The 144,179-nt window shown below is 43.1% G+C and overlaps 3 protein-coding genes across 6 annotated transcripts; 1 reads left to right on the forward strand and 2 right to left on the reverse strand.

Moving 5' to 3' along the window:
- Positions 1–7,156: 7,156 nt before the first annotated feature.
- On the reverse strand, positions 7,157–80,398 carry LOC109891541 (paired box protein Pax-7-like). 4 transcript variants are annotated; one of them, XM_031825116.1, is made up of 9 exons: positions 79,930–80,398; positions 78,298–78,533; positions 77,555–77,684; positions 77,178–77,306; positions 46,795–46,982; positions 34,618–34,783; positions 33,849–34,042; positions 11,281–11,530; positions 7,157–9,857 (listed from the first exon to the last, which is right to left on the reverse strand). In XM_031825116.1, exons 1-9 carry the CDS (start codon positions 80,012–80,014, stop codon positions 9,742–9,744), a joined length of 1,494 nt encoding a protein of 497 aa, XP_031680976.1. In that variant the 5' UTR covers positions 80,015–80,398; the 3' UTR covers positions 7,157–9,741. The 4 variants fall into 4 exon arrangements, with proteins under 4 accessions (XP_031680976.1, XP_031680975.1, XP_031680974.1 ...); XM_031825115.1 differs by having other exon boundaries at positions 46,795–46,994; XM_031825114.1 differs by having other exon boundaries at positions 77,543–77,684; positions 79,930–80,397.
- A 12,742-nt stretch (positions 80,399–93,140) lies between these two features.
- On the forward strand, positions 93,141–96,143 carry LOC109891060 (28S ribosomal protein S16, mitochondrial-like). The gene is made up of 3 exons (XM_020483352.2): positions 93,141–93,295; positions 93,961–94,227; positions 95,308–96,143. The coding sequence occupies exons 1-3, from the start codon at positions 93,283–93,285 to the stop codon at positions 95,427–95,429; spliced, it is 402 nt and encodes a 133-aa protein (XP_020338941.1). The 5' UTR covers positions 93,141–93,282; the 3' UTR covers positions 95,430–96,143.
- A 13,423-nt stretch (positions 96,144–109,566) lies between these two features.
- On the reverse strand, positions 109,567–118,716 carry LOC109891061 (ERBB receptor feedback inhibitor 1-like). The gene is made up of 4 exons (XM_020483353.2): positions 116,928–118,716; positions 113,936–114,136; positions 113,224–113,306; positions 109,567–112,778 (listed from the first exon to the last, which is right to left on the reverse strand). Exons 2-4 carry the CDS (start codon positions 114,085–114,087, stop codon positions 111,646–111,648), a joined length of 1,368 nt encoding a protein of 455 aa, XP_020338942.1. The 5' UTR covers positions 114,088–114,136; positions 116,928–118,716; the 3' UTR covers positions 109,567–111,645.
- Positions 118,717–144,179: the final 25,463 nt, after the last annotated feature.

Here is a 144,179-nt window from a genome sequence, read left to right on the forward strand (position 1 = left end):
AGTCCAATTTCCAGCTAATATGGAGGTCGTGACAGCGGGTGCACAGGGCCTGGTAGGACATAATGACTATGGGATTGTAAATATTGGTTTTAGAGAGTCACAAATGAGGGGCAGGCACAGGGAAATTTCCATTGAGTATGCAGCGGCATCACTGGAGGCCCTAGTGCAGCGGAATAGATTTTCCATTCTAGTGTGTCACATTAGATTTTCAGAGGTGCTCGGTGGCAGGTACATGTCATTAGTAACACTTTAGCGCGGTAATGAACCTTTTATTTATCCGGTGCTCTACTCATGAATGAATAAGGAGCTGCTCTCCAGCTGTGCCCAGTCGGGAGCAGTGAGGAGCAGGCAGGAAAGGCAGAGAGAGAGCCAGGGCCTGGAACACAGAGGAGAGGAGGGGACAGACAGGGGGAGGCAGAGAGAGAGCCAGGGCCTGGAACACAGAGGAGAGGAGGGGACAGACAGGGGAGGTAGAGAGAGAGCCAGGCCCTGGAACACAGAGGAGAGGAGGGGACAGACAGGGGGAGGCAGAGAGAGAGCCAGGGCCTGGAACACAGAGGAGAGGAGGGGACAGACAGGGGAGGCAGAGAGAGAGCCAGGGCCTGGAACACAGAGGAGAGGAGGGGACAGACAGGGGAGGCAGAGAGAGAGCCAGGGCATGGAACACAGAGGAGAGGAGGGGACAGACAGGGGGAGGTAGAGAGAGAGCCAGGGCCTGGAACACAGAGGAGAGGAGGGGACAGACAGGGGGAGGTAGAGAGAGAGCCAGGGCCTAGAACACAGAGGAGAGGAGGGGACAGACAGGGGAGGTAGAGAGAGAGCCAGGGCCTGGAACACAGAGGAGAGGAGGGGACAGACAGGGGGAGTTAGAGAGAGAGCCAGGGCCTGGAACACAGAGGAGAGGAGGGGACAGACAGGGGGAGGTAGAGAGAGAGCCAGGGCCTGGAACACAGAGGAGAGGAGGGGACAGACAGGGGAGGCAGAGAGAGAGCCAGGGCCTGGAACACAGAGGAGAGGAGGGGACAGACAGGGGGAGGTAGAGAGAGAGCCAGGGCCTGGAACACAGAGGAGAGGAGGGGACAGACAGGGGAGGTAGAGAGAGAGCCAGGGCCTGGAACACTTTGGAGAGGAGGGGACAGACAGGGGGAGGCAGAGAGAGAGCCAGGGCCTGGAACACAGAGGAGAGGAGGGGACAGACAGGGGAGGCAGAGAGAGAGCCAGGGCCTGGAACACTTTGAAGAGGAGGGGACAGACAGGGGGAGGCAGAGAGAGAGCCAGGGCCTGGAACACAGAGGAGAGGAGGGGACAGACACAGGGCTCTGGGGACTGGGATGAACAGTCATTATACACACACACATGCACACACAAACACGCACACAGACAGACAGACACGCACACACACACACACACACACACACACACACACACACACACACACACACACACACACACACACACACACACACACACACACACACACACACACACACACACACACACACACAGACAGACAGACAGGCACGCACGCACACACACACTCCTCACCTCTGTTCCATGGGGCGCTGATCTGACACTCTATTTACACACTTCCACCAGACCTTCATGGACCTGACAGCCACTTAAGGAATACATTACTCAGAAGAGGTCAAGCCCAGAGGCTGTGTCACCAAACTCTCAATTCAACTGGTGTTCCTTCAGAAAACTGACACATACAACACATTCATACTGAAAATAAATTATAACATGCAAAGGTTGAACTAATAATAACATACAGATTCTTACATCTTGATTTCCTATTTTTGTTTTCCTACTATTGTTTATTTTCCCAATTATTAATTAATTCATTTAGAAATGCTCTTTCTTTGACACACAGGAGCCGTGACATTGATAGGCTAAACTAACACATCCCGTGTAATTTCCCTGATACAGTGGGTCTTTACTGTAAAAACAATATGTCAGACTCACTCTCCATTAGGTTGTGTGTTGCCTCTGCTGTGCTGAGTAGGGCTGTAGTTTACCACCTTTGCGGTCCAATTGTCAGTAGCTGTGACTGTAGGTCAGTTTCTTGGTTCTCTAGTGTTTTTTTGCGTGGTCAGTGAGCTGTTGGTGTCAGTTTCCCAGGTCTGTACTGCTGTACCTCTCTCTCCATACACCATATCTGGCCCAGTGTAGCTGAGCCCTGGCGGCTGCCACAGTGAAGCGGTCAGAGGGGCGCCCACTGGCGTGGTCAGGGCCCCATATCACCCCCAGTGTCCTCTCTGTTCATGTCCCTTTCATCTTGAGTGTGAAATTGCTGCCGGTGTGGCGCTGATCCAGCATTAAGAGGTCAACTATTGAAATCTGATGTGCACCTCTGTGGCTGAGGGAGTCTAACAGATGGAGGGGAAAACGAGAAGAAGGGAAGGGGGTATGGAGGGGAGAAGGGGGATGGAGGGTTTATAAGCCCTCTCTGGACTGCACCAGACCGGCCACAGGGCCAGGGAGGGTAAAGATGCAATCTATTTTCGAGTGAACATTTCTTGGGCTGGGTTCCTTTACTGTTTCCTGCCAATAGGGACCAATGTCCAGGTTTGATTGACTAGCATGGAGCCATCACATGTTTTCATCATCTAAAAGATGTACTACTATGTGAATAAACCGAATTCTGACCAAATAATGGGAAAATGACTGACAACGGTCTGCATGAATGAAACCCTGGCGTTCAATAATTGTAAAATAATAACACTGCTACTGAAAATGTGAGTTGGGTGAGGTACTTTTTCCAAATAATTGAATGCTCAATCTCTGTATGAATCATGATACAAACATTACAGACTGAGGTCTCACATTTCCCATGGGCAACACTCTCCTTCCGTCTCTCTCTCTCTGTCTCCCTCTTTCTCTTTCATTCCCTCACCAGACCACCTCCAACACCACTGCCCAAAGAAGGTGCTCTCTCCATGCAACACCCTCCTCTTTCAAGAATCTGTTGAGTTCAGAATCTACCGAAACTTTGAATCTCAAACACAAACATATTTTATTCAAAGGGTGTTCGTAATCACAAATAAATAGAATTTGTGTTGATGAGTGCAGAACAGAGCAAAGCTGGGAGAGAGAGAGAGAGGAGCCTATCTCAGACAGGAGCAGATAGCTAGTAGATATGATTCCCCCGATTAGGAACCATAATTTGGCTTTTAGAGATAGCTCCGGGGGCCGCTGTGCAGAGCCTCACCGCTGATTTACTGTGTGTACGCATGTGAGTGTGTGTTTTTTTTGTAAATCTGTTTTTATCTCTGGCATTGAAGAGCTTTTCATCTCTGATGATTTTCTCTCTTTTTTATGTATTTTCCCCAGAAGGTGAGATCACAAACTCACAGAAAGCAGAGTGGCATGTTTTAAAGCGATGGACAAAATACAAATATTTGAAAATGTATTTCATGGTAATTATGTCAAGTTTCATGGCCCTGGCACAGTACTGAGGCACAGCCTGGATGCTTTAATTTGTATAGAAATTGTAATCATTTGTTCATTTCAAGGTGAAAATTGCATTTTTTAATTTAAATTGTATCCTGCGTGATAGGCTATTATCTAGAAAAATTGTCTCTGTGTATGGTGGTCTATGCCCAGGCGTCACGCCTGTTAGGAGCCCACTTCTCCTGAGATAGGACTTATGTACGTATCTCCTGACTAAATCCACCGAGTTTGTTCTTTACTTAGGGGCCGCCACTGTCTGCACTCATTTCCGTTTTTGTTCTTAATATTAATTAGTCCGAGAGCACAGCACAGATTTGAAATGTAAATGAAGCTGTAGGCTTCATAGTGATTTTTTAAAATCTCATTCCCATCTCTTAGATTTACATCTTCACTTGGCCTTTTTTCTCCCTCGTCTCCTTTTCAAACTCCTTCATGGGAGGTTTGTGTGTGCATGCGTGTGTGTGCGTGTGTGTGTGTGTGTGTGCATGCGTGCGTGCGTGTGCGTGTGTGTGCGTGTGTGTGTGTGTGTGTGTGTGCATGCGTGCGTGCGTGTGCGTGTGTGTGCGTGCGTGCATGCGCGTGCGTGTGCGTGCGTGTGTGAGATGTGAGGTGTTTGTGTGTGTCTGTGGGATGGATCCTAGAGGTGACGAGCAGAAAGCTGCGGCTCAGGTACACAGCCTATGCTGGAATAATTACAGGATTTGGGGGATTATTATACTGTAAGTGCTTTCATGGTGACAGCTGGGAGCTTTTTTTAGTCCCTGTGACGCATAAGCTCAAAGAATAAAACCCAGTCTTCCTAAAGCCTGTCTTAATCATTCCTCAGCATGTACCTACACAAGGCTTTGAACCCCAGTTGAGAATACTATTAGAATACTGTTTTCATATTCCAGATGAATCATCCATCATTATGGAATTTAGATTTCTTTGAACATCTTATGACCATATTTAGATGATGTTTTGATGATTATTTGTATTTTTGTTCCATAAACTTTCTGGGCCCGATTAAAGGCAGAAGGTTTCCTCATGAGGGAGACCTCTCACTGGTTGTTTCCTTCCTACCTTTCCTCCTCATTCTCCACGCCTCTCGACCGCTCGTTCTTCAATTGCAGGTTTTACATTACAGCATGGCTAAGGTCCTAAATGAGATCTAAATCACTGCCTCTATGACTCACTCTGGAAGTGTGTGGCTTGCTGGGCTGTACTGTTGCAGTGACTTCTCCATCCGTCTCTGACTGTCTCCTGAGTGATAGGGCACTTGGTCCCCTCTCTCCACTCTGAGGCTCAGGAGTTTCAGGAGTTTCATTTCCATCCCTGTGATCTAAACAAACCCATTACCTCCAGCAGCCACGTAGCTCTGCACAGGGCAGGACTCAAGCCCCAAACCCTGAGCCAAGGGACTGACTGACTGACAGACACAGCCCAGAGCTAAGCCACCGTGGCACACCGCACAGCCACCTTCAATGGCCCTACGTCTGTATTGGAGAGCTGTATAGTCAAGCCCTCTGCACTTTATCTAAACCATTCCAGAGAGGCGAGGGGAATCGGCTCTTGTGGGCTCTGTTCATCCCCTGCTCCTGTAGTCAATCAATTAGGGGATCAAAGGAGAAGAAGAGTGAAGTGTTACAAAGCTTCTCCCACCCACAGCTGGCTGGGGCTGCCACCTCGGCCCTCGTCCCTGTCTGAGTGACAGTAGCCCAGAGGAAAACAGCTGGGACTTCAGGACCACATGTCAGACCAGAGGGTGATCTAGACAACCCCAACACAAACTTTAGAAGGATAGGGTTAACCATGACACACACTGAGGAAAGATCCTGATAACAATACATATTGGAACAATTCATCAAGATCCAGTGGTATATTTATTATTTTTTCAACTTGTCAGTCAAGAACAAATTCTTATTCACAATGACAGCCTACTCCAGCCAAACCCCAATTGTGGACCGCCCTATGAGACTGCCAATCACAGCCGGTCGTGACACAGCCTGGATTTGAACCAGGTACTATCGTGACACCTCTTGCACTGAGATGTAGTGCCTTAGACCACCGCGCCCCTCGGGAGCCATATATGACAACTAGGCCTGGTATCAGTTCTTAAAAAATGTACCATAGTACAATTTCCTGTCCTCTTGTCTTAACAATTTACTGAATTTATATTTCAACAAATTAAATACATTAAATTAAAATCTTAACATAAAATCCACAAATTACCAATTCCTTCAATTTTCTCATTCTCAACCAACTCTTTTCTTTCTCCTATGACATAGATTTTCAAATTGACCATTTTTCCTCAAATGATATACTGTTATTCACATGTACAGTACCTGTTAACTGTACGGTAATCTTTAAGCTGATACACTGTTAGCATTCTTAAGAATATTTGGCTTTGTCAAAACAACTTTTAGTTTTTGTTGTTGTTTGATTCTAGCTAAAGGCTTGAGCCTCTAATTTTCAATTAATTCCTTATTCTTCGCCTTTAGGTTTGAATAACCACTGAAAAAAAAACGTTTTAGAATGACATATATTATATATTAATGTGTGTTAATGTGTTTTAATTGCAAATTAATTAGATAAACGCACAATATTCCTGATGAGAATAAATATGCACAGAACGCCATTCATTGTTTTCATAAACTACAGCATAATGAATTGTAAATTAGTAGGAAACCGTACTGTGTGCTGTATTTTTGTTTTTAAACTAACAAAATGTGTTAATTCATGTATGAGAATTGATCTAAAGTAGTCCTACCCTGCTGGTGATTTGTCCTTAATAATGCATTTTGAAAAGGTATAATGGATAGTTCAGTTTGGTCTAGTGGTACTGTAGCATTACCAAATCCAGACTACGTATTGGCCCTCAGAGATAAGGGTTAAATTCTTGAGTTCCCCATTTCACTACCTATAATATGTAACTCTCATTTATCCTCTCATTCGTTTCCCATCTGTCTCTATCAATAAAACTGCATAATACGTTAAGATAACGGACTGCTGAAATATGGAAGTGTTCCTAAATTATTGCATTTCATTTTAAATATACCTAAAGCGCTATCTACATGCCATTTAAAAGTGTTAATGGTAAGAGGAGCTTCACTAGACTTTAATATACAGCACAGCTGACAGTCCCAATGCCAACTGGATGGATTCCTCAGCGCTCCTAGCATACAAGCACGCTTTTCTGTGACTGTGTGCAATCATTAACAGACACCATTCCAGAGCATAGCACATGGGCCCCAGACAGACAGACAGACAGACAGACAGACAGACAGACAGACAGACAGACAGGGGTGGAGAGGAGATCATAGCTGGAAAGTGTACAGAATGAATGACTTCCTACAGCTGTGTCTTGCCGCAGCCCTGACCAGCTCCCCCAGCTAGCACCTCTCTTCACTAGGATCTGGAACTGCTCAGCTCTCTCTCACACACACCGCTCAATAGGATGGAAGCAGAGGTGGTCCAGGCCCATAGAATGTAATACACACATGTGCGTGTGCCATGCATGCACACGTGTGCACTACACACAGAGCAAGTGTGTATTGTAGGGAAGAGAGGTGAAAGTTCAGATGAATCCCCACCAGGCTGAATATTCAACTTCAGAGGGCATGATTTTTCTGACATAAAAAATGACCAATTTGAAATCTTTATTTGACACCTTCATACTGTATTCATACTGATATGAAAGCTCAAAAAAGGACAAAGCGATGAATATTTTTTAGCTCTTTAATTGATAACAGTTACGGCAGTGTTACAGTAAACACACCAACAGGCTGAAGGTAGTAAATACCACTACTCTAATACTTCATACAGCAGAATAAATTATACCATGGTAATATACATGTGGAACAGAAAGGGGATAAAGCAGAACACAGATTCCATAAAGCAAGTAAACAGGTCAGGAGTCAGGTGTTAGAAATGGATTTGATACACAAGAAGCGTAAACAAAAACAAAAAAAGTAATATTTGTTTTTTTATATACACAATAATGGGGCATCATTAAACAGAGCTTTCAGACCAGCCTGGTTTCAGTGCTTCAGTCATCATTACTTTTAGTGAGGTGTTCTCCAATGGAGATGTGTGGTCTGGAGCCTGGCTGTACACACACATAGCCAGAGAACACACTGCTCGGTCCACTGTTCTATTCTGACTCCTTTCCCTGACAGGAGAGGTCCCCATCCTGTATGGCATCAAAGCTGTGCTGCTGAACCCCTGGACAATGTTTCACACTGAGAGAGGTCAGAGGTCAGACAGATATGTAATGGACCACAGTAAGGTCTGCACTCGGATCATGAGTCCATAAGATCAAGTGCTGGAATACACCTTCCCCATGCTCGGAATAAAAGGTTTCCTCTGGTCACTATCAAAATGTATTGGTCTCTCTCTCTCTCAACTAACAACCTCTTTTATACAATTATTCAATTTAGGAAGTTTAATGGAATTTTCTCCTAATTTAATATACAGAATTCCCTACTTAGCTTGGCTCAAAACACTGCATTTTGGTTTAAAGAAATTCATACAATATAACACAACCAAAAACAACAGAAGGAAACCAGTAAAGAAAACAATCAAATACATTGACTTCAGCAGATCCCCTGCTTAACTACCACTGAACTATGTTGTTGTTTTAGTATAAAACATACTCTTTATAAACAAACAATACACAACCTGCTACTGTACAATTTCCATTTAAAGGCGACAAAGGGTTAAATCCTGACGTGGAATATGCACACGTAACTCACTCCAACTTTTGCAAAAAAAAATTGCAAAAATCATACACAGATATAAATGAGAGATTGGTGTGAAAGTTCAAGTTATAATTCAGCCCAACATAGTTTGTGTCAAAAGTCAACTATGAGTGCTACACAAATGTTTAATATTAGCTATTCTTTAAAAAACGTTTTGTTTTTCTACATTTCTGCGAGTGTGTCGGTCGAAGCAGGAGTTGAATGTCCAGGGGATTAGAAGGGGGTGGATCCAGCCAGAGCCAGAGGGGGCCAGCCAGGCCAGTTACCTGTGCCCTTTCACAATTCAAAGGATTATTTGATTTGACAAAGTGCATGTGAATGGCACAGTTTGCCTTCTCTTAATCTCATCATGGGCAGAGAAGGAATGTGACTGGCATCAGTCAGCCCTGCTGGAGGAATGTTTCAAAGGAATGCACACTTGGTCCAAACCAACATGGTAAACAGCTACATGTGATTTTATGTCTTAATTAAACAACAAAATATATAAAACCTGGCTGGTAATGAGAAGGGACATTTATAATTAGCTTTGACACTATGTTGGTGTTGTTTAATCTCCTTCAATTGTTAAAGTCACATAGAGCTTTTGGGTAGGGGGTTTAGTCCTCCTTGGCAAGGTCCATATTTCTAAACAAAATACATTAATTTCCCCAATCCTGTTTTTACAAACAATGCCCTCCTCCCCATGGAGTACAGCTAAGGATGGATGTTGGGAGGGGGGAAGCCATTGGCCGCCAAACCGCAGCTAATTCGCAGTAGAATCCGCCCAGCTAGACTTCCCACTGAGTGGCCAAGTTCTTTAGGAATGTCAAGTTGAATGTGAAAGCGGGAAGGTCAAATCGCTCACGAACATTAGAGCTCAGGGTCCATGCAGAGGAGCCGCAGCCTGGAAAACAATCAGCTTCTCTCTCCGACTGGTCCGACACACAAACACACACACATCACCTCACTCATCTGCTAGTATTTCACACGGAGAGAGAAAATAACTATGAAGGGAATAACAAACAAAAATAGAATCACATTCATCATAATTGTAACAGCAATAATAATATGAACAATATTGATATAAAAAAAACAAGAGTGATAATCATTTGAATGATATTGGCTTAGTGAACTATTATAAACAACAAGGTCAAAGTACATTTGGAAGTGGCTCTGAGTGTTGTGCTGGATTGGACTGCAGTGTGCACCCAGGGGGTGCATTCTCCATGTTGGCTGGGGCCATCATCTCTGGGTTGCCTGGGCAGAGCCAATCAGGGAGGGGGGCACACAGGAGTGGCAGAGCCACGGTTTAGGGGTCTTGGGGTATAGGATCGGGCTGCCTGTTGGCTATCCATGGAAAGGCAGTTCTAATGACAAGTCCTCTCGTAATCAAGAGGCAAAAAGACACTCTGACATACACAGAGACATCCTGACTGCCTGCAGGGTGGGGAGGGGGAGAGAGTGCTGCAGTGGTCAGGCAGCAGGGAGGGTGGGGGGGCATCAGTAGGGTTGTATATGTTAAAGGGGTGTTGAGTTTAGACTGGGTGGAGCCAGGCAGAGGCTGGCTGTTTCAGTAGGCCTGTCCCGTCTCCACCTGCAGCAGTCCCAGGACAGCAGAGTGGTCTCCCAGCTTCATCCTCCTCTGGGTGGACAGACTCACGTTCTTAGTCAGGTAGTCCACTGCAGCTAGAGAGAACAGACACACAGATAAACGTGAACATGTGAGGGATATACACACATAAATATACATGCACAACACGCACAAAGAAACATACACACACACATACACACTGACAGGTGGCCAACTCCTCAAACACACCCCTTTCTGTCCTTTTTGTTCAATGTCATTTTCTTTTTCTTTCTGACTCCGTTCAAAATGAGTTGTGGCAGAACTAAGTGGAGTAAAATGAGAAATAATTAGAAAACAAAACATTCTCTCTCCCATGCCCTGTCTGAGGTTGACACAGACTTGGCACAGGGCATGTGCCACCTCATAGAGTCTCCATGCTATCAGTCAGAATGGTCCCAGTGTGTGTCGTGTGTGCCAGTCTTCATTACACTTAGCATCTCTGATTTCATGCCCTCCACACTTCCTATCCCGGATCATTTTCATCAGTAGACAGCAGCTTTCTTTTCTCTTCTCCGTTCATTAGCCAGCCACTGTGCTCAATCACTGTCTTAATTAAGCACACATCAGATCACATCCACACCGCCATCAGTCTCTCTGCTCTGCAAGCTGGCTGATAATAACGCTACTGGCATACACGCACACGCACGCACGCACACACACACACACACACACACACACACACACACACACACACACACACACACACACACACACACACACACACACACACACACACACACACACACACACACACACAACAGGACCAAAGGGAGGCTGGCTGGGGAAGTGTGGTTCAGTTTACCCATTATGAAGGGTTGTGACACAGCATCAGTCAATAATTATGTTAATCTAATCAGCCTGTTTCCTGTCCCGAGGTGTGTGTGTGTGTGTGTGTGTGTGTGTGTGTGTGTGTGTGTGTGTGTGTGTGTGTGTGTGTGTGTGTGTGTGTGTGTGTGTGTGTGTGTGTGTGTGTGTGTGTGTGTGTGTGTGAGAGTGCGTGTGTGTGAGTGTGTGTGTGTGTGTGTGTGAGAGTGCGTGTGTGTGTGTGAGAGAGTGCGTGCGTGCGTGCGTGTGTGAGTGCGTGCGTGCGTGTGTGTGGGTGTGTGTGAGACAGAGAGAGAGAGAGAGGGGTGGCTAAGAGGACAGGGTGCCCCTTAGGGTGTGTTAGTGTCTTTGAAGTGGCCCTCTCCTTGTTCCCAGCTAAGCAGAGCAGAGTTGGGTGTGACTAAGCCAGGCAGCACCGGAGGGTGAATCATAGGCCTTTATCAGACAGACCAGGAGTCAAAGGTCAGGGGGCAGCTCGGCCCAGGAGGTGGTGGAGGTGGGCACCATTTCCTCTAATTACAGTACCACTGGTTCCATTTCATATGAGGTGGAAGACATGCAGGAGACTTGTATTGGTGAGGAGGTCAGATGGGAAAGGCATACAAACACACTCACTTCCTCACATTCACACATAAATGCACATGCAGTACTTACTCTGTCCATACTGACTGTACTGGTATCCGGCGGTGACGGGGTCCACACTGTAGCTGGTGGCGCTGTAGGTGGGGGGGCAGTAGGACTGGGAGGAGGTCAGGCTGTCCACCCCCTTGATGGAGTCAGAGCGCTGGCTGCAGCTGGCTGAGATGGGGTTGGAGGACTCCAGGCTGCCGTGGAGGGGGGAGATGGAGAAGTCATGTTGGGACTGGGAGGGCACGGCGTTGGGGTTACTCAGGATGCTCATCACCTAGGGAGGGCAGAGGGGAGACAGAGGGGGGTTAGAGAGGCCTAGGTCCTAAACAACACATGGATGGGATCGAGTAACTACACCAGCAAGTTGAAGGACAGGGGGTGAGAGAGAGATGGGGTGAGAGAGAGATGGGGTGAGAGAGAGAGATGGAGAGAGAGAGAGAGATGGGGTGAGAGAGAGATGGAGAGAGAGATGGGGTGAGAGAGAGATGGAGAGAGAGATGGGGTGAGAGAGAGATGGGGTGAGAAAGAGAGATGGAGAGAGAGAGAGATGGAGTGAGAGAGAGAGTTGGGGTGAGAGAGAGAGATGGGGTGAGAGAGAGAGATGGGGTGAGAGAGAGAGATGGAGTGAGAGAGAGATGGGGTGAGAGAGAGAGATGGAGTGAGAGAGAGATGGGGTGAGAGAGAGAGATGGAGTGAGAGAGAGAGATGGGGTGAGAGAGAGAGAGAGATGGAGTGAGAGAGATGGGGTGAGAGAGAGAGAGAGAGAGAGAGAGAGAGAGAGAGAGAGAGAGAGAGAGAGAGAGAGAGAGAGAGAGAGAGAGAGATGGAGTGAGAGAGAGAGATGGAGTGGGAGAGAGAGATGGGGTGAGAGAGAGAGATGGGGTGAGAGAGAGAGATGGGGTGATAGAGGGAAATAAAGAGGTGCCAGTGAGTTCAGTGTTTAGCGTGGGGACAGCGCGGGGACAGCATGGGGACAGCGTGGGGACAGCGTGGGGACAGCGCGGGGAGAGCGCGGGGACAGCGTGGGGACAGCGTGGGGACAGCACGGGGACAGCGCGGGGAGAGCGCGGGGACAGCATGGGGAGAGCACGGGGACAGCGTGGGGACAGCGTGGGACAGCGCGGGGACAGCACGGGGACAGCATGGGGACAGCGCGGGGACAGCGTGTTGACAGCGCGGGGACAGCGTGGGGACAGCATGGGGACAGCACGGGGACAGCATGGGGACAGCGCAGGGACAGCGTGGTGACAGCGCGGGGACAGCATGGGGAAAGCGTTGGGAAAGCATGTGGACAGCGTGGGGATAGCACGGGGACAGCGTGGGGACAGCGCGGGGACAGAGTGGGGCCAGCACGGGGACAGCGTGGGGACAGCATGTGGACAGCGTGGGGACAGCGTGGGGACAGCGCGGGGACAGCGTGGGGACAGCACGGGGACAGCACGGGGACAGCGCGGGGACAGCGCGGGGACAGCGTGGGGACAGCACGGGGACAGCGTGGGGACAGCGCGGAGACAGCTCAGGGACAGCACGGGGACAGCGAGGGGACAACGTGGGGAGAGCATGGGGACAGCAGGGTCTCAGGATGACAATAGAACCACCAGCAGTGCCAGACAGCCCCTGTATATCCCAGAGCCTGGGGGCTGGAGGAGGCCTGAGGCCTACACACCACAACAAGCACTGAGGGAGTCCCTAATCCCCAGCCCCTAGCCGAGCCATCTCATGAATAGTAATGGAGTTGGAAGCAGTAAACGATCCCCTTAGATCAGATCCCCAAACAAATAGACTCTACTAGCCTCACCGAAGGGCCTACTGCTAGTATGAGTTACAGTTACGGCTAGGGTAAGTATTAGGAGTGTTATTTATACAGCATGAGTGCATTTATTTAATACTCAGCAATATATTTCATATTCTTCTACAGGAAATGCAACTTGCAGTATAATTGAGGTTTCCATTTTTTAAAATTGTAATTTCCATTTTGAAATGTCATACTTGTTTGCCCTATCAAATCCTACAAATATTGTCCCTTAATTATAATCCACATAATCATTTACATTTCCTGTTGCTGTAGGGTCATTTTCCTACTGTAGTAAACTGGTTCAAATTAATAACCTCTCTGGGATAGGCGGGACGCAAAAGTTCCACCTGGCCAATTGCCCGGGAAAATGCAGAGCACCAAATTCAAATAAAATACTATAAAATCTAACTTTCATTAAATCACACATGTAAGATACCAAATTAAACCTACACTCGTTGTGAATCCAGCCAACATGTCAGATTTCAAAAAGGGTTTTCGGCGAAAGCATAAGAAGCTATTATCTGATGATAGCACAACAGTAAACAAAGAGAGAGTAGCATATTTCAACCCTGTAGGCACCACACAAAACGCAGAAATAAAATATAAATCATGCCTTACCTTTGATAAGCTTCTTTTGTTGGCACTCCAATATGTCCCATAAATATCACAAATGGTCCTTTTGTTCGATTAATTCCGTCGATATATATCCAAAATGTCAATGTATTTGGCGTGTTTGACCCAGAAAAAAAACTGCTTCCAATTTGCACAACGTCACTACAAAATATCTCAAACGTTACCTGTAAACTTTGCCAAAATATTTCAAACTACTTTTGTAATACAACTTTAGGTATTTTTAAACATTAATAATCGATCAAATTGAAGACGGGTCAATCTGTTTTCAATACAGGAGGATCACAAACTAACCCTACTTTTCTAGTCTTGCGCAACTCTCAAACAGTACACATAACGTTAACTTGATCCAAGATGGCCGTACTTCTTCATTACACAAAGGAATAACCTCAACCAATTTCCAAAGACTGGTGGACATCCAGTGGAAGCGGTAGGAACTGCAAACAAGTGCCTTAGAAATCTCGTTTCCCTTGAAACCATTGAATAGACAGTGACCTCCAAAATAGTTTTTTCGGAATGGTTAGTCCTCAGGGTTTTGCCTGCTACATAAGTTCTGTTATACTCACAAACATGATTCAAACAGTTTTAGAAATGTCAGTGTTTTCTATCCAAATCTACTAATAATGTTTGCACTAATAATATGCATATTGTATATTCTTGGCATGAGTCGCAGGAAGTTGAAATTGGGCACGCTATTTATCCAAAAGTGAAAATGCTGCCCCCTATCCCAAAGAGGTGTTAAGATCCTACATCTGTACACAATCATAAGTTAACAAATAATAATCCACTAGTGCTATGAATGTTATTATCTCCATTAGACTAGAGGCACAGGCATCACCACAATGCAGTGCAGACGGACGTTTCTACTGAGCTTTTGCCCGAAACATAAAATGTTGAATTAGACTTATATTTCCCTTTTAGGAAAGCAGAGGGAGAGACTCTTAATGGGGGAATTGGTCCCACATATGCTTCCCTTCTATTGCATGGAAGCATCCTCCCCAACATCAGGTTCACGTTGTGTCTCGCTACGCTGGGCTGGCCTTTGGCGCTTTGGCTGCTAAACCAATTAGCTCATCATGGAGGTGGTTACACACACACACACACACACACACACACACACACACACACACACACACACACACACACACACACACACACATACACACACACACACACACACACACACACACACACACACACACACACACACACACACACACACACAAAGGTTTAAACACAGTTCACAGAGCTGATGCTGTGGTGCAAAATATCCTACAGAAGGACAGGGCTCCAGTCAATCTCCAGAGTGGACATCTCAGAAACATTTATACTGTAGAACTTCTTCACTGCATACGTATGCAGTCATACTGCTCAGCAATGCATAGCCAGACACACACACTGCATACGGAAAATGGATCTTATTCCACAAATTAATCATATTCTGAAAAATATCTGAGGAAATATGAAGCACTTGAGGCACATCAGAGACATAAAGGCTGGTTAGCGATTTCCTCATGTTAATTCTATCAGCATGGAAACCCCCAGCCTCCTCCAACCCCACCACTTATTTATACAGAACATGTGACATGTATCTATGAGAGGGAGATTCATGGCTCTCTGCATGCAGGACACATGGGATGCTCCCTCCCAGATGGACCGGAGCTGCAGAACAGACTCCGTGTGGAACCTTCTGTCCCCTGCTGTATTGTGCTGGGCTGTGATGTACGAACTATGCTGTGCTGGACTAACATGTGCTGGTCATGTGACGTAGGTGAGGGGAAGTGCTAGTCAGGGGTCCAGGGAGACAGCTGGAGGGGTGGGCCAGATATAGTCATCAGTTAATTGAAGCTTGATTACATCACTTCCTTATTTAAACATGACATAATGAAGCAGCCAATGATCAGGGACTGTGCTGGAATCAGCCCTATTACTATTCATAGGTTTAACTAGCTCTTCAAAAGAGAAGGATACTTTTCATGGACAATTTTAGAATAGATTTTTCTTCCCGTCAAGATTTGCAAAGAAGTTTGCAGTTGTAAAAAAGAGAGGATTGTCTGGAAGGTTGTATCCTTGAGATGCCTCTCCTAAAATCACTCAGATGATTTTGGTTAACTTTTGCTGGAGGGGGGAAAGGTAAGCTCCTCGATTGAGCCGGGTTCATATTCGCTATCTGTAATGTCTTTCTGCTTTCACACAGCTAAACAAAAATCAATGCCATTTCACCACTTCCCCCTATTATCTGATGTGTGTGGAGATATGGCTGATGCTGAGTATCAGCTGCAGGGTGTAAAACACACCCTCAACAGGCCTTTAGACCTGCTCTGCTCCAGAACAACACCACTCAATACACACTTAACCAACACCCTCAACAGGCCTTTAGACCTGCTCTGCTCCAGAACAACACCACTCAATACACACTTAACCAACACCCTCAACAGGCCTTTAGACCTGCTCTGCTCCAGAACAACACCACTCAATACACACTTAACCAACACCCTCAACAGGCCTTTAGACCTGCTCTGCTCCAGAACAACACCACTCAATACACACTTAACCAACACCCTCAACAGGCCTTTAGACCTGCTCTGCTCCAGAACAACACCACTCAATACACACTTAACCAACACCCTCAACAGGCCTTTAGACCTGCTCTGCTCCAGAACAACACCACTCAATACACACTTAACCAACACCCTCAACAGGCCTTTAGACCTGCTCTGCTCCAGAACAACACCACTCAATACACACTTAACCAACACCCTCAACAGGCCTTTAGACCTGCTCTGCTCCAGAACAACACCACTCAATACACACTTAACCAACACCCTCAACAGGCCTTTAGACCTGCTCTGCTCCAGAACAACACCACTCAATACACACTTAACCAACACCCTCAACAGGCCTTTAGACCTGCTCTGCTCCAGAACAACACCACTCAATACACACTTAACCAACACCCTCAACAGGCCTTTAGACCTGCTCTGCTCCAGAACAACACCACTCAATACACACTTAACCAACACCCTCAACAGGCCTTTAGACCTGCTCTGCTCCAGAACAACACCACTCAATACACACTTAACCAACACCCTCAACAGGCCTTTAGACCTGCTCTGCTCCAGAACAACACCACTCAATACACACTTAACCAACACCCTCAACAGGCCTTTAGACCTGCTCTGCTCCAGAACAACACCACTCAATACACACTTAACCAACACCCTCAACAGGCCTTTAGACCTGCTCTGCTCCAGAACAACACCACTCAATACACACTTAACCAACACCCTCAACAGGCCTTTAGACCTGCTCTGCTCCAGAACAACACCACTCAATACACACTTAACCAACACCCTCACTCTCTTTCAGAACAGCCCTCCACTACACCCCTGCCTCCCTCCCCCTCTCTCTTTCTCTCCGTACAGCGTCCTCAGTGTTCGTTTGTTGTTTGACTTTGTGCTAGGGCTGTTGGAGGAGATAATGTGAGACAGGAGCAGTTTAAAGGACACTGCTCCAGGGCGTTCCCTGCCTCGCTCTCTACAGATAGATTACTTTATAAATAATAATAAAAAACTAATTAATTCTCTCAACTTCTGAGCCCTCCAGCCCCGCGGCAGAGTGAATGGAGAACTGGAAGTTGATACAATGTGCATCCTTTCAGATAAACAAATAGAGCATTTGTGACACAAAAAGAGGTTCTTTCATACCCTGCTAATTTCCTTAACAGTCAAATTATATTTTTGTGTCTGCTTAAATGTTTGATGAGCCTTTGCTCTTTGTTGGATTTGCTTCCAGAATAAAATTTGACTTGCTGTGAGGAAGTTGACTGCCAGAAAAAGCGAAAGGCAATATTTCTTTAGGCAAAAGAGGGAAAAATGTCATCATTTTCTTACATACAATACTCACTAAATTTCCCACAGTGACATATTCAAACCACAGTTTCAAAGAGATGCCATCCGTCACAATGTTATTTAATACCCTTCATTATCACTACTTATGAAGCACCCAATGTAATATCCCTAAACAATATTTACATTATATCTTTACAGTCACATAATGTGCTATGCCCATCTTAACCCTTGATTGACCACAGAGAGCTTCAATTTCCTTGGTGTCCACTTTGCTAAGGACCTCAATGTCCAAACACACCAACACAGTCGTGAAGAGGGCACGACAACACCGCTTCCCCCTAAGGAGGCTGAAAAGATTTGCCATGGGCCCTCAAGATCCTGAAAAAGTTCTACAGCTGCACCATTGAGAGCATCTTGACTGGCTAACGGCAACTACCTGGTACGGCAACTACTCAGCATCCGACCGCAAGGCGGTACAGAGGATGGTGTGTACGGCCCAGTACATCAATGGGGTTGAACTCCCTGCCATCCAGGACCTCTATACCAGGCGGTGTCAGAAGAAGGCCCTAAAATTGTTAAACGATTCCAGCCACCCAAGTCATAGACTGTTCTCTCTGCTACCGCACGGCAAACGGTACCGGAGTGCTAAGTCTGGGACTAAATGGCTCCTGAACAGCTTCTACCTCAAGCCATAAGACTCCTGAACAGCTTCTACTCTAAGCCATAAGACTGCTGAACAGTTAATCAAAACTACCCGGAATATCTGCATCGATCCTTTTTGCATGAAATATTTTTGACTCTATACACACACACTGGACTCTCCCCACACACTCACACATATTTACACTGACACGCCAACACATACACACACACTGGACTCTCCCCACACACTCACACATATTTACACTGACACGCCAACACATACACACACACTGGACTCTCCCCACACACTCACACATATTTACACTGACACGCCAACACATACACACACACTGGACTCTCCCCACACACTCACACATATTTACACTGACACGCCAACACATACACACACACTGGACTCTCCCCACACACTCACACATACTTACACTGACACGCCAACACATACACACACACTGGACTCTCCCCACACACTCACACATATTTACACTGACACGCCAACACATACACACACACTGGACTCTCCCCACACACTCACACATATTTACACTGACACGCCAACACATACACACACACTGGACTCTCCCCACACACTCACACATATTTACACTGACACGCCAACACATACACACACACTGGACTCTCCCCACACACTCACACATATTTACACTGACACGCCAACACATACACACACACTGGACTCTCCCCACACACTCACACATATTTACACTGACACGCCAACACATACACACACACTGGACTCTCCCCACACACTCACACATATTTACACTGACACGCCAACACATACACACACACTGGACTCTCCCCACACACTCACACATATTTACACTGACACGCCAACACATACACACACACTGGACTCTCCCCACACACTCACACATATTTACACTGACACGCCAACACATACACACACACTGGACTCTCCCCACACACTCACACATACTTACACTGACACGCCAACACATACACACACACTGGACTCTACCCACACACTCACACATACTTACACTGACACGCCAACACATGCACACTCACTGACTCACTCACACATTACACGTACACACATACGCCACACACACACATACACACTCATCACATATGCTGCTGCTACTATCTATTATCTATCCTGTTGCATAATCACTTTACCCCTACCTATAGTGATCGGAAAGTATTCAGACCCCTTGACCTTTTCTACATTTTGTTACGTTTCAGCCTTATTCTAAAATTGATTGAACATTTAAAAAATGTCAATCTACACAGAATACCCCATAATGACAAAGCGAAACAGGTTTTTAGAAATGTTTTCTAATGTATAAAACATAAAAAACATATATACCTTATTTACTTATGTATTCAGACCCCTTGCAATGAGACTCGAAATTGAGTCCACCTGTGGTAAATTCAATTGATTGGACATGATTTGAAAAGGCACACCTTTCTATATAAGGTCCCACAGTTGACAGTGCACGTCAGACCAAAAACCAAGCCATGAGATCGAAGGTTGTCTGTCGAGCTCCGAGACTGTCTTGAGGTACAGATATGAGGAACGATACCAGAAAATGTCTGCAGCATTGAAAGTCCCCAAGAACACAGTGGCCTCCACAATTCTTAAATGGAAGTAGTTTGGAACCACCAAGACTCTTCCTAGAGCTGGCTGCCCGGCCAAACTGAGCAATTGGGGGAGAAGGCATTGGTCACGGAGGTAACCAAGAACCCGATGTTCACTCTTACAGAGCTCTATAGTTCCTCTGTGGAGATAGGAGAAACTTCCAGAAAGACAACCATCTCTACAGCACTCCACCAATCAGGCCAGTCAGGCCAGTATGGTAGAGTGGCCAGACGGAAGCCACTCCTCAGTAAAAGGCGCATGACAGCCTGCTTGGAGTTCGCCAAAAGGCATCTAAAGGACTAAAGGTTTTTCAGCAGCAGGGACTGGGAGACTAGTCAGGATCGAGGGAAAGATAAACAGAGCAGAGAGATCCATGATGAAAACCTGTTCCAGAGCGCTCAGGACCCCAGCCTGGGACGAAGGTTCACCTTCCAACAGGACAACAACCCTAAGACTGTAACGTAACAAAATGTGGAAAAAGTCAAGGGGTATGAATACTTTCCGAATGCACTGTATGTACATATCTACGTCAATTACCTCGTACCACTGCACATCAACACAGTGCTGGTACCCCATGTACAGTGGGGCAAAAAAGTATTTAGTCAGCCACCAATTGTGCAAGTTCTCCCACTTAAAAAGATGAGAGAGGCCTTGTAGAATTTTTTATGAATTTATTTGCAAATTATGGTGGAAAATAAGTATTTGGTCAATAACAAAAGTTTATCTCAATACTTTGTTATATACCCTTTGTTGGCAATGACAGAGGTCAAACGTTTTCTGTAAGTCTTCACAAGGTTTTCACACACTGTTGCTGGTATTTTGGCCCATTCCTCCATGCAGATCTCCTCTAGAGCAGTGATGTTTTGGGGCAGTTGCTGGGCAACATGGACTTTCAACTCCCTCCAAAAAATTTCTATGGGGTTGAGATCTGGAGACTGGCTAGGCCACTCCAGGACCTTCAAATGCTTCTTACAAAGCCACTCCTCCGTTGCCCGGGCGGTGTGTTTGGGATCATTGTCATGCTGAAAGACCCAGCCACGTTTCATCTTCAATGCCCTTGCTGATGGAAGGAGGTTTTCACTCAAAATCTCACGATCCATGGCCCCATTCGTTCTTTCCTTTACACGGATCAGTCGTCCTGGTCCCTTTGCAGAAAAACAGCCTCAAAGCATGATGTTTCCACCCCCATGCTTCACAGTAGGTATGGTGTTCTTTGGATGCAACTCAGAATTCTTTGTCATCCAAACACGACGAGTTGAGTTTTTACCAAAAAGTTATATTTTGGTTTCATCTGACCATATGACATTTTCCCAATCTTCTTCTGGATCATTCAAATGCTCTCTAGCAAACTTCAGACGGGCCTGGACATGTACTGGCTTAAGCAGGGGGACACGTCTGGCACTGTAGGATTTGAGTCCCTGGCGGCGTAGTGTGTTACTGATGGTAGGCTTTGTTACTTTGGTCCCAGCTCTCTGCAAGTCATTCACTAGGTCCCCCCGTGTGGTTCTGGGATTTTTGCTCACTGTTCTTGTGATCATTTTGACCCCACGGGGTGAGATCTTGCGTGGAGCCCCAGATCGAGGGAGATTATCAGTGGTCTTGTATGTCTTCCATTTCCTAATAATTGCTCCCACAGTTGATTTCTTCACACCAAGCTGCTTACCTATTGCAGATTCAGTCTTCCCAGCCTGGTGCAGGTCTACAATTTTGTTTCTGGTGTCCTTTGACAGCTCTTTGGTCTTGGCCATAGTGGAGTTTGGAGTGTGACTGTTTGAGGTTGTGGACAGGTGTTTTTTATACTGATAACAAGTTCAAACAGGTGCCATTAATACAGGTAACGAGTGGAGGACAGAGGAGCCTCTTAAAGAAGAAGTTACAGGTCTGTAAGAACCAGAAATCTTGCTTGTTTGTAGATGACCAAATATTTATTTTCCACCATAATTTGCAAATAAATTCATAAAAAATTAAAATGTGATTTTATGGATTTTTTTCTAATTTTGTCTGTCATAGTTGAAGTGTACCAATGATGAAAATTACAGGCCTCTCTCATCTTTTTAAGTGGGAGAACTTGCACAATTGGTGGCTGACTAAATACTTTTTTGCCCCACTGTATATATTTTTTCTATTGTTATTTGATCTTTTTTCCATTATTATGATGATTTATTTGATTGGATTCTGCATTGCTGGGAAGGGCCTGTAAGTAAGCATGTTACTGTTATTCTACAGCTTGTGACAATAAACATGTCATTGCATTTGATCAGGTCAGAATGCACCTGTTTATCCAGGGACCTGCACTACCCACAGACAGATGAAAATGTTCACTATACCTGTACATTTTTTTTTTCATTTTCACTAAAATATTTCACAGACAAAGTTTTTGCATCTGAAAGAAATAGTGATGTGGTATAAGAGAGAAAGTGATATAAAACGAGGGGAAAGAGGAGAGAGAAGAGACAGAAAGAGAGAGTGTGAGAGAGAGGATTTGGGAAGTACAAAGACTCCTCTAGGACTAAAGTTGGCCTGAGGGCCAGCCTGCCTGGAGAGCTGATAGGACAGCCCTGTGTTCCATTCCCGGCGCCAGCACCCGCGCCAACAGACCCCACTCCACAAACTCTGCTCTTAATCTGCGCAAGACTGGATTAGCTCCCCTGTCACCGATAGCTCCTGTTCTGCCCAAATCGAATGCCCGCAAGATGTACCTTTAAGTTCAGCAGAGGTCACCGGGGCAGAGAGGAAAAAATAAGCACTCCAAATGTCTGGAAGTTATCCCGAGGGGCACAGAATAACATCTCACACCTTGGCAGATCTGCCTGGCTGATACACGCCTCAGCTGGGAATGACTTAAGATCAGGGATGATGATGACACCAGATTTGGGTCGATTTTTCAAGGCCAGTCCTGTGGGTGTGATTACAGAGATTAAATGTATGGTTGAATTCACTGACCTATAAGTCAAGTAAATTGAGTATACTGTGTGGTTTGTGTTGGATGATTGAGGAACCAAATACATGTAAATAGAAAATAATTCAAACTTGTGCAACGACTAAAATGATTAGGAATATTCCATATCAAATATCGAATATTTGAAAATGATTTCTGAGAACTGGTCCAAAAAAAGACTTTGAATCCCATATTACTCCAAATCTAATTGAAACCTTATTTTACTGATCAATTCAAGAATGCAGGGTGAAATGATTTTGCGATGAACAAAATGAAGTCAAACTTACAAATCAAATAAACAGCATAAATTCCTTCATTTGGAAAACAACTAGGAAAGAGAATAAAGTACTTAAAGATCAAGGATTTTTTCTAAAGAGTCAATAGCAGTGCAACCCCAAGTCCAGCCCTCCCTCCCCCTCATTCCTCCTTCTCACATGGGCAGCCCAGCGGGCAGTAAGGCCCCTCATCTGAGCAGACAAAATGGCTATTTAAAAATAACAGAGATTGCATAAATTGAATTAAAGCGTTTTGGTCATGGTGGAGGTGGTGGGAGCAGTGTGGGGCCAGGACGCAGACGGCAGTGTTGGTGTCAGACAGCAGATGACGGGCCATGGCCTGCGTGTCAGCGCGTTAATTGGCCGCGGCACGTTAATCAAAAGTGAAAAGTGTCTTCCGCCGCCAAGGAGACAGAGACAGGAGGAAGAGAGGGGGAGGATGGGGAGTAGAGAGAGGTATTTGAAGAGTGTGGGGTGTATGGCAGGGAAGGGGGATGCTAATTGTGTTCAATTAAGTGCCTGATTGGCACTGACAGAATCTGGGCATTGACATGCCGGGCACAGATGAGGATGATTAGCGGGCATTGGAACAAGCTGTCACTTCTCACAACATTAGCCATACTACCACAGTGTCCCCCAGACTCTCTACTCCGCTCTCTAACAATTCTCCCCACAAACGCCGAGCTGCACCATTTTATCAAACGGCTAAACTGGAGACTAAAGCAAACAGAATATCAAACGAAATTCCACAAGATATTAAATCTAGAATCCTTAATTGAAACCATTACAAAGCATGCTCCACACCGCCTGTTTTGCAAAAAACCTCAGGGATGGGGCTGGAGAAATGTAACCGCTCTCAAATTCATAGAAAGAGCTATAGTTGCTGACCATCTATGATATCAAATGTATAATTGTAACCATGTTTTGGGGCTATATGGTGTTTGTTTACATTTACCTTGTTTACAAACATTGGAGTAAAACAAGCTTATATTTTGGTCAATGTAGCAAACAATATTTCATAAAATGTAATTGGAGAATAATAGCTTTGTAATAGATTGGATTATATACATTTTCTTCTCTGAACCATTCCCCGCCCCCGCGCGTCTTCTCTATCCTTGTGTTCAATGGAGCACAGCTGCCTGCTACTAGCCAGAGAAAGGACTCCCTCCCTCCTAAACGGCCCACTGTGCATGCAGAGCCCCTCACTAACCAGAGGTTACGTCTATTGGGCTGCAATTGGAGAACGTGTGGCGAGCAATCCTCTATTCTCTGCTAGTGATATGCTTGAGTTACTATGGGATGGATTCAGCCACCAGGAACAAGAGCAACCCACTCCAATACAGAATCACAGACACGCACGCGCACACACACACACACACACATACACACACACACTGCAACTCACCTCGCACCGCCGCCTCTGCCAAATTAAACGGCAGATTTTCTGATTCCAGCAGAGAGGTTTCAGTGAGGCAGGGCTGTGTGTGTGAGGGAGCAGCTCAGAGAGGAAAGCGAGGCGGATCGGGGAGCACGGGGGGGGGGGGGGGGGGGGGGTTGTTTGCTAAAACCAGCAGGAGCCAGGCCTAGTGAAAAATGTCAGGTCAAATTGTTCTTGACAGTGTTAATATCAGCACCTCATAGTCATAATTACATGTAAATAAATAGTGAAATAGCTCTCAGCTGGATACTGAGAGGAACGGGCTGCTACACCAGACAACCAGCTGGGGACCAAACCACCTCGCATATTGTAATTTAACTGGCCCACGAGAAGGAGGGAGTGAGAGAGAGAGAGAGAGAGAGAGAGAGAGAGAGAGAGAGAGAGAGAGAGAGAGAGAGAGAGATATGGCCAGAGACAGAGTATTAATCACGTCCATGCACCTGTCAGAGAGGCATCTGGAACTAACAGGAAACACATGCAGCCAGACAACATCCCCAGCGTCCAGACGGCTAGCTAGGCAGGTTGACTGCAGCCCGGCGCTGCTGCGACCCTGCCACCCCCTGACCCCTCATACAGAGGTCACAACAGTGTGCATGCCTCATACACCAGACTTCACTTCACCTGCCTCAGCATTAACACTTCCCACTCCAACAAGTGGAAGGTGAGAGACTGTGAATATGAATAATAATAATAGTAACACTTGGTTATAATAATATGACATAGAGTAGAGGAAATAATGCCACAAATGTATGGAATAAAACTTCTTCAGTATGTTCCACAGTGTACACCGGTGTGTAATTGGTATTCAAGATAGAATCGATGTGCCTACACTTAAATAAAGGCAATACCATTCTCCATCTTATATGCATTTTGTCTGCGTGGGACACACATGTGAATCCGTCTCAGTCATTTCCTACTTAAATCATCCACTTCTAGAACTTGCTGAAATGTATATTGGCGGTCTCCGCAAGATAAATGTAAATCGCATTCCCTTATATGGACTCTTTATCAGGATGCAACCACTCACTTTCTGCAGGAAATATCTCTTACCAGCACACAACACCCTTGCATTTAAATAGCATTTTTATTATCCGCCAAAGCCTTTCATCTGCCTCTCCAGGGGGAGAAGGAGAGAGAGAGAGAGAGAGAGAGAGAGACGGAGAGACAGAGAGAGAAAGAGAGAGAGAGAGAGAGAGAGAGAGAGAGAACGAGAGAGAGAGAGAACGAGAGACAGAGAAAGAGAGACAGAGAGACAGAGAGACAGAGAGACAGAGAGAGACAGAGAGACAGAGAGAGAGAGACAGAGAGAGAGAGAGAGAGAGAGAGAGAGAGAGAGAGAGAGAGAGAGAGAGTAGACGTACTATTGGCAAGAGTTGTCAAAAAAGTGAAGGGGAAAGGTTGGTAGATAATAAATAAATGAAACCACATCCAAAGATATTTCTTTGAAACGAGAAGCAAAGAGCGTATTGGTTTCACTTAGCTGCTCTAGGGGGGTTAGAGGTTGAGGTATAGAGAACGCAGGCATGGAACCAACCACAGATAGAGAACCCATTAACTGGTTTAGAGAGTACAAGCCTGTTTGGGAAAAACATTTGACCTTTGCGTCATATAAAATACTCACGCTAAAAGCACCTAAAACCCCATTCCATCTGATACGTAGCTAAACACAGACAAAGCCCCATATCGCCAATGTTTGTACTTGTATATTTGTGATACCAGCAATCCTTTCCTCTGAGTTCAGACGTGTTAAACAAGCAGCAAGCCCTAATAATATATGCTAAAACATATAGCCAGTGGATATGATTTACCCAAGATTCTCTTGGTAGCTGCCAACAGCAGGTCTCTTTTTTTTAAGCCTCTTATATCTTTTTTTATACTTGCCAAATTGAAACAGTATTTGTTTTAATGGAAGTTCTAATTAACGTCTATGTATTCCCACTCTTGCTCTGCAAGAGGCTGAGCTATGAATGCAGGCTATGTACTCATCCCCTTTGATTTCTTGTCAGTGGAGCTTGCCAGCTGACATGGTGCCTGGTGAGAGGCTTAATGCCCAACTTTTAATAATGTGGGGGACTACATGAGTCTCCCTCTCTCATTGGTATTCAGGTGCAGGATGTCTTGTTAGAAGTCAGAGAGGGGGGAGGAATGGAGTCAGAGCCTCTAGATTGTTCCCTCCATTTTCCCTCTCTCTCTCTTTTTGGCAACGACTAATGTTGGCGTGTTAAATAGAATTCATCCCATTTTTAAAGAAGCGTCAGTGTGCTCGCTAATGGAAGAGAAGAGCGGCAGCGGCAGCTTGGAGTCTCCCCTGGCTTATCTCTGTTAGACAGTTGGGGAAGTCGCTGGCGTTGCGAGCGTAGCGTGGTGTCAGCGTGCGTTGTGTCAGCGTGCTTGGTGTCAGCGTAGGTTGTGTCAGCATGCGTGGTGTCAGCGTAGGTTGTGTCAGCGTATGTTGTGTCAGCGTGCGTGGTGTCAGCATGCATGGTGTCAGCGTGCGTGGTATCAGCGTGCGTGGTGTCAGCGTGCGTGGTGTCAGCGTGCGTGGTGTCAGCGTGCATGGTGCGGTGCAAAGCAGGCAGCCAGGCAGGCCTGGGGACACAGATCAAAGGGAGGCAGGGGTGAGAGCCGCTCTGCCTGCTTCTGATCCCCTGTGTGTGTGTGTGTGTGTGTGTGTGTGTGTGTGTGTGTGTGTGTGTGTGTGTGTGTGTGTGTGTGTGTGTGTGTGTGTGTGTGTGTGTGTGTGTGTGTGTGTGTGTGTGTGTGTGTGTGTGTGTGTGTGTGTGTGTGTGTAATTCCAAAACACACACACACACAGGGTAAAACGGAACACTAACTAACTACCATGGTTTAATCCTAACACACATAACCCTTTAAATGTGTGGAATATGTTATAGTTATACTTTTTGCCATTTGGGAAAATAAATAAACACATTGAAAATAATCTATGCTGAATCCATAAGGATTGGTAGCCTTACTATGTACATACTGCATCGCTTCACTTTGACCTAATCAGTCCTCTTGTGGACCTGTTTGATCCATTCCAGGTTTGATCCAAAGGGTCAAATATGTTGATTACTCATTTATTTCACAGTAATAACTGGCAGGTATAGACGTTTTTCAGTTGTAGTATGATCAACAGCCCAATACACCCTGTGTGTGGTTGATCAACTGACAGTATTTTCCTGTATGTTATTTAGCTCGGAGAGAGACAACGCATCATGTCCCGCTGTATGTTATTTAGCTCGGGGAGAGACAGCGCATCGTGTCCCGCTGTATGTTATTTAGCTCGGAGAGAGACAACGCATCGTGTCCCGCTGTATGTTATTTAGCTCGGAGAGAGACAACGCATCGTGTCCCGCTGTATGTTATTTAGCTCGGAGAGAGACAACGCATCGTGTCCCGCTGTATGTTATTTAGCTCGGAGAAAGACAACGCATCGTGTCCCGCTGTATGTTATTTAGCTCGGAGAGAGACAACGCATCGTGTCCCGCTGTATGTTATTTAGCTCGGAGAGAGACAACGCATCGTGTCCCGCTGTATGTTATTTAGCTCGGAGAGAGACAACGCATCGTGTCCCGCTGTATGTTATTTAGCTCGGAGAGAGACAACGCATCGTGTCCCGCTGTATGTTATTTAGCTCGGAGAGAGACAACGCATCGTGTCCCGCTGTATGTTATTTAGCTCGGAGAGAGACAACGCATCGTGTCCCGCTGTATGTTATTTAGCTCGGAGAGAGACAACGCATTGTGTCCCGCTGTATGTTATTTAGCTTGGAGAGAGACAACGCATTGTGTCCCGCTGTATGTTATTTAGCTCGGAGAGAGACAACGCATCGTGTCCCGCTGTATGTTATTTAGCTCGGAGAGAGACAACGCATCGTGTCTCGCTGTATGTTATTTTGCTCGGAGAGAGACAACGCATCGTGTCCCACTGTATGTTATTTAGCTCGGAGAGAGACAACGCATCGTGTCCCGCTGTATGTTATTTAGCTCGGAGAGAGACAACGCATCGTGTCCCGCTGTATGTTATTTAGCTCGGAGAGAGACAACGCATCGTGTCCCGCTGTATGTTATTTAGCTCGGAGAGAGACAACGCATCGTGTCCCGCTGTATGTTATTTAGCTCAGAGAGAGACAACGCATCGTGTCCCGCTGTATGTTATTTAGCTCAGAGAGAGACAACGCATCGTGTCCCGCTGTATGTTATTTAGCTCGGAGAGAGACAACGCATCGTGTCCCGCTGTATGTTATTTAGCTCGGAGAGAGACAACGCATCGTGTCCCGCTGTATGTTATTTAGCTCGGAGAGAGACAACGCATCGTGTCCCGCTATATGTTATTTAGCTCAGAGAGAGACAACGCATCGTGTCCCGCTGTATGTTATTTAGCTCAGAGAGAGACAACGCATCGTGTCCCGCTGTATGTTATTTAGCTCAGAGAGAGACAACGCATCGTGTCCCGCTGTATGTTATTTAGCTCAGAGAGAGACAACGCATCGTGTCCCGCTGTATGTTATTTAGCTCAGAGAGAGACAACGCATCGTGTCCCGCTGTATGTTATTTAGCTCGGAGAGAGACAACGCATCGTGTCCCGCTGTATGTTATTTAGCTCGGAGAGAGACAACGCATCGTGTCCCGCTGTATGTTATTTAGCTCGGAGAGAGACAACGCATCGTGTCCCGCTGTATGTTATTTAGCTCAGAGAGAGACAACGCATCGTGTCCCGCTGTATGTTATTTAGCTCAGAGAGAGACAACGCATCGTGTCCCGCTGTATGTTATTTAGCTCGGAGAGAGACAACGCATCGTGTCCCGCTGTATGTTATTTAGCTCGGAGAGAGACAACGCATCGTGTCCCGCTGTATGTTATTTAGCTCGGAGAGAGACAACGCATCGTGTCCCGCTGTATGTTATTTAGCTCAGAGAGAGACAACGCATCGTGTCCCGCTGTATGTTATTTAGCTCAGAGAGAGACAACGCATCGTGTCCCGCTGTATGTTATTTAGCTCAGAGAGAGACAACGCATCGTGTCCCGCTGTATGTTATTTAGCTCAGAGAGAGACAACGCATCGTGTCCCGCTGTATGTTATTTAGCTCAGAGAGAGACAACGCATCGTGTCCCGCTGTATGTTATTTAGCTCGGAGAGAGACAACGCATCGTGTCCCGCTGTATGTTATTTAGCTCGGAGAGAGACAACGCATCGTGTCCCGCTGTATGTTATCCTCAACTTCAACATCCCTGGGATTTGCAGTGTTTGTACTTCGTTACAGAGGGCTTCTTCCTTTAGAAGAAGGTTAGAACACAAACTATTGGTACTGTTGAAGCCTCATGAGGAGCAGTTGTTCTCTCCCCTCTCCCAGCAGGTGTCCCTGTCATGCAATACAGAGGAATTCAGCCCAAACGGCTGCCAACGAACACATCTCCCAAGAACAGCTAGTGCTTCAAAGGCTTATATGGAGTTTCCTATGACCTGATATTGTTTCTGCAGAAGATGTAGACCACCTAAGCTATGGTTACAGTTCCTTTTACAGTGCTAGTTCACCATGCCATAACCAGGTACAGTAGGCTTTGTAAATAAAATACCTTTGCTTAAAATGGATAACAGATAGACAGTTGGAACTTGGAACAATTAGAACAAATTCAAGGCTACATTTCATTAGAACAAACGTGAAATTGTATTTATTTTGCTGTAAGTTATTGGCCGTGTCCGAATGACAATACTTGCGTTCTAAATAGTAGGCTTTAAGGTATACCAAAATGTTAAGTTTTACAGTATGTGAAAGTTTGAAACCTGAGTATGCCTTAATTGCCAGGATGACGTACTCATTTCGGCGTTTCATTTAGTAGAATTTTGCTGCACACTATTGAGGAAGAGAATCATCTTTTCACGACCATGTGTGTTTGACAACAGCTGATAATAGGGGACAGGATCTACAAAAATGAACGAAAGGCGGGGAATGCACAATTGCGCATTACATGACGCCTTCTCAGCAAGGATGTGTAATATGTTGCTTAGTGCGTTCGTTTTTCTAAATAGTCGGTAGTACTATTAGTACACAGTATGTCGTTTTAGTAAGTAGTAGGCAAGACAGCCTTTATGCCTTTAAGGACCAGGAAATGCGTAGAGCTAAGTTGTTGTCAATGAGTTCTTCAGTCACGCCTTCATTATTTAACCAATTACTTTCTGCTTATTAAGGTACTGTAAAAGGAATCGTAACTGAAGCTTTGGCCACAGCATGGCATACTTGTTTATATAGTAACAACTTATTGGAACGCCCAGTACAGGAGATGAGAAGCAGGTACAAGGAGTGATCCATTTAATACAGACCGACATGCAACGGAACAGGAACTGCGTCTGGACATAAAGACGACACGACAAACAATACTACTACAGGGAACAACACAGAGGAGCAGACATATACACAGGGGTAATCAACACAGTGAGGGAGTCCAGGTGAGTCCAATGAGCGCAGCTGCGTAATGATGTTAACAGGTGAGTATAATGACGGGTAGCCTGGTGGAGGGGTAGTGGGGAGCAGGCGTTGCCACTTATAGTTTGTATGTCATTGTGAGTATGTTGTGAAGACTTCCAAAATATGTTTCACAAATTAAAAGTTTGGGAACTACTTGTTGTGAATGAAAATCCTCTCAGGTCTTCAAAGCAAGATAGTTCCAGGTGATTGACACAAAATTCCCTCCATCAAAAAAGCAATACTAATGTTTTCAGTCGCTGCTGATATTTCTGTTCCCTGCCTCCACCTCATACTCCTGGCCTCTATCCAACACCTGCTGTGACACCAAATGAAACAGGACCAACACAACAAATCTGCTCTCATAACTCTGGCCCAGCCACAGCTTAACCCCCCACCCCACCCCTGACATAGCTAGTGCCTCTCTCTCAAACCAGCCAAACTTATATCCCACATGACAACAACCCCTGTGCCGGTGTGGATGGCTTTTCCAGCGTCCGTAATGGGAAAACGTTACGGGATTGGGATGGGTGCACCTGTCGGCAGGATTCCATTACAGACTTGGTAGTTGGCCAACACAGACCATTTACTGGGAATCACAGAATGTTGTCCTCTTTACCAGTAACAGGTAGCCCATCAGTACCAGACACCAGAGAAAATAGCTCACATATACCAACACACAGACATATCTCCTCTGGACAGATGTTGTCTGAAAACCCATAATATAACATTATAATTTCCATCATGATGGTGAGTATATTTGTATTGGTTTGTTATTTCATGACATAGAAGGAGGAATACAGGAGGGAACTAAATCAACGTCAACAACAACATTCAAGATGAGATGCATTTGAGAGAACTGAAGGTGACGTCTGTTTAACTACAGACAAGCTGAGTTGTGTTGTGTGACTGTGTGTGTGTGTGTGTGTGTGTGTGTGTGTGTGTGTGTGTGTGTGTGTGTGTGTGTGTGTGTGTGTGTGTGTGTGTGTGTGTGTGTGTGCGTGCGTGCGTGCGTGCGTGCGTGCGTGCGTGCGTGCCTGTGTGTGTGTGTGTGTGTGTGTGTGTGTGAGCATTGAGGCAGTGTGAACTCTGAATCCTCTGTCAGAGAACATCCATCACCACATAGTGAGAGAGTGAAAGGAATGTCACATGGCTATACTGTGAGGGGTTAAATATTCTACCTCTATATTGGTTTTAAAGCATACCTGTAAAATACCAGTCTTATTAACAACCCAAATATGTAGTACAATAAACCACCTTTTGCTTACAATTCTTTTTTTTTTAAACCGACTTAATATAATTATTGAATATTGAAAATTATTTTCTACAGTTATTCAAGGTTGTAATCCCCAGTGCTAAACAGGAAGTGTGTATTATCCAAACACATAATGGAATGCTTGGGAAGAGAGGGAGCTGCTGTGTCGTCAGCCCGTATTCAGTACTGTAGAGCCATTCATGAAAAAAGCGTTCCTGGTGTTTCCTGCAGGTTTGCAGTGAGAGCATTAGCACTTAAAGCCCCTGTGCCACGATTAACAATCAAACACCCTGTGAGCCTCCATGTTATCCTCCAACGCTCCAGCAGGAGAGAAAATCTCATTTCTTGTCACCAAAATCCTTAATTCTTTCTTCCATGAAGAAAGAGGGGTAACACCAAGAATATTTGAAGAAAGAAAAAAAACTCCCAATTAAACACGTGTGAATGAGGGGGAATTGCGGACAAATACAGTAATGAAATTCATTTTCAACTCTTTACACACCATTTCAATCGTATTTTCTGCTTGTTAACCACATCTTGTTGGTGAGGGTGGGCAAGACTGGCCAGTATTGATGGGTAATTGTGTATAATTAACTCCTTACACACGATTTGCCTCAATACAAATCATTTTACATTCTGTGCTACCTACTTAAGGCTCAACCCCTTACATAGAATCACATTTAAACGCTCCTTAATGAGGTGCCCAAAGAAGATAACATGTGGAATCTCCAGCTTTACAGAAACACATCACACACACACACACGCTAACACACACAAGTGGACACAGGGGCAAAGCAATTGTATTTTCTACGACAGAAGAGAATTGCTCGGTGAGAAGGCAATCTAATGCCTATTAATTCAAACTCCAATTTGGACAGCGATGCGTCTATTACTCTAATGCTCCACCGTACTTTCACTGTGTGGAGGGCCGAGCAGAGAGGAGAGGAGAGGGAAGGTGAAGCAGCATGGCAGGGGGTTTAGGAGGCCATGGAGGGGAGCAGGGGAGCCCGACACAGCCTCCCACACATTTACAGTCCCTCCTCTACAAGCCTACCGTAGCCAGCCGTTTCCTCTCCAGACAGATGCTGCACGCAGCCCAGACTGAGAGCTGAAGACGACTGTCGTACAAGATTAATGGAATACCATATAATACTAAGGTCTAAAAACTTTGAACAATTCCTTGAAGAAGATTAAGTGCCTTCATTTCTAAGCTTTAGCTAATTATTTCATTCACATGTGTTTCTCATGTTCGAAGTAGGATTTTGATGTCCCAGGAAAGTGGAAACCGCTGTTTTGGAGCCGATGTGCCTCTATCAAGATTAATTTTAATTTGTTGATGTAAATCCAATTGTTTTACAATTGTAGCAATTTAAATGAGCCAATGAAAACCCAGAGCTTTAGAAGCTAGAATAAAAGACGATGGATCGACACACAGTAGTCTATTACTGAGTTGCTTTTTCTAATTGAGTGGTGGTTCAGCAAATTATATACACAATTTTAACCTTGGGTCATTGAATCATTAAAATGGTCAGATGTCTATATCAGAAGCATTTTTTGTAAAAATGTTACTTCATGTAGCTTACGGTACACATCCATATCAAAAGAGGCGAGACAGGGAGGAAATAGGGGAGACTTGTGCCCTTGGCCTTGAACTGACCTGTGGGGAGAGGCCGTTGCTGACCGGGTTCATGTGGTTGCTGGCAGCTGATTGGCTCATGAAGGTGTCTGAGTAGCTGGAGAAGCTGTGGCGATTGGACGAGAGGCCGTAGGGGGAGCTGCCGTCAGAGAGCCCGCCCTGGTGCATGGAGGACGGAGGCAGGGGTTGGGGCCGATGCAACGTACTGCTGCCATCTGAACCAATAACAACGACACGGAGCATGGGTAAGGAAGTGAGACAATAGAACCACAACTAAATATACTGTTCTCAAACCTCAGCCTTGTAAACAACTTATTGCACCTTGATGGTCTCAAACCCCCAGACTCAGATCAAAAACTAAAAGTAAGGAGATAAAATGATGTTTTAGCAGTGGCTTATGCCGGCTCAGACATAATGTGTCCCCTTTTCATACTGTATGTAGCTTAGAAATATCCTGCTCTTGATTTGATTTAAAACTCCGTTAAAGCCTTAGGCTGTTTCCCTGTCATTGTGTAACAAAGGCTAGTTGCTGTATAGATCCTATATTTAGCACATAACAGTTTTATGATATAACATTCTGTTAACATGTTCTAAACGTGTAGCAGACATAGCATAGATATTTGTAACCCAAGTGATACCTAGAGTAGATCAAACACGTCCATTTACACAAATATTTGAGCCCTAAACAGAGCCTCTGGGATAAGAAGATGTGGAGGCTTGTGTCTGAGTGTGTGCACAAGTGTGTGTGCGTGTCGGTGTGTGTGTGTGTGGGCATGTGTGTGTGTCTTACCCTGTGACAGTGTAGTGCCGGGGTATGAGGACTCAGGTAGCTGGTAGGTAGGTAGGCTGGGCATCCCCGTGGGCGGGAAGCCTCCAGGTAACAGGTGGTTGAAGGCGGCCAGCTGATTGGCTCCTGCCTGCTTGCGCCATCTGGCCCTTCTGTTGCTGAACCACACCTGGAGGAAAAGAACTGATGAGGAGGATGAAGAGGACAAACTACAAACAGAGAGAAGAGAGAGAGAGAGAGAGAGAGAGAGAGAGAGCAAGACAGAGAGAGAGAGAGAGCGAGCAAGACCAAGAGAGAGAGAGCAAGACAGAGAGAGAGAATGTCTACCTTCCACTCAGTTTAGCTACTCTATGATAAGCCGTCTGTAAGAGTGAAGCACCCTCTAACTCTCAGCAAGCACAAGGTGGTGTATACCAGAATAGCCATCATTTTCTCTTCATGTTCTGTGCAAAGGAATAGGTGAATATGTTAACACAATGTATATATTATCAAATGGATCTATGATTCCAGAATGCTCCAGATGAATTGTGTGTGTAGTCCTGCCACCTGTGATTCATCTGCCTGTTGCTGTGAGAGATGGTGGTGGTGGAGCTAGCTTGTCCCTGGAGGAACCAAAGCCTGCATGGAGGTCCAGTGGTCTGGCCCTGTTGTTCTTCTTAAGTGGCTGAAGCTGTGATCTGTGTCAACAGTCTGCCCTAAGAAGTCATCAAGGGGTCAGAGGTAGGGGCCACAAGCTGCATATCAGACATCTCAAGTATGTTTGTGAACCTATTAGACACTTGGAGGCCATAAAGAATGCCACCACAGTTGTGCATACTCTCTTGTCAATAGTATGTATACTCTCTCTCTCTCTCTCTCTCTCTCTCTCTCTCTCTCTCTCTCTCTCTCTCTCTCTCTCTCTCCCTCTCTCTCTCTCTCATACTTAGTGAAATATTTCAATTATATTATACTAAGTGGATGGATTTAGCAGTTTATCTGTAATTTTAAAAAACATGAATACATATTATTTTTCACAGTCTAACCACACATTGTTTACATCTTGGTAGCTAAATAAAATGTAGAATTATATCAAAATGCAACTACGAATGCACAATGTCAACTCCCTGAATGGAAGTGACTAAAGAGAGTCCTTTTTAACTGCAGTGATTTACACATTTTAAAAAGGCTTCTGCTTCAACAAAACATGAATATAATCAGGCCTTTTGAAAAGAGCAGCCATACAGCCAGCAACCTGTTCCATTTAACCAAGACAAGGCCTGGGCCCAATGTGGGCTAAAGGTTGAAGGACACTGATCTATGCCTCGCACTGGCAATTCATCAGAGTTTAATACACTGTCAGCGCAGTTCATCTACTGTTGTGTTTCAAACGGCCTGGCCTATTGTGAAGCCAGATGAAAGGAGGAGACAAAAGGGCTTCCATACGCCAGTCAGAACACTGGGAACAAAGAGGGGGCGTCCCTTTTAAACAGCTCTTAAAGAGCCTAACTTTCAAGGGACTAACACAGGGACAGACTCACTGCTATTGAGGCCTCTCCTCCTGAACACAAACAAATGCTACACATAAATTCACATACACAGAGATCTCAATCACATAAAGAAAAATCTCAGTTTTGATTGTCTGCCTCATCAAGAGCATTTCATGATAAAAAGGGACTGAGATAATAATACCCCACTGTCCAAGCACTCGTGAGAAATAAGTCACTCAACTTCTAACCCCAACCAACAGGAAGCCTCTTCTGGAAGCAGATCATTTCCTCACACTTTCCATTCAACAAACAAACTCTTCTAGACCAAATAAAGAACTGCGATGGCTCAGGGCTCCCTGCTGCCCTCACTGATGTGGCTGCTATTGGGATGTAGTGGAGCGTGGTGCTGGTTCTGAGCTGGAGCTGGACAAACAGCTGCCTGCCATGGGGACACACCCCTTCCTTCCACACACGCCCAATCACCCGGCACTGCAGTGCCACCTCACCTCTGACCTCTGAACCTCACCCCACACCCCGCCCCTCTTTTATGTTCCATTACACTTCCTTATTTTTGTCAGTCAAGCCACAGGCAGGAGGTGTTCTATCATGGCAAACACAAAACACACAGAAATGCCTTGGCCACTTTTTATTTTTCCTTTGACTTCAATTTAACACTCGCTCTCTTTCTCTCTGTCTCTCTGTCTGTCTCTCTCTCTCTGTCTTTCTTTCTCTCTCTCTCTCTCTCTGTCTCTCTCTCTCTCTGTCTCTCTCTGTCTCTCTGTCTCTCGTTCTCTCTCTCTCTGTCTCTCTCTGTCTCTCGTTCTCTCTCTCTCTCTCTCTCTCTCTCTCTGTCTCTCTCTCTCTCTGTGTCTCTCTCTGTCTCTCGTTCTCTCTCTCTCTCTCTCTGTCTCTCTCTCTCTGTCTCTCTTTCTCTCTGTCTCTCTGTCTCTCTGTCTCTCTTTCTCTCTCTCTCTGTCTCTCTCTCTGTCTCTCTCTCTCTCTCTCTCTGTCTCTCTCTGTCTCTCTGTCTCTCTCTCTCTCTCTCTCTCTCTCTCTCTCTCTCTCTCTCTCTCTCTCTCTCTCTCTCTGTCTCTCTCTCTCTCTCTGTGTGTCTCTCTCTGTCTCTCGTTCTCTCTCTCTCTCTCTCTCTCTGTCTCTCGTTCTCTCTCTCTCTCTCTCTCTCTGTCTCTCTCTCTCTGTCTCTCTGTCTCTCTTTCTCTCTGTCTCTCTGTCTCTCTGTCTCTTTCTCTCTCTCTCTGTCTCTCTCTCTGTCTCTCTTTCTCTCTTTCTCTGTCTGTCTCTCTGTCTCTCTGTCTCTCTTTCTTTCTGTCTCTCTCTCTCTGTCTCTCTCTCTCTGTCTCTCTTTATCTCTGTCTCTCTTTCTCTCTGTCTCTCTGTCTCTCTATATCTCTGTCTCTCTTTCTCTCTCACAAAACACATTATGAAACTGTACATTTCTGGTCTTTCTTAACACTGTTATGAAATCCTCCGATACACAATTTACAACATTTTCTGATAGAATGTCCCTCCCCACCTCATGTCAGTCTATAATGACATAATAGGATGTTCAGAGTGGTGCATGGTGATGTCTCAACATCTGCCTCCCATGCCCTGCAGCCCCCATTGTCACCCATCCACTTTAATGAGAGGGGTGTCTGTGAAGCGCATCTGTCTAAGTGAATTTACTCCGAGGCTTTGAACGAGCCTGCTGCGACGCCTAGCTACTCAAGTCAACTAAAATGCCAACGGCTGCACCGCTATTGAGTTAACGCTGGCAAACATTGGGTCCAATGTGACCAGGTCAATACTGTATTGTTGGGCGAGAGGGGGCCATGCGTCACTGCTGATTCAGAGGAGATGGAATGTTTTCTCCAGCAGCCATGGGATCTACAACAGCAACAGGCGTGCACGCACATGAGTGCACACACACAGACAAACATGGACACACAACACAAACAGGAGGAGGATTTGAAGTTGTACTCTGGAACACGATCACACTGCTCTCCCCAATCCGGTTGAATTCCTCTCCACTACAGAGAGAGAGCTTCATCCCTGCTCCATTTCACCTCAAAGTCTGCTACTACAGCATCCACCTCTGTCCTGTTTTGCCAGTGTAAGAGGTTTGCTGGTTGCCTGGCTTCCTCTACACTTGGAATAACATGGACTATGTTCAGTATCCCTGAGAGATACTGGAGGAAGTTGGAGGGTGGGGGGATGGTAGAAAACCTGGGGCACAACCACATCTCTTAGGACTAGAGCTTAGTGGAGCCTGGGAGACAAAAAGAGACCCGCTTTGAGCTACTGGGCTGAGCTGAGCTCAGACATGGAGGGGGGGTGGCATGGGACTGTGGGGGGGGGTTGGGGGAAATGAAGGTTGGAACGAACGTCAGGCAAGTTGAAGGTCCTGGAAACATGTCCCCGAGTCTGGTGAAGTGAAGGTCTGGAGCAACAACAGTTGCTGTTATGTAGTTTTGATTTGGCAGCGGCACATATACAGTGTATCCTTTAATCCCACTGGGCAAAAACTGGTTCACCAACATTGTTTCCAATTCATTTCAACACAAATAATCAATGTGGAAAAATAATTGGGTAAAAAAAGGGCTTTTAGCATTTTGTTCACCCAACCTAAATCCAATGACATGGTACATTTTCTTGTTGATTTCACATTGAATTCATGTTAGTTGACAACTCAACCAAATTTAAATGAAAATTTGAAATTGATCGAGTGTCTTTGCCCAGTGGGATGTTATCTCTTATCTGAGAGGGTGGCCTGGGTCTGTATTCCACCATTTCTCTAGACCTCACTCACTAACACAACACAATGGACTCTACAGAGCTGAGAATCCCATTCGCTTATCACTGATCTACGATAACACTAACACAACACTGCAATGCATGACATTACATTGCACTCAAACCCTTTGTCTCAAATAGGATCTAATTGTATTTATTTAAAGTTATTGTAACTATTCTACATTTCTTAAGACAACGGTGCCACGTGTACACATTCCACAAAGTGAACTATGCGCTACAAAAACAAGGATGAACCCTTCTTCTCATGTATTCTCAACGGTGCACTCCACAAACACAATGACCACAGTAGTATAAAGAGGCAAAACAACATAGAAATGCTCATCAGTTTTATACCATGCGCTTACCCACCCTCACTGGCTCTGGCTGTTTCTCTCTCTGCCTGCCTGCCAGACTGGCACGATGCTAATTAGAGAGGCTGTGAGGGTGAATTTGAGAGGAGAGTGGGATTAGCTCGATAAGTATCAGGAATACACAGGGACGGAAGGAAAGTCATTTCATTTCTAATAATAACAAACTGTTCCAACATTCACACGGATGCATTGCAACAATTTCTCCTCCACAATCTACATAATTTACATAATCGATTTGGTTGTTCGACATGAAGCCAGACTGGTGGGAACATGGATGCATGTTGTGTTGGGTGGGCTCTGCTACTGAATCCTAATATGCCATTCTCTCCTGCCATTGGTAATCACCTAGCATAGAAACAACCTGGTAAATCTCTATTTCATGATATATCTCTGTGACATCATTGTGTTTAACCTAAAGTACATAATACAAATATATCTCTCTTTGATGAATGTGTGACAATATGTCCCTTTCAGTTTTGGGGGATTGACAAGATGGGTCAAGATGGAACTCCGCAAGATTTGGTTGTTCAACATGAAAATAAGACATTCAATAGAAAGTCTATAATCTATTCTGTGACACTATGAGGTAGTGCTGGGATCTCTCCTCAGCCTCTCCATAGAGGCCACAGAGATCAGAGACAGGGCACCACAGAGACAAACAGAGCCGGATCCTCTACTCTCTGTGTCGCAGCTAGCATCAGAAGCATAGCGCACTCTCCAGATAGAGAGAAAAACGTCTTCCCAAATTGATTTCTACGCTTCATAAAAGGCTATGCTTATACCTTATTAGATCCCTCTAACTATAATAGCTACATGCAGAATGTTTATTGGTACTGAAAGGGGATCTATGTGACAGATTCACTAAGCGAGCCAGCCAGCGCCGCCACCGCTCAGATGAGTCTCCTCAGAAGAGGTAGAGTCGGCCTCGTAAAAACTTCAGCCTAAATAGAAGAGAATGTAATTCACTTCATGTGTGAGGAGGAGAGGAGCACTGATTTACAACGCTAAGGCCCAGGGTCTGGCCCCCCTCCCTCTGTTCTCTACCCTCCCTCGCTCAACAGCAACCCCCCTCCACCTGGCCCAAACTTCTGAAGGACAGACACAAGTGATGCCCTTTTCTCTTCTTAATAGTCTTTGGAAGGACTCCACTGCCTGGTCCAGTCAGGAATGAGTGTTTTATTTCAGATGCAGAAGGGCAGCACAGAGAGTGGGGCGCTCAGAGCAGGAGACAGGTAGCTAAATTTATAGGGACAGGTAGCTAGATTTATAGGGACAAGTAGCTAGATTTATAGGGACGGGTAGCTAGATTTATAGGGACGGGTAGCTAGATTTATAGGGACGGGTAGCTAGATTTATAGGGACGGGTAGCGAGATTTATAGGGACAGGTAGCTAGATTTATAGGGACGGGTAGCTAGATTTATAGGGACGGGTAGTGAGATTTACAGGGACGGGTAGCTAGATTTATAGGGATGGGTAGTGAGATTTATAGTGACGGGTAGCGAGATTTATAGGGACGGGTAGCTAGATTTATAGGGACGGGTGGCGAGATTTATAGGGACGGGTAGCTAGATTTATAGGGACGGGTAGCTAGATTTATAGGGACGGGTAGCTAGATTTATAGGGACGGGTAGCTAGATTTACAGGGACGGGTAGCTAGATTTATAGGGACGGGTAGCTAGATTTATAGGGACGGGTAGCGAGATTTATAGGGACGGGACACTAGATTTATAGGGACAGGTAGCTATATTTATAGGGACGGGTAGCCTGGAACTAATGGCTGTGAGATATGGATCAGATCCCCTAATTTGTCAGTTGGGGTGATAAAACAGTGGGCTGGGAAAGGGCTGCTGGGAGCTGCTGGGAGATGTGTTTTAGGTGGTGGTGGGCCTGATGAAGATGGATGAGATAGTGTGACACAAGATGGCAGGCAGGGAAGGGAGGAGAGGGGGTTTGGGTTGGCTGAGTTTATGGGGCAGTGAGTTTGGGCTGTGGAGTCACTGGTAAACCAAACACTTGTCACTTCTCGTTAAACCAGGAGTCCTCCTGAGCACCCTTCCACACAAGAGCTCTCCGCTTGGAGTGGGTCCATATACCCTCACAGATAATAGTTACTTTTACTGACTGCAATGTATACCACACACCCTGCTTTATAGATGATCACCTAGAGATCAAAAACAACTAACAGGGTAAGCCGTTACCACCACCTCAAATACTACTCAAATCTTTAAGACCTTATAACACCGCCCTTCTGCTGGGTTTCTCCCTCACAGCACTGCCCTCTCAGCCTCTCCACTCGTTGACATCTGGAAGATGCGTCATTGCAGCTGTGCTGGAGCAGGTCAGCTCTCAGGCCAAAGGTTCTTCAGTCCTGCCCAGAGATGGGACCATTTGGGTACCTATGTGAAAACCCAGCTGGCTGACATCTTCAAAACACACTGACACTAAAACTGTCAAGTTCACACACCAAAATCCATCCTTTTTTAAATGTATTGATTGAATTTGGAGCAGTTTTAGAGAAGAGGCTTCACCAAGTTGTTCTTATATCAACATGTCTCCAGTGGTCAGTGTGGTTGTTTTATTGAGGATGTGTCTGAGGACTTTAGCAGGTTGATGAGGAGCAGGGTAAGAGCAGGTTGATGAGGAGCAGGGTAAGAGCAGGGTGATGAGGAGCAGGGTAAGAGCAGGTTGATGAGGAGCAGGGTAAGAGCAGGTTGATGAGGAGCAGGGTAAGAGCAGGTTGATGAGGAGCAGGGTAAGAGCAGGTTGATGAGGAGCAGGGTAAGAGCAGGTTGATGAGGAGCAGGGTAAGAGCAAGTTGATGAGGAGCAGGGTAAGAGCAGGTTGATGAGGAGCAGGGTAAGAGCAGGTTGAAGAGGAGCAGGATAAGAGCAGGTTGATGAGGAGCAGGGTAAGAGCAGGTTGATGAGGAGCAGGGTAAGAGCAGGTTGATGAGGAGCAGGGTAAGAGCAGGTTGATGAGGAGCAGGGTAAGAGCAGGTTGATGAGGAGCAGGGTAAGAGCAGGTTGATGAGGAGCAGGGTAAGTCTTTGGTGTTCATATGCAATGGGGCAGTGCTCTAGCAGAGCCAATGAAAAAACACACATGACTCCTGAAAATGAAACAACGCTACAATGGGCTCCATAGTCCATCCAAAATCCTCCTCCCAACTACCTTGCCAAACCGCTGAGCAACATTGAAGACCGATGGTCATTATTTACTTTGGTTAACTAGAGCCAGTTTCTTGGGGTGACCTTCTCAGAAAATTAAGTTTGATTTGATCTTTGGAGACTTTCAAAGCGTTTCAAAATTAGATGATGCGGGAAACTGCATTAACAAATGATGTCCATGATTTAAATACCTCAGGTTTTCACATGACATCATTTAGCTCTATTATCTCGCAGGAGAGAAAAAGTGTCCTTTAAGTTTTCAACCCTGTTCATTTCTTTTCTTCATTTTTAGACTTCAAATTACCATAGATTTCCAGAAATACTCGAAAGAGGCAAATGCCTGAAGGGATTCTCTCTAATATGTCAATGTAATTGACCTACAAATATGGCTGTGAAGTGCCTGGAACATGGACAAGACAGAGGACTCTCTATGCTCTGTAGCCCAAGGGTTCCCAGTGGGGTAGATCGAAATTAGTACTATTTTTATGTGTATTAAACAACAGATTAACTGAATTTGGGGTCAGTGAAAAAGGTTTAGAGGGTGCGATACAATAGAATGTAATATTATTCATCCAAAATGTATGTTCTTGACCCTTAGAAGCACATGGGCCTGGGAGGCTCACGGATATTGGTATCCACAGTATTATCCCCAAAATTATTGTATTCCCCCCACCCATTTTTGTTCTTGACATAATCCAATGTCATTTAAGTTTTAAAACTGCAATATTTTCTCTCTGTCCCATGGCAAAATGTGTAGAATTGCAGGAAATTAGCTTTAAAACTGCAGCATTTTCACTGTGATGCAAAGAGGGGGGCTTTAAAAAAAACAATCCCAGGGCCCGAGACTGAATTGGTGCAGCCATGCACTGCTGAAGTCATAGTCAAAAAGTATATTTTTATCGCACTCTGAAGTAGGTGTTGTGTTCTGATATTATGAGGGGGTCCACAATAAATTTGCTATTGCTAAAGTGGTCCCATAAACAAAACAATTTGAGAACCCCTGCTCTAGCCTACATGGCACTCTGCTCAACCAATCTTACATAGGTTTGCTGGATCTATTCATATTCGAGACCAATTACAATGAGCTTCACAATCTCCACTCTACAGGGTCTAAATTCAAAAATCTGTCCAAATGACATTGTAAATACGAAGCATTGTAACCCATCTGTCATAACTCAAATTATATTAGACATGCATGTCTTTTCCAGATGTATTTCATGAGACATGCTTTACACTGTAATGGAGGAGAATCTTCAAAAAAGAGATTCATCAAATAATAACTGAAAGACCTTCCCAATCTTATGAGGCACAATGTTCAATTGTGCCTCATAAGCATATTTGAAACATTCTGAAATGTAATATAGCGCAAGAAAATATGCATGAGATAAATCTCTCAGCATCCTCCACCGAGTGCTGCAGTAACCAGTTAGACATCTTTCTGTTTGGAGGGTTTGTGAGACAGACAAAGACATGTGTGGAATCAGTTACCCCTAACCGCATGTTTGGAGTGTGAGGAACAGTTAGCGCGCGGGGTGGTTCAGAGTTTGGGAGGTTCAAGGGGAGTGAGTGAGGGGTTGTGGTAAGAAGAGAGGGTTGCCCTTTTTTTACTAGCATCTGATTGATTAATGTTGTTGTCAGGGCATGAGGTCCCTGGAGAGGATGAGGGACCCTCCATGATATGCACATGGTTTTACAAGCGGCGGCAGGCTTGAAAGTGAGAGATGCTGGCCAAAGGCCGAAATGAGAAATCCATCAGGAATGCATTTCCTCTCTCTCTCCCTCTCTGTCTCACTCTCTTTCCCATCTCCTCTCTCTCGTTCTCTCCCTCCCTCCCTTCTGAACAGCTGCTGCTATAACTCTACTGTATTTTCCTTCAGTGTTACATAAAACCACATGGTACACAAGCTGTCATGCAGGTCCTGTGGAGTCTTGGGTGTAAAACAATGGAGCCTCCCCTGTCAAGGCCTTCTTAGAACAGATGAGGACTCACAGACACAACTCCCAGGTGAGGTGAGTAGGTAAAATATGGGTAAAACAAGACCTGCACTTGGATTAATTAATATTGTCGCTAGTAACTCTACATACCTCTTGCACAATCTTCACATTTTGCTGCATTAAAATTTAATCTAAAAAGGAATTAAATGGGATTTGTTTTGCCTCCGATCTACACAACATACTCCACAGTTCCGAAGTGAAAGAGAGGTTAAAGAAAATGTTCCAAGTGATACAATGAAGATGTCTTGATTGCGTGTCTTCACACCCCAGAGTTAATACTTGAAGGAAGAACCTTGGGCAGCCATTACAGCTGTTCATCATTTTGAATAAGATTATACCAATTTTGCACAACTCTTAGGGCAACATAAGACAACGCAATCAAGATGCCTTCTTTTATTATTATTAGTAGTAGTAGTCATTTTTTATATTTTTTAAATATTATTATTTCACTTTGAAAATGTAGAGTAAGTTGTGTAGATGGGTAGATTTTTATTGTTTCGTAAGACTATAGCAGGATATAAAAACTGAAGTTTGTCATGTACAGTTGTGGCCAAAGGTTTTGAGAATTATATAAATATTAATGTTCACAGTCTGCTGCCTCAGTTTGTATGATGGCAATTTGAATATACTCCAGAATGGTATGAAGAGTGGTCAGATTAATTGCAATTAATTGCAAAGTCACTATTTGCCATGCAAATTAACTGAATCCCCCAAAAACATTTCAGCCCTGCCACAAAAGGACCAGCTGACATCATGTCAGTGATTCTCTCGTTAACACAGGTGTGAGTGTTGACGACGACAAGCCTTCAAAAGGAGGGTGGTGCTTGGAATCATTGTTCTTCCTCTGTCAACCATGGTTACCTGAAAGGAAACACGTGCCGTCTTCATTGCTTTGCACAAAAAGAGCTTCACAGGCAAGGATATTGCTGCCAGTAACGTTGCACCTAAATCAACCATTTTTCGGAACTTCAAGAACTTCAAGGAGAGTGGTTCAACTGTTGTGAAGAAGGCTTCAGGGCGCCCAAGAAAGTCCAGAAAGCGCCAGGACCGTCTCCTGAAGTTGATTCAGCTGCTGGATCAGGGCACCACCAGTACAGAGCTTGCTCAGGAATGGCAGCAGGCAGGTGTGAGTGCATCTGCACGCACAGTGAGGCAAAAACTTTTGGAGGATGGCCTGGTGTTAAGAAGGGCAGCAAAGAAGCCACTTCTCTCCAGGAAAAACATCAGGGATAGACTGATATTCTGCAAAAGGTACAGGGATTGGACTGCTGAGGACTGGGGTAAAGTCATTTTCTCTGATGATTCCCCTTTCCGATTGTTTGGGGCATCCGGAAAAAACCTTGTCCGGAGAAGACCAGGTGAGCGCTACCATCAGTCCTGTGTCATGCCAACAGTAAAGCGTCCTGAGATCATTCATGTGTGGGGTTGCATCTCAGCCAAGGGAGTGGGCTCACTCACAATTTTGCCTAAGAACACCGGCATGAATAAAGAATGGTACCAACACATCCTCCGAGAGCAATTTCTCCCAACCATCCAGGAACAGTTTGGTGACAAACAATGCCTTTTCCAGCATGATGGAGCACCTTGACATAAGGCATAAGTGATAACTAAGTGGCTAAGGGAACAAAACATCAATATTTTGGGTCTAAGGCCAGGAAACTCCCCAGACCTTAATCCCATTGAGAACTTGTGGTCAGTCCTCAAGAGGCAGGTGGACAAACAAAAACCCACAAATTCTGACAAACTCCAAGCATTGATTATGCAAGAATGGGCTGCCATCAGTCAGGATGTGGTCCAGAAGTTAATTGACAGCATGCCAGGGCGGATTGCAGAGGTCTTGAAAAAGAAGGGTCAACTCTGCAAATACTGACTCTTTGCATCAACTTCATGTAATTGTCAATAAAAGCCTTTGACACTTATGAAACGCTTGTAATTATACTTCAGAATTCCATAGTAACATCTGACAAAAATATCTAAAGTCACTGAAGCAGCAAACCTTGTGGAAATTAAAATTTGTGTCATTCTCAAAACTTTTGGCCATGACAGTACAGGAAAACAGTGCTTTAGATTAGTGTGATAAACACCTGGATAATGCTCAGCAGCCATGACAGTACAGGAAAACAGTGCTTTAGATTAGTGTGATAAACACCTGGATAATGCTCAGCAGCCATGACAGTACAGGAAAACAGTGCTTTAGATTAGTGTGATAAACACCTGGATAATGCTCAGCAGCCATGACAGTACAGGAAAACAGTGCTTTAGGTTAGTGTGATAAACACCTGGATAATGCTCAGCAGCCATGACAGTACAGGAAAACAGTGCTAAACACCTGGATAATGCTCAGCAGCCAATGCCATGTGGCATTGACTGTTTGTGTGTCTAACTAACCTGCACGCGGGCCTCAGTGAGCTTGGTCCTCTGGGCCAGCTCTTCCCTGGTGTAGATGTCTGGGTAGTGTGTCCTCTCAAAGGCCTTCTCCAGCTCCTCAAGCTGCTCGGCTGTGAAAGTGGTGCGGCTGCGACGCTGCTTCCTCTTCAGAGGAAGGTCCGGCTCCGACTCCACGTCTGAACCCTCATCTGTACGATTACCTGGGCCAAAGGGGAAGAGGGAGAAGAGGGGAAGAGCCAGCTCAGTTAATACTAGGAAATACACTAAAATAATACAAGGGAATTTAGTAACAATGGAAAGGAAGTCCATTTTACTGGTTAGTTATTTATCTCTTCTTTATTTTTTTATTTTTTATTTAACCTTTATTAAACCAGGTAGACAAGTTCTCATTTACAACTGCGACCTGGTCAAGATAAAGCAAAGCAGTGCAACAAAAACAACAGCACAGAGTTACACATAAACAAACGTACAGGCAATAACACAAAAGGAAAATCTATATACAGTGTGTGCAAATGTAGTAAGGTTAGGGAGGTAAGGCAATACATAGGCCATAGGGAAAAAATAATTACAATTTAGCATTAAAACTGGAGTGATAGATGTGCAGATCATGATGTGCAGGTAGAGATACTGGTGCGCAAAAGAGCAAAAAAAATGAATAACAATATGGGCATGAGGTATTTACAGATGGGCTGCTGTGTCTGTGTTTACCCTCAAGCCTCTGTTCTGACAGCAATCAGTCACATTTTTTGTTAATTAACCTAAATCATTGAAAAAGGCAATAAAAAGTAGGGCTGTGACGATCCCAGTATCACAATATGTTTTCCATGGCGAAATAAATGTGACTCTGGATGACAACATAATGATTTTCCAACATTAGGGCTGTTTTCCTAAAGAAGTGAAACCCACTTTGTGCTTTGTTTCTATGTCACGATACTAACGAGTATCGCGGTACTGTTATCATCCCAGCCCTAATAAAAAGGATGGATGAAACCCTGAAATGGTCAATACAAGCCCTAAAAGCCACTTTTAGTAGTTTCGGGGCACAACCCACATCAGAGGCTGTCGCATGAGGGGGAGAGGCTGCAAAGAACCTTCAAATGACAGCTTTCTCTCTCTCCGAGCACAACAGAGCAAATATTATCTTAATCTGTGGATATTTATACAGTATATAAGAGGCCTGATACCCAAACCTGCATTGAGAGAGAGAGAGAGAGCGGGGGAGAGAGGCGCCAGAGGCTGGAGGCAGAGGGCCGCAGGCGGTTGGGGGTGCTGGATGGAAGGGTTAATCTACCCAGGCCACCTTGCTGTTCCTCACCACACTATTCTCTCACAATGGCCCAGGGCACACTGCTGCTAAAAGGAACAGTACAGCCAGAATATACACAACACTACAACAATATCACACCAGAACCATTCAGTCCCATATTCTGTCTTTCTATGATACTGCTGTCAATAAATGAATTACAATATATCTTACAGTACTTGTATGCATTCAACTAAGCTGCTGCCTTTTCGCTAGAGGAATATAGATACTGCACAAAGCCATCCAATCCAGGCCAAGAGGAATGTTTCTGACAGTGAATATGTATTACCACAGGGCATTACCATTATAACTGAATTTAGGAAATTGCATCATTTTCACCTCCTCTGCTTGTCTATTCAAACTACATGGCCCTTTTTATTTCCTGTTATAAAATGCATATTTTCACAAATGTGCTCATTGAGACATTGACAAGCCAGTGTTGCTCTAGGCCTAGCTGGATTGCATCATACATGTACAGTCCAGAAGGAGAGAAGGGTAAAGAACAAAAAACGAGAGATAGTCTATAGAACAAAACTCATTGTCCCTTACAGAAACGCTTTCTCCCCAACTATAATGACAACCATAACGGTCTTCTGAAAGTTAGCCCAGGTGAATCGCCTGTATTGGCTATGGGCACAACTAAGCTCAGTTCAACAAAGCCCTCTCGGATGTTTCAGCATACCACATGGACAAACTGAAGCCAAATAGCCTTCAAATAACAACTGTGAGAATAAAAGAGGAACCAAATCTGGCTGGGTCTCAAGGCCGGCTCTGGAGTTTAATTAAACAAGGAATTATGGGATTATATGGAGACTATCATTACAGGCCACTCGATGAGTCTTCTGAGAACGTCTTTTTGTCCCCCTGAGCTCACGCCTAACGATTCTCTGCGGATTACATGCGGCCGCAGGACATGAGGCCGCATTCATTAAATCAATTCTTTCGTCTAACCCTTTTTAATAAAGATTGATTCCCCAACACTGGCTCCCACTTTTGTAGAGAACAGCCTTGAACATACAATGTTGAATATGTACATATATGGCATATCCCTTTGTTGGTTTTCATGAGGATGCGCATAGCGATTTGCCGCTAACTCGCCATGACAACACTTGAGACCGGCACAGCGGTCTATAGATCACTTTTCAAAGTCACCTCTGTGTCCTACAGGGCGGGGGGAGGGCAAGGGTGGGGGGAAAGAGGGGCCATGCGGGCAGAGCGGAGGGCTGCTCAACGGTTTAAAACCAAACAGATACCACAGAATTCTACTTGAGTTATTCTATTTTGCTCATATTTCTCTTCCTTTGTTTATCTATGTGATCGTATGGAAAGTTGCGTACGTGGATATAGGCTAGCCAGTACTTAAAACATTTCAAAAAGGTATCCTCCCCCTATACTCCAATGTTAGCATTTTGCAAAGGATTTACAAACAAACTGCATGACAAACAAGACTAATGAGTATGTACTGCCACCTGTCATTGAGCCCTGGTTATAGTGACATGTGTCATGGCACACGCAGCGTGCATGAACTACAGGCAGCAAGCAGCAAGCTCTCGGTGAAGGTCAACAGCCCTATTAGATGTGAGTTTGGGAAACAGGGATGTGAGAAGCAAACCTCATCTCTATCCAGACGACATTTTTCTAAACGGGATGCCAAGATTAATCAACAACACTGGGGCCCCCACATGTACCAAAATGGGTTGTGACAGAAACAGAATTTCAGTTAAATGCACTGTATGGTTCCTCTCATTGTTGGTGCAACACAGAGTTGCATGGCTGTCTGGCTAACATATTTTACTGGCCACCCTATTTTCAGGTAAAACCCTTCAGCAGACAACATAAGACTATCTACATAAACAAACAAGTCGAATTATAATGACACTGCGTGGATTACACAGTATCCACATCGTTTCATTTAAATATGTCTAACATGTTATAGTTTATTCAAACAGCTGGAAACAAAGGGGGAGACAGGCAAGCAGGAGAGCAGACAGGCAAGCAGGAGAGCAGACAGGCAAGCAGGAGAGCAGACAGGCAAGCAGGAGAGCAGACAGGCAGGCAGGAGAGCAGACAGGCAAGCAGGAGAGCAGACAGGCAAGCAGGAGAGCAGACAGGCAAGCAGGAGAGCAGACAGGCAAGCAGGAGACAGACAGGCAAGCAGGAGAGCAGACAGGCAAGCAGGAGAGCAGACAGGCAAGCAGGAGAGCAGACAGGCAAGCAGGAGAGCAGACAGGCAAGCAGGAGAGCAGACAGGCAAGCAGGAGAGCAGACAGGCAAGCAGGAGAGCAGACAGGCAAGCAGGAGAGCAGACAGGCAAGCAGGAGAGCAGACAGGCAAGCAGGAGAGCAGACAGGCAAGCAGGAGAGCAGACAGGCAAGCAGGAGAGCAGACAGGCAAGCAGGAGAGCAGACAGGCAAGCAGGAGAGCAGACAGGCAAGCAGGAGAGCAGACAGGCAAGCAGGAGAGCAGACAGGCAAGCAGGAGAGCAGACAGGCAAGCAGGAGAGCAGACAGGCAAGCAGGAGAGCAGACAGGCAAGCAGGAGAGCAGACAGGCAAGCAGGAGAGCAGACAGGCAAGCAGGAGAGCAGACAGGCAAGCAGGAGAGCAGACAGGCAAGCAGGAGAGCAGACAGGCAAGCAGGAGAGCAGACAGGCAAGCAGGAGAGCAGACAGGCAAGCAGGAGAGCAGACATGCAAGCAGGAGAGCAGACAGGCAAGCAGGAGAGCAGACATGCAAGCAGGAGAGCAGACAGGCAAGCAGGAGAGCAGACAGGCAAGCAGGAGAGCAGACATGCAAGCAGGAGAGCAGACAGGCAAGCAGGAGAGCACACAGGCAAGCAGGAGAGCAGACAGGCAAGCAGGAGAGCAGACATGCAAGCAGGAGAGCAGACAGGCAAGCAGGAGAGCAGACAGGCAAGCAGGAGAGCAGACAGGCAAGCAGGAGAGCAGACAGGCAAGCAGGAGAGCAGACAGGCAAGCAGGAGAGCAGACAGGCAGGCAGGAGAGCAGACAGGCAAGCAGGAGAGCAGACAGGCAAGCAGGAGAACAGACAGGCAAGCAGGAGAGCAGACAGGCAAACAGGAGAGCAGACATGCAAGCAGGAGAGCAGACAGGCAAGCAGGAGAGCAGACAGGCAAGCAGGAGAGCAGACAGGCAAGCAGGAGAGCAGACAGGCAAGCAGGAGAGCAGACAGGCAAGCAGGAGAGCAGACAGGCAAGCAGGAGAGCAGACAGGCAAGCAGGAGAGCAGTAGGAAGGGTAGACACGGGGACTGAACCCCGGTCTTGTGACTGGCCGGGAGCGTTACCGATAGATCACGGGCTCTGCACCAAATCTTTTTATTTAGTGGTTGTTTGATATTTATAGATGCAGTGCCTCTCGGGCCTAAATTATGGAAGAATAAACACTTACTATCTGTTTCCCAGACAACAATGCTTTTGAATTTGAATAACACATGTCTCCTTGGTTTACAAATCTGTCCATGTTGATACAGGACAAAACGGTGGAAGATTAGCCTACTACTTTGGAATAAACTCAATCCCTGTGGGCGTTGAGGTCAATTCTCTAACACTTCTTGCTGCTTTAAAACAATAAGGCACATCCTGATTAGACTTGGGTATAATGCCTCAGCTGTAATTCCATTGGAAGGTTCTGGGGATATTGATAAAGCACTCGTGCCTCATCAGTTATCATAGCAATTAGGGCCTAATTATGTATACCATCCAGTGGGTATGATTAGACAGCCGTGTTTCCTCCTTCAGGGCCCTCAGAGGGCCTGCTCAATATTGATTTTAAAATACAGCTTTGTTTAAACAGAAATTAACCAGATATTGACGAGGTCTTCTAAATCAGAAACATTTTTTTGATGTTTCAAGTAACAAGTAAACATATTATACTGGAAGAGCCAATTGTTTTACTGACATGGTTTAATTGAATCTCTTTACTTATGAATGGAGCCATATGTTTCCCAAAGAGATTGTTTAAGCTCTCTGTTACCTCTTTCAAAAATCACAGCTTTTTCACAAAGCACTACTATTTCTAACAATATCCATAGTGAGACAGAATGTCAACTCAGGTCAGAACACAACCAACAAAAGTGGTCTTGTCTCTGAGAAGCTGAGCAGTTGGTTAATAGTTTAGCGGTGAGTTTAGTGTGAGGTTTAAAGATGGTCCTCCCTCTCTCCTGATGCTCCTCACTGCTGACCCCACGGTCTGCTCAGAGCTCAGACTGCAGGCAGATGGAATACTCATCATGCAAACCTCTCCAAACCCCCTCCCGGACAGCCCGCTAACCCTATGGACTGTTCTTCTCTTTCTCCCATCCTCCTTCTGAGGAGCCCCTACTCTCTCTTTCCCCCCTGGGAGACAGGCTGAGGTAATATGGCTTAGATGGACCTTAGATGGATTGCTGTCCAAGGCTGTACAGTCAATAAAGACTGCTGGCTCCAACGCTCCACAAGAACATTATGCTATAATAAACGACAAGCCCTACAATAGCAATGTCTATTAGCAGTGAAGGGGACAGAGAAAACATACAATGACAGTCTAGAAAATGATCACAAAGAAACAGAATCTAGGCTACACTCCAACACCCACAGCTATAACTAATCACCACAACACTACAACACAGGAGGCTAATAGTAATGCTTCAACATGGCAACAACATTCCTCAATGCCAAGATGTCTAATATGGTCACATTTTAACCAATATAATCACATCAACATTGTGTCAGTGAATATTTATGTAATATATTTAAAATATAGGTCAGAAAGTGATACTTGTACTATGCATAGTAGACCTGGGAGGTATTTAATGATAACAGGTGGTTAAGAAGCCTCCGTGATGACACATGGGGTGGAAGCATCATTCTTCGTCTCTCAGATTGCCTCTGAGTCAGTATTAGCTCAACACTATGGTGTGTATCCTCCTCCCTGCCCTATGCAGGGCGTTTCTGATACCAGAACCAATGGCTTCAATATCAGCTATACCTTTCCAAACTACCCAAGACAGAGGGACAAAAACAGACAGGGCTTTGGCAATGCAGCATTAGCTCATAATGGCTCATTTTGAAAAGCATATTAGTTCCAGCATAATTACAATCAGGCCTCACGCTCAGTGTTCTGCAGGCATTCACAGGACCAGCCTCAGAGCACCCAGTCACACCAGTTGACTGTGACTGACAGCACATTTTGTTTATTGGTAGTCTTTTTTTCATTCATTCCCACAGGACGAAAATAACATCCCATCTTTTCTCTCTATTTATGTTTACTTGTTTATTTTGTGCATGCCTTTTGTCGTAGTTGATGTTGCAATTATACTTTTTGTCAGTCGGAGGGGAGGAATATCAAAAGGCCTAATTATGCAAACAGGCCCTGTGATAAGCAGCAAATGTCTGAGATGGGATCTGCTATCTCTGACATCCATCTGTCTCTGTTCTGTCTCCTGCTCCAGGCCTGAATATAAACATCTCTTCCTGTCACCAAGACTGCATGGGATTCAACCCCAGATACTGGAGAGGAGGGATGTTCATGCAGCAACATCAAATAGCTGACAACTTCTCCATTTCAATTTTTCAGAGAATGGGGCATTATTTCTCCTGAATGCACTACCCTGTGTGCCCCTCAGTGTTGTGAAGTTAGGAGAGCCATAGGAGATGATTCAGTTGTGCAACTGGAGGATGGATTTAACATAGAAACAGTATAGTACTCCATGAAAACAAACCTTGTAGTACTCCATGAAAACAAACCTTGTAGTACTCCATGAAAATAAACCTTACAGGTATTCCATGAAAACAAACCTTGTAGTACTCCATGAAAACAAACCTTGTAGTACTCCATGAAAACAAACCTTGTAGTACTCCATGAAAATAAACCTTACAGGTATTCCATGAAAACAAACCTTGTAGTACTCCATGAAAACAAACCTTGTAGTACTCCATGAAAACAAACCGTGTAGTACTCTATGAAAACAAACCTTGTAGTACTCCATGAAAACAAACCTTGTAGTACTCCATGAAAACAAACCTTGTAGTACTCTATGAAAACAAACCTTGTAGTACTCTATGAAAACAAAATGTATAGTACTCCATGAAAACAAACCTTGTAGTACTCCATGAAAACAAACCTTGTAGTACTCCATGAAAACAAACCTTGTAGTACTCCATGAAAACAAACCTTGTAGTGCTCCATGAAAACAAACCTTGTAGTACTCTATGAAAACAAACCTTGTAGTACTCCATGAAAACAAACCTTGTAGTACTCCATGAAAACAAACCTTGTAGTACTCTATGAAAACAAACCTTGTAGTACTCTATGAAAACAAAACGTATAGTACTCCATGAAAACAAACCTTGTAGTACTCTATGAAAACAAACCTTGTAGTACTCCATGAAAACAAAACGTATAGTACTCCATGAATTCAAACCTTGTAGTACTCTATGAAAACAAACCTTGTAGTACTCTATGAAAACAAACCTTGTGGTACTCTATGAAAACAAACCTTGTAGTACTCTATGAAAACAAACCTTGTAGTACTCCATGAAAACAAACCTTGTAGTACTCTATGAAAACAAACCTTGTAGTACTCCATGAAAACAAAACGTATAGTACTCCATGAAAACAAACCTTGTAGTACTCTATGAAAACAAAACCTTGTAGTACTCCATGAAAACAAACCTTGTAGTACTCTATGAAAACAAAACCTTGTAGTACTCTATGAAAACAAAATGTATAGTACTCTATTGAAACAAACCACATAGCACTCCATGAAAACCAACCTTAGAGTACTATAAGGTTTGTTTTCATAGAGTACTATAAGGTTTGTTTTCATGGAGTACTTTAAGGTTTGATTTCATAGAGTACTATAAGGTTTGTTTTCATAGATTACTTTAAGGTTTGATTTCATAGAGTACTATAAGGTTTGTTTTCATGGAGTACTTTAAGGTTTGATTTCATAGAGTACTATAAGGTTTGTTTTCATAGAGTACTTTAAGGTGTGATTTCATAGAGTACTATAAGGTTTGTTTTCATGGAGTACTATATGAAAACAAACATTTTTGTACTCCATGAAAACAAGCAACAAGAGGAACTACCCACTCAGCAAGACAATGAGCCAGAGACCGAAATACAAAACTTAGAATAATTCATAAAGAATCTTCTCTGTTAGTTACCTCAGTCGCCAACCAGAAAACAGCTCCAACATGATAATATGGCAAGGATGTACCTACCTAATGTTAATATGCTGAAATCAACTTGAATTATCATCGTTTCCCCAGGTACCAGTGACCTTTTCAGAGCCTGGCTTGGCATTTATCACAAATTGAATCTGGAGTTGATGATCAACACCCACTAGTATGGCTACTGTTATCAGCTTGCAATAAACAAAAGTAACTACTCTAAATGAAAAAAGTGCAGTAACACTATTGCACAATTTAGATTATGAGTGTGGTTGAGAGTCAACTATGGATGCTCAACCAAGCTCTGACTGTATAAATATACTTAAAATACATCGCATTGATCTTCCCCTCTTCTCTCAAACCGTACAATCAGTTCTGTCCACTGCTTAACAGGTGGCTTAGGACAAAGGGCAGGTGTCTCCTGAGAGACTCAAAAGTAAGTGGGAAAAGATCCTTCGCATCACTGTACATCTCATACCACAAGAGTCCTATGATCTAGAGGCCCATAGCTACTCACTATAACCCCCCCCTCATTAATTTAGGACTAAAGCTGAGCCTCACATCCGACCAAAAATCAGACCTTCAAGTGTTTTCTTGTGTCTCATTGCCACTGTCAAAAATGTGTCTATTTTCCCTCAGATCTACATTCCAAAGGACAATTCCGATACTTTTCTTTTCTCTGCTCTTGGATAGAATCACATTCCTTAGAAAGGAGAGAACGCCTGCAAAACAGGAGAAAAAGGCAAGGGGAGGAAGAAAGACATGCGGCTCTATGATCTTTGGCTCACACAACAAAAAATTAGCCCCATTTTCATTTTTTGAGGTCGGGCGAAAAAAAACGTGGAGTGGAGAAAGGAGAGAAGAGAGGGAGAAGCAGCGAAAAGCTGTGCTCTTTTATGGCTCTTGTCATATGGATGAAGGCGCGGCGCATCCATGAGAGCACACGCTCACCTTCAACAACAGGGCGTCCATGAGAGCACACACTCACCTTCAACAACAGGGCGTCCATCAGAGCACACGCTCACTTTCAACAACAGGGCGTCCATGACAGCACACGCTCACCTTCAACAACAGGGCGTCCATGAGAGCACACGCTCACCTTCAACAACAGGGCGTCCATGAGAGCACACGCTCACCTTCAACAACAGGGCGTCCATGAGAGCACACGCTCACCTTCAACAACCGCGCGTCCATGAGAGAACAAGCTCACCTTCAACAACAGGGCGTCCATGAGAGCACACGCTCACCTTCAACAACAGGGCGTCCATGAGAGAACACGCTCACCTTCAACAACAGGGCGTCCATCAGAGCACACGCTCACCTTCAACAACAGGGCGTCCATGAGAGCACACGCTCACCTTCAACAACAGGGCGTCCATGAGAGCACACGCTCACCTTCAACAACAGGGCGTCCACTGGGCCTCCCGGCCCTTTCAGCCCAGAAAGACAGACTCCTCAGGGGGCCATTAGAGCATGAATAGAGGCCTGACAGCCCTGTGCAGCTCCGCGGGGCATCCATAAACGCTGACATATTGACTCCCCAGGCCTCTGCTCTACTCTTTCTGCCTGAGTGTGAAACGGTGAAGGGCATGAAGGGTGGATTCTTCTTTTTTATACATACATTCTACCGTTTGGACGTGGGATATTACTAACAATATGATCGTAGTCCTTTTCAGAAAGGCCTTCTTATTGTGTGGGAGAAAATGCTGTTTCTCAGAAAGCGGGTAAACTAGTATATTCATACTTTTGTCAAATCTTAAGATTTCCCTTTTGTTACATTGTTGTTATTTGCACAAAGACAAAATTAACAAACAAAAGTTGTTGTAGTTGGAGTTTTTCAAAGCAAAAAGTTATATTACAATTCTGATGGATATTTTGGAAAGTTTTCACAAACAAGTCTGTTAGACATAATAGAACTTTAACTTGGAACTAAGTAACAACTAAAAACTTAATGTGACTATGATACCAGGAGTAAAATGCACTCTCTCCTTAAAGCGGTGTTGCTCTCTGCTACTGAGCCCAGATTCACACCAGGTATTCTGGTGTTCAATGGGAAGTCATTCCCTGGGATCCATGCTAATTGAGGTCGCAGTAAAAGTAATGAAATGGTCCCTGCTAACTGGCACCGGAACTAGAGCCCCCGTCCTCCAACAAAGGCTCCTGAACCTACCCAGGAAGTCAAACAGTAACTCAGGGCTATGAGTGGAGGCATCTGGTAGGAACAACTCATATTCTCAACAAAGCCAAGGAGAGATTACTTTACACAGAATATGAATGCACAGCAGACAATTTTCATGCCCCAGGAATGCTTCCTAATTTTCTGGACAATGGCAGACCGTAAACATTTGTCATTGTGCACGTTTTTATGGTGCGAGGGACAGCTGGAAGAGTAGTGATGGTGTCTGTGAAGTGAAATCTTTTTTATCACAGTCAAGGGAATATGAAAGTGCAAAATCCCCTAAATTTAATATCCATAATCCATAAACACAGCAACTGTGTAGAATTGCCAACAACGTCCACCATTTTAAAACATGTTGGCAGTCTTGTTTAAGGGACATACCACTACACAATACACCATAAATCTGACAATAACTACCTAATGGTCCCAGGAGGATAACCCCTATATTAATGATGCCTCTATTACTACACACCTAATGGTCCCAGGAGGATAACCCCTATACTAATGATGCCTCTATTACGACACACCTAATGGTCCCAGGAGGATAACCCCTATACTAATGATGCCTCTATTACTACACACCTAATGGTCCCAGGAGGATAACCCCTATACTAATGATGCGTCTATTACGACACACCTAATGGTCCCAGGAGGATAACCCCTATACTAATGATGCCTCTATTACTACACACCTAATGGTCCCAGGAGGATAACCCCTATACTAATGATGCCTCTATTACTACACACCTAATGGTCCCAGGAGGATAACCCCTATACTAATGATGCCTCTATTACGACACACCTAATGGTCCCAGGAGGATAACCCCTATACTAATGATGCCTCTATTACTACACACCTAATGGTCCCAGGAGGATAACCCCTATACTAATGATGCCTCTATTACGACACACCTAATGGTCCCAGGAGGATAACCCCTATACTAATGATGCGTCTATCACTACACACCTCATGGTACCAGGAGGATAACCCCTATACTAATGATGCCTCTATTACTACACACCTAATGGTCCCAGGAGGATAACCCCTACACTAATGATGCTTCTATTACTACACACCTAATGGTCCCAGGAGGATAACCCCTATTCTAATGATGCCTCTATTACTACACACCTAATGGTCCCAGGAGGATAACCCCTATACTAATGATGCCTCTATTACTACACACCTAATGGTCCCAGGAGGATAACCCCTATACTAATGATGCCTCTATTACTACACACCTAATGGTCCCAGGAGGATAACCCCTATACTAATGATGCGTCTATCACTACACACCTCATGGTACCAGGAGGATAACCCCTATACTAATGATGCCTCTATTACTACACACCTAATGGTCCCAGGAGGATAACCCCTACACTAATGATGCTTCTATTACTACACACCTAATGGTCCCAGGAGGATAACCCCTATTCTAATGATGCCTCTATTACTACACACCTAATGGTCCCAGGAGGATAACCCCTATACTAATGATGCCTCTATTACTACACACCTAATGGTCTCAGGAGGATAACCCCTATACTAATGATGTGTCTATCACGACACACCTGGGACACAGCAACCATAAGGCCTAAATAGGAAACATAATGGATCATGATGCTGGGCATGTGTCTGACACTGAATTACTGAGGTAATAACCTACGTGCACAAACACTGTAAACAAATAAATAAATCAACAAACAAACAATTGATTTTGAAAGCCAGACAATCTCAAGATAATATAAGCAAGAATGAAAGAAGTGAAACCGATAATTCACTCTTTCCTTTTGCTTCATAAACTTGAATGAGATTCAGTAAATTCTAACTGAACAAACACTAGCGTATTTCCAAATAGTTCCTGAGGATCCAGAAATAATATTTCCTGTTTAGAGGGTTGGAGGGGGACATCAGTAAGTCGTCACAGTGCTTGATATTAACATTTGAAATCTGTGCTCCATAGTGTGGCTTTACAATGTAACGGAAAAGCAAAGCTTTTTGAAATGAGAGTACATATTCCCCAAGGAGAGGTTGACAGAGGATGCAGAAATAAGCCCATTAGTTGAAAATGGAGGACCAGGCACCATTTGAAGTTATTTTTCAGGCTGGAACGGCAGCTCCACCCCACCGTTTCAACTCTCCATAACATTTTAACTGGGTGGAAAAAAACACAGTTCTGATTTGCAACACTTACGGGAACATGTTTATTGTCTTTGTGCGTGTTAAAAAACGTCCTCAAGCACAATTAAAACAAATGAAGATTGCAGTTGCAAGGCAGATTAAGAGCATAAAATGGGAAATGTTCTGGACATAAGTAGCAGAGGCTAATGGTGATTTTTAAACTAGCAGACCATGGTCAATGTCTCTCATTCATCACTAAGAGAGCTGGGCACACTGCTCTAAATGTAATTACTGTTGCACATTATGGGGGCTATTCCTGTTTTGTAATAAAATTAGCCAGAAATGCTTGTTGTGTTTTCTAATGCCACACATTGGCGTAATGCAACACACTGTCCTGATCTGTGCCAGCTGTCAAACACTGACGATACTGACAGCCAAGGCAAATCGTAAGAAACGTTTTAAAATCAATTCTGAGGAACTGAACAGCACAACCATTATAATATGCTCTGAGAACACAACAAAGGAAGCCAGATAGCCTGCTGTACTGTATTCATTCATATGTCATATGCATGAATCATTTTCTCTAGCCACTCTCAATTCTACTGTTTGTCAAAACAACAATGGCTTAATTACCCAGGAAAGATCTATTTGTGTCAATGGTTCCAGTTATTACACTCTCCGCCTTCATATTTTGTCATGATTAAAGGCCTGGGATTCATGTGCTGGTCATCACTGCATATTTTCCTCAGCAGCACAAACCATCTAAATATAGTCTACACAGTAGAAACCAAATACAAACCAAACAAGACTGGACAATTGGAAGTGAAAAATAACAACCGATTCCAATATGTATGAACTAGCAATGAATCTTGAGTCAAATTACATGACTGTGAATCCCAAGCAAACAATAGCAAAACTTGATAGACTGTAAATACTGAGAGGTTGTATTATATGAAGAGATTTCTAGGTATTCATCAAATCTAGCTCATATTTGAAGCAAAGTAGATATACGGGGGGCTTTGAGAGGGAAAGGTGAGAGCTGCTGGTTTTACGGGCGCAGTCCTGTAATGCATGCTCTCATATAAAACACTGGTGACAGAGCACTGCTAGTAGGGTAGGAACCAATAGGAACGTTACAGAGACAGGTGTTCTGTCTAATGGGATCATAAATACTAAATAGAACAGTCTTTTATCTGATGGAAGCTTTAAGGCAGAAATCAAAGATGCCATTGCATGTTGGTTTGGCTCATGATCTGTAAGGCCTGCATAGACATGATCTGTAAGGCCTGCATAGACATGATCTGTAAGGCCTGCATAGACATGATCTGTAAGGCCTGCATAGACATGATCTGTAAGGCCTGCATAGACATGATCTGTAAGGCCTGCATAGACATGATCTGTATGGCCTGCATAGACATGATCTGTAAAGGTCTGCATAGACCTGATCTGTAAGGCCTGCATAGACATGATCTGTAAGGCCTGCACAGACATGATCTGTAAGGCCTGCATAGACATGATCTGTAAGGCCCGCATAGACATGATCTGTAAGGCCTGCACAGACATGATCTGTAAGACCAACATAGACATGATCTGCAAGGCCTGCATAGACATGATCTGCAAGGCCTGCATATACATGATCTGCAAGGCCAGCATAGACATGATCTGTAAGGCCTGCATAGACATGATCTGTAGGGCCTGCATAGACATGGTCTGTAAGGCCTGCATAGACATGATCTGTAAGGCCTGCATAGACATGATCTGTAAGGCCTGCACAGACATGATCTGTAAGGCCTGCATAGACATGATCTGTAAGGCCCGCATAGACATGATCTGTAAGGCCTGCATAGACATGATCTGTAAGACCAACATAGACATGATCTGCAAGGCCTGCATAGACATGATCTGCAAGGCCTGCATATACATGATCTGCAAGGCCAGCATAGACATGATCTGTAAGGCCTGCATAGACATGATCTGTAGGGCCTGCATAGACATGGTCTGTAAGGCCTGCATAGACATGATCTGTAAGGCCTGCATAGACATGATCTGTAAGGCCTGCATAGACATGATCTGTAAGGCCTGCATAGACATGATCTGTAAGGCCTGCATAGACATGATCTGTAAGGCCTGCATAGACATGATCTGTAAGGCCTGCATAGACATGATCTGTAAAGGTCTGCATAGACATGATCTGTAAGGCCTGCACAGGCATGATCTGTAAGGCCTGCATAGACATGATCTGTAAGGCCCGCATAGACATGATCTGTAAGGCCTGCATAGACATGATCTGTAAGGCCAACATAGACATGATCTGCAAGGCCTGCGTAGCCATGATCTGCAAGGCCTGCATAGACATGATCTGTAAGGCCTGCACAGACATGATCTGTAAGGCCTGCATAGACATGATCTGTAAGGCCTGCATAGACATGATCTGTAAGGCCTGCATAGACATGATCTGTAAGGCCAGCATAGACATGATCTGTAAGGCCTGCATAGACATGATCTGTAAAGCCTGCATGGACATGATATGAAAACAGAGAGCGAAAATAATAATGACCGTTTACAGATTCACGGGCCATTCATTTAACAAAATGTATGTGGTCTACTTGTATGTCACTATCCATCAGCATTGAGCAATTATTATGTGGTTTAAGAGCATGAACAATTCAAAGTACAGTATAATTTTTTAAAATCAAAAACATTACTTGAAATTATTTCATAAAAAGACCTGGTTCAATTTTGATCAAATAATGAAACTTGTCTGTCCTTTTAAGGAAGGGTCCCTTATTCCTCCCTCTGACCCTGACCTCGTCTGCTGGATCAGACAGTGGTATTAGGCCACACCAGGGGCTACTCCCCACTAGTTTGTGATCTCTCAATATCCTGAACGACTAGGACCAGTTTATTGCTAGCCAACACTAATGATGGGTATTTCATGACAACAAACCCCATTGTTACAGGAGGTCATTGGGTGGGTTGATGTGTGCTTGTTTATTGCTGCAAATGGTGAAGGCTTAGCCAAGGTTATGTTGTTGGCAGCTTCCAAAGAGATATTCTTCAGGGGCTGTTTGTGTTGCTTTATCATTACCGCAGGAACAATGAGCGGCAACCAACAAACACGACAACTACTTACTCATGAGAGATGTGGAGTAGGGAAACGGTTAAGGGGGATACCTAGTCAGTTATACCCCTGAATCAGTACATGCTACACACACCAAAAAGATCAAACAAAAGGCCCCCTATTTTATTTTTCAAGAGCCCTGGAAGAGGGTGTCAAGGGGATATATCAAAGCAAACAATTAAATGAGATTGTTGTCTCCTCCAAAAACAAATACTACAGGTTCCCTAGTGCTGAAACCTTTCCAACTAATCTCTACCACTGAGGAGAACCCTTGTCTCTTCTGGTGGCTTGGCCTAGAATCAACAGTGAGTGAGAAATAAATGGCCTTTAAAAAACATTGCTTTTCTTGTCAAGACAGATACCCACTCAAGAGCAGCAACAGTCCAAATGTCTACTCATTCCCTTTCCAATCCCTCTAGTGTGTTTAAAGTGACACCTCTGTCTCTGTCTAATGAGAGAGAAGGGCTGTGGTCCCCAAGGCCCAGTGGTCCTGTCATCACTGAATGTTGCTTTCCTCTGGACAGCCCAGTGATTGTCCACTATCAACGTTAATACCCTCCAACCAGGATTCATTACAGCTCTAAATCTATGAATGAACTAGCCACGGGCTGGAGCAAACCAACCATTAACAAATCACTGGCCACAAAAAGAAATAGGTCTCCAAGGACTCCAGACTATATTGGATTGCCAATACGAACCAAACCACAGACGTTTGAGAAGTTGAGAAAAACAACAGAAGAAGAGAGAAATACTCCAGAGCCCATCATGACTCCACTTGGTAAACTAACACAGTATTGATCGTCTCGTTTTTTGTTTGTTTAGAAAAGCCTCATCCCTGCTAATAGCTGTCTGAGAGTGTAATCTCTCCCTTGTCCTCCCCCTCTTCTATCCTACCCTGCCCACTCCATTGATGTGTTTCTTCTCACTGGGCCTCACATAGTTTGGGTTCAATGTGGCGCTGGGGCTAGGGTAAGGGGCACTGGACTGGGGTGCGATTGTGTTGCTAATGTTGACACCTGCCAGATCAGGCCGGGGCTGTTTGGGGCCCTGCGCTCTACGAGCTGGATGCTCCAGGGGTCACAAATCACAGGACTCCCTCTGATTATGGGAAGCAGAGATCCAGCAACTGACTGGGCTAAAGAGAAGGGCTGGACAGAGAAAGACAGTGAAAGACAGGTCATGATGTCAAGGATTGTTGACATGGTGTTCTGTAATGTATTTTTGAACTTTTGTATTTTTGAAAAAATAAAAAAACCTAGATAGTAGTAAGAGAGAGAGAGAGAGGGATATAAAGTGACACACCTTTATCAAATAAAAGGAAGGGGACTAATGTGTTTTGATGTATACAACAACATTATCGTGATATTTCTCAAAATCCTGCAGTAAATCAATGCATCAGGTTATTCAGAGAAAAATAAAAAGCCACTCAGTAATCTGTTAACTCCTTGTTAATTAACAGTAATCTCAGTAATCTGTTATCTCCTTGTTAATTAACAGTAATCTCAGTAATCTGTTATCTCCTTGTTAATTAACAGTCATCTCAGTAATCTGTTATCTCCTTGTTAAGAACATTAACAGTAATCTCAGTCATCTGTTATCTCCTTGTTAATGAACAGTAATCTCAGTAATCTGTTATCTCCTTGTTAAGAACATTAACAGTAATCTCAGTAATCTGTTATCTCCTTGTTAAGAACATTAACAGTAATCTCAGTAATCTGTTATCTCCTTGTTAAGAACATTAACAGTAATCTCAGTAATCTGTTATCTCCTTGTTAAGAACATTAACAGTAATCTCAGTAATCTGTTATCTCCTTGTTAAGAACATTAACAGTAATCTCAGTAATCTGTTATCTCCTTGTTAAGAACATTAACAGTAATCTCAGTAATCTGTTATCTCCTTGTTAAGAACATTAACAGTAATCTCAGTAATCTGTTATCTCCTTGTTAAGAACATTAACAGTAATCTCAGTAATCTGTTATCTCCCTGTAAAGAACATTAACAGTAATCTCAGTAATCTGTTATCTCCTTGTTAAGAACATTAACAGTAATATCAGTAATCTGTTATCCCCTTGTAAAGAACATTAACAGTAATATCAGTCATCTGTTATCTCCTTGTAAAGAACATTAACAGTAATCTCAGTAATCTGTTATCTCCATGTAAAGAACATTAACAGTAATATCAGTAATCTGTTATCTCCTTGTAAAGAACATTAACAGTAATATCAGTAATCTGTTATCTCCTTGTAAAGAACATTAACAGTGTTCCAGACAGAATATGAACTAAAGATTTTTTTCCAGAGCAAAAACTGAAGAAAAAAAAGTATAAAATAATGATATTACATTCAAACACAGCTAACCACAGCACATAATTTACCACTGCATCTATCTGAGATAAAACTGCTAGCTGATCTCTTTGTCGACAGTGGAAATAAGAAGATAAGAATGTGTGTAAAAAATAACATTTAGTTTACTATTAGATTCTTACCACTACCAGTAGTCGATGTTACAATTTCCTTACAGAACTGACTGAGGAATGGGAAAATGCATTGTTGTTTTTTTCATGGAAGAGGACAATTGTCAATTTGTCATTAAGTTAAGAATATTCAACTGTCTGGCTATTATGTGTAGTAGTATACAGTATCTAAGTGTGCAGGGAGAAAATCACCCTGGCCATGACAGTCAGTGCCTGCCCAGATCCTTCTCTCCCTCCTTCTCTTCTGCAATGTATGTTAATGCAGGAAAGGCGAGATCTGAGCTGCAGCAGAAGAACCCTTTCCTTTTAAACTGCTGCTGTCCAGCCGGATCGTGTCAGTTTGAAGGCCCCATTCAAAAGTGTTCATGCATCTGCCTTTGAGACACAATAGCAGCTAGTTTATAAACTGTCTGCCTGGGTGCCTAAAGGCTTTAGTTCTTATTGTTTTCAGCCCCTTAATAAACTTTTTGGAGGAGTTCATCAACTTGCCTGAATAGCCTATACAGCGAGTCTCAAGACAGAAAATAACAGAAGGTTCTTTTCTCCTCCCTCTTCTTTCTCTCCTCCTTTTCTAGTGGCCATTCGGCTGACAATGGAGAGACTAGGCTGTCAGACATCAGAAGTCCCAATACAAGGAAAAAGGTATTCCATTAGAAGAAAAATGCTTTCAAAAAGGGAATGGGGACAATTGAATTTCCACTTCTTCTAAACCAGAGAGAGGATGATTCAAGCTCCAAAATCTATTATGTAATGGAATACACAAAACTATATTCAAAAGACAAACACAGACATAATCAGATAATATATTAGTCTCATGGGGATGGATGCATGCACTTGAGTTTTGAAATAACAATTTTGTAAACACTATCAAAAACACTATCGAAAAAGCCTATTAAGATGTTAATAAATATTGGTTTTTTTAAAAGATGTCTAGGACATCCATTAGACATGGAGCACAAATCATGGTGACGCAATAAAATGTCATATTGGCTTCTAAGCCATTAATCCACGGTTACACCTTTTAAAACCTTTGCAAACTTTAAAGGCTTGATGGCCATAATTGACGCAGTAGTAGAAACTATTGAAGAAAAAAAGATCATTCATCGAGCAGTCCAATTCGAAGCGCTCTCATACTCATCCCTTTCTAGGTCTCCCCAAAAAGACTTGAAAGCCGCATTGGCTGGGCCTGACCAACCGCCTACTGTTTCCCACGATGCACTTGAGCATTTAAACGGCCTAATTAGATCTGACAAGTTAAACGAGTTAGTATTAGAAAAGGAAAAGCTGGTCAAGTTATAATTTCCGAGTCAAACTCTTGATCCCCTAGCTTACCCCTGTCATCCTTAGTAGTCTCAGTCTCCACATAATGGAGTGTTTTGTAGAATGCCACAGAAGGCAACATCCATCAATCTTATTGCTAATTAATAATGGATACCTTTATTAATAATAATAATAATAATAATAATAATAAGAATAATAATAATAATAAGAAGAAGAAGAAGAAGAAGAAGAAGAAGAAGAAGAAGAAGAAGAAAATAAGAATCATGTCATTTTAAAGGCATTAAAGGCGTACTGTAAACTTATGCATAGCCATGATCAACATTAGCAGCAAGAACCAAAATAACTCAATCTAAAGACCAGATAGTATTATATGTGCCGAATTATATTATTTTTGGTGAAAAGGATATGGTAGTCTGACACCTTCATATTTGTGTCGACCTGCTCAATGAATAGGCCTACAATATAAATGAATAGGCCTACAATATAAATGAATAGGCCTACAATATAAATGAATAGGCCTACAATATAAATGAATAGGCCTACAATATAAATGAATAGCCCTACAATATAAATGAATAGGCCTACAATATAAATGAATAGGCCTACAATATAAATGAATAGGCCTACAACATAAATGAATAGGCCTACAATATAAATGAATAAGCCTACAATATAAATGAATAGGCCTACAATATAAATGAATAGGCCTACAATATAAATGAATAGGCCTACAATATAAATGAATAGGCCTACAACATAAATTAATAGGCCTACAATATAAATGAATAAGCCTACAATATAAATGAATAGGCCTACAATATAAATGAATAGGCCTACAATATAAATGAATAGGCCTACAATATAAATGAATAGGCCTACAATATAAATGAATAGGCCTACAATATAAATGAATAGGCCTACAATATAAATGAATAGGCCTACAATATAAATGAATAGGCCTACAATATAAATGAATAGGCCTACAATATAAATGAATAGGCCTACAATATAAATGCCCCAGGTGCATTGCAATGTAAGAATTGCTGGATTATGTTGATGAGAATCTCGATATTTAGTTTTTGTTCAATAATAGGTGAATAGTAATAACAGTATCCTACATTGTGTCATTACCATCATAATTGTATTATCATTATTCGTTTAGTCTGTATTTTTGACTGAAAACGGTGCTTTCTTGCAGTGGCTCCGTCATGCAGCATTATTTGAGAAAAGTTTTGGAAAAGTTGTCTGAAAGCATTAACACAGCCTACCTTGGGTAAGCCTACATGTGGCCCCTCTCTATGGGATACAAAGATGAATTACAGGGGGAACTGCAATGAGCTGGATTTGTAGGCAGTAGCGTTGCATGGGTAGAATCACTGGGAAGCCAGAACATAAAGCCATATTACAACCTGTGTGTTGTGATAATTGCACTGTTTGCTCTATAACCTGTTAATTCATATTCCTTGCGACCGTGTTATATAGACCTGATGCCGAGACAATAAGAAGACACAGTGGCAGAATAAACCACACCTTTGTTTCAACCACACCTTTGTTTCAACCACACCTTTGTTTCAACCACACCTTTGTTTCAACCACACCTTTGTTTCAACCACACCTTTGTTTCAACCAAACCTTTGTTTCAACCAAACCTTTGTTTCAACCAAACCTTTGTTTCAACCACACCTTTGTTTCAACCAAACCTTTGTTTCAACCAAACCTTTGTTTCAACCACACCTTTGTTTCAACCACACCTTTGTTTCAACCACACCTTTGTTTCAACCAAACCTTTGTTTCATCACAAAACTGTAGCAACCTCTGTTTGGTGAATTACACAAAGCATATTGCATGTAGCAAACAGTTACCTGACCTACAGCATTGTCAGGCAAGTTAATGATTCTGACATTTTCCGACCATTAAACAACTATTGATTTAGAACCACAGAGACTTACCGCATGTCGCAAAGAAAACAGGAGCTGCCTCCACTATTCCAGCACCATTTCAACTTCAACATCATCAAATCACCTATGCTTAGTCTAAAAGACACCAAAAAGGATTTTGTCCAATCAACATAAACTAAATATGATGTGGCTGTCCATGGTTCTGATATCTGTGTGTGTGCATGTGGGTGTGCGTGCGCATTCGAGCACGTAGAAAAACATGTTGATCACCCTACTTGTAGAGAAGGGCCAATGACCTCCTCCTCTCTTTCATGTTGACAAAATGGTCTATCACTCTGTCATGAAGTACATACTTGTTTTGTCCTCAGCTACCTGGCTAAAATGATTGCTCGCTAGCCTAAGTTCCTTTCATGGGCAATGTTAGCTAGTTAACATTAGCCTCCTACTACTACATATTGAACTTACATCCTCTCAGACCAGGAAACAATGTATGAATTAATGGTTGGATCACAATCACCATTATAATCATTGGCCAGTACAGAGAACGAAGTAAAACCACAAGTCCAAATCCCTTTCTCCATCCATGGCTAATTTAGGAAAGGGCCAATTTTAGCTAGCTCTAGTCACCGGAGGATAACTACACAACGAGATGCAACAATTCAAATTGTTTCTGACCAACGCTCTCAATGCGATTTGATAGGAGTGAAGCCAAATCCAAACTGCCTTCCCTTAACACTTGTTTTGGTGCACCAGGACCAGCTCACTCAATTTAGTTCAAAGCTGATTGGCTATTATTTTATTTTTTATTAAGGGAGTCCAAATGTTCGCTGGCTTCCCTTGCATTCAATGCTACTGGCGGCAACAATGTCATACTCTTTTGGACCAGACAGCATCAGATAGATGGCCTACACATACAGGGACAGAAGGGTGCTGTTTCACTCGCTCAGATGCTCTCTCCAGTGAGATACATTCAACCTCTTGCAAATTGCAGGGCACAGAGGTGTCTATACCAGCCATGCTCAAGTTAAACAAAAAAAATGAAACTGAAATATGTCATGCAATAGCTTTAAACTAGCGACTCGTTTGGGAAAATTTGGCATTATATACGGACCAAAAATATAAATGCAACACCCACTGAGGGGGGAAGAGTCACTGTCATGTCCTCTTCATGACTGTGTTGGTGTGTGTGGACCATGATAGTTCCTTAATGGTGGACACTGAGGAACGTGAAGCTCTCAACCCGCTCCACTACAGCCCTGTCGATGTGAATAGGGGAGTGCTTGGCCCTCTGTTTCCTGTCATCCACAATCAACTTTTTGTCTTGCTGACGTTAAGAGAGAGGTTGTTGTTCTGGCACCACACTTCTAGGTTTCTGACCTCCTCCCTGTAAGTGTCTCATCGTCATTGGTGATCAAACCTACCACTGTCGATGATGTTGGAGTAGTGTAACTCTGTGTCGTTTTATCTGTCGAACTGCTTTGCTTTATCTTGGCCAGGTCGCAATTGTAAATGAGAACTTGTTCTCAACTTGCCTACCTGGTTAAATAAAGGTAAAATAAAAAAATAAAAAAAGTGCGCGGCCACACAATCGTGGGTGAACAGGAAGTATAGGAGGGGACTAAGCATGCACCCCTGAGGGCCCCGTGTTGAGGGTCATCGTGGCGGATGTGTTGTTGCCTATTCTCACCACCTGGAGGCGGCCCATCAGGAAGTCCATAATCTAGTTGCAGAAGGAAGTGTTTAATCCCAGGGTCCTTATTGGAGGGCACTATGGTGTTGAATTCTGAGCTGTAGTCAATGAACAGGATTCTCACAAAGGTGTTCCTTTTGTCCAGGACTTTCAGCCCAGGCCTGTGTACCTGCATCCAGCCAATGATGCCTTATATACAGTGGGGCAAAAAAAGTATTTAGTCAGCCACCAATTGTGCAAGTTCTCCCACTTAAAAAGATGAGAGAGGCCTGTAATTTTCATCATAGGTACACTTCAACTATGACAGACAAAATGAAGAAAAAAAATCCAGCAAATCACATTGTTCTATTTTGGTTTCATCTGACCATTTGACATTCTCCCGATCTTCTTCTGGATCATCCAAATGCTCTCTAGCAAACTTCAGACGGGCCTGGACATGTACTGGCTTAAGCAGGGGGACACGTCTGGCACTGCAGGATTTGAGTCCCTAGCGGCGTAGTGTGTTACTGATGGTAGGCTTTGTTACTTTGGTCCCAGCTCTCTGCAGGTCATTCACTAGGTCCCCCCGTGTGGTTCTGGGATTTTTGCTCACCGTTCTTGTGATCATTTTGACCCCACGGGGTGAGATCTTGCGTGAAGCCCCAGATCGAGGGAGATTATCAGTGGTCTTGTATGTCTTCCATTTCCTAATAATTGCTCCCACAGTTGATTTCTTCAAACCAAGCTGCTTACCTATTGCAGATTCAGTCTTCCCAGCCTGGTGCAGGTCTACAATTTTGTTTCTGGTGTCCTTTGACAGCTCTTTGGTCTTGGCCATAGTGGAGTTTGGAGTGTGACTGTTTGAGGTTGTGGACAGGTGTCTTTTATACTGATAACAACTTCAAACAGGTGCCATTAATACAGGTAATGAGTGGAGGACAGAGGAGCCTCTTAAAGAAGAAGTTACAGGTCTGTGAGAGCCAGAAATCTTGCTTGTTTGTAGGTGACCAAATACTTATTTTCCACCATAATTTGCAAATAAATGTAATTAAAATCCTACAATGTGATTTTCTGGATTTTTTTTCACATTTTGTCTGTCATAGTTGAAGTGTACCTATGATGAAAATTACAGGCCTTTCTCATCTTTTTAAGTGGGAGAACTTGCACAATTGGTGGCTGACTAAATACTTTTTTGCCCCACTGTACATAATTGCATGCAGCCCACATGTTGCAAGTAACTGAAGCAATACAGGAAAGGCAATACGCACCAAAATAACATTTTGATAAAAACAACCATTTCTATTTTAATTATGACATAATTACGTTGGAACAAGGGTATTGACAAAGCATTCCACCAAAATAGAACTTGACTCAAGTGTCTGGAGCACCCATCACCATTATACATGGAACATCATATATCTCTGGATAGCTGTTTTTTGAGCATGATATATCCCTGAAGTACGTGGGTGGACGCACATAAGAGGCACACATAACCAAAGCCTCAAGACAGACCATATAACTATATCATTATTGAAAACTATACCATGATATTCTCATTAAAATAAACGTGTGATAGGGTCAACACAAGTTCTAGTGAAAATATGTTAAGTAAAACAAAGGCGGAAATGACAGGAACATCCTGTCGACTATTGCTATAACCGGGGCCTTGAGGGCAATTCTTCATCATTTGTGCCATATGATTTGTGTCAGAAAATCTGTTCTGCAACCCACATGCACACTAAATACCATGGTGCTAACAAAACGACTGAAAAAGTATCGACCACATTAAGGAAATGTGAAGTGAGTAGTCTAGTCTAGATTAAAAAGATCATCATCAACAACAACAACAACATCATAAACAACAACGAGGATGACGAAAACATGCATGGATTAAATGATCCTAAAGTGATGATGTATCTTAATTTAGTTTTGAAAAACTTATGAATCCCAGTATAGGCCAATATTTGTTATATTTTGCAAGCATGAAATGTTAACCTTGGAATGCAATATCGCATCCAATAACAATGTACAGTAAATTAACCGGGAAATTAAATCCTTTTAAGTTTTAAGCAGGAAATGATTCTGAACTTGTCTTTATAAATGAGGTAGAAATTCCCATGTCTTCTTCTACACTTCTCAAAGTCCATTAAATAGCTGTAGAGGGAAGATTGTCCATTTTTGAGAATCCCACAAGAGATCGAAAAACCATTCTCCTAAGTAGTGTGCACATGATAGGACTTGTCCCACGTGGAAAACATTGCTTTAATTAAAAGACCAGACCAGACCAGCCAAAAGACGTGCAGGCTTTTAAACACTGTCTGTCAGTTTGTAATACGATGAACCACCATTGTGTTTGTGCAGCAACAATAATGTTTCTGATAAGCATAAGGATCGAGTTGTCCTCATCTACTTTCTCTATTTCCTTGGCTTGCTCTCTATTATTATTAATATATCTTTTTTAACAAGACTGCGGAGAACGAAAATCCTGTACATGACAAATTCGGGGTCCCCCTCAAATTCACAGGTCACCCAAAACAGTGGGTATAATTGCGCGTTAACGCTCCTCCCGAGGAGAGAACGAATCGAGACCTAATCGTTCAAATGTTTTCTGTATCCGTTTAACGTGTCATTACCATCGGTTGACGTGTTATTTAGAAATCAGCCCCGTGACATAGGCTATAAATCACCGTGTGTTCAGATACCAACTCGAGGTGTGAAAATATTGTTCCTTCATCACAGTGGCGGGTAACGATTAAAGGGGTCCATACTGTTAATTGTATAAAAGCTTGTAAACCATGACCCCTGCTAAATATTGTTCACTGTCGAAGAAATCGGCTTCGGTACTAACGATTTAGCATAAATTACCAATGATTGTGTTAGTTTTGGAGAGCGTAGAGTCTTTAGCCTATGTCAGTGACTGATTTATGCGTTTTGAGTCTCAAAATTCAGTGTCCTGTCAAAATCAAGACAAAGCTTAACTAACAAACCTATTTGAAATCTAATTATGACCGGCTTGGGTAATTTGATTGGTTCCAGGATTACACCATGGTCTTTATCGTGATTTTGACTGTCCGTTTCCATAAAATAACCATGCATGCTTACAGTAGACTCTAATTTACATTATTTGACAGAAATTTGTAGCCTATTGTCTTTAGTAGGCTGTAAATTATTTTAAATATTTACAAACCTTTTTAAATAGTTCAATGTGATTTCTTAATTACAACTAATATATTGTTTTGAACCAGAACATATTTGTATAATTAATATATAATATTATTATTGGGCTATTCGTATTCTTTATATTATTATATTCTTATTGTCAATAATATCGTAATCGATTATATAATTATCTGTTGCGAGGGTTTTCAGCTTTGCCCTCTTGTGTGTAAGAAATCTACCAATGAAAATTCCAGTGAAATGTGGCGAAAGCGGGCTGCGGGGAGGTTAATCCGAGTTTAATGCAGTGAAGCACAGCGCAGGGTCTGGGCTGTGATGGGTGTGTTATCTCTGCCCAACATTTGGGTCTCCCTCAATTTCAACCCAACCAAATAGCTGCAAGAAAGTGCAGATGGAGTTACTCTCAATGCCTGAGGATTTTTTTGTATTAATAGCTAAATAACTTCCCCATACTTTCATTAAATCTCTCTCACACACTATTCCAGATGGATTTGTTTGAAGTTGTCTCTTACTTCATTCCCCTGTCCTTCTCATTCAGCACGGCTTTAGACCCCGAAATATAGCTACATTATATTTCCGGAGATGTGTGTGTGCATGCGCTTGTGTGTTTGTGCGTGTGCGTGCATGCGTCGAACACACTCATTTCAATGCTTTCTTTATTTTTGGTCTTTATACATTTTAAATTGTTTTGCCCGTTTCTGTCGTTTCATAAAGTCTGCAACTTCTCAGTTCTCATAGATGACGTGATTCTTTACTAACCTTTTGCATAAAACATCCTTGTTCTTAATCGATACCCATGATCATTTAATTGAATATGCACACAGAGAAAGCGAGCTTGGAGCCTCGGATTGCCTGACACCACAGTGGCTCTCCAATGCTCTCTCTCGTGATTCCTTCCCAACGCCCAGAAAGCCCGTCTGACCTCTGTTTGATTAAATTGAGAACCACAGGTAATCCGAAGATTTGCTGAAGTGTCCCTTGCCTCCACCTCGCCAATTCACCCAGGCTACAGAGGATAGTTTGTTGGTTTAGTTATTATAGATTGTCCCTTTAAAATGGGCGGATTCATTCTTTCCCTGTCGTTCTGACCAGTCATGCACAAACAATATACCTTCTCCAGGATAGAGAACATGCACGTGTGGCGTTTTGTCTAACCCCTTTACCCCGTTGGTCGCCTAATTCAACTTGTCAGAATCATCGCAGCACCTCACTATCACTATCACGTTATTGAGGATTGCAGGTGGAAAGCGTATATGGATGAATATTCTAATCAAAATGACATAGGCTAAGGCTGCGTTCCTTTTATAAACACATGTGTGTAGGGATACCAAGACAGTGGAAGTACAGCTTTCTATAAACTCTTGTATATAATCTTATATATCATCTCCGCACATCATGCTGGTCTATCTCCATTAAACTACGCCAAGTGGCAGCGGTGTAAGGCACTACATCTCAGTGCTAGAGGCGTCACTACAGACCCTGGTTCGATTCCAGGCTGTATCACAACCAGCCGTGAATGGCGGCGCACAAATTGCCCAGCGTCGTCCGGGTTAGGGTTTGGTCGGGGTAAGCCGTCATTGTAAATAAGAATTTGTTCATAATAAAATAGCCTATTGCAACTTGCTTGAAATTATACATTGAAAATAGCCTACTTCTTTTATCATTTCGGATTACACAGAAGATCTGAATCTGTGATGCAACACTCAAATATAGTCTATGAATAAATAGACAAATAAATAAACACATTTAATAAATCTAGAGAGCTCTGAGGTAAACCACAAATCTCCTAAATGTGTCACCAGGGCGAGCCACTGTGAGCTCCGCTCAGAGATGAAAGTGAAAAGAAATAAAAGGCTCAATTTAATCTGCTTTAAAACCCTTCAACATAACGTTTGTGCTTCCAACTCAGAGAGTGAGGGGCTGATTGGGGATAAATACATTTCTTACCATGCCTGCAAGCTATTACACCCCACTCCAACACAGCCACCTATTCAACAGACACGTTTCCATTACTTACGCTAATAAGTCTCAACGTTATTAAATGCCATCCGGATGGTAAACTGTATAAGGACAAATACGAATTTGGTATGTTCTGAGTTTACGAAGACAGATCTGACGCTGTCATTCGTAGGCCTACGTGAGGTTTCCAACATTCTGATGTGACACTGTTGCAAGTAAATTAATATTTCATAATGCAGGGCATGGTCCGACCAAATCTTCGATGTAAACATGGTCATAACGGACATCTGTTTTCTATTCGTGTGTTGAGCATCGAATAAGAACAATCATCAACAGAAAAAATAGCAAAGCAATTAGGAAAAATTGCAGTTAAACATTTGGCAACAAGTTCACCTTGGAATGGAACAAGATAAAATCCCTTTGAAATCAGAAGCCGAAATGTTTCTGGCTCTACCAATGGGTAATTTTGCCTGAAGTGTTTCTAGCCAAAGGCTATCTGTTTACAAACTGAAACGCCAACATTACACCATGCAGCTAAGAAACACAATGATCCGAGCTCTAAATGGATAAACGGACACAAACCATTAAAAAAAAAGAAAGCACCGTTTTGCACCATGAAATGCGTTGGCTATTCTCATCCAACAGATTATTCCGTAATATTACAAAACTATCTACCAGCGGGGTATACTGAATAATTCATTTCCCTTTATATGTACCCTTGCCCTTTGTCCAAACTATTTTCTTTCTCTGGTTGCGGGTTTTTGAATGAGAATGGACCGGACTATTCCCCTTTTTGCTGCCCTGTTTTCTAAGATGTGCCTTTGTAGACCTACCTCGGGATCTGCACTTTAGAAAAGCGTCATTGGTGAGAGGTTTTGCGACTGAAGTTCATCTTCAAGTTCGAATAAGCTTGGCGGTGTATTTTATGGGGAAAATCTTTTTGTGAACTATTATCTAAACCCTATTCAATGATGTTTGATCTCCTTAAATGGCGACCTTTGTCTCTTTCAGGACAGGTTTGTATAAGCACTATGATTTTCTCTCTCCCTCTATATTCAATGACAGAGAGCGGACTGACAAGGGGTACAATAACACGAACTAACTAACTGAATTACATTTTTTCATATAGACTTAGGCTATACAAAAATATGAATTTGAGTTAGCTTAAAATACTAGCTAAATAAATAATGTCGTTTATTCCGATTAGCTATAATGTTCAAAATTGTAATATTCACAATAAGCGTTGTTATTTTTAAAATGTTAATCATTTGTTTCAAAAACGTTTGTTACCAACTAGTTAATGTGTGCAAGCATTAACGTAATTGCCTTGAGTATTACGGGGATATGGCTGCAGAGAAGAGCCCTCCTCGTCTCAGTTTAACTGACAAGTGATGTAGTGTCTCTAAACCGACATTGATTGTCAAACCGGTCAACTGTCAGCTGTCGTTTAGGAAGATCGTTAAAAGAGCGGGAGAGGAATTTGTAAAACAAATACATTTTCTGGAGCTAAATAGGCTACCTTCCGCCAGGGCTCACATAAATAATTGAGTAATTGAGTAAAGACTGACTGGGATTTCAAAGCATGAGCCAATCTGCGAGACGATTTTCCGATTTACCATAAAAGTATAAGAATTTCCCAAGAGATATAGACCGTAGAAAAATACATTTAAATCAATTGTTGACCTAATTGAAAATTACAAGATGATTAAAAAAACAACTGTAGCTTCACCTCCAAATAATAATAAATAAAATAATGATTAATTATATAGGCCTACTAAAATAGGGTGTAGGCCTACTAAAATGTAATAATAACAACAATAGCGATAATGATAATAATACAAATAATGGTTGTTGATGTTGATGATATTGCTATTGGAATAAGCAGGTGCCTAATACAGCATTATCGTGGAAGTGTGTGTATAGGATAAAAGTACGCCTAACATTTTATTGTTTAATAAGACAAATAAGAATGACACGATTTAGTCACAATTCATAGCAAAGTAAGCCATGTTTTTCTTTGCTGGCCTACCTTTATCGCCGAGAATGCCATCGATGCTATGCTTTGTTTTCTTTTCCCCGTCTTCATCCTTCTTATCACTATCGTCGTCGTCATCTTTCTTGCCGAATCGGGCCCTCAGAACTCGGCTGATGGAGCTCACTGAGAGAAAACCAAATAGGCCTTGGATTACAACAAAAAAGTCCTACGGTATTTTGTGTAGTAAATGAATGGTATATGTATATGCACATCAGCTCATGTCAAGACAATGTGAAAAATGATAAAGTTACGAAAATAGAAGTACAATATATAAAAACTGCACATCAAATACCAGCCTGTAGATGGGTTCATGTCTCATCCCCTTACAGTAATCACCATAAGAAGGAAAAGTTGCTTACCAGAAGCCTCACCTGAAGGAACAGTGCTTCTGTCGCACACCCCGTCCTTCAGCAGCTTGTCCCGGATCTCCCAACTGAACATCCCGGGGTTTTCTCGCTTGTACTCCTCAATCCGCTTCTCCACATCCGGAGTTGATACCTGCTGTGGGTTTTATAACGTGCAACGGCCAGACACAGAGAGAGGAAAGTCGAAACAACGTTTAATTCACACGAAGAACATGATATTGTAATGTATATGGATACAAATACACATAGCCTACGTGGTTCCCTGATTGGGAGTCTGAAATGTAGACGCATGCCTTCCTACAACATTTCAAGGCCTATAGCCCAGTCATTTCGTTAAATTAACTGGGTAAATTTTCTAAACCTGCTACGAAAAACTCTGACGTTTAATTCGACAAAAACTGGATACCTTCTAACCATTAACCTATAGCCTATGCTACTAAACTTCCTTATTGAAGGCCTAGTTTCGAGATGTGCGGTTCGTGTCTTCATAGGCTACCTCACAAATCAATCACACACAAAACGGCATGTATTTCACTCCATGCAATAGTCATAACTTATAGGCTATAACTCGTAATGTTTGTGTGTGAAAATGTTTGCATCATGCAGGCATGCAGGTGTGTAAAATGCACGTGACATGATAACTGACGAAGAAGAAGAATAATTGGTAGTCTTACACAAATTGCAGGTCAAGGTGTCGGCTAGCTGAAGTCGATTGTGAAATAACGTAGAAACTATAGTCCTCCACTCACCCTAGGCTTGCTGCCTCCTATTGCCCCGGGACGAATGGAACCGGTCTCCTGGTACCGACAGAGGATTTTGGAGACACAACCATGGGAAACTCGTAGCTGTCGCGAGATTACGCAGGGTCGGATGCCATGGTGGGCCATCTCTACTATCTTGTGTCTGATATGATTTGGCAGCGGCCTCCCGTTGATGAACACTCCACCGAGCTGGTTCACCCGACCTTGGCCCAGGGGGGTTGATACTGTTCCACAATAAACATATTCAGGTCCTGTATATTGTCCTGATGATATTGTAATTGTTAAAGTTTAATGCGCAAGAGATCAAGTTAGACAACAATGCAATGACAAAGAGGGCAATGTGAAATTAGGTTAAGGATAAACAATTAAATATGTTGATGTAAAATTGGTTTGGTACTATATAGGCCAACTTTAAATTAATTAATATCTTGAGAGTTATTTCACATAGACAATAATTCAATACAAAATAACTAGGCCTGGCCTGTAGTTCTTGACTATCAATTTTCGGCCCAAATCCCATTATCATGCGCCTATAATAATCATCATAATAATATTAATGATCATTATCGTCATCACAACCGTGATAATAATACAGTAATAATATGTGTATGGATGTGTCGAATGGATGAACGTCTAATTCTGACATTAGACTGTGAGAGCTGGTAGCAGCAAAGGTGTATTATACTAAACTATAAGATAGACACATTCCAAACATATCCCACAGCCCATCCATTCTTAGTAGGGAACCCTGCCCACACTCATTCCCAGTCAGCCTGGCTGGCAGGACGTATCATTAGTGCCATAGAGCACTTGAAGATCTAATTTCGTATTCAAGAGGCACTGAAGAGTGTGGAACTTTCCACCTTGATTATTCCTAGTCATGCTGTACAAATATTGATGTGATCCTTTGAGCCATCTCTTTGCTGTGTATTTTGTTTCCATTTGCAGCAACAGGATACTTCAACAAATCCTGGAGCTTTTGGTTTTGTGCATTTTCGTTAAAAGCTCTTGAGCACGAACAGGCTGTGATTGGGACCGATTCGCATAAATAGGCCTACCTGCAAATACAAATTGGTATTTTTCCGCGCATTTGCTTAGATCTTTTTTATTTTATTTCCTCGCATAGTTTATAATTTTGACTCATGAAGTTATCTTAGCAACCATGTCACTATTGGTTTAGTGCGTTTTTAATTGCATAACACGATCACTAATCAATCAGGAGGATAGGCCTATCACGCATTCAACATTCTATGAAGTAACATTTTGATCATCCATATTGTCAGTGACATAGTAAACGTAACAAACACTAGAAATAATACATTTAAAGTAGGCCTATACTTCTACAATCAACATCTAGGCCTGTCAAGCCATGTTAGGCTGTCTATTCTGTAACACAACCATTTCATTTTCCCTGTATAGTAGCCTAGACCTAAATTAATAGACAATAGAAAACACAATGGTCTAATATTTAACAAAGATGAGCTACAACAAATCAAAAACACAATTGCCTAATATTTCCTAATCTTTCACGAAGATGAGCTATAACCTCGCTCTAAGATGACGAGTTAGTTTTTGTTGCAACTCTCGAGAATTTTTTTCCAAGTTAAAAAGATGCCGTACCTTCCAGAGGGAATCCGGTGCGGGGGTAGTTCTGGCCTGGCGCAGGGCGCATCATTCGAGGCACTGTTCCTGGTAAAGTAGCCATTCTAGCTACTGAAGCAACACCGGGTGGGCACTGATACCAAATTCTTACTCGTGCAAAGTCCAGACAAGAAAATATAGGTCTACGCCGACAGGATGTGACGAAATGTCTCCTCTCAAAAGGATAAAAAGGAAACAATAAAATCGTAGTCCCAGTCAGAGAAAGTCCTAAATACTAAAACCCCTCCAACAGAAAAAGTGGTGATGTTCGTCACCTGGTTGGTGAGTTTGTGGGGTAAAAGAAGACCCCTTTAGTAAAGGGTTTTGTGCAGTGTTAAGGGATGGTTGCACCTTGAACTCAAATGTGTAAATGGGCAAAGTTTATTTAATTCTTTACCTTGATATACGTTATCAGCTAGTTTTAACGTCTGCCTACTGGTTGAAAGTAGTATAAGTGGCCAACTTTGGCGCGCGTTGTAGGAGGAGACACTGAAGCGCGCCGATAGGCTCGACGGGCCTTATTTAATTCATGACGGGGAGAGTGGGTATAGCCGCGGACTTGTCGACCAATCAGACAACCGCATGGGAAGCAACGCACTCATGCAGTTTTGAATTCATTGCGTCAGTCCCTCCACATTACAAAACTAAGAAACAAAACCAAACAGATGTGATGGTAATCATTATACCTGAATAAAACACGACTCCTTTGCTCTGTCCACACATGTGAATCATTATAAACAAGATGTATTCATGTATATCTATATTTGTGTAAGTATAATATTCACAAATCCACATTGTATGTATGTATGTATGTATGTATGTATGTATGTATGTATGTATGTATGTATGTATGTATGTATGTATGTATGTATGTATGTATGTATGTATGTATGTATGTATGTATGTATGTATGTATGTATGTATGTATGTATGTACGCATATGTGTGTGTGTGTGTGTGTGTGTGTGTGTGTGTGTGTGTGTGTGTGTAGTAACCTACATTCATTGTTTAAACTTGGAGATAATTATTTGCTATGGTCACGTTGGCTTAAACTTTTTATGATATCAGATAGTAATTTGAGGTTCAACACTATAGGAAAAAGACTACACGAAAAGTGCAGTAAAGGTTAAAGAAGTGAACTGAATATTAGGCCTACTCCAAGAGCAACTCTATTCCCCCGCTCAAAGTCACCCTCATTTCCATGGGGATAGATTCGACCTTTACGTTGAGGGACTGACTGACTGACCATTGAGGTGCTTCAGCAATCTATTCCCTTACCTCCCTTATCCTACCTTATTTGCACACACTGTATATAGACCTTTTCTATTGTATTATTGACTGTATGTTTGTTTATTCCATGTGTAATTCTGTGTTGTTGTTTGTGTCGCACTGCTTTGCTTTATCTTGGCCAGGTCTCAGTTGTAAATGAGAACATTTCTTTTAAAGAAATCTGGCCTAACTGCCATCATAAATAGTAGAAAGAGGCCCAGCAAGCGCCTAACTGTGAGTTGCAACTCATGCAATGACCAATAATCAAGAATAGTGAAAACCCTATCTGGTTTATATCTGTTTTTACGACTTTTCAATTGTAGACTGAAGTAATTGTAATAGACTATAATGATCAAAGCAGAATGTAAACATTTAGGCCTATCTGACAGGAAAATGTTCAGCGAACTAAAACAATACAAATATAAATATAATATAAATGCATCTAAATAGAATATTTAAAAAAGTTAACTTGGATGTATTACAGGTGATTTTTAAAGGTCATTATTAGAGGTGATTTTTAGCTCACAGGAATGTATTATAAAAAATCACGCGGAATACTTTTTTAAATACATATTTTTACAGTGTGTTCACAGACTGGATTCAGCAGAGTAAGCTAAATTCACCAAATGTCTAGGGAATAAGAGAGGGTTTCCTTAAGGGTCTCGGCAGCGTTAGTGATTTGATAACAATATAATAGACTAGTTAGCCTGTCACCCGCGTTCTCTTCTGCAGAAAACACCTGTAGGATAGGCCTGTATGAGTTTGCGGTAGCATATTTCATACAGACACGGTTCCTATTGCTATTTAGATTTCATCCGTGGAATTCAATATCACAATATAGGTGAAGACATTCTATTTTGGAAATTAACATTTTAACTTCAATTAGGCCGAAAATTGCGTGTTGAGAACATCAAATCATTTTCAGTTAAACGTGCAAGCTTCTGAGTATTACAGTAATTCCACCGATCTATGCTGGTAGTAGGCGGATAGCCTAACAGGTAGGCGTAGAGAACACTTACAAGAGGGACCTTTCAAATAGCAATAGCTTAAAGCTAATTCTAATAAAAGTAATAGGTTAAAACTATTAGCCTACATTCTTAAGTAGCCTAAGAAAGAAGACTAGGTTGAAAGTCGCGTGTCAACTCTGTGGGCCTGCAGTGCATATACAATTGCTGTGGAAAACAGTACTGGTGGAAGGCAATTTCACAAATCATTTTTGCAACAATTAGGGAGTGTGGAGGGGTGAAATGGCGATTTCACATGCAGATGCGCGGATGGGGAGGACCTGGTACCCAGCGGAATAGCTATGACCCTAACCCTGCCGCTTTGGTTTGCTTCACATGGGATAGAAGGCACAAAGAGCCCGCCTCACCCTCCTCGGAAGACTCACCGAGCATTGGATTAAGTCAAGCATCAATCACGTGAAAACCAAACAAAAGCGTTTTCTAGAAAAACATTCTTTAGATGAAAACATCAGCTGTCTTTCTCCTGCCTTCAGCGAGGAGGTATGTTAGCAAAACGTTCGCTCTCTCACGATAAAAATACGAATATAAATCACCTTCCCCTCAACTGTGTTTTTCAAACCTCATAATAATGTAAGGCTGGTTCAGTATTATTATTTTTTACTTCAAGTATCATGTCAAGTTTGTGTCTGCTTTATTGAAATTAATGTAAAAGGATTGGAACATGTTTATTTAAATATGATAAAATCAATAAACAGTAAACATTCACATGTTGTTCTTTCTTTAGTGTGGGTTATTTTGGTTGATATTGAGAGGCCCCCTATGTCTATCTTTATGCAGGCCTAAGTACAATTCTAACAAAAATGCTAATAACCATGATAATGATGATAATATTGGTTAATTTTATTTAAAATATTATAGTATTAGGCCTAACAATGTCAATATCAACCTGTCAGGCAATATCTTTATAAAAGTGTGTTTAGTCTGGTCCACTTGCTTTTATGTTTCCCATAAGGAGTATGTCAAAATAAAGGAAATAGCTATGCATTATTTACTCAATGCATTTATTTGCAATCCACAGCCATAATTAGCTTTTGTGATTAAATTACAAATTCAGCATCCTATTACCCTTTACTATTAAATTAAGTTGTTATAACATTAGATTTTACAGGTTTGTTTTGTACATTTTCATTTAAGGACAACCCGATTGCAAGAAACGCATCCCAGCTCCTGTTCAAGAACTGAGATTCTGAACTCTTGGCAAACCATGACACCAAAATACTTTTTTTTAGTTGAGTCAACATTAAGCACGGTGGGCTATATCACTTACACAATCATTGTGTTGCCACTTTGTCTGCATGATCAGCTAAATACTTTAGGCGCGATTCACATGATGGGGCAATGATGTACGCTAATGTCCGCTAGAGGGCGACGATCTTTACTTTACATCTGTCCCCTATATTCACGAGGTAAAAGAATGGCTGATGAAAGTAGAGCAAACTACATGCAGGAGAATTTCAGGAGATATTGGGTATATTTGTCCAGAGAAAGATGTCTCTGATACAGGTCCCTGCATCTGATTCCAATAAGGGACTGTCACTTCTTTCTTTTATCAAATTCACAAGACAGAAAACACTTCCCCTTTTAACATATTGTCTCCAGTCTTATCTTGATCTGGGTTGTTCTTCAAACACTTTGCTACAAAGCCTCATTATTTATGACATGGCAATTACCCAAGTTTCTTTTTAGCTTGTAGGTGAATACTGCTGTTTCTCTGCAAGGCATCCTATCTCCATCCTGCATCAACTCATAGTGCCTTGTACCATTTGTATCTATTCATGTTGGAAGTACACAAAAAAGCCTACCTTTGATAAGAGCATTGCTTATTTAACCACCATAGTTTGAACAAAGTCAAGTATTACATGAATATAGTTGTAATGACATCTTGTATGTGGTGTTACCAACTTGAAGCATTACTTTAACATTTTCCTAACATAATTCAAAGTTCCCTAACATAATACTATTTTCCCACTGCTATTCTCTTCTCTTTGATACTAAAGAGTATCTTCAGCAAAAAATGAAATGCTTATCCTTTTGTTGATATGTAAAGGTGTACATTACAGAGTTTAAACAAATTGCACACTGTACAGAAAAAGCTATTTAGAACATACAACTAAATTGGATACAGACGACCAGTGCAAATATTTTCCGCATAGTAAAATAGCAAATCTTGGGTCCTTTATTAATGTCCTCATAGAGCTTGTTGTTATTTTACTTTACTATAAGATAAGACACCTTCATAATACAAAGCATTTTTTTCCTCTCTCTGTAGTCTCTGCCATCACACACAGCTTGTGAGTTCCACTTGGTGTGCATTGTCTTTCAATTTGAGACATATTTGGATAAATTATTATCTTGAACAAAAACACATCAACATTTCTTTGAAAGTATTTCATGTCCATATGGAGGTGATAGAGTGGCAGAAGGGTCTCTATCTCTCCTCTGTGGCCTGGTCTGTGTTCAGACAGGTGCAACTGCTGCAGACCAGAGCAGACTACTGCCAGGACCATGCTAGTTATGTGCCAGGTCCTCCCACTTAGAGAGTACCGTGACGCTGCAGATCAGACACTAACACGTTCTACTTTGCTCTGCTCTGCAAATCCAGCAGAATCTTGTTAACTTGCTGGGGCATGTTCACATCTGCTTGGAATTATCAAAATGTGTTATTGCTTCCTTATGCAAATTATTTTTATCAGGATGCAGAGAGAGATACTATATAAAATGGTCTTGTAAGAGGAAAGGAGAGCTGCTTTCTTTAGTTAATTAGAGGGTGCTGTTTATAGATACTCATCTCATTAATACAAACAGACATATGCTTAAGGGAGACACTGGACAGACAGACACAGCTAGGGCTCTGATAGGCTGATGTTGTGCCCACAAGATAGAGATGACCATGACAGAGTGAAGTGGAGAGGAGGGCAGGTGAACTCCCTCACAGCCAGATCAGCAGCATCACTAAGTAACCCCTGAGGGGAAAGGAGATGGGAGCGGGGGAGTGGAGGTGACATCAGGCTGGCAGCAGGTGTCCCCAGCTGGATGGGTGAGTGGGGGGTGAGGGGGGGTAGAGGGTGATCCATGGCAGCGTGGGTGACATCCTGTCACTGCTCATTATTGCATGAATCCTGTTGTAACCTAAAACCCCTAGCTCACTAGATTGGTATACAGTAGACATCTCATTGACAGTATGGAGACTTGGGAAATGAAGAGCCTGTCCAACTAGTTTGTTTTTGGACATTTCAACTTTGGGTACATGAAAGTGTTGGCTGCTCATGTGTTTACGTGCAAGGTGCGGGACGCTAAAGCTCTGCCACTGAGAAAGAGAGAGGAATAGCTGTCCTTCTCACTAGACAACCCACAGAGGGACAAACAAATGGATTCTGGAATAACCAAAGGCCCCTATCGCCTTGGGGCAGAGCTCACCTGTCTCTTCAGTTAACAGCCCAACACTACCCTAGTTTCCCTCTACAGTCAAATGTCACTGCACTTCAAATATACATCTACTTCAAATACCCCTCCAGTTTGAGTCTGTCTGTTTTGTTTGTGTATGTAAGTGTTGTGGTGGTATCATGCCTGTTCCCTTTAGATCTGTAAAGAAAGATGTTATACTATAGCCTCTGTGTTTAATTGCATACATCCAAGTCTTTGATGATTTGCATCCCACCATCGCACAAGATAATAGTGAAGTAGATGGTGTAAAACAAGTCATGACTGTTCCTTCTGTGTTGAGTAGGAGAAATGCATGCAGAGCCACTCAGATGAAACAACCCTGTTGCTTGTCTGTCAGGGCCCTCAGATGACACAAACCTGTTGCTTGTCTGTCAGGGCCCTCAGATGACACAACCCTGTTGATTGTCTGTCAGGGCCCTCAGATGACACAACCCTGTTGAGTGTCTGTCAGGGCCCTCAGATGACACAAACCTGTTGCTTGTCTGTCAGGGCCCTCAGATGACACAACCCTGTTGATTGTCTGTCAGGGCCCTCAGATGACACAACCCTGTTGAGTGTCTGTCAGGGCCCTCAGATGACACAACCCTGTTGAGTGTCTGTCAGGGCCCTCAGATGACACAACCCTGTTGAGTGTCTGTCAGGGCCCTCAGATGACACAACCCTGTTGAGTGTCTGTCAGGGCCCTCAGATGACACAACCCTGTTGAGTGTCTGTCAGGGCCCTCAGATGACACAACCCTGTTGAGTGTCTGTCAGGGCCCTCAGATGACACAACCCTGTTGAGTGTCTGTCAGGGCCTTCAGATGACACCACCCTGTTGAGTGTCTGTCAGGGCCCTCAGATGACACCACCCTGTTGAGTGTCTGTCAGGGCCCTCAGATGACACCACCCTGTTGAGTGTCTGTCAGGGCCCTCAGATGACACAACCCTGTTGAGTGTCTGTCAGGGCCCTCAGATGACACAACCCTGTTGAGTGTCTGTCAGGGCCCTCAGATGACACAACCCTGTTGAGTGTCTGTCAGGGCCCTCAGATGACACAACCCTGTTGAGTGTCTGTCAGGGCCCTCAGATGACACCACCCTGACCAGAGGAGGACCAGGTCGGTCAACACATTTTATTTGTTGTATCACTGAAAGCCTAATCGAAGATCATTTATGGGGGAATCAAACATTGAGCAGATATTACGTAGTAATGCGGTTTGTATGTGATTAAACACTCTATTTATGATTGCAAACACATCCCGGAATCTTGACCTAGACCATGTGACTATATTGTATTTAAGTTTTATTCCATTATCACCATTTAATTTTCTCTGGAGGCCATTAATTATTTATAATTGCTAAGTAAGAGTTAGTTTATAAAAGTTATATTACTACTAAAACGCAAAGTGAAGATCAGAGCGAGCATGATATTTCATTTCAAGAGCATGAATATTTCAAACAATATTTCTGTGACTAATTTAAGTGGAAATCATGAACAGTATTTGATGAATGTGTCTTCGTTGATGTCTGATAAATTCTACAAAATCCCTATGAATATTAATACAAGAGATCCTGAATGTTTTTTGTATTCGCTAATTAATATGTATAATCTAAAAATCAAATCAAACTCCACCTTCCCCTTGCGACATTGTGTAACCTGCTGTAGTGGTGAAGTAGACTACTTGTCCACACTGTCAATACCTGAGAGGCATCAGAGCTCCAGTAAGAAACAATATAACAAACAAGCAACAAACTACAAACCAAAATGATGTGCTCTGTGTACCACACTGTAAATTGTATGGTTTAACAAATAGACGTGAGGAGTTGTGCCCCATAATCACGTGTGTGCGTGTGCTTGTGTGTCTGTGTGTGACCTGTGTGTACAACATGTGATAGAACCCCATGCTGTGGCATCACGGTCTGATGTGCATGCCAAATCCTCTTGCCCTTTCACCCAACCAACCATCCTGGCTCTGCAGCATCACCCCGTGCAGCAGCCATCAGTGGATCCTGGGATGGTGAGCAGGAAGTCACAGTGAGTGGACTGTGTTCCCCAAACATCTTCCCTTTAACAAGCTGTGACTATCCTGACCAGCTATTGACCATTTACTGTCTGCACCACTCCAGACTACAGGCACATCTCAGACTGAAGGAACAATACATCTCAGAGTAAAACTAAAGGGACCATTCAAAAACACTTGCATGTTATTCATAGTCTTCACAAACCAATGGAGTTCCTATTCACCTCCAGGATAATTCCTGTTTCTTTTCGGCCAATGCTTTAAAGCACCGTCAGTCCTTTTCAAGCCATTGCAATAAAGCATGTTTCAAAGATATTTGTCTCAAGGTTGTGCTGCACATACACCAGAAGACAACAGAAGGCCACTTACGAATTGTCTAACAAAGATATTTGTCTCAAGGTTGTGCTGCACATACACCAGAAGACAACAGAAGGCCACTTACGAATTGTCTAACAAAGATATTTGTCTCAAGGTTGTGCTGCACATACACCAGAAGACAACAGAAGGCCACTTACGAATTGTCTAACAAAGATATTGATGCTGTTTGTTTTAGAGACAGATCCATCCATTTAGCAACAAAGCTCTTCAATTCTTCAACTCCTAGCAGCATGTGATAGACTAGTCGTGTTTTGCTCTTAATCAGTTAAAAGCATCTCTTTGAAAAAGCCGAAGGAAGAAAGCAAGTCCTTTGTTTAATGAAGATGAAAGTAACAGCCTCCATTTTGCATGCTGCCATAATTAGTCTCACTGAATCCATCTGAGAGATCAATCAGTGGAAAAAGACAGAATTTGATCCCCAACATGAGAGACAAAATGTCCCTCTGTCTGTCTCTGTCTGTCTCTGCTGGGTCCATGGGTTCATAGAGGATGGATGGCACCACTGTAGCTGTACAGAGACAGCAGGCAGGGGACTATGTCAGACATGAGACCTCACAGTGGACTGAGATCAGACATTTCTTTATGTGGTTAGTTGATTAAACGTGTTCAAAACTGTACGCGTTCTACAAGGCTGGGAAGCTTGTCGGTGATAACATGGGATTGTTTTTAATGAGACTGCAGGTCTGGTCCATCCAGAGACAACATGTGCATTGGCATCTGAATACTTCTCAGGTAAAGTTTGTCAAATGTGTGAGATTCCATATTTTCCTATGTTCCAAAGGAATACGTGTCTATTCATGTCCTTTTCCATAAAACAAGATTTGCTTTACTGTTTCAGTTCAAGCTCCAGTAGTGCACACATGGAAGAAATCTGATTGAAAAATCGTATCGCAAACTCTAAAATGTCTTGCAAATCACACTGAAGACAATGCGGAGGTTTCAGTCAAGATGTGAAACACAAATGTTAGCAGAACAGATAATCTAATTGCGAATGGGTAAGAAGCATGCTTTGGTTATCATGTTAGGGATGGGTGTCATGGGAGAGTCTGTGAAGCTTCATCTGGCCTCCTTGGCCTCCCCTCTCCTCAATAATCTGCTTGATAAAATGAATATTTGGGACAGACATGCTGGTTAAAATGTTTCCCCAATGAATGTGTGAAACTGGCTTACTGGTACTACACGGAGTCAGTTCATCTCACCCACCTCTCTGTTTTCTGAGTGGGCATAGGCTGTTCAATCTTTCTGAGAGCTCATTGACTCATGTCTTTTCTTCAAGCCCAGTGTCTTGTTCAAACGACCGGAGGGGACCTGTAGTAAGGCTTAGCTATATCTTAGCTTGAGTATATCAGTTATGTGCATTTATGTGTTATTTGCAGCCATTATTAGCTTTTTAAACATAATCATAATTTTTGAAGGTGGCCAACTTCTATCACAACTTCATTTCATTTAAAGCCACGTCTTCAAGGGGTTCATTCTGACTCTTTCCTTGTACACTATCTGGTCATCTGAGCATCTCTAACTGAACTGTCACAGACGATTACGGCAGGAACAACTCCTCTTGCTGTCCCAAAGAGCATGTGGCCCTCACGAGAGTATCAGCTACCACTGGACTCAACGTCAGTGTTCAGATAATCATGCACTGCCGATTCACCATGCTAGATGCATTTTGCTCGCTGTCTAGCTGTGTGAAGTGTCTATTCATTTTCCGATTTTGCACAGAAAAGTGGTCAGCACAATAATGACGGTGTTTCCCTGTATATCATCTCTAGTTATTTCATGGAACTTTATGTGTGTTGGGTGTCTGGGCCATCTACAACTCCACATGACCGGGCCTGTTGGATTGCAAATCAACTGGTTAACCCAATGATCTAACCTGCATCATTTTTGGGGATATGTGCTTTAGAAGTAGACAGTTATTGAATAATATTCAAACCATTATACATGTGTGGTTGTGTATCACACAATAAATAGCCAAACTATAACATGTCCTATCCAGTCACTAGGTGTACAAATATTATATTCATGGTAAACATGTTCACATAAGCAAAACAGTTTGCTGTCAAGTTCCTGCAGATAGGACTCACAGTCATGAGAGAACATGTAACAGTACAGGACTCCCTGTTCTGTGTTAAATCAAATGTATTTATAAAGCCCTTCTTACATCAGCTGATATCTCAAAGTGCTGTACAGAAACCCAGCCTAAAACCCCAAACAGCAAGAAATGCAGGTGTAGAAGCACGGTGGCTAGGAAAAACTCCCTAGAAAGGCCAGAACCTAGGAAGAAACCTAGAGAGGAACCAGGCTATGAGGGGTGGCCAATCCTCTTCTGGCTGTGCCGGGTGGAGATTATAACAGAACATGGCCAAGATGTTCAAATGTTCATAGATGACCAGCATGGTCAAATAATAATAATCACAGTGGTTGTTGAGGGTGCAACAGGTCAGCACCTCAGGAGTAAATGTCAGTTGGCTTTTCGTAGCCGATCACATTCAGAGTATCTCTACCGCTCCTGCTGTCTCTAGAAAGTTGAAAACAGCAGGTCTGGGACAGGTAGCACGTCCGGTGAACAGGTCAGGGTTCCATAGCCGCAGGCAGAACAGTTGAAACTGGAGCAGCAGCACGGCCAGGTGGATTGGGGACAGCAAGAAGTCATCAGGTCAGGTAGTCCTGAGGCATGGTCCTAGTGCTCTGGTCCTCCAAAAGAAGAGAGAAAGAAAGAAAGAGAGAGAGAGAGAGAGAGAGAGAGAGAGAGAGAGAGAGAGAGAGAGAGAGAGAGAGAGAGAGAGAGAGAGAGAGAGAGAAAGAAAGAAAGAAAGAATTAGAGAGAGCATACTTAAATTCACACAGGACACCGGATAAGACAGAAGAAATACTCCAGATATAACAAACCCTATCCCTGACTGACCTGACACATAAACTACTGCAGCATAAATACTGGAGGCTGAGACAGGAGGGGTCAGGAGACACTGTGGCCCCATCCGACGATACCCCCGGACAGCGTCAAACAGGCAGGATATAACCACACCCACTTTGCCAAAGCACAGACCCACACCACTAGAGGGATATCTTCAACCACCAACTTACCATCCTGAGACAAGGCCGAGTATAGCCCACAAAGATCTCCGCCACAGCACAACTCAAGGGGGGCGCCAACCCAGACAGGAAGATCACGTCAGTGATTCAACCCACTCAAGTGACGCACCCCTCCTAGGGACGACATGGAAGAGTACCAGTAAGCCAGTGACTCAGCCCCCATAATAGGGTTAGAGGCAGAGAATCCCAGTGGAGAGAGGGGAACCTGCCAGGAAGGTTCAGAGTTGCTCTAGCGCCTTTTCCGTTCACCTTCACACTCCTGGGCCAGACTACACTCAATCATAGGACCTACTGAAGAGATGAGTCTTCAATAAAGACTTAAAGGTTGAGACCGAGTCTACGTCTCTCACATGGGTAGGCAGACCATTCCATAAAAATGGAGCTATAGGAGAAAGCCCTGCCTCCAGCTGTTTGCTTAGAAATTCTATGGACAATAAGGATGCCTGCGTCTTGTGACCGTAGCGTACGTGTAGGTATGTACGGCAGGACCAAATCAGAAAGATAGGTAGGAGCAAGCCCATGTAATGCTTTGTAGGTTAGCAGTAGAACCTTGAACTCAGCCCTTGCCTTAACAGGAAGACTTATAGACTTATTATTGACTTATAGACTTGTTATAGACTTATGTGCTGTGAGAACATATGCACTATCTGTTACCAAATATAACTATGTGTTCATTCATAGACAAAGGGCTATCAGAGTCTGACCCCTCCTCAGAGAAACCATGTGTTTGTCACACATACAGGAACAGCATCTCCCCACAACAGGAGTGTGAAATCACCATGTTCAACCAGCGAGGGAGTGGAGCTCCCAAAGGGAACAAATATCAGTGCACACGGTTTACATCATGCAAAGCACTGAACCCTCTATTCATGGGTCACTCTCAGGAAATCAATGTTTCTACTCCGCATTTGCAGTGGCTGGAGCGAGAGCTGAACTTGTGTAATCATCTAAAGACATCTAGAGCAAGGAGAGGATCACATTGGTCTGACTTTTAACTGATGCTTTTGCAGTGGCTAATAAATACCAAATGAATGTCTGAAAAATAACTCAACATGTCACCTCAATTTGATAGCCAATATAAATATTTAAATGAAGATGATTTATTGATTTTGATACATCATTGATGATCATCAATGATGATTATTTTTCATTTATTATTAGATGTGTGTGACTGTCTATTTAAACAATCATAAGTGTTGCTAAAGTGTATAACAACTTACATGCAAAATTGTCCTCTTTTGTTGATGATCATTCCACATAAGGAGCTCTGACAGTGTAATACAGTCCACTGGCGCCATCAGGTGGACATTTACGAAACTTAAAGGAAAAGCTTCAAGGATCATCGCTTCCAATGGGGTGGTAGGGTTTTGGGATTGTTGCCGCGTTCATGTGCTTGTCTAAACTATGAAACTCTGAAATGTACGACTTGCTAACTGGTTGAACACAGCACGTGTATAGAGCCCCACAGTGAAGTTGTCATAATACCCATATAAAAAAAACAGCTTAAATGGTTCCAATCGTTTTTCCACCATTGATTTTTCCCATAGAAACACTTAAAATAAGAGTAAGCCTATACGAAACAGAGCCCTTATTTTAAGTGTTTCTAAAATCCACTATAAAAAATGAATGGTGGAAAAATGATTGGAACCAGTTCCCCGTTTGACCGCTAGGATTTATGGGTATTATGATTTATACTGTGGTACTCTGTAACTACAAACGGTTAGCAATTCATACACTTTCTTAGTTCCAACTTGCACTTGAACGTGGCACATGTATAGCTGGATGGGTTTAGCGGACAATGTAACAAAAGCGATGTGTGTGCTTCCATGGGACAGAAGTCAGCATGTTGTTGTGATTCTGGATGGCCAGTTTGCCATGTGATGAATAGCAAGTGGCTCGTTTCATCAAAAAATTGCAATCCGCACTCCGACCTGCGAGAGGCAGCAATACACAGCGTCAAGTGACAAAAAACTACACAAAGAAGAACATCACTTCCTGTTTAAAAATGGCTGCACCCATACTAATGTCACATTAGACAATAGAAGTGCTCTTTTCTGTAATGTTGAAAACGTGTTCGATCTCTTACGTATTCGTTTAACCTCTTTTGCAGAGTATACCTAAACATGGTCCATCTATGTAAGTATGATCAGGTTGCTATTTAACTAACGCTGTAAACATGGGCTAACTAGCACGTTGGGGTACGCTTATTAGCTACCCGGAAATGTCTGTACCTTTACTGTTGACGAGCCATGAGTATGGTGTATAGCAAGCTAGTAGTTATACCAATGATGTTTCTGATAAGTAATGTTTATTTCATGGAATACACAACAGATGGCTACACAATAGCTAGACATTGAGTGTTATTTGTATTATGGGATGGCCACTTGCTAATGAGTTATTGTCCAGACATGAAATACTGTTGGGTGTGTGGTGTTCCCATTTATTGCAGATATTGTTAAAAGAGAGTTCCACCATGTTAAATAACCGTTACCGTTGGTGGCGATCCAGATTCAAGTATTTTGCAGATAGCATAGTGTTATTGGAGTGGTTGTGGTGTGTAAGCGGTAAAAACAGTGTGAATCCCTAATTTACCTGGCTAAACACCTGATAACCTTTGACCTAGCTATGCACCTGCCAAAACAGGTGCATAGCTGTGGTCACAACTAATTGCTTACTCTTTGACAGAAAACATCCTACTTCAAATGCTGTTCTATTTTTCAGCCAATTTAATTGCATATAAATTTCACTTTTTAACAAAACAATACAATGCTGATTTTGTTGTTGTTGTATTATCCTTACAGCATCCTTCCTACTGAAGACGTACCATGGAGGACACATTGTCATCAGATTGGCAATGGCTGGCCACAAACAGTCTAACAGACCTTTCTACCGCATTGTGGCAGCTTACAACAAGCGAGCACGAGACAGTAAATACATAGAACAGCTAGGCTCTTATGACCCCCTGCCAAACATCTACAATGAGAAACTGGTCAGCATCAACTCTGACAGGATCAAGTACTGGATGGGCTGTGGTGCACATTCAACGAAGCCTGTGGCCAAACTTCTAGGTGTGTTCCCTCTACCCTCACCATGACAACACACACTTTACAAGTTTTTTGAAATGACCAGTGTAAGTAAGGCCTACTTCATGGAAAAGACACTAAATCACAGGTTCATAAACTAAACTAACTACTATACAACAAAAATATAGTTTTTAAAATTTTACTGAGTTACAGTTTATGTAAGGAAATTCGTCACTTGAAATAAATTCATAGATGGGTTTCACATGACTGGGAAACAAGGTAATGGTGGCGGTTGAATGGCATGACAATTTATTATTTTATTTAACTAGGCAAGTCAGTTAAGGACAAATTCTTATTTTCAATGACGGCCTAGGAACAGTGGGTTGTTAACTGCCTTGTTCAGGGGCAGAACGACACAGTTTTACCTTGTCAGCTTGGGGATTTGATCTTGCAACCTTTCGGTTACTAGTCCAACGCTTTAACCACTAGGCTACCTGCCGCCCCATTTGGGCCTAAGGATCTCGTCACGGTATCTCTGTGCATTCAAAATGCCATTTTGTTCTTTATCCGTAGCTTATGCCTGCCCATACCATAACCCGACCGCCACCATGGGGCACTCTGTTCACAACAACAAACCACTCACCCACATGACGCCATACACATGCTCTGGGGTTGTGAGGCTGGTTAGTTGTACTGCCAAATTCTCTAAAATGACATTGGAGGTGGCTTATGGCATATAAATGAACATTAAATTCTCTGGCAACAGCTCTGGTGGACATTCCTGCAGTCAGAATGCCAATTGCACGCTCCCTCAACTTGAGACATATGTGGTATTGTGTTGTGTGAAAAAACTGCACATTTTAGAGTGACCTTTTCTTGTCCCCAGCACAAGGGGCACCTGTGTAATGATGATGATGCTGTTAAGCAACATTTAAGAGAAAGAAGCTTTTTGTGGATATGCAACATTTCTGGGACCTTTGATTTTAGCTCATGAGGGACCAACACCAACCCTTTGTTCAGTGTAGTATACTTTTAAATGTAATCAATACTTCCAATTAAGTCTCAATGCTACCTGGGAATCTATGTGGTCTAAGACACTGTCAACCCTCTCATGTCTTCCTGTAGGACTGGCTGGGTTCTTCCCCCTGCATCCCATGACGGTGACAGAAACAGAGCGTCACAGGGCCCTGGCAGAACTAGCAGAGGAAGCAGCTCCAGAGGATGGAGTTAAGCAGCAGCAACTATGATAGCTGGAGCATGGGGGACTGTCAAGCATAGCAGGGTGTGGTTACTGTACACAAAGGACAGCTAGAAATGACATTCTCCTCCCAAAAGGTTAACTGTTTCCAGTGAAAGCCTTTGTGAACTATGAATATTCATAAGCAGTGCTTAACAGAACAACTTATGAAGGCTTCATATAGCATACATAAAGTCGTCATAAGCACAACATAAAGTCTTCAGATATAATTTAAGTGTATGTCATACTCTATAAATGATGTATAAAAGGATGTCATAACCAGGCTGATGAAACTAATGTGGATGAGGCCCCTGTGGGACAGTCATTTAACCTTTTGAGGTCCCATTTTAAATGAAAGAATAACATGTCGTACATAAAGTCTTCATATATATTCTAAGTGTATGTCATACTCTATAAAGGATGTCATAACCAGGCACAATGTAGGGTGAATTGCCAAATGTCACATACCTCATTGTGTATGTTTATGCACCATTTATAGAGCATGACATAGAGGATTTGTGAAGAATTTATGTTGTGTGCAAATGAAACATTTATGTATGTATAAGTTGTACTGTATTTAAAATGTGACCCTGTTGGATGGTGGACACAATATTTAAGTCCGTCAAACATAGGAGAGTAATGACATACAGTGCCTTAAAGTATTCATACTCCTGGACTTACTCAACATTTTGTGTTAGTCTGAATAAAAAATGGATTAAATAGATGTTCCTCACCTATCTACACACAATACCCCATAATGACAAAGTGGAAACATGCTTTTACATTTTATTTTTTACAAATTACACTGAACAAAAATATAAATGCAACAAGAAGATTTTAAAAGTTAGTTTATTTAAAAGGAAATCAGTCAATTGAAATAAATGCATTAGGCCCTAGCCTAGTAAAGCCTATGGATTTCACATGACTGAGAATCGAGATATTAATCTGTTGGTCCTTTGCATATAGTTGATCAGAGGCTGTTGATTGTGGCTTGTGGAATGTTGTCCCACTCCTCTTCAATGGCTGTGCGAAATTGCTGGAGATCGGTGGGAACTGGAACACGCTGTCATACACGTCAATCCAAAGCATCCCAAACATGCTCAATGGGTGGCATGTCAGGTAAGTATGCAGGCCATGGAGGAACTGGGACATTTTCAGCTTCTAGGAATTGTGTACAGTTCCTTGTGACATGGGGCTGTGCATTATCATGCTGAAATGTGATGCCGGCGGATGAAGGGCACAACAATGGGCCTCAGCTCTCAGGATTTCGTCATGGTATCTCTGCATTCAAATTTCCATCAATAAAATGCAATTGTGTTCGTTGTCCATAGCTTATGCCTGCCCATACTATAACCCTACCGCCACCATGGGGCTCTCTGTTCACAACGTTGACCGCAGCAAACTGCTCTCCCCATGACGCCATACACAGTACAGGTGAAACCGGGATTCATCTGTGAAAGAACACCCTTCTCCAGCGTTTTTGCTACATTAAGGCTTAATCATTCAGGCAATTGAGCATTTCTTACCATTCTCATATCTCCATTGTGTCAGTTAATACAAGATATTTAGGAAATGGAGTGAGATATTCAGGGGTATTGGGATGGTTTTAGTGATAGACACTGCTGGGTTCAGTTACGGTTTTAACATTGAGTGGAGATGTGTCCTGTTGTGTCCTAACCTGTCAGGGTGTGAAGGGATTCTTTATTTCAATTGTTGTGAGGGGTTATTGTGGTGGAATGGAAATCTGAAGGTTTTGGTCATTTTATACATAAATTGATATGTTTACAGTTTTTTTTCTGAAATATCTGGTTTACAACTATTTAGTTGGCACCTGAATAGTCATTTTATAACTATCATAAATTACTCCCCCCCCCTCATGGCTACTTTACTGATCATTTCCTGTAATCTGATGGGTGCTAATGAACCAAATAAGTTAATTAAATCTTTTGATATTTTTTTTACATAGGAATAGAGTTGACATTGCTCTATTGAAAGAGGGTGATGTCTGGAGACTTCAAAACAAATACTACAAACTGGCAGCTGCTTCCAGCTTCATATCTAAATCTAATGGGGTGCTTATTCTTATTTCTTATTCTTATTTCTTTTAGTATTTTTTTCTTAAAACTGCATTGTTGGTTAAGGGCTTGTAAGTAAGCCTTTCACTGTAAGGCCTGATTTATTTGGAGAATGTGACAAATCAAATTTGATTAGATTTTTATTCTACATAAACACAGTCTACCACTTACAATTGAAAACAGTGGAAATGATAAACAGGGCAGATCTACTTACACATTTTCCACTTTGTATGGAAAGAAAATAGCATTTGTATCTTTTTAGGCTCCAAATTCATATGACAAAGATTTTCTCAGTACTGCAACCAGAAGCCTGCTACATTTATCAGATTATACACTGATTATTGGAACTGACATGAATGCCATTATTGATTCTAAACTAGGTAGGTGGACCTTCTCATAGCTCATCACAAGTGAATGCTTCCAATGCACTTAAACAATTTCTTAAAGATCTTCATCTTAATGACTGTTGGAGAAGTTATAATCCCACAACTAAGGACTATACATGCTTTTCTGATAGATTGAAACTTTCTCGAGAATTGATTACATTTTAACATCTACTGATATTACAGGTAACATGGAACTTATAAAAACATTACTGGCCATTCTATCTGATCATAATCCAATTCTTTGTAAATGTCAAATATTCCCAATGAAAAAGCTTGCACTGAGATGGAGGTTTAATAATAATTTACTACACAACTCTGACTTTATCTTTCAGTTAAAATCCAACTTCAGATATATATATTTAAAAAATGACTACTCAGTGTAGGAATCAACTATGGTATACTATGTTATACTATGGTTTTCTTCTCATTTACAGAAAGGAAGACTTCAGAAGACCAGTGAATTGTAAAATCATTGTAAAATGATGGAAGACTCTTGAAAACAACTATTCAACAAAGAGAGAAATTGAGCTTAAAACAAGTAGACTGGAACTTAATGACATGTGACGTAGAGCAGAATTCATTATGCAGAGGATGTGACAAAAATACTGTTTTCAAGGGAGTAGGCCTAGCCAATTACTGGAGCTGCAGCTTAAACATGCTGAAACATCATCAATACAGCTAATCAGATCCCCTACTAAAGGACGGATATCTGATCCTACACAAATAAATACGCTTTTAGAGCAGATTATTCAGATTTATACAGTTCCTCACATTACTTTGATACTTCTGTTTGTCGGCAGTTCCTGGAAAACCTTACGCTGCCCAAACTATGTCAAGAAGAAACTGTTTTATTAGATGAACCTCCCACTTTATCTGAAATGAAAGCTGCTCTTTTAAATATCAAGAAAGACAAAGCGCATGTTATTGATGGAATACCTCCTGAACTCATTCTCAACTTTTGGGTTGAGCTAGGAGCAGTTATTCTTGAATCGCTTAACATTGCTAATGAAAAAGGACAATTCCACAGAGACATCAATACAGCTATCATATCCCTAATCCCTAAGAAATGAAAATACCTCACAAATTGTGAAAAGTGTGGGCCAATCAGTTTAATCGGAACAGAAATGAAGATATATGCCAAAGCTCTCGCCATGCGCCTAGAGAAAGCTCATACATCCTGACCAAACAGGGTTTATTAAGAGTCGTCAGGGAGCCGATAACATGCACCACCTGTTTCATTTGGTTGCTGAGGCTTCCAATCTTGATACCCTGTGTGCTGTGTAATCATTAGATGCAGAAAAACCCTTTGACTGCTTAGAGTGGGAATACTTATGGCTTGTTCAGTTTTGGGGCTAGATTTATACATATGATTCGCACCATGAATGTGAATCCTTCTTCTATTATATCTACAGGCACTACCCATTCTAATCTATTTATCATACAACAAGGATGTAAACAAGGTTCTCCCACCTCCCCTATGCTATTTGCTCTCTCCCTTGAACCACTGGCACAAAGCATACGTCAAAATTAGGCTTCCTCACATATCAAAATCAAACAAACTGAACAAGCAATTTCTCCGTATGCAGATGACATTCTGCTCTATGTCGCACATGCTCAGAAATCCCTCCAGCCAATAATGTCTATTTTCACAGCATTTAGCTCATGGTCTGGTTACCTTTTTGCTCTTTGTGCTGTTGTCTGTGCCCAATAGTGTTTGTACCATGTTTTGAACTGCTACCATGTGTTGCTATGTCTTTAGGTCTGTCTTTCTTTATGTAGCGTTGTGGTGTCTTTAGGTCTGTCTTTATTTAGCGTTGTGGTGTCTTTCTTTATTTAGCGTTGTGGTGTCTTTCTTTATGTAGCGTTGTGGTGTCTTTAGGTTTGTCTTTATGTAGCGTTGTGGTGTCTTTAGGTCTGTCTTTATTTAGCGTTGTGGTGTCTTTAGGTCTGTCTTTATTTAGCGTTGTGGTGTCTTTAGGTCTGTCTTTATTTAGCGTTGTGGTGTCTTTAGGTCTGTCTTTATTTAGCGTTGTGGTGTCTTTAGGTCTGTCTTTATTTAGCGTTGTGGTGTCTTTAGGTCTGTCTTTATTTAGCGTTGTGGTGTCTTTAGGTCTGTCTTTATTTAGCGTTGTGGTGTCTTTAGGTCTGTCTTTATTTAGCTTTGTGGTGTCTTTCTTGACGTGATGTGTATTTTGTCCTATATTATTATTATTCTTTTTAATCCCAGGCCCCGTCCCCGCAGGAGGCCCCGTCCCCGCAGGAGGCCCCGTCCCCGCAGGAGGCCTTTTGCCTTTTGGTAGGCCGTCATTTTAAATAATAATGTGTTTTTAACTGTATAGTTAAATAAAGGTTAAATAAATCAAATAAAAAGTAAGTGTAAAGTGTGTGGAGATTCCCTGCAAAAATCCAACTGCAAGCTGGTGACGTATTCTGGCCACTAAATGGCGCCAAAGAGCAAGAGAACGCTCAGATGCCAATACAAAGACAAAGTGTTTGAACTGGAATTTCAAGTGATCGAACAAGATGCACCTGCAATACTTGGAAGATCAGCTTGTCTGGAAATGGGCTTAATACAGAGGATATTCAAGCTTGAACAAAAGACAGAGACCAACATGTTGAGTGAATATGAAGATGTATTTACAGGACCTGGATGTGTTCCAGGAGTTCATCACATTCAAGTAGATCCAGAAGTAACACCAGCGGTTTCCTCACCTAGAAGTGCCTGTGGCGCTAAAAGAAGAACTGGAAAAGGAACGGAATGATTGTCACCAAGCTGTTTACCCATTCAGGAGGCTCAGTTTGCTTTGACGACGACATCCATCTTTTTTATGCCAAACAAAATACAGGTATGCATGGACCCACAGGATTTAAACAAAACCACAGAGGGAACATTATCCTTCACATACCATTGAAGAGGTAGTTGCTGAAATTCCTAACGCTAAGGTATTTTCAACTGTTGATGCAAACCAAGGATTCTGGCAAATTCAACTGGTTGAAGAGAGCTCCCGACTACACATTAAATACGCCGTTTGGGAGGTATTCATTCAAGAGACTGCCGTTCGGAATTGTGTCCACTCCACAGGTGTTCCAGAGGTACCTCGCCCAGCATTTGAAAGGTCTGGAAGGTGTCATGAACATCATGGATTACATTCTTGTCTTGGGTGATGACACAGAGCAGCACGGCCGGAGACTGAGACAACTACTAGACAGACTGAGAAGCATCAACTTGAAACTGAATAAGGACAAGTGAAAAATCAGAATGACAGAAATCTGCTACATTGGACATGTGTTAAGAAAAGAAGGCCTGAAACCAGACTCCAAAAAGGTCAGAGCAATACAAGAAATGCCAGAGCCAGAGGACAAAGAAGAGCTTCAGAGGTTTATGGGAATATTGCAGTATCTAGCAAAGTTCATCCTAAATCTCTCAGATGTCAGCGCACCACTGAGGCAACTGCTGGAAGAAGACATCCAGTGGCACTGGGAGTCTGTACAGAAACAGAGATTCAAAAGCTTGAAAACACTTGAAAGCACTTGAAAGCAATGCACCAGTGTTAAAGTACTCCGATGTGAGAAAAAAACACTGAGACTATCTGTGGATGCAAACTCAGAAGGCTTGGGAGGTGTGATCCTGCTAGATGATCAGCCAATCGCATATGGGTCAAGGTCCCTCACAGACTGGCAATAGTGAACGGCTGTGAGAAGATTCATCAATACTGTTATGGAAAACAGATCCAGCTGAAGTCAGACCACAAGCCCTTGGAAGTCACTCCAGAAAGCACCAGACAGACTGCAGAGAAACAGTCTACACGTGACATACAAACCAGGAAAGGAGATGCACATTGAGTCGAACATACCCGGAGGAACAGAAAGAAATTGCTGGATGGTGAGCTGGATGTAAACTTCATCGCTCATCAACTTCCTTTTTCAGAAGAGAAACTGCAGCAATTCAAAACAGCAACAACAGAAGATGAAGAGTTAAGACTGGTCACAGAAACAGTTAAAGGATGGCCAGACACAAGAAGAAAAGTTGCAAATAAAATACAGCACTACTGGACCGTCAGAGAGGACTTGACATACTGAAATGGACTACTGTTCAAAAGTTAAAAAGTTGTAATTCCTCAGAAAATGAGAGAAGAAATTATGATCTGGCCAGGCATGGCTAAACAGATTGAAGATGTATCAAAATGTGCAGTCTGTAACACACACAAAAACAACAGACAAAGAGAGACCCTCATTTCTCATCCAATCCCAGAGAGAGCTTGGGCCAGAGTTGGAGTGGACCTCTTCCATTACAATGATGCAGAATATCTAACACGTGTGGATTATCAAATCAAATCAAATGTATTTATATAGCCCTTCTTACATCAGCTGATATCTCAAAGTGCTGTACAGAAACCCAGCCTAAAACCCCATTGAGCAAGTAATGCAGGTGTAGAAGCACGGTACTTTAACACTGGTGCATTGCTTTCAGAAAAAACTCCCTAGAAAGGCATAAACCTAGGAAGAAACCTAGAGAGGAACCAGGTTATGTGGGGTGGCCAGTCCTCTTCTGGCTGTGCCGGGTGGAGATTATAACAGAACATGGTCAAGATGTTCAAATGTTCATGAATGACCAGCATGGTCAAATAATAATAATCACAGTAGTTGTCGAGGGTGCATCAAGTCAGCACCTCAGGAGTAAATGTCAGTTGGCTTTTCATAGCCGATCATTAAGAGTATCTCTACCGCTCCTGCTGTCTCTAGAGAGTTGAAAACAGCAGGTCTGGGACAGGTAGCACATCCGGTGAACAGGTCAGGGTTCCATAGCCGCAGGCAGAACAGTTGAAACTGGAGCAGCAGCACGGCCAGGTGGACTGGGGACAGCAAGGAGTCATCATGCCAGGTAGTCCTGAGGCATGGTTCTAGGGCTCTGGTCCTCCGAGAGAAAGAGAGAAAGAGAGAGCATACTTAAGTTCACACAGGACACCGGATAAGACAGGAGAAATACTCCAGATATAACAGACTGACCCTAGCCCCCCGACACATAAACTACTGCAGCATATATACTGGAGGCTGAGACAGGAGGGGTCAGGAGACACTGTGGCCCCATCCGATGATACCCCCGGACAGGGCCAAACAGGCAGGATATAACCCCACCCACTTTGCCAAAGCACAGCCCCCACACCACTGGAGGGATATCTTCAACCACCAACTTACCATGCTGAGACAAAGCCGAGTATAGCCCACAAAGATCTCCCCCACGGCACAACCCAGGGGGGGGGGGGGGCGTCAACCCAGACAGGAAGATCACATCAGTGACTCAACCCACTCAAGTGACGCACCCCTCCTAGGAAGTGCACCAGAGCACCATGGAAGAGCACCAGTAAGCCAGTGACTCAGCCCCTGTAATAGGGTTAGAGGCAGAGAATCCCAGTGGAGAGAGGGGAACCGTCCAGGCAGAGACAGCAAGGGTGGTTCGTTGCTCCAGAGCCTTTCTGTTCACCTTTACACTCCTGGGCCAGACTACACTCAATCATATGACTCACTGAAGAGACGAGTCTTCAGACGAGTCTTCAGTAAAGACTTAAAGTCTACTACTCAAAATACCCAGAAATAACCATAGCTCAGTGGGACAACAAACAAACATCATTACAGCACTAAAGTCAATCTTCGCCAAGCATGGGTGACCAACGTTTTGTGCTCTGACAATGGAAGACAGCTGGTGAGTCAAGAAATGCCAGACTTTGCTACCAGCTGGGAGTTCAAACATGTCACGTTGAGCACTGGATTTCCACAGTCAAACGGCCAAGTTGAGAAAGCAGTTCAGACTGAAGAACCTGTTGAAAAAAGACAGCAACGGAGATCCTGACATAGCTCTCCTTGAGTACAGAAACACACCCCTGGATGGAGCAGGTCTCTCTCCTGCACAGCTACTAATGGGCTAGGAGACAGAAGACAAAGATTCCCAAATCAAAGAGACTGTTAAAGCCATGACTCTATCAGCATGTTAGGAGCCATTTCACAAGCTGACAACAGAGACAAAAACACTACCTCGACCAAGGAACACATAAAGTTTTGTTCATGAAGGAAGGAGAACAAGTTAGGATATGGCAGCCACCTATTGTACTTGGAAAACATGGCCAGCGAAGGTCATACATAGTGTCATGTCTGTGACTATCATTAAATGTGAAGACTGTTATTTTATCAAATCAATTCTCTATGTGTAATTATTATTACATGATTAAACTAATCATGTAAACTTTAATTAACTAGGAAGTCGGGGCACCACGGGAAAATGTTTATAGAGTCTCTATTTCCCGAATCGACACTCCAGATATTTTCATATCTTATCAAAACAGTCGCTTATTAATGAATTGTACCTCATCAGTTCTCATTACTGAGAGTCACAAACTTTTGGAAATCTGCACGAACCCTCGCATAAATTATGAATCAGCGATATACAAATTGGGCTTAATTATTTATTTACTATCTAACTAATTAAATCACAGAAATACATGAACCCCCATGTATGAACTTGTGTGTGTTATTACATGATACAAAGAAAAAGTCGCTAGTGGACGAACCCGAAATTAAGGCTTGGTAGACAAAGGAAAGGGGGTGTGGAGCTCCAGAGCGGGAAACTCATAGCTGATAACTTCACTCATATAAATTGCTAATACCTTACATGAACGACCGCTCATTCGAAAATAAATAGCAATTTACATATTTACGAGTGTATGTCTTGTTGCCTCTCTCTGTGGTCGCCGATCCATCTGCTGAAGAGTCAATCGACAGAAAGTCTCTGGTTGTGTTCATAATGGATACGTCAGGCGTACCCATGGTTGTCGCATAGAATAGAGGTTTTGGCGGTTGTCAGTATTTTTGTACTAGGCTTCTGAAGGGGTTAAACCAAGGCCTCAAACCTTTTAAAAGGTTAATAAATTGTGTTATTATAAACTGTAAGGTGTCCTCTTTAGGAAACCTCTGTGTGTGTGTTAGCACACAGAGTGTCTGATGTGCCCTTAAGACACTATCAGAAGGCGGAAACCGCCAACGCTCATACTCCTCCTGTCTGGGCCCCACCGTGCCTGTCTGAGGTTCTGAGAATATGACTGGTGTTCTGCCGCAGGCTGCCGCAGGCCTGATGAAAACAGCCCCATGTCAGAAGATGCTTAGACTTGTTCACCTTGTTATGACCCTATACTTGTGATGAAAGGTCAAACCTACTTCTGAGCTTTTAATTGCTGACAAGACGGTTGCTGAAATCAGGGGGAGGTTAGATTTATTAAAATGTTGTTGCCAGGGAAAGTCACGCAAGGAGGACTTGGGGAGGCTATATAAGTTGCAGGATGTCTTAGACACTTTGCATAACCTGGGGAGAGCTGTCATATACTGTACTCTGTACCAACTTCTGCCTACAATTGCATTACTGAAGGAGAATTTTAATACTTAAACAAAGAGTCTGTGTTTCCTTTCTACTACCAATATATATATATTTGCTAATTATATAGACCTTATCATCTGTAGAAGAAATTGACCAACACTTCATACATTTGCGCTGCAGACTGGTAGTTCGACACCCTAGTTTAAAAAAAACTTCTGTAGTGAATCGATAGTCTCAGAGTTGAACCATTTCCACCCGTGTAGCCAATGCTCCACGCTGTATGTTCTTGTTCTTTGGTGGAGCTGTATTGCCAACCTTTGGTTACATGTAGCTACCGCTTCATATTTTCTGGTCTTAGAAATTCAACCATTTGCAACCTTAGCTTACACCATGGTTTGCGTGGTCTGGTGTGAATTGCATCACGGGGGCTTTTATACTTTTGAGAAAAGTGGCCATCTCATGGGCATGGCTACTGACTGTGCATAAGTTACCATAAAATTCACATTGTTATCTTTTCATTTTTGAAAATACTTATTCATCCATCTTATACAACATTCAGAAGTAAACCTGACAGCCAGGAAATGGACACATTAAGAGATATAGTTCTGTGTGTTTCCTGTCCTTCATGAGATCACCAAAGGAAACACGCTCGACATGACTGACCCTTAACTGTCCACGGACCATTCCCACATTCTCAAAAATAGAAATATTGTTTAATTCTCCCATTTTGGGGATTATGAGTTTCTAAAGACAAGCTCTTTGTTCTCCATAGGCTCTCTCCCGCCATACTCCATGGCAGCGAAGAGAGAGATTCTAGCAGGAATTTATGACCGTTGTAAAACCTGATGTGAGAGAGGGGGGAGCCACAATATACACTTCAAAAGGGCCACGTCGTGACAATTGTACAAACACAAAATGAGAGAATCTGCAGAAGGAGCTGGACACCTGTTAAAAACATATGAAACAACACACCAAGATGCACTCAGAAACCATAGAAGACTTGCCTTTTCCTGTGGAAAGAGAACATGAAACAAGTGTCATCATGGAAGAAAACTACTCACCTGTGTGTTCTCCAGCTCCAGCAACATCAAAACAAACATTGGGAAGCAACAAAGTAACCACTGACACACCAGTGAAATCAACTCGTTATGGAAGACCTACCAGAATGCCAAAACACTACCAGTTTTCAAAAGACTATACTGAAGAACTGAAAAAAAAGAGACTGAAAAAAATAATCTGTCATAGTGTTTATAATTCAAAGTTTATTGCATTGCATTGGCCACCTACTCGTCTTCGCTCTAATTCAAGACAAAAGAAGAAATTGAATTGACAATAATAACAATGTGATAACAATTGTGATGTTCATTATGTTGTGAAGAAAAAAAAGCAACATTTGGATGAGGGTGGTGCTGTTACTTATTACTACATGTGATCATCTGTGCTTGTACTTGAGCCATGACATCAGATAAATGTGGTTCTTCTACCCGCATCCCTGCTTCAGTGACCTATATATTACAATAACATTTTTGCACTGATGCATTGCAAATAGTTGCACAGGACATTACTTTTTTGCCATGTAGAGGTGTAGCTAACTACTGGAACCACACACTGCTTCTTTTGAATTTTTTTTAAAAATATGGGCGAAGTAGGCAAGAATGTCCTTTCTTTTTCATCTTCAGACCGGCCTAATTTTACTCGAAAGATCCTTTTTGTGTTTAAAAGGATAAATTACACATTTTGTTAACATTTGACTACAGAGTGATATGATCTTGCAATTTGGATGTAGTGAACAACTTTTTCAGGGGTAGCTTTACTTCTTCTAGTTTGAAGTAAATGGTAGCTTGGTCAACAATATTTTAAGAGTAGCTTCTCCAACACTGGCCATTATTATAATGTTTGTATTTATTTAATCTTTATTTAACTAGGCAAGTCAGTTCATTTAGGGATAACCTCCTTTAAATTTTTTTTTGCCTGAATGACATACCCAAATCTAACTGCTTGTAGCTCAGGCCCTGAAGCAAGGATATGCATATTCTTGGTACCATTTGAAAGGAAACACTTTGAAGTTTGTGGAAATGTGAATGTAGGAGAGTATAACACAATAGATCTGATAGAAGAAAATACACAGAAAAAACAACCAGTATTTTTCTACCCCCTTGAAATACAAGAGAAAGGTCATAGTTCCAGCCATCACTCTGGTTGTAATTCCGATAGTGTCCACAAGATGGGAGCAGTGTATGTGCAAAGTTTCAGATGGATAACTTGAAGTATGAGTGAACTACAAGACTTTTAGTGTGAAGTCCCCAGGTACATTTGGGCAAATCGTGAAGGAGACATTCACATTCATATGACATTTTTTCCTGTAAGAATATTGTCAAATCTGCATACTTGGACTTTGATTTAGCTTTACAAGTATTAGTAACTATATTACAATTCAACATTTGCAAAACAACCAGTTTTCATAACTTCATAATTTTTGTCCAAAATGAAAAGGCATGTTGTCGTACAAGGTTAGTAGCTACATTTCACGACATGTACATGGTTTCTGGATACTCCCGTAAAGCCCAGCTCATTGGATATCTAGCTAGCTTTGGTTGACCCCGATTGGTGCTTATTTGACAAAGATACAGTTGTTAAAGTGATAGCCACCAACGTCATCGGCGTGCCATGAAGGCATTGCTTTCTGACCAAATATGGTGTCCTATAGGATATACTACACCCCTAATGATATAGTGAAGTCTTGTTAACTTCTAGGATCTCTGAGGAATACATACAAATGGGATTTGACTTGTTCAAACAACGTTTAGGGTGAGATTTTCACTTTCTTTGCAAATCGACCGTGCATGCTATATGGACCTTTTTAGGATATGAAAAATGATTTTATCTAACAAAATGACACTTCATGTTATCTCTGGGACCCTTTGGATGAAAATCAGAGCAAGATGTCAGAATGTAAATACACATTTCACCTTCAGAGGTGAATTTATCACCTATCGTGGTGAAAAAAAGTGTTTTGTTGTCAGGAGCTCTCCTCAAACAATAGCATGGCATTTTTTCACAGTAATAGCTATTGTAAATTAGACAGTGCAGTTAAATTAACAAGAATTTAATCTTTCAGCCGATATAAGACACTTATATATACCAACATTTTCTCTAAAATCTGGGATCTTGACATAACGCACTGCATGACTTACAACTGTCCCGTTGACAGAACGCCGATCCTTAATTAAGAACAAATTCTTATTTACAATGTCGGCCTACCCCGGACAAACCATAACACGGACGACGCTGGGCCAAATGTGCGACGCCCTATGGGAATCCCAATAATGTCCGGTTGTGATACAGCCTGGAATCGAACCAGGGTCTGTAGTGACACATCTAGCACTGAGATGCAGTGCCTTAGACCGCTGTGCCACAAAACTAGGAAATAACATGTATGGAATCATGTAGTATCCAAACAAGTGTTAAACAAATCAAAATATATTTTAGATTCCAGGTGACTACCTCATGAATGCCAAGTGTGCAAAGCTGTCATCAAGGCAAAGGGAGGCTACTTTGAAGAATCTGAAATATAAAATATGTTTTGATTTGTTTAACATTTTTTGGGTTACTACATGATTCCATATGTGTTATTTCATAGTTTTGATGTCTTCACTATTATTCTAAAATGTAGAAAATAGTAAAAAATAAAGAAAAACCCTTGAATGAGTAGGTGTGTCCAAACTTTTGACTGGTACTGTACAGTTAAGTATTATTTGCAGTTGTCACTATGACAATGAACATACGGAATGGTCTTGTATTACCACCTTATTAATAGGCCTAAAGCATGAAGTGGGATGCATTGATCAGTTGATTGACAGGTGTACTGTAGAATGATAAACAAAAACCTTCCTCTAGTGTGGATTCTTGACAACTTGGGTCAAGTCTGGACTCACTAACTAATCATTTCAGTCCTTCTGCTCTGTTTAGCAGTCTTATAAATTGACTGCACTGACAAATATTTTCAAATAAAATAACTCTTCCAGTCATCATTCAAGCTATGGACTCCCACAGTGAAACATGAAGCACCGAAGACCTGAGCCACCAGGACACCTAGCCTCGGAGTTGCTCAACAGGTAGCCAGGGGGGAAAAGAGTCATTCTTTCAACCAGGAAGGGGAAGGTAATGTATACCTGTCTGTCTAAGTAACTCTGCTTTGTGTTTGGACTGCAGCCAGCTGTAATGAGGCGCTGCATGATGGTGTGGGTGGGGGTGATAAAACAGGCCCAACAACAGCTGAATCAGGGTTAATCATACAGCATTCAACTAACAGAATACAGAAGATCGATTCATAAATAAGTCATTTTATTTTCTCCTTTAAAAGACTGATACATTGATCAACTATTCACAATGACAACTGGAATTATGTTAAATACTGTGACACAGCATACAGTTCTTTACTCCCAGTGCATTGGTTTCACCACAGCAGATAATGTCAATTCTCAATGAACTAAAGTCTTCATTTGATTTCATTGTTTCCGATAAGACATGGGAATAGGTTAAGGTTAAATAATAGTGTACAATGTAAACAATTTCTTATACATTAAATATAAAAAAACATGGCCTCTTCTAGTTTTTTTCACTTTGCCCTGGAGGGAAAATGTACTGAAGTGTCCATTTGACTCTAGAGTTAATCTGATATGGATTGGAACACTGTGTTTTATATCCAGGATTACTTCCACACACTTGCTACATTTACTATGTCATCACGATGGATCTTGAATAATCTATAACAATAAAATCTATATTGTTTCCTGGCCGCCAGCAGCCAAAGTCTCTGGACTACACCCACTGCAGTCACGTCAGGCAGGAATGCACAAGCAGAACAGGAAAGTCTGTCAGGTAGGTAAGCCGCACACAGCAGTCTGCATAATATAGGTCTATGTTATCACGTGTGCCTAACTTCTCTGTGATCCATGATCACTTGTGTATATATAATGAAAGGTGTGATTGTGTTTAAAATTCTAAAACGTGGTATATTGACTGAGTAAAGTAGTGGTTGATTGTCATAAGGGATTGAGAAAATATTTGGCAATGTTTCAGTTATAATTTATTCTTCAATTCTAATTATTTTAGGATTACAGTCCACAAAATGTTGAGTAATATATATATATATTTTTTTTAAACTAGGCAAGTCAGTTAAGAACAAATTCTTATTTTCAATGACGGCCTAGGAACTGTTGGGTTAACTGCCTGTTCAGGGGCAGAACGACAGATCTGTACCTTGTCAGCTCAGGGGTTTGAACTTGCAACCTTCCGGTTACTAGTCCAACGCTCTAACCACTAGGCTACCCTGTATTCTGAGGGGTTGTATTGAAGGCAGTTAGTTCCACACATTGACTCACTGCTTGACCAACTACTGAGCTCCCCACACAGTTTGATACAATTCAGTTGAGTGAAGCATACAATCACATATGTTCAACAAAAAAAACATTCCGGAGAATGAAAGTAATATAGGGGTTAGGGAGGATACACTTTGCAACCATGTATTTGGAAGCAGTGAGGAAAAACAGGCAGAGAACAGTAACAAATATTGTTAACCTAATTTTCTACAATAATGGTAGAAAAGTCACACAAAAACAGCAGAGAAAACAAACACACTTGCACCACGTACACACATGCGTAACAAAGTATAAGCTGCCCTAGACATCCATACCAATATTCCACAGCCCCCACTGGTACAGAGTTGTACATCCAGTGAGGGAAACACACTGCCATCCATAAACATAGTGGTCTGATTAAGACTGAAATATCAACAAGGCAGGACATGTGCATTCCTATTTTCATGCTTACACAAAATAGGAGTTAGGGTGGGGAATCCTTCATTTAAAGTGTGTAAATACATTGGGATCTTTAGACTTCATAGATGCAACACAAGATCATAATTGCTTTACTGACCCTTTGTCCCTAAGTTCTGAGACACATAAGCAATGTCAAAACACAATATACAACTCACAAAATGTCCTCTATCTGTGAGACACACAACACTGAGAACATGGAGGCAAGTCCTGCTTATACCCTAAAACTGAACCACTGTTTCAGCAAAACATTTATAGAATGTACTGACAAATCATATTAAAAAAATAATCACTCTTAAAATGGTTAAATATCACCCCCCCCCAAACACACACTAGTTAGACAACGTTTAGCTCATGTGTTTTGATTGCAATTCCAAATGTCCCAGTAACTCTAAATGGTAAATCAAAACCCCTATGTTTTTAGAATACTGAGGTAAAACTACCAACGTCGTCAGTGTCAAAGCAGCAGTAAACGTTTGAAGGCTTCAGTGTCCCGAGGCACTTTGTGCCCAGAGGTTGTTTGCTCGTGTCCAGTGGAGGCCTTCCCTAACTTGTCTCCTCCAGCTCAAACTAAATCCACCTGTGCTTTCCTCCTGGTCTGACAATCCCACTCTGGGTCTGAAGCACCTCTACTGCGACCTGCCGGGCAGTCCATATCCCGGATGAACTTCTCCAAGTAAGGTTTGTCTAGGTAGGCAGGCCTCTGTGGAAGCAGGAAGTAGTGTGTGGTGCTGGCCTTCATGCCGTTCTCCATGACCGGCAGGATGCAGGGAGACCCCTCGCTGTTCTGCCGCTGTAAACCTCGCCTCACGTACTTAGGGTCTGGGGCAAAGCTCTGCGTGGGAGGCATAACACCGTTGAGGTATGAGGGGAGGCTCTTGGGGCTTGGGGTACGGGAGCTGCCTTGAGACAACAAAGGGTCCCTTGGGGGAACCTTCGGGGGCTTGTCCTCATCACTGTAGGCCCCAGAGGACACCTCGGCTGACCAGCGGCGGTAGTCTGCAGTCTTGATGGGCCGTGGGGGGATGGGCACGCGGGGGGGCACCTCTGGTTTGTCCATGCCCTGAGTGTGGCGGTGGTGACAGGGCATGCGCAGCGACGTGGGCTTGTTGAAGGAGCCAGCAGGGCCGGAATGAGAGCGCCGCAGCTTCCTCTGGGCTCGGTCCTGCTGTCTGGGATACAGTGGTTGCTCCAATGGCTGTTGCTCTACCTGCTCCAATCTTTGTTGTTGCTCCTGTTGTCGCTGCTGCGCCTGTCCCCGCTGCTGTTCCTGCCGTTCCTGTGGTCTCTGCTGCCCCACTGGCCCCTCAAAGTAGGCATAGTTAATCTGTCCACAGTGCCTGAAACTCCTGCGGCTGGGGGCTCCGTAGCGGGAGGCAGAGGGTTTAGGAGGACACTGCTCAGGAACCAAGCAACGGCTATCATCTGAACTGGTGAAGAACTCCACCTCATTGTCCATGGCCTGGTCAGGGGAAAGGTCTCCCCGCCCAGGGAGAGGGGGCAGGGGCTTGGCACCCCGGCTAGGTGTGTGTGGGGGACTGCAGCGTTCGTACACAGACAACCTCTGGAAGGATGGGACCACCTGGTCATCCTCAGCAGGGCTAGGGGTGGAGGGCTCAGCGCTGGATGACAGGGACAGATGGGTGGGACGGGACTTCTTTGAGGGTAACCGCTGTGCACCTGGGCTATGTTTCTGTCCTGTAGAGGTAGAGAGGAGAGAAGGTGGTTAGAAAACCAATTAGATATCAATTTTGACATTTGGTAATGACCAGAGAACAATTACAACCTTGGTACATCACTAATTAACTTTCGCCAGGCTCCCTAGGTTAGAAGTTTCCTGAAAGAGTGGAGGTCAGAGGCACACCGCAATTACTTGAAAGCAGTTCTACTCTCATGGTTTTGTTAAACATTCCCCAGGATATATTTAGAGCAGGCCAGGCCCTTGGCAGCCATTCTGGCTTTCTAATCTTATAGAAACAGGAAAACCTCCCAGTAAACATTGACCAGTTGGCTCAGAGGCATAGTATTAAATCCCTCCTTGTAAGGCTGTGTAGAAGGCAGAGGGCAAAAGGAAGGATTGTGGGTGTAAGTGGTGGTTGGTAACATAGAAATAGAATCTACAGTGGCTGGGTCCAGTACTCACTCTCAGAATTGAGCGATGGTGGCACCTGCTGCTGAAATTGGAAGTTGGATTCCGTGGGTGCTACATCCATACTGAAGTACAAACTGTAAAATGACATGACGCACATTGTTGAGTAATTGTCCAATCTGCATGTAGTTAAAATAATTCCAACCATCCCTGCAGGAATACCCTTGGTAAAATATTAACTGTAATAAAGATCATATTCTAGTAACAGGGGACAGACGTGAGCAGGGTTGGGTAGGCTACTTTCTAAACGTTATCGTTACATTTACTAGCTACCTGTCCAGAATTGCAATATCTTTTGGATTACCCAAACTCAGTAACAATCAGATTACTTTCAGTTACTTTTGGATTACTTTCCCTTTAGAGGCATTAGAAGACAAAGGATCCCTCAAACACTTGTGTCATCATAGTGGTCACTGACTTGTAGTCAGACTTGCTCAGGTTTAACAAACTTAAGATTCTTTTCAATGCAGAATTGAATGTCATTGAGAAAACAGAAAGGTGTCAATGTATTTTTTTGCAACCATCCTTTTTGAATTGAAAAGTAAGCCAAGAGGTAATCTAGTTTCAAAAGTATCTGTAATCTGAATATAATATTTTTTTGCTGGTAAAGTAACTGATAAGATGTAATGTAATGAGATTACATGTAACTGAATACATGTCGTCAGTTACTCGTCAGTTACTCCAACCCTGCATGCAGCAGACTTACTTGTCCAGCTCATGATGGTGGCTCCATGAGGGCTTGGCTCCAGCCATGCTGAGACAGTGACTAGCCCGCAGGAAGGGGCTGTCTGTGGGTAAACAGATCTCCTGGGCAGTCAGGCCCGCTGTGGACATACTCCAGGCACAATCGAGTCGCATCAAAGCCAGGAAACGCTTGGCTAGCCCCGGCTGGCTGCTACTGCTGGACCTGTAACACAGCCAAGAGACAGGAACATGAGTGAAAGTGAACAGGGTTCGAGGCAGGAGACAGTTATAAAAGTACGGTTAGATATGATCTATTTTGCTCATTGACAAATTTCCACCAACATGAGACACAATCCTCTGATGACGAGTGTCCTCTGGTGTTGTATTTTGCATTGAATATCAGAACCTAAAAGCTTTCTCCATGTAGTCGAAATAAATCCTGACGGGAGCCCCAAAAGAAGGCCCTCCTTTCTTTTTTCCAGAGCTGCCAGCCTTCCCCATCTCACTAATTAAAGAGCTGTGGTCTTGTGCCTCACACTCCGGTAGTGGTTTTTAAAAAGAACACAGAGAAACATTATCCTTGGCTCCTCTGGCTGTGGAATGACAAATGTTCAGGTTGATGGGACTTTAAGACACTTGTGCCCCTACACACCCTCAGGACAGAGAGCACCACGTCACACAATGCTCTCTTTAGTTGCTACAGACAACATGTACGTGCTATACACAGTACAGACAAACTACAAAAACAATACTCATTTTCTCACACTGAGGAAACAGAACACAGAAGAGGAACACTGCTAGTGACATGAATGTTCTTGTTAATAAACATACCACAGGTATAATGTGTTTTGATGATGTGGCTATAATGCCTTGCAAGACCTTTAGAAGCATGTATACTCACATAAAAATGTCTTCGCATCATGTAATAATGATGTCTAGCCTAAACAGCAATTTACAGTTGGTTCAAAAACTGCAGCGTCGAAATACGATATGATAAGCCTTTTAATAATAGATCATTACTACATGCATTATACCTATTGGCTTTAAGTGTTAAGTCCTTCATACTGGATCTTATGTCAGTTAGGAAAAAAATGCCTGAGTTTTAAACTAAACCCAAAACACTGACAGTGTCTTTATACAACAGCAGTGTTGATTGCACCGCAGTAGGCAGGTATAGTTTACTGCAGATCTCTTTTAGACTGGTTACAGGAACAGTCCTGAGATATGCCTGGTGTTGCAAGCACTCCCCATGTCAGATGGCCTGGATGTTCCTGTCATGTCTAATGTGTGTCAGGGCTGAGTTAACAACGCAAGCATGGATCAGGAGGAAAGCAAGTCACAGCTGTGGAACAAATAATTGTGATACTTTGTTTTACAGATGTGCCAAAATCCAGGCGTATCTGATTTCACATACCCTGCAAAGTAGTCTTCTACTTTCTTGATGTGCTCATTTGAATGGCACTGTTTGGTACAGCAGCACATTAAGTAATGTTCCAATGTAGTCCGTCTTCAGGAGAACATTCATCCCAGGCCAGACTAGTAATAGCCAGTAATTGTCATGCCTACATGACACCGACATTTTTTGTATGGACCATAGACATGTGACATTCATTTTAATTAGGAGCCTGTGGCCAGAAGAAGAGGGGAGTGAGTGCATCCCACCATAGCCCCCGACTTCCTTTGAGTAGAGTTGTAACATGTGGGCTAGACCTGACCTGGGGGGTCATCTCTGCCACAATGTTGGAGACCACTTCACAGAAGTCTATACCATGTAAAGCAGTTCATCCACTGTGTTCTGCATTGTATGAACGACAAATGCATGGCCAGAACAATATACTCTATATCTATCTTCAACCACTAATCATCAGGATGTGAGAACACATCATGGCAGGTCTAGAGAATGGATAGATTGACGTGTTGCCCAGACTGCTGGTCATTCAGAAACAAAGTTCTGGAACCACAGAATGCCCAGGATGTCAGCTCAGGCAAAATTGTCCACTATGGCATCTCTCCATCCCTTGCCTAGGGCCCTGGATTTGATTCAGAGGTGATAGGATGCAACTTGATCCTCAATAATGAACACCTAGGGGCTTGTGCTTCCTCTGGCAAGAGGTGCAAAAATAGTTACAGGCAGCAGCTAACCATAGTCTACATGGAGTGTATTTAGAGGCAACAGGATTAAACAAATGGCTAGCTAGAGAAAATAATGAATGGGAACGTTGCAGGCAATTTTTTTCAGAGAACATACAGTTTTTTGTTGTGTGGGAAGACGTGTGGTAATCACATTTGTGATGACAATCGGACCATCTCTATTTGACATGCATAGCCTACCAGCAAAAACACCATGACCTAGAGCTCAGCACAGTCACTCCAGGCCAAGAGGTCTGGTGTTACATACACACCATGTAGCTACACACCAACAATATAAACCCCTTTGTGCAAGTCTGACATCACATTTTTCCTCGCAGTGTACTACTTTTGCTCTATGTAATTGGGTGCCATTTCGAACATACCTTACTATAGCTCGTGACACATTGGGCACAGCAACACGTTTAAGTTCACACCCCACCTATAACACCCCTGCAGCGGTTTCCGAGCAACCATACTCGCTCTACCTGTGCTACAAGCAAACAGCGCGCACACCCCATCGCTATACAGGATCGATTGTAAGAGCTTTCCAAGGTGACTCACTCCATAATATACGTTTCCCGATCTCAAATAAGGATCCATCTTATCTTCATTCTTATGGCATTAAAATGTTAATGTTTACCATACGAGAACAACTTGTTCCAACTTGAAATTACTTACTGTTTAACCTATTGACTTAAGTATGAGAGGCATAATGATAGCGATATTAAAGATAATATAAAAGATATTATACCAGGGGGATAATGTATGACACAATGTATCGGCTGGAATATAAGAGGGAATGAATCAATCATTGCGGTCGTCATCAACACACCAACAAATTATAATAGCTACATGTCACGTCAAACCAAGTTTTTAGAGCTCACCTTACAACCTCGCAGTTTTCACATCCGCTGTCACTTCTCCAACCCTTGAGAATCCTCTATTGTCGACAGTTCTAGCGCCCCTGTTTTGCTGTAGACATTAGTTGGGCCAATCTAGAAGCTTCAGTCTTCTATGACACTGAGCCGAAATAAAGGACAGCACATTTTCCACTATAACTACTGTGTTCTGGGAGAGTTCTCAATACTACTGCTGTGAGCGATGTTCTTTTAAGCTCCACCACACAACACAAGAACACTCTGGCTCCGCCTTTCACTCAGCTCTTAAAGACATAGCTTTCAATTTAAAGGCTTGTACACACAGCACCTGCACAGTAGACTACATTCATGAATATTTTATGGTTTCACTTTACATTAATAATGTATACTTAAAAGGATTTATAGGGGGTTATATGTGTTTTACAGGCTACACTAGGAGTAATAGATTTACAGATATTTTATGAAGATGTAGTAAACATTGGTAAACATTTGTAAACAGTTGGTAAACATTGGTAAACATTGTGTCATTGCTTTGTTGTACAATAGGCTATGATACATTATCATCTGCTATAACACAAGTCAGTTTTATCTACAGTACTTGAGTGTTGCACATTGCATATTGGGTGTTGCAGTGTTTTAATTGTTACAGATTATGCAGGGAGTACGTGTTCATAGTGCTTATCAATAACAAATAAACAAAGCACACATTGTTGCATTTGGAGCCCATAGTCCTAACATCTTGTATTAGTTGGACTGGAGAGAGGGGAATATATATTTTGTACAGTGAGGTCACTAAACTGCATCTTGTATGACAGAATAAAGATGAGGTCATTCCTGTTAGAATCTCAGGTATGGATTTAACAAGCTGTTCTGGACTCACAGCCTCTTGTGGCGCCACAGTGGCTGGGCAGAGAGAGGTTGTTTGAGGACCCTAGACTGAACACAACTGCATTCAGAGAATACGACACACACATACATATATACATTACAGAAAAACCACATGATTTGACATATGAAAAAACCACACGAACCATCAGGTGAAAACATGTTTTTGGAACACTTCACATGTGATCACATGTTTTCGGATGTGTAGTTTCATGTTATTACATGTTTCTTTACATGTTATCACATTAACTTCACATACGGTCACATGATCACATAAAAACATGCGTTTTTGGCGTAAGGGATACCTCTGTTAGTTACAACGGTGTACGTACCTGTTAGTTACACGGTGTAGGTACCTGTTAGTTACACGGTGTAGGTACCTGTTAGTTACACGGTGTAGGTACCTGTTAGTTACACGTTGTAGGTACCTGTTAGTTACACGGTGTACGTACCTGTTAGTTACACGGTGTACGTACCTGTTAGTTACACGGTGTAGGTACCTGTTAGTTACACGGTGTACGTACCTGTTAGTTACACGGTGTAGGTACCTGTTAGTTACACGGTGTAGGTACCTGTTAGTTACACGGTGTAGGTACCTACCTGTTAGTTACACAGTGTACGTACCTGTTAGTTACACGGTGTAGGTACCTGTTAGTTACACGGTGTAGGTACCATTACCTCCATCAACACGGTTGTAGCTGCGCTTTATTGTTTCCACATCGACTCAGTAGAACAGACACAGTTCATGTAAAACACTCACACACCAGGCTGAAGGGAGACAGAGAGAAGGAGTGAAAAGGAGTGGGTAATGGGGATGGCTCCAGGGGAGATAACAAGGCAGGCACAGCAAACACACCACAGAAACACTCTAATCTCTGCAGTATTTTCTCTTGCATGGTAACTGAATGGTGCTCACATTGTCTGGCTACTGCTCCTTATCTGATCTCGGTGGGACATTTTTATTTACCTGGGACCTGCTCTGTGTTTGTCAGAAGTGGCTGGGCAGGTCAGATGATGGAACAACAGTCTTTATAGACTTTACTCTGGTCATAAAGTCCCATGCCAGTCACTCAAGTCTGATACTATAAAGTCAAATTAGATGTGAATGAATTATAATGGACTTGTTGGAAAAAGCTATGACTTCATGACACTGTTTATGTTTTAGACAATTATTACACTGTATCAAAACCCTTCAACAGATGTGTATTTGGCATTACTTATTCATTTTACAAAATGATTCACACTGGAACACACATTGTAACCAGTATTTAGCTACACTGCTACATGGCAAAAAAAAGTAATCAACTACTGAAAACACTACCTAGATTTGAATTTAGTTAAACTACCACCAAGCTACTTCAAAATGTTTTTGAATGAATAGTTGAACTACATGTAGTTCACTACTCCCCAACACTGCTAATAACAGGCCCTGGCCGTGACCCTGTTCTCCGAGGGTGTCTTATGGGTTGGGAAAGGAAAAAAACAACACTTTTTATTAACACATGCAGACTAATATACACTTTTACATGTGTGAAATATGACAAATATAAGCACCCACCAAATTATTATCATTATTAGCAATTAAAAGCGTTGTGTGTGTCCCTTCAACCTAACTAGGTTAAACTAACTAGCTACAGCCATGCATGCTAACCAAACATAGCCATACAATGACTAGAAACAAGTGAAGTGCTAAATAAATAGAGGCAGAAACTGGAGGTGGTTGGTGGGAACAGAGTGTGCTTGTTGCTTGACTTGGTAAATCCCCAAAGCTTTGGCCCCGGACCTAACAGGCTTATCGTTAGATATGTTACCCTGGATGGACCAGGCTCGCTCTAATCCCCTTTAATAATCATTTAAAAAAAAGTTGAATTGTCACCTAAACCAGATAGGTGAACTGAAATGTGTTGTTTTACAGGGTCAGCCATAGTAGTACAGCATCCCAGGAGCAAATTAGGGTTAAGTGCCTTACTCAAGGGGAAGAATGGTGGGTTTGTGAGAACAGATCACCGCATGGGTGTTTGTGGATCGGAAGGTGAGCTTGGTAGCTGTGTGTTGCTTGTGATGTCTGTGCAACGGCATACATCAATACGTATTGCTTTCTTTATTTTGCCAGCTTTTGTTGCCATTACCTATTTACAGTGATTTCGTATTCACATTAGAGAAGAAGCATGTTACTGTGTAAGAGAATGAAATGGGAAAATACTATGATTGGAAAGATGATGTGAATGTATAGGATTGACTTGAGAACTTTGTGTGCTGAGTATTATTACCACATGCCCCGCCCCTCTCCTCTCCCGCCCCTCTCCTCTCCCACCACTGCTTCCTCCCCTAACAGAGCCGTCCTCTTCACTCTGGTGCGTGCCTGATGTCACCACACAGGATGTTCCTTATAAAGTCAGTCAGGAAGGCAGGCAGGCAACACATTCACAGAGAAGTGAGGGCTTGGGACAGTTTATGAAAAAAGTACTGACAAAGCTACAGGCACTCAACATGTCTTACACTCAAACACAGGACTGCTCGATCAGGTTTACACAAGAGAAAAGACATTACTTTACTCTATGGGTCTGTCATATAGTTTTTGATGGCTCAGGTTAAATCCCCTGCTATATCCTCTTCAAGTATGCAAGAACTCATACCTGCCTGCTTTTCTTTCAACCTGAGGGTATTCACCCTTTCCAACACCAGGATATTTATGTGGTATGATGTTACATTCTCACAGCTGATGATTATGGCTTTCTTTCCAGCAGGAAGGGTGGGGTGTGCCAGATAGAAGAGAAAGAGAAAACATAGCTGGAAATGACTCATCCACTATGGAGGTCATCAGGTTGTTGAACTCTACCTGTTGCGGTAATCCTGTTGCATACGTGTATTTTCACTGTAAGTTTGAAGTTCACTTGGAATAGCAGAAATGGTGTCATTGGACACGAATAGTAGGAGGATGTAAAAAGAATGTTTTGTTATTGTGGCAAGCTGGGAAGTTTTGCTATGGTAGTAAGAGGGAATGAACTGCATACAATAGTAGACCTACACATTGTCATGCCCATACATAGTTATTGTCCTATTTCACTTGTAAAGTATTTTCATAAATGAAGGGACATCAATGTTTTTTCCAACATTTACAGTAGTAAAAAGTGATAAGAAACTAGCAGGTCTAGGGCCAATCTGAAGCATATTATTGTGCTCAGTCAGTTCAGATGGGGGATCCAGATCCCTGGATGAGACATCTCCTCTCATGTATCTTGGCAGGAGAGTGGCTCTGCTCAGACCCACACAGACAATTTCAAGCCTCTGCCTTGGAAACATAACACAAGTCCCCAGGCAACAGCCTGTAATAGGCTGTCATCTCTCACTAAAATGTAAATATGACCATATTACAACACTTCTAACCATTATCCAAACCACGCGTTCAGGAATCCTCCAGCTGCCTCTGATATTAATCACTTCCTTTCTGGGAAACGGAGGAATTTCAGAGTACGCCACCACAGCAGTCACTTCTACGGTACTTCCATTTTAGTAGGATTAAAAGTAGTAAGGGCGACTCCCCCATTGCATCATTCTTCACCATTATGTTGAGCTCTACGAGTGCTGGCACAGCCTGCTATTAGAAAGTGATGGGGAGAGAATGGTCTTGGTGACAGAAGAAAGGTACGCAAAATGAGTAGTTTCTCTTTGAGAAATGCATTCAATTACAGTCCTACTGTATGCTGTCTTCCAACTGTGTATGTGTGTGTGTTTTTGTGTGTTTTAATGTGGTTTCACAGTTGGGGGTATAATGACCCCTGGGCTTCAACACACCCATAAACACGCCTCCACAGACAGTACTGTCTTTTCTTCTTTTTCGATTTATACAAAGGAGCATCCATCATTCTACTGTATAAGCCACCTGTCTGCACTACACTGTTGGGATAGTTGGGGGTTGGAGTGATAATGACTAGGGTGGAGCGTGCATCCTGTCACCTCGCCTGTGGTCTTCCAGCTAGATTCACACAGTCCAGTGTGTCTGATGATGTTACTACCTAAATGTTTCTTCTGGGGAGAAGCTGTCAGTCCTCTGGTTCACAGTCAACTGAGCGCACAGCAAAACCAAAGGAATTCCCTAAGACTCACTGACACAGACGGGAGTATATCCATAGCAGGCCTTGTTTCCAGAGAAGTTTGACCTAATAGCCACACTTTTACAATAGTAGGCCTACCTTGTACCCACATGTTATGGGTTATTCAGTATGTTTTACAGGCTGTCGAAGATGATCGAACATTCATTTCAATAGCATTTAAAAATGCAATAGTATTGTTCATCTATTACTCCCTAATCTAAACATGTTCTCACTAACACTTTACGGTTATAACATTTACGTGTTGTAATGGTTAACCCAGGAGTTCCTGGCATGCAGCCAATGAGTATTCCAGGTTTTTCTGTGTTTCCCATGGCAGTCTTCTGAGGTTGAGGTCAAGGCTTTGCTATCTATTAATCTAAAGCAAGATCTGATAGCTAGGAGAGTCAGCTCTCTCCTGGCTTCCTGATTCATTCCCTCTCAGGGGAGATATAGCAAACACAGACACACACTAGGTCCCCTACTCCTTGTGCCACTGATGAAGATTTCAGATGTTCTCTCCATTAGGGAGTGGGAGAGCACATACCTTCAAAGGGGCAGAGCTAATGGACTGAGGGATAGATCAATAACCTCAAGGTTAGAACAGCAATGAGCTTGACATTCCCCTGTGGGGAGAAAAACACATGTTCCTAAAGAATAGGAAAATATCTGAAGCATGAGATTGTTCACTTGACATATCATAGCCGATGTGAGTTGGTGTGTGCTGGGCTGGGGCCGGCCCGCATGCCTGATGACAGTGTCTGACTCATCCAGGGTAGAGTATGTGCCTTGTCAGGACTGCTTTTGTTCCATTCTCCACTGAAATTAAGCCCTCTTGTGAAGTCAGAGAGGCTACCTGATCTGATGCAGGGCTGCATCCACATTAATTCCTGACACTGGAGTTGCTTTGGCTCAGTGCTCACTGGACTTCTTAATGGGTAGGCGTACGGGCTCAGGAGCATGTTGTCACGGCCCTACTCTCATTTTCCATCCATGTACAGCGGTAAGGCTGTGTGGATGCATTCATTCAGGGGGAAGAGTGTGTTCCAGAGAGGGTTTGTGATGCGCGGTCTCGTACTGAACCCAATCATGAGGGAACGGAGACAATGAACCGATGGGTCACATGCTGAAAGCCAATATAGATGAACAGCCAAATCTGTGCCACAATAGCCTTTATGGTCAGCCCTGGCGGGCCTGTAAATTAAACTCTTTCACCAAGGCACCTGCAAGTTCCCGGACCTTTCTGGGGGGGAATGGCTCTAGCCCTCACCCTCCGATCCAACAGGTCCCAGACGTGCTCAATGGGATTGAGATCCGGGCTCTTCGCTGGCCATGACAGAACACTGACATTTCTGTCTTGCTGTAAATCACGAACAGAACGAGCAGTATGCCTGGTGGCATTGTCATGCTGGAGGGTCATGTCAGGATGAGCCTGCAGGAAGGGTACCACATGAGGGAGGAGGATATCTTCCCTGTAGCGCACAGCATTGAGATTGCCTGCAATGACAACAAGCTCAGTCCGATGATGCTGTGACCACCCCAGACCATGACAGTTCCTCCTCCTCCAAATCGATCCCGCTCCAGAGTACAGGCTTCGGTGTAACGCTCATTCCTTCGATGATAAATGCGAATCCGACCATCACCCCTGGTGAGTCAAAACCGCGACTCATCAGTGAAGAGCACTTTTTGCCAGTCCTGTCTGTTCCAGCAACAGTGGGTTTATGCCCATAGGCGACGTTGTTGCCGGTGATGTCTGGTGAGGACCTGCCTTACAACAGGCCTACAAGCCCTCAGTCAGGCCTTTCTCAGCCTATTGCGGACAGTCTGAGCACTGATGGAGGGATTGTGCGTTCCTGGTGTAACTCGGGCAGTTGTTGTTGCCATCCTGTACCTGTCCCGCAGGTGTGATGTTCAGATGTACCAATCCTGTGTAGGTGTTGTTACACGTGGTCTGCCACCACGAGGATGATCAGCTGTCCATCCTGTCTCCCTGTAGTGCTGTCTTAGGCGTCTCACAGTGCGGACATTGCAATTTATTGCCCTGGCCACATCTGCAGTCCTCATGCCTCCTTGCAGCATGCCTAAGGCGCATTCACGCAGATGAGCAGGGAACCTGTGCATCTTTCTTTTGGTATTTTCAGAGTCAATAGAAAGGCCTCTTTAGTGTCCTAAGTTTCATAGCTGTGACCTAAATTGCCTACCTCTGTAAGCTGTTCGTGTCTTAACGACCGTTCCACAGCTGCATGTTCATTAATTGTTTATGGTTCATTGAACAAGCATGGAAAACAGTGTTTAAACCATTTACAATGAAGATCTGTGAAGATATTTGGATTTTTACGAATTATCTTTTAAAGGCATGGTCCTTTTTTTGCTGAGTTTAGTATGGATACCTCAAAATTGTCAAGCCAGGCAGAGAAGGACTGCAGTTATCACCCATTATCTCTGGGTTGTTGTTGTTGATATGCATCTTCTTTTTTTATTATGTAACAAAAGAGTTGGATGAAAAATACAGTAATCATTTTATGTGCTTCTTAACCAAGACCCTACCATAACTTTTTACCAGCTGAAGCATGAAACAGTACAGAACATGCTTTGTTTTTTAGAGGCTCTTTTGTTATTTTGTCATGTGCAGGACAATATCAATGCTATATACAGCCCACTAAAAGTGGATTGGATGATACAGTATGCTGCCTGTGCAAGCGTGAAACAAACAGTGAAACAAACACACCTGGCCCCTATCACCAAAGGTAGGTGCTTTGCTTCAAAGCCACTTTGAAATATGCGACAGTGGAGGCTGGTGAGGGGAGAACGGCTCTCAATAATGGCTGGAACGGAGCGAATGGTATCAAACACATGGAAACCATGTGTTTGCTGTATTTAATACCATTCCACAATTCCGCGCCAGCCATTGCCACAAGCCCATCCTCCCCAATTAAGGTGCCACCAACCTCCTGTGATATGGAAGTATGGACTTGGCAGTCCTGTAAATTAAACAAATTTAGACATTAGCCTTGTGGTCCCTGGCAGGAAGTAGACCAGCCGGGGGAACTGAGCCGCCCTGCCTGGCCCTACTCTGGCCCAAACACACTGGGCCTCTCCTCTGATGCCTGGAGGTGTGGGCGTGTGGGAGGTTTCCACAGGGCACAGCTCAGTTACCATAGAGCAAAATAACAGACACACTGTACACACCAAATGTACACTCAGTCCAAAAATAAAAAGCACACACAGACATGCCGCTAAGCATAGATTCCTGGCTGGAATCTTTTGAATAAATATCACGGTAACTATTGCATAATGGTGGACGGACAATAAATGCTCTTTGAAATAAATGCCCCAGACTAAAGCAGTCTAGTTCTCTCACTCCAAAGAGGTCAAACTCAGTCCTTCAAAGGGGTTACACACCCACTGATGTGTCCCTCTGACCTGGGATCACTGTAGAGGACAATAAAGTATATTGTATCATATGTTGTGATGGTTGACACCGATGATGACATTAATTCAGGGTGTGTTAGAAATCCTCTACTTTGACTGTCACTACCTGTCATTGTGGTCACTCTGAGTCAGCTTTTTCAAAGGACCAGCAGTACAACATACATACAGCAAAATGTTGTATCCTTTCTTTATCTTTCGCTTGTCCCAAATAAAGTGTGCCCTCCTTTACACTCTCAAAGAGAGTATTCCCATGACTACAGAGACAGTATTGAGAACAGTTTCTGTTCTGAGCTGGCTTATTTTCCTCACTTTTGGTTTTCAACAGACTTCAGACAAAAGCCCCTCTTTCTGTTTGAAAATCTGCTCCCAAATGACTCCTACATTCTCATTATGTCTCCCCTCTAGTTAAGAGGCTGTGCTACCATCTAACTTCTGTACAAAACCACAATTATGTGTATGGAGACAGGCTTAGTTTACTGCAAAAGCAAAATAAGTTTCAGACATGACTGTGGCGTTTGTGTGTACTTGTTCATGTGGGTGTGTGTATGTGTGTGTGTGAAATCATTTGTTTTATCCAAAATAGACCTAGTTCACAGAAAAAGGAGGTGTGTGATACTTACATTCTGGGTCAACAGAGTATTGAGAAAGAGGAAGAAATTAGTATAGTGTAGATGAAAAATGTAACAGTCCAACAAAGAGTCCCGCAAAGTTCAACAGGATAACCACAACTGTCCTGACAAGATCAACTTCCTAAATTCACTTTATGATACCAAGTCCAATTATAATCCCAAAGCCAGAGCCAAGGAGCCAGGGCCATGGAGCCAGGGCCAAGGAGCCAGGGCCATGGAGCCAGGGCCAGGGAGCCAGGGCCAAGGAGCCAGGGCCATGGAGCCAGGGTCAAGGAGCCAGGGCCATGGAGCCAGGGCCAAGGAGCCAGGGCCATGGAGCCAGGGTCAAGGAGCCAGGGCCATGGAGCCAGGGCCATGGAGCCAGGGCCAAGGAGCCAGGGCCAAGGAGCCAGGGCCAAGGAGCCAGGGCCAGGGCCAAGGAGCCAGGGCCAAGGAGCCAGGGCGCCAGGGCCAAGGAGCCAGGGCCAAGGAGCCAGGGCCAAGGAACCAGGGCCAAGGAGCCAGGGCCATGGAGCCAGGGCCAAGGAGCCAGGGCCATGGAGCCAGGGCCAAGGAGCCAGGGCCAAGGAGCCAGGGCCAGGGCCAGGGAGCCAGGGCCAAGGAGCCAGGGCCAGGGAGTGAGGGCCAGGGCCAGGGAGCCAGGGCCAAGGAGCCAGGGGCAAGGAGCCAGGGCCAAGGAGCCAGGGCCAGGGCCAGGGAGCCAGGGCCAAGGAGCCAGGGCCAAGGAGCCAGGGCCAAGGAGCCAGGGCCAAGGAGCCAGGGCCAGGGAGCCAGGTCCAGGGAGCCAGGGCCAAGGAGCCAGGGCCAAGGAGCCAGGGCCAAGGAGCCAGGGAGCCAGGGCCAAGGAGCCAGGGCCAAGAAGCCAGGGCCAAGGAGCCAGGCCCAAGGAGCCAGGGCCAGGGAGCCAGGGCCAAGGAGCCAGGGCCAAGAAGCCAGGGCCAAGGAGCCACATCCAGAGATCCAGAGAAAGAGGAGGTCATGTTTACAAATAGCACCGACAGAGATAGAGTGTGCCTGTGGGAAAAAGCTGTTCTATGTGACTACCATCACCTTAAAGAGAGAGAGGAAGTGGAAGAGAGACCGACAGACAGGCAGGCAGGACCCATCCAAACTTTTTTCTTAGATTGTTTGTAGAAGAGACATCTTGAATGATGGTACTGTACAATACAGTACTGTCTGTATATACCATAAATAATGATGTCAAGGATTATTTCATGGACGTCTTACCATGACAGTGGGAGGGAGAGACAAAGATAGAGACACCCACAGTCTATCTATCATTACTGACTCAAAGTCCACATCAAAATACCCAAACAGGCATTTCGGATGCATAAAGAATGTTCATAAAGCTTTCTGATAAAACAGACATTTTCCATAAAACAAACATACTGTACTGTACTGTACACTCTAAAACATGTATTTTCAGGTCTTCCCAGTTCATTTGAATCCTTTTGAAATCTGCACATAAAATGTTCCCACCAGCAGGATATCATCAAGGCCATATTAATTACAGCTCTGACCCAAACTCGTTTGAAATTCCACTTGGAACACTATGAAAACCTGTCTGTTTATAGATTTAGAGGCAGAATACAAAGTTGTGTGTGTTAGAAAGTTTGATAGGGGACTTGCGTTACTCAGTATTTTCCTATTTCTTAAACTATTCAACATTTCTATCTCATTAGCCGCATTGCTAGAGGTGGGTAGGGAAGCCAAGAGGCACCAAACTCTGATGTGTTGTACTAGTGGAAGCATACCACAACGCTCAGATAAGATTATAGGCCATTGAAAGCGGTCCAAGTGCCCAGCTATTCCTCCCGTTTCCAACAACGCCTTTCACGGCTATTTCTTCCTCCTCTCACTTCCTCTATCAGGACAGGAAGCACCCTGCCTGGAGCGCCCAGCCCAGAGAAGGAACAACCGCTCCACTTCATTCAGCTTTCTGTGTTCCCTGCTCTTGGGCAGTGTTCATTTTGGCAGCGATTTCAGATTTAGTGTTAGTCTTAGTCATTTTTCTGTTATTATCAGTCCACTAAAACTCTGGATACTTTAAGTCTAGTTTGAGTCACAGTCATTTTAGTAACATAATAGTCAGTACATTTTTTTCTCCAATAAATAATGTACCTCTAACTTCCATCATGTGCACATTCAGATAGCCTTGTCCATCTAGGCCTACTTTCTCCTCACATAAGTTTGCAACATTGCTTCTGTGGCAGATTGTAACCAATGCCAGTCATAATGAACCATTATAGGCTATAGCCTTAGGTACAGGTTAAACAATTTACAGCTTTGATTTTCCCATCATAGCCATCAAAGGGCAATGCCAGAAGTATTTCTGTACTTCTACAATTCAGCAAATAGCCTAGCATTAGTTTTCCCAATCGGAAAAAAGCAAACGCAACTGGCGAGAGAAGCAACCCAGATGAATAAACTTCTGATGTGATCGGAGTTAAAATATCTTATATGAAAGCAAAGATTATCAAGACATTATTGTTTCTAATTTAGGCAATTTACAATTGAAGTGTTTTGGCTGCACATCAGTTGAAAAGAGAGAGTGATTGAAGAGACCGCCCGGGAGCTGTGTGTGTATAGATCTGGCTCTGCTCAAGCAGCAAGCGCTACTGAAAGACTTTATCGGCCAATAAGACGATTGCATTAAATATTCTGCAAAGGCATGCATGCTTATAATTTGACACAACAGATGAAAAGAAGCTTCATGTCAAATTGAATGTCCATTAGTCTCACGTGGAATTCTTGTTCCGTTAGTTATTGTTTTTTCAGGGCATCTCTCCTCATTATCGTCAGGAAAATGTGGACATTGAAGAATATTTTCCTTAGTTATTGTTGACGAAATGAACACTGCTTTGGGGTTGTGTCAGTGAGAAGGAGACATAGCATCCTGCTAAGTGTTAAGAGAGTAGTGTGTGAGAGGCAGCGGGATACTACTGTACAAACAGCGACAGCACAGGATGGACAACCCCGAGAGAGACAGAGCACTTTGTAGAAGCATGTCAGCATATTGTTAAAACACACTGGGAGAGAAAACAGGTCCTTGAAGAGACATGAAACTAGTGTAGTCATGTTTTCCTAGTCCAGGTCTTGTCCTGTCACCCTGGGCAACCAAGTAACACTGTGTTTCCCAACAGAGGGAGGTCGGCAGGCTCAGTGGAGATAGATAGGGATGAGAAAGGACTATCAGAGACGTGCTGACCAGTGCCTAACACCTCACACAGCCTAATAAATAGGGCCCTCCCTCCCGTGGGCAATGGCACATGGGTCCTCACTGTGATGTAGAGGCTCCTTATAAGACAAGGGAAAACAGTACTATGTCATCCTCCTCCAGTGGTGTAATATTGTACAGTAATATTAGCAAATAATGAATCAAAGCAGGTTCAGTGTGTGGTGGTAGTTCAATTATGTGGCCAAGCAGAGGTTGACTACCCTGGTGATTCAGAGTGAAAAGGGAGATAAAGAGAAAGAAGGAAAGATAGATAGAGAGAAGGAAGGAATGGGGAGAGGAGACTAGTCACTGGGGTGAAACAAGGAGAGCAGCCTCCCACACTGACCACAGAGGGTCTGACTCATAGCTTGGCTGCCTGGCACACAAGACTAGGGCAGGGAAACACTGGCCAGCCTAGAGACACAGCTCTGCCTAAGCCTCAGATCCCTCAGTTTACATGCTCTAAACACATACCCCAGGTCCCACTCTGAAACCAGCCATTCTGTAATGCTAGCCAAAACTACTGTAAGATCAACATGGAGGTGACCATGGAGAATACAGTGTCAGAGCATAGGGTCATGGATGTCACTTGGTTATGGGTGTAACATTAAGCTGCCAGGCACCAATAATGATTAAGTCCTGTGCTTGGCCTTCCATACATTGCACTTGTATATTGATTTATGGTATAGTGGTGGAAAAAGAGTCTGTCAGATCAGAGTCAGTAGTGATGACCACGTGTTCTCTTTAAGTGCGTGAATTGAACCATTTTCCTCTCATAGCAAGCATTCGAAATGTAACAAGATATGTTTGGGTGTCAGAAAAAATGTATGGGTGTAAAAAGTATATATTTCCTTTAGCATTGTAGTGGAGTAAAAGTAAAAGTAGTCAAGCAAATAAATACTTAAGTACAGATACCCCACCAAAACAACTTAAGTACTTCAAATCATTTTTACTTAGTTACTTTACACCACTCGTTGGGACTATTCTGTACTGTAAATACAGTATATAATTGCTTATGTCAGAGGTGGTTGTTTGCATGACCTCAGCATCTAGCACACTGTGTGCTAGCTTGTTATTGAAGTTCCCTCTGTTTCCACAGTCTGTCATATTCACATTACATAACAGGGCCATTCCCTGCTAAACATTATCCAACACTGTCTAGAGCAGTGTGACAGCCTCTTTCTTCAAAGAGCACGCCAGGTAAACTGGCCAGGAAACCTGCTGTGTCATTTACTTTCTTAGACAGTGAGAATCCACACCTACACTACCGTTCAAAAGTTTGGTGTCCCCATTTTCTGTCCATTAAAATAACATTCAATTGATCAGAAATACAGTGTAGACATTGTTAATGTTGTAAATAACTAAAGGACTGATAAAAAAAACAAAACAACCTACATACATGTACAGAGGCCCGTTATCAGCAACCATCACTCCTGTGTTCCAATGGCACATTGTGTTAGCTAATTCAAGTTGATCATTTTCAAAGGCTAATTGATCATTATGCAATTATGTTAGCACAGCTGAAAACTGTTGTTCTGATTAAAGAAGCAATAAAACTGTCCTTCTTTAGAAGGTGACTATGGGATGCTGGCCGTCTAGGCAGAGTTGCAAAGAAAAAGCCATATCTCAGACTTGCCAATAAAAATAAAAGATTAAGATGGGCAAAAGAACACAGACACTGGACAGAGGAACTCTGCCTAGAAGGCCAGAATCCCGGCGATGCCTCTTCACTGTTGACACTGGTGTTTTTCAGGTACTATTTAAAGAAGTTGCCAGTTGAGGACTTGTGATGTGTCTGTTTCTCAAACTAGACACTTTAATGTACTTGTCCTCTTGCTCAGTTGTGTACCAGGGCCTCCCACTCCTCTTTTTATTCTGGTTAGGGCCAGTTTGGGATGTTCTGTGAAGGGAGTAGTACACAGCGTTGTACGAGATCTTCAGTTTCTTGGCAATTTCTCGTATGGATTAGCCTTCATTCCTCAGAACAAGAATAGACTGATGAGTTTCAGAAGAAAGTTATTTGTTTCTGGCCATTTTGAGCCTGTAATCGAACCCACAAATGCTGATGCTCCAGATACTCAACTAGTCTAAAAAGGCCAGTTTTATTGCTTCTTTAATTAGGACAAGTTTTCAGCTGTGCTAACATAATTGCAAAAGGGTTTTCTAATGATCAATTATGCTTTTAAAATGATAAACTTGAATTAGCTAACACAATGTGCCATTGGAACACAGGAGTGATGGTGGCTAATAATGGGCCTTTGTACGCCTATGTAGATATTCCATAACAAATATGCCGTTCCCAGTTACAAGTCATTTACAACATTAACAATGTCTATACTGTATTTCTGATCAATTTGATGTTATTTTAATGGACCAGAAACGTGCTTTTCTTTCAAAAACAAGTGCATTTCTAAGTGACCCCAATCTTTTGAACAGTAGTGTACATTAAGTACTGACAGTCATCCACATTAAAGTTGGTTTTCACTTCAAGTTTCATTCTATTTCCAATGAAATCACACTAACCTACAGGAAGAGAAACACTGTACTTAGACCTGCACTGTCTCTCAAACACATTTCCCTCACAACACCAATGTTGTGCATCTCCCCATTATCCATTCACACTTACAAAGAACAAAAGCTGTGTCCCTACTATTCACATTGTTCCAAATGTGCTTCCACCCTCCCACTGCCCCCTAATATCTAATGCTCATGTTTCTGTTTTGGCCCCTCTCTGTCCCCAGTGAGTTTAAATCCCTCATTGTTGTTTTCTCTGTGTCCAAAGAGTTTACAATAACTCCTATTCTTCTAGGTTTGTTTCCGCCTGTACAGTAGCTTCCGCTTTCTAGTTGTTTACCTCTGTGTCTCCAGTGTGTTTACAATCCCTCAGTGTCTTAGAACATCCTGTTACCTCCCACCCAGCAGGCCTGATAACCACTCAGCTCTCGTATGGACAACCAGATAAGGCCTATTGACGCCCCAGGTTCAATGGCCAATGCCCAGTCTGTAGTCTCATATTAGTTTCAGAATTTCAAGATGTAACAGGTTGTTACAGCAATTTTAGGTAAAAACTGAATTAAATAAGTCTTAAATATAAGGAATACATTTCAGCCGTTTAAAAAATATTTCTGCTATTAGGATTTTTACGGTAGGAGCATTTCTCTTAAAGAGACAATACATCTGACTGCAGTCTCACCCGTGACCTCTGGAGGTGGCGTAGGAGACGTGAGCATTTCACAAGTTTACACTACATTAAAAGGTCTAGCTGATGGTATTTTCTCGAAACCTCTAGAGAATCTATCATAGTGTAAATATGACCTTAGATGTAGTCTCATGCTATACTGCAGTCTCATACTTAGTACATGTGACACCAATAGGTTCCCTTCTCATCACTGGGGAAGACTCCAGTGTATTTACTGATTGGACAAGATGAAATCTCCTCTGGCTATGGAATCAGCAGAACGACGCACAGAGTAAGAACACACCCGGTTCATGGAATACTCAGTTGTCATCGAGTTACTCCTGGTTTGACTAATTGCAGGTCTCGCTATGTGACTATGAGTCAACTACTGGCAGAAATTGATGAATGTTTCTGAACATAAGACTTTTTTTTGTGATTGGCGAGGAGTGGGGGGTGAAGTCCTGGCGGAGTGTGCCTCACTGCAACCTGGTCTCAGAGCATTTAGTATTGTTCTTTACGTAAATCCGAGACATCCCATTTATTTTAAGTTATGTTTCTTATGGTATCTATTAATTTGTATAGCAGGTACAGGACTCACCAGCCTGGGAAGACAAACAGGAGGCCTGGTTCTGGGAGTGGACACAGGATACACTGGGCCGTGGAGGCGCACTGGAGGTCTCGAGCTTAGAGCCTGCACAACCCGTCCTGGCTAGATGGTTACTTTGGCCCGGCACGTGCAGGACGCACTGGGCTGTGCAGACGCACTGGAGACACAGTGCGCAGAGCCGGCACAGGATATCCTGGGCCGTAGAGACATACTGGCGGCCAGATGCGCTGGATGCCCACTCTAGCCTGGCCGATTCGGGGAGCTGGAAGGTAGTGCACCGGGCTGTGAACGCACACTGGAGACACCGTGCACTCCACCGCATAACACGGTGCCTGACCAGTATGACGCTCGCCACGGTAAGCACCGAGAGTTGGCTCAGGTCTATAACCCGACTCCGCCAATCTCTCCGCGTTTCTCCCCAAAAACATTTTTTTGGGGGGGCTGCCTCTCGTGCACGCCTCGTTGAGCCAACTCCTCGTAGCGTCGCCGTTTCGCCTTTGCTGCCTCCAGCTCTTCCTTGGGACGGCGATATGCCCCAGCGTCCTTTACCGTCCAGGATTTCCTCCCAAGTCCATGAGTCCCCCTTACCATGCTGTTTGGTCCTTTTGTGGTGGATAGTTCTGTCACGAGCGTCGTAAGAAGTGGACCAAAGCGCAGCGTGGTGAGCGTACATTTCTCTTTTTATTTAAAATGTCGCCAACAAAACAAGAAACGAACAAACAACCATGAAGCTCACAGGGCTATAGTGCCATTAACAAAGATAACTACCCACGCTGAAGGAGGGAAAAAGGGCTACCTAAGTGTCACGAGGTAAGGGAGACAACGTGGAGATAAGGAGTAACAAAATATATATTTATTAAATAAGTAACTAAGTATAATATACAATGGTGTGTGTAATCAGTCGTGTAAGAGAGTGTTTTGCATGCATGAATGTGATAGTGCAGGGTGTTGAAATGTGCCAAAGCAAACAAACAAAAGGCCACCAAGAAACAACAAAATCTAGAAAGGTGTCTGCATGGAGAGTCTCCTCCATGAATTTGGAAGAGGTCTATTTATCCTGGGACACACCTGGCCCAGGTTTTTCCCATGTAGCTGACGACCCTCTAAACTCCGCCCACCGGCATCCTAATAAGGAAACAAGAACAAAGAGAGAATACGGCAGACAGAGTGGGAGGGTCGTCACACTAAGTATGAGTCCCAATCAGAGACAACGATAGACAGGTGTCCCTGATTGAGAACCATACCCAGCCAAAACATAGAAATAAAGAAACATAGAATGCCCACCCCACATCACACCCTGACCAACCCAATAGAGAAATAAAACGGCTCTCTAAGATCAGGGCGTGACATTATGATATATGTAATGTATTGTCTCAAAGAGATACATTTTAGACTGGGAAATATGCAAAACAATTCTAAATTGAGTGAACATACAAATCAACATGGGAATGTTTGTTGGTTCAGCTATATGCCCAAATGTTGAGCAAACTCACAATCCTATTGCAACTGGTTACCTTACAATTGTATGTTGAATCCCAAAAATGCTTTACAGTGTAGCAACATAGCCTATTATATAATATTTTGTATGTTTCAGAGAGATTATAAGGCCGTAAATCACAGAATTGTGATGTCTCCTGTCCCCTGGACTAAGAAAAACAACGGAATCAGCCATTAATCCTCCCAAAGGCCTGGGAATAGATAAACAGTATGCAGCAAACTCAACCAAACTTCTCCACAGCTCTCCTTCTCCTCCTCCTCCCTGGGCTGTGTGGGCCAGTCAATGAGCCAAGGATGAGAAAACAAAGCCTTGGGAGAATAATGCTGTGTCACATCCTATGTTTACAGAGCTCACCATTCTGGTAAACATGGAGAAAACCTCAACAGTCATTATCCCAGAAACCCATTCTACCCACACGCTTGGTTGGTTCTAAGGAACAATACTTACGTTAGAGTCTACTAATTACTCTGGTCTTCTGTGATGACTTCAGACCTCAATATATTTTGTGGGGAGGCATTCAATTTTGTTGGGTGTAGGGTTTCATCCACATACAATCCCACACATTGTTTGTTTGACGTGTTGCCCTAGTGATACGGTAGAGTCATCCCTCAATAGTTGACCTGAATAGATGAAGCAGGGGAAGAGTTGAGCTCGGCTTGTTCTATGCAGGATCTTTTATATGTACAAAATATACATATAACAAGCCTGAATGGAGCCCAACAAAAGACATGTCTTATGGTATATGCCCTAGTCAGCATTATTATCTGTGCATTTGTAGAACCTTTACACATTCATACATTTGTCCTTTTTGCAAGCATCCATGCCAGGACCATATTCATTGCTTCCATAATACCAAATCTCCAGGTGGATGTGTAGCTAGGGTACTGATCAGATTGAAAGCCAAAGTTCTGTATGCATCAACAGATTTGCAGCACCGGAGAGCAGCACATTTTTCCCTGTTGTGTCTTGGGTAAACCCTTCAAAGTTTCAAGTTTCAATGTTTATTCACCATGTGCCCAGAATACGACAGGTGTAAAGCAGTCAAGTGAAATTCTTAGCTTGAGAGCCCTTTCCCAACAATGCAGTGATAGTAATAATGATATTGCTAATAATAGAAAGTATAATACAAATAATGACAAAAATATAGGTTGAAAAAACATGAGAATGCAAGTATACACTGAGTGCACAAAACATTATGAACATGCTCTTTCCATGACATAGACGGACCAGGTGAATCCAGGTGAAAGCTATGATATCTTATTGATGTCAAGTGTTAAAACCATTTATCAGTGTAGATTTTTTATTTATTTTTTATTTCACCTTTATTTAACCAGGTAGGCAAGTTGAGAACAAGTTCTCATTTACAATTGCGACCTGGCCAAGATAAAGCAAAGCAGTTCGACAGATAAAACGACACAGAGTTACACATGGAGTAAAAACAAACATACAGTCAATAATGCAGTATAAACAAGTCTATATACAATGTGAGCAAATGAGGTGAGAAGGGAGGTAAAGGCAAAAAAGGCCATGATGGCAAAGTAAATACAATATAGCAAGTAAAATACTGGAATGGTAGTTTTGCAATGGAAGAATGAAGATGAAGGGGAGGAGACAGGTTAAAGAAGGATTTTTAAGCCTTGAGACAATTGAGATATGGATTGGGTTTGTGTGCCATTCAGAGGGTGAATGGTCAAGACAAAGGATTTAAGTGTCTTTGAAAGGGGTATGGTAGTAGGTGCCAGGCTCACCGGTTTGAGTGTGAAAGGAACTGCACAACTGCTGAGTTTTTCACACTCAACAATTTCCTGTGTGTATCAAGAATTTTGGCTGTTCTTAGGACAAAAGGGGGTACAACTCAATATTAAGAAGGTGTTCCTAATGTTTTTTATACCCCCCTCACCACCCCTCAGACGATCCCACAGGTGAACAAGCCAGATGTGGGAGTCCTGGGCTGGCGTGGTTACACGTGGTCTGCTCTCGTGAGGCCGGTTGGACGTACTGCCAAATTCTCTAAAATGATGTTGGAGGCGGCTTATGGTAGAGAAATTAACAAACAGCTCTGGTGGACATTCCTGCAGTCAGCATGCCAGTTGCACGCTCCCTCAAAGCTTGAGCCATCTGCCAAGGTTTTCTGCGTTTATATTTTTGTTCAGTGTAGTATACAGTATATACAGTGCCTTAGCAAGTAAATCCAAAACATTTCTCTACACAGCGAAAACATGTTTTACATTTGTTTTTGCTAATTTATTGCAAAGAAATACAGAAATATCTAATTCACACCACTGAGTGAATACTTGTAGAAGCACCTTTGGCAGCGATTATATGACTCTGACATTGCTCGTTCTGATATTTCTTAGTTCCTTTCTTTTAACTTTTAGATTATGTGTATGTTGTTTTGCATTCTTTTCTAGGTATTATTAGTTTTGCTTTTGTCGAAGCGTGCATAACATGCATTGAGTTTGTCTGGTAGAGAGGCATCATTGGGCCGGGTCTTCCTTTATAATCCGTAATGGACCCCTGTCACATGTGTTGAGCGTTGGATCTGGTGTAATAGGATTCCACCTTGTTCCTGTATTGTCCTTTTGCCTGTTTGACGGCACTGCGGAGGTCATAGCTGGACTTCGTGTCGTCAGCCGTAGCTTCGAGGTTGGCTTCGAGAGCCCTGCGTGCCGTAGCTCTGTCATTAACTTTAATGCGTACCTCAGTGTTAATCCAGGGCTTTTGATTGGGGAAGTATCGAACCTTCACTGTGGGGACAACGTCGGCGATGCATTTCCTGATGAAGCCGGTGATGGACGTGATTAGCTCGTCTATGCTATTGGTGGAGTATATTCCAGTCCTGCAGCAGACCCTCCGCCTCGGAGGACCATTTCTCTATGGAGCACATCATGGGTACTTCCTGTTTGAGCTTTTGTTCGTAAACAGGAAGCAGGAGTATAGAGTCATGATCTGATTTGCCAAAGGGGGGGGGGACAAGTGAGGGCATTGTATAGATTAGATTAGTACATAATGTTCACTAAATCTGAGAGCTGTGAGAATGGGATTGGTAACGTTATACTGTGAGGAGGAAGACTGGGTGTCTCTGTGCCCTGTCGTGACAGGGACTGAGGGACCAGGGAGGGGCAGTGGCACTGTTGTTTGTTCTTCCTTGACCTGGCACAACGGGCCCATCTCTGCTCTGTTAGCTATTTGATATGCAGGAGGGATATATGGCTGCCTCCTGATTGTTTAGTGAACCTATGGCACCAGCCGGTCTGTCTCGCAGGTAGGATCTGCACCTGTTGATTTAACAGGAGAGGTATGACACAGACAACCACACAGACAGAGCTCTGGAGACAGTTACCAGTTGCCTCACGCAGATTGATTCTCTCCTTTCTCATATGGATGCAATGTGTGTAACAGGTGCTGTGTAGAAGGGAAAAAAACACTGGTTAGTATCAACTGTGGACCTGATATCTAAGTAGTGTGAGTGGACATAAGTCAGGGAAAGTATAGAATCAGATAGAATCATATCCAACAGGTACACAACCTAGACACTGTATGTCGCACAAAAAAATCCCTACAATTGAATTAATAACCCTGATCCACAGTACAGGATTCCTGTCATCTTATGCCTATCAAAATAGGTCATCCATCAAATGAAGGTAAACAAGTATTGTCTTTGACCTTGTGGCACAAATGCAAATGTTTCATAAGTTTGATTTCACACTCACAGACGGTACACCCTTGAGTCATATGTACTTGGGGCGAATCCAAAGGTTTGTCATCTGTGACTGGTTGAACCAGATCTGTCAGATGTGTCAGTGTCCTTTCTCCCTGCACAGAGGGTGGGGTTTACCCATGCCCTGTCTGTGTATAGTAATAAGGATTTACTCTACAGGTTTACACTAATATAGCTCTTTCTAGAGTTATTTCTGTTTGTGAAAACATAGGAGAGTCCCCCCTTTCCATATACAATAGAATAAAAACACATACAAATACATACCTCACCTCATGGGCTGGGCAGATATCAGATCTCTAAACCTAGAAGATCATTTCATGATGTAAAGCATCCTCTACAGTTCAAATCAAAGGCACACAACATGTCCAGTACCTTGTCGTTGTGCAGTTAATTTGAGGCAACGGAAGTTTGTGACTGTTTGGACACCCCATTGCAAGCTGTTATGAGAGTGTGTGTGCGTATGAATGTGTGCACATGTGTAATGTCATAAGTGACTGTACAGTCCGCCACCTTGGGGTTTGTAGGTGAAGTTATTTCTAAGGATGAATGAATCAAGCACAGCCTCTCACTGAACTGAGCAAGTGTACAAAAAAACTACAAATGTCAAACAGGTAAGTCAGGATTTATGAAATCAGAAAAATGTGTGGCTGCGAGGTTCACTAAGTGCTGTACAGCACAAGACGTACCCACTGATTTCAAACCCCTCCCCACTCCATGCTCTCTCTCTTTCCCTCTCATTTATTTTGAACATACATATGTTTGGGTGCACTAGGGGTCCATGTGTGTGTGTGGGTATAGATATGTGTGCGTGCGTGTGTGTTTGTAAGTGTGCAACGCTTTCCTCAGTGTTATCTCTCCACATGTGTCATATTGTCAGAGTTTACAAACAGAGATTGTCTCCCGTTACTGGACACCATGTCTATTCAGGCTTCCCCTCCCCCTGCACACCATCCCAATGTCCGGGCTCCATGTGGAAGTCTACAGGCAAAGGTCATCAGGTCACATTCCATCTGCCGGCTGGCATTGTGCCCCAGGGTTACTGTGTGTGTGTTTTTCAAAGTGGAGTGTGCCACAAACTGCATTCTGTCAGTGTACAAAGCACTGCAGGAAGGCTCCACAATGCTGACAGATATGCACACACACACACACACACTCCGGTTATGTATGAAATAGAGATATTACCATACACTGTAGTTAGTTGTGTGATTCATTTCATTTGCTTGCCACTTCCTAGGCATGCACCGGCAGTAGTAATGCACAGTGTCTAGAGAAATTCTAGAAAGCTGTTTCACAGTCCCTGGCAGTTTGAAATAGAAGTGCTATGAGAAATTAGCATGTGCTTGAGGGTTGACAATGATACTTCAGAGTTGATTTCAAGAACGTGCTGTATGGTTGATTTGGGGTCTTTTTATAGCTTTGACATTTGAATGCATTGGTATACATGAATGCAATTATAACTAAAGTAATTCTTAAGTGAGTCTAAGCGATTGCCATGACTCTAGGTCAATGTCTGTCAAATGATTGGTATGGGTCAGAAGCTCCTCTGAGTATATTAGAACTTAGCCTCTGCTGTGTGATAGCATGTTTTGTTGTGGTGACAGTCCAGTGAGAGAGAGGAGACCCAGGTAATCCCTGGCTGAAAGACGATTTTCTCAGTCTGGCCAGCAGCAGTGAGGCAGGGCGGGCCGGTGGCCAATGGTCATGTAGAGGGAGACACATAGCAGGTCTCTCTGTCTGTCCATGGTGGGTGATGGGACAGCCGAGGGACTGAGAGAAGACAGAGTGTTTATCTCTGGAACAAAGCTACTTATATCATAGTACTACCAACCACCAGCACTGAGAATAAATGCCTTTAAGACTGAATGAGGCTTTAACTATTTTACGAGACACACAGTAACCTAGGAATTGGAGTCCTGAGACCAGACTAGACTATAACCCAAACAAGGCAGTGTCCCAGCGTTCCAGGGTTTCCTGGAGCGCTGTTCCCTAAAATTCCAAGAAACTTGCTGGAAATCCGACATGAGGCAACAGTCATTCCCCTGCCCCGTCCCCCACAGTCCCAATAGGGGGGCGCAGAGTGTGAATGAGTCCACAGAGTGATCACGGCCATGGTTGACAGACAAACTGATTCAGTGCCGCATTCCAGTGGAGTCAGCTATCCACTTTACCCCCTCACCACACACACTCTAGCACACCCCTCTCTACAACCCACCCACCACACACACTCTAGCACACCCCTCTCTACAACCCACCCACCACACACACACACTCTAGCACACCCCTCTCTACAACCTACCCACCACACACACTCTAGCACACCCCTCTCTACAACCCACCCACCACACACACACACTCTAGCACACCCATCTCCAACACACAGTCACACATACACCCAACATGTTCTTCACGTGTTAACCATATAACATAGCCCAACCTCACACTCCCCCTCCACACCCACACATACAGCCCAAGTACTAGCCTATGCATGTCAACCATCAACTTTTTTCTTGCCACACACTCCGCGAATGAATAATAAATAATCATTTTGTGGGTGCTTACGTTTGTCCTATTTCACAAATTTGACAAAACTGTGTATTAATACACGTGAAATGGAAATGTGTTTTTTGCAAATCCCAACTCCCTCGGAGAGAGGGGTCACGGCCATGGTCAGCCAGCGACCCTGGAGAAAAGGGGGTTAAGTGCCTTGCTCAAGGGCACATTGACAGATTTTTCACCTTGTTGTATTGGGGATTCAAACAGCAACCTTTTTTTTACTGGCTCAACATTCTAACTGCTAGGCTTCCTGTCGCTCTATTCCCGCCACACACTCCCCTTTACATCCATAAAACACACACCATACACCCTAACTTCCCCGTTAATAAAATACACAACATAACACACTCAGAAACACTTTTCCTCACGCTACAAGCACCAGTCACCAAAAACGACATAAAGTACAAGCAAGCTCTTTCACCCCAAAATAACCCTTGAACAGTCTCAATAGTTAATTTCTCAACCGGCTAGATGTATTTCCAAGGATTACTGAGATGGAAACTTCTGGGAGAGCATCACATCATTACAGCTGCTGGGACAAGCCACACCCACTGACTATATCAGCAGCCAATGAAAAGTGTGAGACAACGGTCACATGACTGTGTATGTTGAGACCCACACACACATTAATATTTCATACACACATATCACATAGCACTGGTAGGACCACAGTAATGTAGCCCTCACATACAGTGTATCCCACTCAGTCTGGTCTGGATGCTGCTGGGCAACCAACCACCACTCCATGATTCACCCACTCAATTTCTAATCCACTGCAGCCTTTTACCAGCAGACCTGTATGGGGCTCAGCACATAGGGGCAGGTAGTAATGATAATTACTTTAAAGTAGCGTATACACAGAGAGTCAGGAAACCGGTGCAGGAGGGGATTTTTATAAATAACCAAAGAAAATGAACAAACATGAGGAGTGGACATAACGTGAAAGAAAACAATAACACCTAGTGACTGAAGAACACTGAGGGCTAAATGAAGGGGGAGTAATCAAGGAGAAAATGATGAGCAGGTGTGGACAATGATGGTTGCCAGGATCGGTGGTTAGTATAGTAGACCGGCGACGTCGAGTGCCGGAGGGAGGGAGGGAGCAGGGAAGGTAGTCCACTCACTTGTCCCACACTGACCTGATTGCAGCTAGCTTGTCTCTCTGCCGCCAAGCTGGTCTGGTGTCTCGGTTATCGAAGCGGATAATCCTGGAAATAATGTGGACGTTTTCCAGAGACATTGTTGTACGGAAAGGTTCTCTTTCAGTTTCTGCATCCCACAGGGATTCTGTGGATTCCCCATTGGATCTGAAAACACAAGCAAGGATAAGAACCCCAAAGTATGCATGCAAATGAGCAAATGGTCCATCTCCTTCCAGCTCTCTTCAAATGCACACCTTCCCTCCAAATGAGTGCAGTCCAGAATGATTTCCTGGATGGTGTCTGGGATGAGCAGATCAAAAGAAGACTTTATGTCCTGTAACTGCCATCTGCGCCGGCCCTGGTTGCATCACATTGGCAGCCATGCGGGGTGGCTCATTCCTTTGTCAAGAAGACCATTCAAATTTCAAATATATATATATATTTTTAACTCTGTTTATTAGGTTTTACACACACACACACACACAACACAAAGCAATACAAGTAATACACTCAACTAGAAAAAAATACAAATAAAAATAAAAATAAAAAATTGCTTTAAAGATACCAGACTTTAGACAAGTTAAACACACCAGGCAGAAGGCTACAGAGGTTAAAGGGCTATCTATAGTACACCTCACCATTGTTCCTGTAAACAGTCAAGCGATAAGGGTGGAGAAATGCAACCACTCACAGACAGTCATGGTCACAGACCGACCATCCACTGGACCAAAAATAAAGTTTACAATGCATTAAAATAAAAAATAAATAGAAAGAGCACTTTAAAGCAGCCTTGTTTACCGGAAAAAGCTCACTCTTGCCTAGATTCAGCTTGTACCCTGAGATTGATCCAAACTTTTTAAGAACAGATAGGGCACGTGGCAATGAGGTATCAGGGTTGGAGATAAACAAAAGGAGGTCGTCAGCATATAGCGAGACTTTCTGCTCTCAGCCCGCTCTGATTATACCTTGAATGGCATCATTAGAGCGTAGTGCAATGGCGAGAGGCTCGATTGCCAAAGCAAACAACAAGGGGGAGAGTAGACAACTCTGTCTGGATCCGCAGTGCAAGGGAAAATAGTCAGAGGACAAGTTATTAGTCCGTACCGAAGCCATGGGGGAAAAATAAAGAATCTTTATCCACGCAATGAATTTGGGGCCAAAGCCAAATCTATAAAGGGCAGCTGTTAGGTAATCCCACTCAACGCAGTCAAACGCTTTTTCGGCATCAAGTGAGACCACCACCTCCGGGTCCCCCGACGCTGGGGAGTACAGTATATTCATAAGGCGCCTAATATTGAAAAATAAATGCCTATTTCTCACAAAGCCAGTCTGGTCAGAGTGTATTACTTGGTGCAGCAAGCCTTCCATACGGATGGCTAAAAGCTTAGCTAGGATTTTGTAATCACAGTTTAAAAGAGAGATTGGGCGATAGGATCCACATTCCAGGGGGTCTTTGTTTTTCTTTAAGAGTAATGAAATTGAAGCCTGATAAAGACTAGGCGGTAGCTTTGAAGTATTAAGGCACTCTGCAAATAGTCGAGACAAGAATGGGCAAAGCAGACCAGAAAACGTCCTGTAAAATTCTGTTGGAAAACCGTCCGGACCCGGTGATTTACCACTTTTCATTGCGGACACTGCTGTTGCAATCTCCTCAAGTGTAAATTCTTCTTCTAGACAGTCATGGGAGTCTGTATCAATTGAAGGCATATTCAAGCCATTAAAGAAGGAATCAATCAGCAAAGGGTCTTGAGGGGATTCAGGGGTATATAGCGCAGAGTAAAATTGTTTGAATTGATCATTGATCTCTTTATGTATAACTGTGGTGGCACCAGACGGGGTCCTTATTTGTGGGATTAAACGTGAGGCCTCAGATTTACGGATCTGATGTGCAAGGAGTTTACTGGCCTTGTCGCCTTGTTCATAGACTTTGTATCGAGCTCGCAAGAGTAACTGTTCAGCTTGCCTGGTAGAAAGCTCATCAAATTCAGATTAGAGTAGTTGGTGCTCTTTATGCAGATCAGAGGAAGGATCCGTAGCATACTTCTCATCCAATGTGGATATGGACTCGCTCAGGTCCCGAAGTCGCTGGGAGCGAACTCTGTTTTGGTTGGCTGTATAAGAAATAATTTGGCCACGTAGGTATGCTTTGAGAGACTCCCATATGGTAGAGCAGGACATACCTGGTGTTGAATTAGTTTCTAGGAATAAGGTGATTTCAGAAGAAATGAAATTGACAAACTCCTTACCTGAGAGTAAAATGGGGTTGAGACGCCATTGATAACACATAGGAGGTCGCTGGGGGAAC

Source organism: Oncorhynchus kisutch, linkage group LG5, assembly GCF_002021735.2.
Source record: "Oncorhynchus kisutch isolate 150728-3 linkage group LG5, Okis_V2, whole genome shotgun sequence".
Taxonomy (NCBI): Eukaryota; Metazoa; Chordata; class Actinopteri; order Salmoniformes; family Salmonidae; genus Oncorhynchus; species Oncorhynchus kisutch.

Bases quoted from the DNA above. Each gene is read 5' to 3' on its own strand.
- LOC109891061 (XM_020483353.2), bottom strand. From the start codon at position 114,087: ATGCGACTCGATTGTGCCTGGAGTATGTCCACAGCGGGCCTGACTGCC. The intron at 113,307-113,935 runs GTAAGTCTGCTG...GTCATTTTACAG, and splicing joins CACCATCATGAGCTGGACAA to TTTGTACTTCAGTATGGATG. The intron at 112,779-113,223 runs GTGAGTACTGGA...CTACCTCTACAG, and splicing joins ACCATCGCTCAATTCTGAGA to GACAGAAACATAGCCCAGGT.
- LOC109891060 (XM_020483352.2), top strand. The intron at 94,228-95,307 runs GTGTGTTCCCTC...GTCTTCCTGTAG, and splicing joins GCCTGTGGCCAAACTTCTAG to GACTGGCTGGGTTCTTCCCC.
- LOC109891541 (XM_031825113.1), bottom strand. From the start codon at position 80,014: ATGGCTACTTTACCAGGAACAGTGCCTCGAATGATGCGCCCTGCGCCA. The intron at 78,534-79,929 runs GTACGGCATCTT...ATTGTGGAACAG, and splicing joins CACCGGATTCCCTCTGGAAG to TATCAACCCCCCTGGGCCAA. The intron at 77,685-78,297 runs GTGAGTGGAGGA...TAAAACCCACAG, and splicing joins TAGGAGGCAGCAAGCCTAGG to CAGGTATCAACTCCGGATGT.